Raw genomic sequence first — 144,179 nt, 5'->3', positions numbered from 1 at the left:
CAATCAAAGCACACATTCACAGTCAGCTGATATTAGAACCACATCGACACACGGAATCATCCGAGGGTTAACGAAGACGCCCGAAGCAAGTTTCCAGCTGTTAGAGACCGAGTCTCCGACCATTGAAAACCGTCCCAATGACGTAATACCAACGTTCACACACGCAACTTCTCAACCACCTGAAGTTAAAGCTACGCAAACCACTGAACAACCGGATTTGAACAAAATATTTAATTTTCTAGAACAGTTTAACACTAAACTTGATCAAACCAACACACAACTAAACCAAAAATTAGATCAGACCCGAATAGAGCTAAACCGTGAGATAAAATCATGTCAAAAAATTCTAACAGAACAAATAAATGACATTAGAACAACACAAAGTGAATTTCGCCAGGAATTAAATGTCCTAAAAGCTAACCAACAGTCCCAAAATCAAGAAAACAAAGAATTTCAATTTCAAATCACAAATCAAATTGACGAATCAAAAATAAATATCCAGACATTTGTAACTAATAACTTGGAACAACAAGAACAAAAGTTAGAACAAAATATGAAAGCATTAGTGCTACAAACAAAAACCGACAGTGAAAATATTGCTAAATATTATGCACAATCCATCCACAATGAAATTGTTCCTAAATTACACATACAAAATAATCTTATCCAAGAACAACAAAACGAAATTAAAACTATTACTGAAACTCTAAACAAATGTGAAAGTGAAGTACAGTCACTAAAACTGAAACATCATTCACCAATCCGGAACGACAATCCTATTCAAATCATATGTTCGGGATCTGACCCAATGGAAAGACAAATCCCTAAATTCAATGGAAGAACTATAAATCCAAATGAATATCTACAAAAACTTAAACGGTTCTACGCTAAAAGGATAGAAAGAAATCCTAATAACGACCCTGTTGAAATTCTGAAAGATCTGCTCGACGTCAGTTTTGAAGGACCAGCGTCCAGATGGCTTCAACTGGTTAAGGCAGACATTAACAGTTGGGAAAGATTCTCCGAAGAATTCACCATGAAATACTGGAGCCGTGAAGTACAAAGAGGAGTACGTAGCAAGATTGAAGCCGAACATTACAAACCTAATGGAACGCTCAACAGAACTGAATATTTTACTGAGAGAGTCCTATTGCTACAGTCTATTACACCACAAATGACTGAAGAGGAAATAGTGATCCTGTTAAGCGAACGATTTGATCAACTCATCCAAGATAGCATTCAAGTACAGAACGTGACAACAATTCGAGCATTCGAAAGACTTCTGCAAAAAGAAGATATCCGAGATGGACCCAAAAGAAGCAAACCTGCGAACTACCATAATATGGATCACCGACCAAATAGTCCTACACATCGTAACAAGACTCCACCATATAGCTCTGATATTAACCATCGAGCCTATCAACCAAAAACATCATCTTATGCTATACGGACACCACACCAAGAACATCAAGAACCTAGAGAACACCAATATCAGCCATACAACCGTTTCAGACATGATCCTCGCAAAAACTACAATCAAAACCACAGACAGCATCCTTATACCAATACGCTCACTGATCAAAACCGATACCACCAAAGGCCTAATCAATACTATTACAATAACAGCAAACCATATCCTACAAATGAGCAAAAACAAGTATGTGCCATGATAAGTCAAGACAGTCCACATGACACAGCAACACAACAAAGATCTCCAACAAATTTCAACCCCTCATACACCAGCCAGGGAAACGACCCGTCGCTGTAGATGTAAGCCGAGGACCATCAACTACCAACATCATAACAACTACAGCGATATCAACAGCAAATATCCTCGAAAATAATTCTTTAAATAACCATAACAATTTTTCGATAAATAATATAATGTGTGATCAAGATTTTTTATTAAATGAACCCACTGAAAATAATAAATTTGCTGTATCCAAACCAGTTAAATGCCCTGAAATAGATATTAGAATCAATAATCTCCCAACAAAAGCATTAATCGATACTGGTTCTACAATAACATGTATTTCCGAACAATGTTTCAAAGAGAATCAAAAAATAATTGAACCATTTGAAGAACTTCCTTTGTCTAATACAACAATAACTACAGCTACTGGTGAAAAATCAAAACGTGTTGCAAGAATCATTTATGCCCCTGTAACCATTGAACATCAGACCATCTGGCTTCAATTTCTTATCATACCTAATTTAATTAAACCTGTGATATTTGGTATGGACACATTAACAGAACTCCGACTAAAGATAGATTCTAATGAAAATAAATTAAGCTTAACAATTAATGATACTGATATTAATCTAAAATGTGATATGAGTATTAAAATGGGACAAGTATGTCAAATAGATATAGGCAATTGCCAAAGGCCATATGATAACTACTATAACAATGAAGAAAACTATTTTACAATGTACAAAGAATATCACTTACCCAAGAAAGAACCACAGACCCACAATTACATGAAGACCTTCAAACCGATTTCCCCAATACTTGGACCATCAACATACCACATAAGTGATCTCTACAAAATTATATGGACCCTATCATATATATCCTCCATGAAGAAATACATTGAACCAATCTACACACTATAACCGAAGATAGAAGATAAACTGTAATGTGCGCTTAACCCAGTAAACATTGTGGTAAAAAGGAAGAATTTTAAATCATACCCACACAAGCAGTGAGTTAACAAGCCAATTTCCCAGTTACCTCTGTCCCAATAGTTAAACTATAGTCATAATCACAAATTTAATGTATTTAGTTATAAGAGGTTATCATCAAGCAATCACCGACAACTATTCATTTAATGTATTCCATATTACCTATAAGAATCATACATCTCTTATATGTCTCATATTCATTTCATATTTCAACATTTGTTCATCACTCCATTCATTTATTATGTAAAAAATAAAAAAAATTGTTTTAACCACTTAAATTAATGTTATGTTTTTTAATGTTTGTAGAAGATAGGAGGGGATAGTAATCATTTTGCTATTTTAGAATTATTTTATTGTTATGTTCATTCCAACTGAAATTTGTTCTAGTTAAACCTTAATGTTAAGTTTGTTAGATTTTTGTTTCAACTCAATTTCATCTCAATATTTGTTATTTGCTGTATAATGTTAAATATATTTTTCGTCATTTAGCGAAAATATGTCATTAAAAATTTAATTACATATTTTCTGAGGGGATATTGTAATGACACAAAATTCAATGTTTATAATTATAGTCCTTATTTTATTTTCAAACTCAATCTTGTTATATTTTCAATATTTATCCATGTCCATTTTTAATATTATTAAAACCATATTGTCTCAACATATATATAATTTACTATCAAAATTTATTCATTGGCTTATCCAAAATTATTATTCAAAAACAAATCCTCCAATCAGAACACCATCCATCTGGGTTCAAGATTATTAATAAAATACAACCATGTTTTTATTTATGTGAACCCCATAACTTGATATGATTTACAACAATGAAAAGGAGAGTGCAGTTTAGCTATTCAAGAAGAGCACATAGAAACTACATATATTTAGTTGTGAAATAAATTATGAAAATATAAAGTAAAGTATTGGCAAAATATCCAAATTAAGTTAACCGAAGAAAGAAGAATTTAAGCCTTTAAACTAAGAAGAAAATTATTATTACAGAAGATTGGTGAGAACATTCCATTTATTAACTCAGACTAACTTATAGACTCCTCAAACATCCATTTGGACCCTATTTACCTCCATTAATTAAAATCAAAATCCTTCCTATTTAATTTATTGTTTTTGAAAGATTATTAAATTTATAATTTACCATACTCATTGAAAATTTAAATTGGAAATCTTTTGATTCGGCCAGCACGAATCCCCACCCCTGAACAATTTTTTGTAACCCCATATTAATCATTTAACTTATGTACCATTAAACCTCATGCTTTAAAACCTCTGTCCTCAAATTATTATTGTTTAAGATAAGATTAGAATACAAACCATATTAAGGGTTTATTTCAAACAGCTGGCCGATGCAATTGACAAAAGTTTGTTTGTTTACATTTTTGTTTACTTATTTTATTATTTACTTTTATGTTCTTTCTTAAAAGAGGTGCGGGAATGGACAGTGAAGCTATTTCTAGCTGTTTGATACAAGTGAGTGATTAAAGGTGTTCGAAACACGATGAATATGAGATTAACAAACCATGTATGGTGTTCATTCCAAGAAGTCGTGACACACTTCATTTAAAAGTATGTATGTAGTAAAGTATGTATACAATGCCTTAAATCAGTTTGTAAAAGAATTATTAACATTGATGGTCGACGTTACATTTAAATATTGAGCTTAGTTAATTATCTAATTAATAGTTTTCGGATTTTCCGATTTGCTCAGATACGAAAAAATGTCTATGCCTTTTTAAATAGTGAAATATAACATCTAACGATTAGTGGTTTCGCATATTCCACCCTACAAGTAATCAAAATCATAATTTAAATTTAAACGATTCGTCAACCAACAAATCTTTGGTAAAACATCTTTTAAACTCCACACTGAACCCCATACTTACACCGTTAAGTCAATATCAGTTATCATTTAATAAGTTAATCCTTACTCAGTATATTGTTTGTGAGGATTTAGTTTCCTAATCAATTTATACCATGATAAATAGCTTGCAGGAATAACATGTTTCTGTAATGAGTATCATTTGATCAATGAGAACACAAAGTAGCTAGATTGAGTTGACGAGACAGCTAAGAGGATCCAAACTGCCTAAAACCACGAATCACTTTGCTGGAAGTGAGTAACGGAAATGGCATTTGAGTTTTCATCATGAAGGTTTCAATATCTCTCAACTGAGGTAAACATTTAACATAAATGGTAAGCTGCTGGTTTAACAGTCAGTGAAGTAGCTACCTAAATTTGGATGCAATTAAATTTACCAACCTATTAATTAAATGTAACGACTAAACAGCGAATTTTCCATATAGATAGGGAATAAGCTATTTATTATATAGGCCTAGTCGTTGCTTTGATTTAAAAAGATCATACTTAAAAAGTAAAGCTAAACACCATAAACTACAAGGACAATCGAACGTAAGATACATTTTGAAATCAAGGGGCGTGTGGTCCATTAATATTAGTTACTGTACCCTCGTAGTTTGTATCACAATAAACGTATGTTTCTTAGTTAACCATTTTAATGTGTTGTGAACCAACAGTACCAATATTTAATGCAGTACAAACAAACAGTTAGGTTTTTTACGGAAACTTGGCTTGTGATTAGTCAACAAACATTTAAAATTTATTTTTAATTAGAACAATGTTCTAAATGATTTAATAGAGGAGGTAAGTCAGCCGAAAAAAACACGGTTATAAATAAATTTGTTTTCAAATATTTAAGTCTTTAAAATAAAAATGGAGTTTTTTAATTTTTCTTAATAGGATTTAAAAATTGCAAAACTGTATTTCCATAAAAGCTTTTACATTTTCTAATGTTTTGTATGTAATACTAACACTAAATACAACACGAATCGTTATTTTGTCAATGAGATTTGTAAACTATCAAAGTACTGATGCTAACATTGCCGTAAACATTTATTTTTATTTCATTTTATTTTATATATCAACGGACAACTCCAATTTTATAAACTAGACGTAACAAAATTTCTCTGAGTGACTGTAGAATTAAAATACATTTTTGTACAACATTTCAACCCAGAAAAAAATGTACATATGTAACAATAACAATAAATATATGTATAAATATATACAGTTTATGTATAACAACAATAAATATATAGTAGATAACAACAACAACAATATAAATATATAAATAAAGCAAATCTGAACATTTAATGGATGCCTGCAACAAATATAACAAGTTTTTACAGAGAAAAAAGGAAAACAGTCAATAAATATTCAATTAAATAACAAAAAGATTAACAAGTGATAGAATATATAACGGCAAATAACAATGATAAATTAAGTCATTCATGCCTGCAGCCCAGCAATCCTCCTCCTGAGAGTCGCCTCACTGTCGTGGAAGAAATCAACAGATTCAGCGATGCTGTTGCCAGACCTTTGAAGACGAGACATCGTGCTATTTGCTGCGTAATTTAGTAATTTTTAACCATTTTATAAGTTCATATAAGTTCATATTTACATTTTTTTAATTTTTAAGGTGTTTTAATGTTATGTCCCTATTTTCAATACATATGGCAAAACACAACAGACGGATTCAATCAATAAAATTAACAATAAAAAGTGTTTACTCCAAACCAATTTTAGAAACTAATCGTTACGGGACAAGCCTTCTCTGAATCGATATCTAAAGAACCGTCATAAAATACCTCCCACCATGTTTGATACGCTAAAACAATCAAAATTTAATCAAATTTTAAATTCATTATAATCTAATATTATTAATCTAAGACACTACAACCCATTTCAGTATAATGTATTTAACTTTTAATGACTAACACACATTTCTCACCACCTGTGCAACAAAACGAAAGAGTAATCCGAGCTGTAGATGCCTTATAGAAAACCAATTACATCGGGATGATCCCTTGTAAACATTGCAATGTTTGCTTCAGCTTTCTCGCTTCCAGAGGTTTTGATTGTTTACGTTAGGCGTTGGATTTTGAAGCGAAAAACCAAAGGGTAAATAAAGGAATAATCGTACTCGGCTGAAGCTGTGAAATTAAATGCTGAGCAAGAATAGTTATTCGAGCATTCGAGTTTTTATATAGCCTCGTATATGAAATTGTTTTTATTGTTATTAACTAGAGCGCAAAGTTAAATACGCTTGAATTAAATCTGTATATGAAGTACAGTATGTCAAAATCAGCTGCCCAGTGAGGATTCAGTAATAAAAAATACCCCGCAACCTGCAGACTAAGCGAATTTCCATTTACCAGCATTGGATTTTAAATTTTGAAATAACATCAGGTTTAATAAGTACCTAGGTTCGCTGCTACAGGGAGGGTAATAGAATATGTGTTTTTTTAGTAAAATATGAATAGCTTAGTATAAAGTGTTAAGTTTGATCAAAATATATCCAAAAACAAGCAAAACATCTTACTTATTCTCCATAAGAATAACATGGGAATTTTAAATTTACAACTAATTCAATTTTCTCCATAATCAATTCGCCGGAGTTCAATACATATTACAATGTGAACGAATAGTGTTTTTGGCCTCAAGGGACATAAAAATGAAAAAAGTATATCGGTCCGGGACCTGGGTCTTACCGTGCCACCTACGGTAATAGCTATAGGGAAATTCGCTAATAAGAAAATGGCTACAACAGCATTTGCCAAAACACTTTTAACATGCAAAAATATCATTGATCGTAGCTTAACTGTAGTGTAGTATTTAACTTTGCTATTAAATTGATCGTACAGAATCCGAAGTCTTTTCTATAAAATTTGTTCATAATTCATAATGAATAAATACTTAATCCTTTCATGGTATTATGAAGTCTTGATCAATTCAAATATAAGAACTTGAATGAGATGATTATAAAATTTCAGTTATTCAGGATTTTGAATTAGCATTCAATAGTATATGTGGTTTTATTTTAATCAAGAGTGCACCATAACAAAGAAATTATCTCTACACTACATTCAAGATAGTAAAAAACATTGTCTGTTTCTCGTGACAACGTTTGCACACATACTCTTACAGTGCCATACAGTTACAACAGTCCCGTGGAGTGCAGTTTGATGCAAACACGTTGTGTATACAAACGACATTCTGTCTCTGACCTCTCCAAGCAACACATTTGCCAGAATATTTTACTACGATACACTGTTTTCTGTACAAATAAACGACAAGTAATCCATCTTGCTGATACTTAATATTTTACCACACATGAAGTTTGTTAAATACAAGTATGCTGCAGCAAGAAAAATATTATGATATGAAAAACATATTGCACAATGAAATATGTAGCACGAAAAAGGTCCATTTTCAAAAAAACTTATCTTCTTAAAATGTAAAATAATGACGTGAGTCGGTAGCACATGTTCATATGTAAGTATCTATTACTAGCAGAGTACCCGTCCTTCGTACGGGGTGGCATATAAGTAAAAAAATGTTTATAGCAGTTATACTCAATTCAAGCTTTAAACTTGCAATGGGGGAGGCCACATTTTGATAAAATTTGCTTCTTTAAATTTACGGTATAATATAGTAAAAACACATCTACCATAGCCATAACATTCCACCACTTCATCTAAAGAATAGAGAAAAATAAATTATTAAAAGTTCACAAAATATCAAAAATAATTATTCGTGAAATTAAAAACATAAACACAACTGTAAACAATCCTACTATCACAGGTTTTTGTTGCTGTTTAGTTCAAATTAGCTGTTGTCATAAATGCAAAAAAATAATAGTGCTGTTGGTAAACGTTATACATTTTAAATGCTATTGCATATCATTGAATCAACTGAAATAGTTGAAACAGCTGGCTAAATTCTTTAATTCCTTTTAAATATGAATACTCATAAGGTTAACATGAGAAACTACAGAGCCACTGAGGCGGAGCCCGAAAGGATTTTTGAGATAAGAATATGCCTATATGTTAATTGGGAACGTGAGCTACCATCATGCTAAATTTCAGCCCAATCCGTCTAGTAGTTAATGCGTGATTGAACTTAAAACAAACAAACAAACAAACAAACACACAAACTTTCACATTTATAATATTAGTAAGATATAGGCAATTAAAAACGTAATATGTAGGCTGGCTGGTAGGCTATGCTCAGCCACCAACCAAGCAATTCTGAAGTGGCCTATTATTTTTAATGCTGGTCCTAGTTTTATCAATTTATATTCATTATAAAAAGTTATGGAAGTATGGCTGCAAGCCAAACTAAAACAAAGTAACAGCCGATTTATTTGCAATTAATATTACCACTGCATACTGTAATGTGCAGTAATATGGCTAATATTGATTTCAATTCAGTCCCACTGACCATAATGTTGATCATACAATAGTCTCATGTACCTTTCAGTTGGTGTTTTACACTGATATTTTAATTTAAGAATTGCATTATTAAAATATTGGGTAGTTAGCACTTAAAAATTGTTTCCGGTCCTTATTGTAACGTTATTTCTTAGTGAAAATGACTTAGGTCAGGGAACAATAATATACAGAGGACTATATTATAATCCTATAACTGTAAGACATTTGTAGAAATCGAGAAATTAATTTTAAATCCAACGTTGCTCTAAAACCACAAATAAAACATCATCAATGTCAAATCTGGATGTATTGATAAACATTACTAATCAGCGTGGAAACAAGTAAGGATGATTTTTAGTTTTTTTTTTTTTATATTACTAATGTACAGGAAAAACGTAGTCACAACGAATGTTTTTCTCTTCAACGGTAGAGATGGAATAACAAGGCTTAACGTAAACACTTTGGATAAAACACGGGTCGACGTCAATCAATTCTAATGTTTACAAGGCTGAACTTCGCATCCATTTACAGTTATTTTTGGAGTTTGCGTTGTAAACTACGTGACCATGTTACTGTCAGTATGTTATCAAGAATGGTTTTACTAGACTATGAATTAAAAAATCAGCCGTAGAGAATAAATAAGCCGCGACCCATTTTTGAGCTCCAAAACAAGAAATTTCAACGTTGATCTTTTAACTATTACGTAGAGCTTGAAAAAACAAAAAAATTCGCATCTGAAACTTTGTTAACGGTTAGGAGTAAATAAAAAAAAAATTTAAATTTAAAATGATCATGTTGTTCTTATGGAGAATACATTTTACAAACTATTGTAGTTTGCTTGTTTATGGATATACTTTAACAAATGTGAATTTAATACTATCAATAAAACACAACTTATAAGAAAATTAATCTTGAAATTTAAAGGGAAGACTTAAGTGATATCCAGCCAAGTAAAGGGAAATTAGCCTTCAGGTTTGCTGCGGAGGGGGTATTTTATATTTGTAATGAAATTGTCAACGACTGTGAAACCTTCCTGACATGTGTTATGATCAAAAGGGGTAACGCGATCTGCTGGGTATGTATAATGATCAGAACTTGTTTGTTGATGAGGATTCAATGTCTCAACAATATTAACAATCATAATAAAAACAAAAATACCCCCGCAGCAGCAAACCTGCTGACTTAGCGAATTTACATTTGCCTGATTGGATTTACACTAAAATGTCTCCTTAAAAATATCACATTTATTCCCTATTTAAATATAATTAGTTTAACGATTACTTGCTGCAACAGGGAGCGTAAAAAAGTGTCTTTTTGTAAAATTTTAAAACTGTAGTTTAGAAAGAAATGAATGTATTTTTAAATTCGATCAAAATATGTTCATAAACAAGAAAACTACAACAGTTGACTCCATAAGAATAATATGGTAATTTTAAATTTAAAATTTGTTTGAATTTTCTCCGTAGCCATTAGGCGCAAAATAATACTTCAATATACTAAGTTATTTGTTTTTTAAGCTCAACAAATTGCTAGGAAAGAAATTGCTAATTTTATGTTTTTAGGGTAAAAAATGGGAAAAAAACTATTTTTACCCAATAAACTCCCGTTCCCATAGTCCGATCATGCTGGTTCACGAACCCGTTTGAATAAATGTAGGTTTACACGTTCATACCAAATTGTATCAAAACCGGATCATTTTTGCTTGAGTTATCGGGCCAACAGACGTATATATATATATATATGAATTTGGACGGATTGTGTTTTGGTCTCTAGGGTTCTCAAAACGAAAAAGTAAATTAGTCCCGGGGCCAGGTCTCACAATGCCAATTACTACGGTAATAGCTTATTAACTTACTATATGGGAAATTCACTAAAACAGGTTTGTTAAAGATAAATTAACTTATCGACAATCACCTCGACAGCTTTTTGTGAGATTGGCTGATTATGTAGTAATATTATATCCTGGATATATGTATAGTTATCGGAACAGGTCTGTTGAAAGTAAATGAATTAACATATCAACAATAGACTAAAGTTTAATGTGATCTCTTCGAAAATCGCATCTTCAGTTTTATGTGAGATTGACGGATAGCGAGTTACATGATCTCTTGGAAATGTGCGTTTGATATGTAAAGGCCTCAGGTGCTCAGGTCACCCACGAATACTTGCTGTCACCCCTTTAAATCCATTCGCACAGTTAACTCTTGTCTATTAGGTTGATACTTTCTAAGTAAATGTTTGAGCTATCCTAATAGGAGGAAATCAGGGGTGATTGCCTTGTAAAAATAACCTTGTCAGTTCGATGACAAAAGATTCAGTCACTGAATTTTTTAGAAAATCAATTGATAATTTGTTGGCTCAGCTCAGAGAACCTAAGGTATATTATTGGATGAAACATTAGTTCGATATACATATATCGTGGTGGATATAGTTTTCACGCGATATAAAAATCGATATTTTGTTTTTTAAAAGACTGTTTTCACATTTTGATAACTAGATTAGCTTAGTTCAGTTTATTTTGATAATAACAAACAAGGAAACAGTTATAAAACCAAATCTAGTGTAATTTGTTAGAGAGAAAAAATGTAACAAGACGTCAATTTGGGTACTATACTTTTTTTCATGAGTTTTATAAACTTAACTGAACTGAATAATGTCGGCGGTATTCTACTTTAAAATAAAAGAACCATACTAGATAAACAATATTTACATTCAATATTTATATCGATTGACTATCGACAATCTATATAATATTTAATCCGATATTATATCTTAGTTTTCGACGGAACTGTACTAAAATTTGTTTCACTTTAGCTATTCACAGAGAAATATTACCTTTATTCGCAGAGCCATCATAGTGAAATGAATTGCTTGCTAAATGTACTTACAGTTGCAACATATCTTTAGGAACAAAGTCGAAGCTTAAACCCCGTTCAATTGTATTCATACAGGGTATAGACGTTGACAAAGTTTAAAGAGCTTAAGACTTGTAATGAAAGGTCTTTCAGTAAATACAGAGCAAGTTCTAAAGAGTTAATGACAATCTCTTGGAGACTGCTATACTTGCAAGTTTTATTTGACTAAAATAGAGAGTCTCTTTAACGCTTAATTAATTGACCTACAGTTTAAGGTCAAATTAAAGTAATTGTAATTGGTAGTTAGACAAGGATCAGTGAACTATTCCTTTTTAATTAATATACAGTAATATTATCACTCCTGTAAGCAAATTTAATTAATAAGGCAAACTACATAATCTCACTCACAACAAAACTCCACTTAAAACCTAGATTCGTAGATTTTACAACTTCATATTTCTTCACAGTATTTTCAATAACTTTTGAACTAAGAAGTCAAGAAGAGCTAACTAAATATAGAAGTTGAGTCTGTCCAAGTTGGATTTGTTGGATTTGATTGAACTATCCAACCAAGTTCAGTCGAAGGCTACCTCGTTCGTTTACAGTCCCAAAATTTAACAATTATTATGGTATGTTTAACTATTATGGATTTTACCTCCTTAACTTAAACAAAAACTTAAAAAACAAGTCTTTAGCCTAAGGGTTGGTCAAAGAGTTAGTGTTTCGTTTCGATTGAGTCCAAATACTGGTTATACTTAATTTATTGCTAATAAGTTAAGAAATAGGTTAATTGCAGCTATTATACTCATGTTAACCATTTTACCATTTAACCTAATTATTCCATTTCAACCACATTTTTAATTACATTGTTTATTATGTGTACACGAAAGTAGTTTTGAGGTATTTTCAAAATGTTTTCAAACAACAGTGGTATGCAATAACATAATAATCCAAAAGCAAGCTTGCCATTTAATTATACCATACATAATGTAATTCTAGAATTTACACAGACTTATTTGCGGTTAACCATAATGCACTGAATAGTTAAACGTGATTAACAACACGTACTTCACACTACACACACAGTCACGACTCCTCCTATCGTTTATAGACACTTATTGCGTGTTTCGAAACAACAAACCCACATCAGGTTTACAAAACTACGCTAAGGAAAAAATATTAACTCTTTTTTCCATTACAAAAAGTTTGATATTTTATCGTAGATATTGAAAGGCAAAATAATAAAATAACATGATGATGGGTGAGGATGTTAATTTTTGTGTCAGCATATCTCCAATAACGTGTAGTGACTAGTGAGTTTGGCATGTATTATATCCTAGGTAAAGTGACACTAAAAGCATAAGGAGGTAGGCGATTACGGGGTGGGTGTAGAGGAGAGATACTTACAAAAGAAATCCAAGTGACAGGATATTTTATAATTGGCACCAGAATTGACCATCAGAATATATCAGTGTATCTATTCATTCATGAATGCGTTTTCAAAAATTACCATATTAGATTAAACATGTTTGGTGTAAGATAATTTGATTCTAAAAAAATATATTTAAAAAATCACAATTAAGTTGTAACTGTAGTGTAAACATGTAAACTAAAATACATTCATCGAATCTTTTGTTTGAGAACAAAGTGTTAAAAGTTAATGGTAATTCTGGAAATAGGATGTATAATTAGAGAATTGAAAGTCTATGTAAAGACTGTAAAACGACAGTTATCTACAGTCTAAAGTATAAAATACAATATACCATACCCCCCCCCACCCCCCCCAACAAACTGAGTGGATAGGTCAGTTGTCTCCTATGAAGATCTTTTTCGCTCAATGAAGTATGACGGCTATATTGCAACTGACGTTGCCGAGCTGGAACAGTTTTGTTTTCATCCCTAGGATAAAATTAAAATCTGTTTGAGTTGAGGACATCAACTTACCCACATTGTAGGCTTCATCTGCTTATTTGTCTAATACAGTAGTTCCAAATTCTTATCTAAAATTGGATCGCAATCAAAATTAATTTGTGTTTATGATCACCTCGCATATTTACCTATGATAAAATACAGTAACCTTTATACAAAATATATCCTTACACTCTTAACCACCCCTCCCAACCCTTTATCACTATTATCACAATTTTATATGTTAAATATTTAAGTTTTGTTCAATTTTAATATGTTATAAAATTGACAGATTATGACTGAATGTGTTTAACACCAAACTTTCATATTTACTACTTTGTCTTCCAGCGTAAGTGATTGGAAACATTTTGTGTGAAATACATTTTAGTTTTGTGGTTTGTTTGGTAAAACATTTGCTGTTAACAGATAACCGAACTCAATAGCTTTCAACAACGGATTAGTTGTCACTTAATTATTGGTATCGTTGTCTTCGTAAAAAATCCAGAAATGCCGACCTTTGCTAGAAACGACGATGCGCATTGACCATTATATAAACTTTTTTTTAAATTTTGTGGAAATTTTGTGTTATCAGTTACCCATTTTTTTATTATTACTAAATTGTATTTAATTATGGTGTTGTATAAAAACTCCGAAGGCTATTTGCAAGCTCTTGATACCAAAATCAGGGAAACCATAATATAATATTACTCTATGTTTTGGATTATTATTTTACAAGCTGCTATACCCGTGCTTTGCAATGGGAAGAAAATGTGACCTAGAGAGCTATTAAATTAATTCTGATGTGTGTTTTAAAATACGGCAAGTCTATGATTTAGTTTGAAAATATAAACTGATTTAAAAGTTTAAACCTACTTACTTTCAAACTCCTACTTTTTATGTTAACTGACCCCAAAAGTATATGACAACATACCTTAGTGTAGCAACAGCATCAATTGCTTCAATTTGATGCTTCACGAATGACATGTTTTACCATAATTCTTCAACTTTAGTCTCTTTATTTAGAACCTCTTTACATGTAGCTTACTATATAAATTACAAAATAAAACTTTGAGCAATACTTTACAAAACGTATACAACCTTTCTTTTAACCAAACATAACCCTCCTAAATCTACATAAAGCGTCAGAAACATTTTTCGATTAAATAAACAAACACCAGTTCATTGTACTGACCAGCTGTTTCATTAACTAAATCCTATACTCTAATACGAGCAATGTTTGCTTGTATGTATGCTTGCTTGCTTGCTTGCAGAAAGATCTCGAAAACGGCTCCGACGATTTTCTTCAAATCTTGTAAATAGTTTATTTTTGGCCTAAAAACAAGTTTCATGCAGTTAGAACTGCTAACAAAAATCTAATTACGTAGAAAAACGAAACTGAAAGTCACATTTTTTAACATTAGTCTTATGGGTTGCTAAGTAACCATGTTGGTTGAATTAAATAACAAGGAAAAGGTAAACAAAAGACTTGAAGTTGTAGCACGTGTTCATAATAAACCAACTACCCACAGTATACTAGCAAATTACAAATACAGTACAAAAGGAAAAACATCACTTGTTAATATTGAGCAAAGATTATACCAAAGATTGATTATACTTAAGATTACTCGAGACATTGTAGTCAAGGGTAGCAGTGCGAAGTCTAGGATCTGTTTATGACGAATACATTAAGGTATCTGCAATCCTAAAATGCTATGGGAAGGGAAGGAAACAGGTCCGTGACGTAGGAAGTAGTGAAGGAAGTAGTAAAGGCAATCATAAAATGCTATGGGAATAGAGGGAAACAGGTCCGTGACGTAGGAAGTGATGAAGGAAGTAGTAAATGCGAGCAGTCCGGAGTGTGGGGACTGTTTATGACGATAAGATTAGGGTATCTGCAATCCTAAAATGCTATGGGAAGGGAGGGAAACAGGTCCGTGACGTAGGAAGTGGTGAAGGAAGTAGTCAAGGCGAGCTGTCCGGAGTGTGGGAACTGTTTATGACGATTAGATAAGGGTATGGGCTATCCTAAAATGCTATGGGAAGGGAGGGAAACAGGTCCGCGACGTAGGAAGTGGTGACGGAAGTAGTCAAGGCGAGTTGTCCGGAGTGTGGGAACTGTTTATGACGATTAGATTAAGGTATCTGCAATCTTTAAATGCAATGGGAAGGGAGGGAAACAGGTCCGCGACGTAGGATGTGGTGAAGGAAGTAGTCAAGGCGAGCTGTCCGGAGTGTGGGAACTGTTTATGACGATTAGATTAATGTATCTGCAATCTTTAAATGCAATGGGAAGGGCGGGAAACATGTTTGCGAAGTAGAAAGTGGTGAAGGAAGTAGTAAAGGCGATTAGTATGGAGTGTGGGAACTGTTTATGACGATTAGATTAACGTATATGCAATTCTGAAATGCTATGGGAAGTGAGAAAAACAGGTCCGCTACGTTGGAAGTGGTGAAGGAAGTAGTCAAGGCGAGCTGTCCGGAGTGTGGGAACTGTTAATAACGATTAGATTAAGGTATCTACAATCTTAAAGTGCTATGGGAATGGAGGGAAACAGGTCCATGACGTAGGAAATGGTGTAGGACGTTGTAAAGGCGAGCCGTGTGGAGTTTGGGAACAGATTTATGTATCTCCGATACTAAGACTGCTTTCAGAGTGAACTAATGATTTTCTCCGAGCAAAGCTCGGTCCCCAGGTACTTAAATCAAATCATGTAAACTTTGGCAGCATGCCAGGCGTAGCCCTTTGAAAATCAGCCTGTGGGGCAGAGCCCTTAGGAAATTCGTCCATATCAATACTTTTCGGCAAATGTACACACTCATTTTGATGTGACATATGCCTATATTTTTATTTGGTAAATGGCCTTAACCGTTTACATAACATTTGATTGTATCACTTTAATAATATAACAGATCCTTCATAATGGAAGTGGCTATTTTACATCACAGCTTATGTGAACGTAAATATATCAATATAAATATAATAATCAAAGCTCTTAATTTATTTTTTCTTGTTGGCAAATAGGTTTTCATTTGACTATCACGTGCGCTAGTTTGTTACTAAAATTTTCTTTTGTAATTAAATTCCGAATTTTTCTGTTAACAGTTTAAATGAACACGGTTTAAGTCATTTATTGATTTAATTCCTCCCAACGGCAAATTGCCAATTCACATAAGATAAAACATTAAGTAACATGCAACGTTAAATCACCTAAGTTATTCCCTAGTGTTAGCATAGTGATTTAAAGTGCCATTTACCACTTGTACCAAAGTGTATTCCGGCAATTACCTTATCTCCTCCTTCCTAAAACTTACTTACTGGTACGTGATCAGCTTCTCTTCGCATTTGCAATTTGTCGATCGGTTCCCGCTCATATACTTTGAGCGTGCCCCAGAAACAGCCACTTCCAAACAACCACATTGAAAAGACACTGTTCACCCGTGATGAACTATATTTTCCGTCATATTGCACCATTATTTGAATAAACTATGTTACAAAAGTAAAATAGTTTCGATTCAAAGAAAACCTCTCACAACTACTTTTAACGTGTTTTCAATTACTTTTTTTAATAGAAACAAGCACTTGATTTTTTAGAAAATTAGTGATTAATACAATCGATACATGGTGTTTATAATCAAAATTTATAACTAAGTTGACAACAGCTGATTTTTACTCCCTATGGGCTGAAACGCTTTTTATTCTAGCCTAGGGAGTGACAATGCTACTTTAGACCCACAACACATGCATTAAACGGATGTCTTTGTTGCAGTATGACTAAACAATAAATTAGGCACGTCATTAGTTAGGTCGTTGAAACATTGACTTAATGTTTGGATAAAGCGACATTAACGAGAAAACAACCACGGACCAACATGTTTACCGACCTCTGATTAGCCTAATTTGAACGCATCTTTACATTCGTTTATAACACATAATCGTTTCAAAGGTTTTTTTATTTAGGCCTATCTGGTATATTGTCAAGACTGAAAATTTACCACATACGTTATTAGCATTTATCAAGATTATTGAGTCTGGATTGTATGTGGTAAAAAAGTCATTTGGTGGTTTCAATCCTCTTCAGGATGAATAAAGAATGTATTTCAAAGTTTAATGGAACTTGAGGTATCTTTATGTATATATATATATATATATATATATATATATATATATATATATATATATATATATATATATATATATATATATATATATATATATACACACACACATAGGCATGTATGGTAGGCCTATAAATATATAATACATCATTTATTATTGGTGTCAAAGGCTTTCAACACTTGGCAAGTGGGTTGGCATACATACTGCATCAATCATTTTTAAGAATTAGCCTCCTTCTGGAACGTAATAGTTTGATGTTTTTTATCCCCTTCAGGGTCTTTAATAAAAGTATACGAATGGATTGAATTAAAACCAGACACATAAATTAATTACAGTTTATTTGTGAATAAATTTATTCATGCTTGTTCTATAGTTTGAGCTGTTTATCAAAACAATTTTTTATTTGATTAAAGTACAGTTTACAGTGATTCAAAATAATAAAAATTGTAAAAGAATAATCTTTAAATGAATGAAGCTTATTTAATAATACAGAAGATGATATTCAGATCTTAAATTAAATAGAAGCCAACAGCATCGTATGTCAAGGTTTATAACCATTCCTCTTGAGGATTCGCTTAAACAGCGTTCTCAGCTTTTATTGTAGTAACTTAATGTCTCTGTTGAACATTTACGTCATATTTACTTTTATTCGTAGAAGCGCAGTTGAATTGTATGTTTTAAATGTTAAATGATACGCTTAATAGAGTCGGTAAAGCTATAGTAAGATAGTTAATCCAAACGAATTATTTAATTAATTATTTTGTATAAAAACCCTGGGCTATCAAGAACACAGATAAAAAAAAGAGGTAACACTATAATTAGTTGTGATTATAGTAGACATATAATGGTTACAAACGTTCAAACTCAGATCTATTACACATATCTTTAAAAATTTTAAAATATTTAATAAAATCAATTTTAAAACGCACCTTGCGTGGTCTTAGCTTGATTTGTTATGATAATTTAGCGATGGGCTGGATGGATTCTGGGCATTATAGTTTGATTGGATATGAACACTTTTAAAATGTACCTATAAGTTTGGCTCGTATTTAAAGAAAGGTTTTTTCCGGTTTGGACCCTTACTTAGAAAGTAATTAATTACAGATTGTATAACCAGTTAACACCTGGTAAGATGTAAGTAGTTTGTAAACACTATTATTAGAGGAGTTGTCTTGGATTGCGGTTGTAGTTTAGTATGTGTTATTGACGCCATGGTTCAAATGTTAGAACACGAGGATACGTGTAAAGAGACATTTCGTGATCAGTAAATGGATGAGAGATAGGAGGGTAGAGGTTTGATGGTAAAGGTTTACATGTCTGAGAGTAATTGGATGTTAAAGCTTGAAGTGGATTTTGGTCTTTAGAAACTCTAATTTCACGGAACATTGAACTGATTGATTTGAAATAAACGGCTCTTAGTAATACAATGTTGTAAAATTCAACGCTTTTACTTCGGTCTTATATGCACTTTGTTTTATTATTTCCTATCCCATGAATCCTGTTGCCATTTGTGTTCCAAAACTCAGAATGTAAATAGGAGACGTTATGGAAAGTTAAGGTTTAATATACTGTTCCCTTTTCATGTTGCTTACATCAATACTATGTTTTGGTTGAAAATTGTGTTACGAATTTTAAATGAAAATATAGAAGTATATTTTCATTTAAAATAAAAATGTTTAAATGAAAGCCCATTCAACATGTAACTATCGTCTACTACTCTTTGTTCCTATAATAATTAAATATTTTGGAATAGAACTGTTAAACTTCTTCACCAGTGTCAATGCAAACATAAAATTCATCCCATTCAAGGGACAGATAGAGAAGTTCTTGTGCATATCCAAAAGGATCAAGAACACGACAATGAAGTTTTAGATTTCTTCTAATTCATGGATGATATACCATTCCCTCAACTAGAATATATACGATCAATCTGTATAGAAAACTATAATCTCGACATCTCCCACTACCTGACAATAGGTTCTTACTGTTTCGACGTCATGTTCAAAATCACTAAAGTCCAAATAGAACTTTTAATCGACATATAGTCATATAGTATTATCGCATTCTTAGACATACATTGCATATTTCTCTTATTTCAACAACGAATTTTTATCTCACCTCGTTTCATGTAGGTAGTATCTATTTTTGGTTTCCACGAACTATAAGTAACTAAAATAGTTCTTTGGTAGTCGACTTGTAACCTGAGAACATAATATATAGACGTATAAGGAAAACTATGAACCAAAAGTTGTATAATAATATTTTAATTTGAGAATAGTGTTAGAAATTATACAGGCTGACTTTTCGAAAGGAAAATAGTAAATCACTTTGAAATTTAACTTAGTCTTTTCAGTAATTTTATCATGCATAATCAATTAAGATCAGTTTGTTTAAGGTTAAGTGGTACAAAAGAATATATAGAGTTACTGAATGTACTGAATCAATAAAGAAAGACCGTTAAAATTGTGTTTTTTGTCCAACAAGCGTAATATTTTTCCGAAAAAAAAGTCCCACCTGTATGTGCTGATGGAAGAACAAGTATTTGACAACAATTTTTTGGTTCAGTGATCTGAGTAGGATATTAGGCAGGTCCACGAAACATCAACACGTAAGTTTATGGCCAAGCCTTGTCCACTCTTTTGTAATAAAAAAATTACATATTATACATGTTGAATACAGCGTAAGGGATATCGTCTCAGGAGTCTGCATACTAAGCAAATTGCTATGCACATTGCACATACGCCATAATTGATGTGCCTGGACGTAGAGTCCACCTCTTCCTATCAACTAAAAGATTTATTTATTAGTATTTATCCAATCAAAATCACTTACATCCAGTTAAATTAAGTTCAGTTAAATTAAAAATTGGCTCAAGTAGTATTCATGTACCTGATACCTGATATAAACTCTTATTTAAGACTAAAGACGGTGACACACTATCGATCTTTTCCCCGAACAAGACCCCGAACCGAGCAGGGAGAAGGGAGAAGGGAGGTCGAAGGGAGGATGTTCGATAGTGTGTCACGGGTCCGTACACCGATCAAGACGCCGAACAAGACATCAGGCCGAGCAGGGAGACGAGCGCTCTGGAGGCGGTTTTTTGGCGAAAGATCAAAGAAAAGATCGGTCCGATGTACGGTCCGATGTACGATAGTGTGTCACGGTACATTTTTGCCCCGTACATCGTCGCGAGCGCCGCACCGAGCGGCCGCCTGCGCTAGCATTGATAGTTCTGATTTAATATGGCAATTAAACTCTTTAATTGGTAAAATAAATAAATGTTGGGTAATATGTTTCCGTTATATATTATAATCATTTAAGATGTAATGTTTGTGGTTTGTTTGGTCAAGGTTGAAAGTGTAGAAACCGTTAAATCAATTATATCATTAATATTAAGGTTGAATTAAGTAATTGATGTTGACTTAAATTCTTTCAAAAATAATATAAACATTAATATTATTAAAGGCAATTAAAATGATCATTCTGTAACGTTATTTCAATGAATAAAACCAATAGAAATCAATAGATATAACCAAGCATCCTTTCTAGAATATTTTATTTTTGCGACAAGTTTTCAAAATGCGACTTTTAACAATAATTTTTATGTTATAGAAACCTCCGCGCTCTCACTCACACACACTCTCTATCTCTCTCCAAACTTCCTTTTGCCGCGCTCGGTAGAATTCGTCTGGTCTTTGTCATGTTCGGGGAAATGTTCGGAGTAAAATTTTGCTGATATTTATCTCCCTTCTCCCTTCTCCCTGCTCGGTTCGGGGTCTTGATCGGGGAAAAGATCGATAGTGTGTCACCGCCTTAAGAGTAACAACCAAATTATTTTTTTTTAGCGAATTTCCCTATAGGGAAGTAGCTATTACCGTAGGTCTCATGGTAAGACTTAGGCCCGGGACCGATTTACTTTTTCATTTTAATGTCCCCAGAGGCCAAAAACATCATTCGTTCAAATTTTTATATATGTATATATATAGATTTATATATATATATATATATATATATATGTGTCCGTGAACACGATAACTTGAGTAATTTTTATCCGATTTTGATGAAATTTGGTTTGAAGGTGTAGGGCGGGATAAACTTGAATGAGTTCGCGATCCAGCATGATCGGACCATGGGAACAGGGTTTTATGGGGTAAAAATTGGTTTTTCTCACTTTTTACCCTCAAAACACAAAATTTCCCAATTTTTCTCTAAACCTTCTTAAAGAGCTTAAAAAAACAAACAATTCAGTATATCAAAGTGTTTTTGTACGGTTATTGGTTACGGAGAAAACTAAAAAAATGGTAAATTTAAAATTCCCATGTTATTCTTATGGAGAATATTGTAAAATGTTGTAGTTTGCTTGTTTATGGATATATTTTGATCAAACTTGGCAAATTTATTTATTTTATAGTAAGCTATCAATATTTTACTAAAAACACACTACTTTATTAGTTTCCTTGTAGCAGCAAACCTAGGTACTCGTTAAACCTAATGTTATTTAAATAGATCAATTGAAAATCAATTCGGCCAAATGGAAATTCGCTTAGATGGCAGGTTTGCTGCGGCGGGGGTATTTTATTATATTATGTAAATCTTAGAAGATTAAAAACCGTATCGTTATTTTGCACATTTACTGAGATTTTAAATGCTATTACCTAATTTAAGAAAGAAAGAAAGTACAATAATTTGAATAAGACTGACTCTTAAGGAAATTCCCTTAATGAATCAGTCGGTGGGATGGTTAGGCATTTAAGAAAACGTTTGAGAACATTATTGCTATCTAGCGTTATGCAAACTAAGCCTATGTCGTAAGTCAAGACAACATCGCTACTTGGCAATGATCTTACCTTTTTCAAGCAGTTTTAAGCTTTACTATCACAACGATACTACGATATTTTGACTTATTGATTTAATAGGGTATTGTTGTCTCAACGAATTCCTTTTCATAAGATCTCAAAAAGACCATCAATTTTAGCGAATTTCCCTATTGGGAAGAAGCTATTACCGTAGGTGGCATGGTAAGACCTAGACCCGGGACCGATTTATTTTTTCACTTTCATGTCCCTAGAGGCCAACATACTATTAGTTCAAATTATATATATTTACTAGCTGACCCGGCGAACTTCGTATCGCCTAAGTTATAGGTTTCCCCTAAGACAGACCGATGGAAAGAAAGTACCGTTACGTTTAATCTTCAAGATGATCTCGTTCGCATCGCTCAATCACGTCCTGGTTGAAGTTCGTTCGCTACGCTCACTCACCTTTGGGTTGGAGCTCGTTCGCTACGCTCACTCACCTTTAGGTTGGAGCTCGTTCGCTACGCTAACTCGCCTCCAGGTTGAAGTTCGTTCGCTACGCTCACTCACCTTTTGGTTGCAAATTAGCTGTTGTCATAAATGTAAAATAGATAATAGTGCTGCACCCTGTTGGTAATCCTTGTAACTTTAATGCTATTGAACATCATAAAACAGAACCAACTTGTTTAATTGAAACAGCTGTTAAGATTCATTAATTCCATTTCTCATAAGGTTAACATGGGAAACTCCAGAGCCACTGGGGTGGAGCCCTTTTAAGAATTTCGAAACGGGAAATAGTTTACGTCCGATTCGCATACCTACAGAATTTACACACCAAATTTCATAACGATCGGTGAAGTCGTTCCGGAGGAGTTTGCAGACAAACACTGTGACACGAGAATTTTATATATTAGATAGATTTACAGGGTGGTCTTAGGACGACTTTATAACTTTAAAACCAATAGAGATTTCACAACCAAATGTGGCATATCATTATTGGTAATAGTAAGCTACTTTTTTGTGTACATGGCGATCGGATATCACCTATAGGGGACGGTCCATTGGGAGTAAGTTTTAAATCTTAAAACTAAGCATAAGTTGATATGAACATCAAATGGAAGATCTTAAACGTAAGGTTGTTATGCACATGAATTTGAAGGTTTTGTAAGTAGAATTCAATGGTTCAAATGTGAGCTCAAAAGAACAACTGAGTAAAAAATGGCAGCCATTGAAACATTTTAAAATGATTTTTTGGCCCGTATCAAAAATAAAAAATAAAAAATCAAATCGCTTATACGCGATAGCTTGAGTAATTTTTTTTCCGATTTTGATGAAACTTAGCTTGAAGATTTTAGTTGGGATAAACTGAAATGAGTTCATGAGTCAGCATGATCGGACAACGGGAACGGAGTTTTATTGGAAAAAGTGGCTTGTCTCATTTTTTACCCACAAAACATAGAAATTCCCTATTTCTCTTCAAGCCATTTTAAAGAGCGTAAAAAATAAGTATAATGAAGTGTTTTTTGTACGGTTATTTTTTGGTACAATAACTTACAGCTACTATAAAAATGAAGTGTAATATATTTATAGAACCAAGAGCAAGTTCGATATATTTTTTATGAACCCCCATGATACAAATCATATAAAAGCTGTATAACCAGTAATAATGCTAAAACTGTCTTCATTTCTCTTTTTACATTGATGCTACCATTTATATTGATTGAAAACTAGGCCTATTTCTATTGTTCGACCATTTTTTTTTTAAAGATGGGCAGACATTTTAGTAGTTTAAAACATTAAACTACTCTTTTGCCAGTATTGAAAATAAAGATTTTACTACTGAATCTTTACCCGTTTTGCAAATACGGTTGACCAAAATATAACCTTATACAGTATTCATTTGTAATAAATACCTTACAGCTAGGCCTAATTGAATTTAGGTTTTACAAAACTCATGTAAAAAATAAACTCTTGTTGCAGCTAACTCGGTTATCAATAGCTTAATGGTTCATAATTAACCATAGGTTTCTTGATCCCTACTATATTTTATTTTATTTTATTTACATGGTTCAATACAGTAGCACCATTTACATTGAAGCAGTTCATGCACTTACAATATTATTGCTTCAGTGGGTTTCTTCTTGTCTTTTCACTTAACTTTCACTTACTTTCATGGCATGCACTTAATACTAACATAAAAAACAAAATTATCAATAACTATAACAACAATGTATATTTAAAAAAGATTAACAATGATAAATTATACAAAAATACTGAGTAGTATAAATAAATACAACAACGAATTGATTAACATTTACTGATTGGTGATTAATATTAATTTTAATTTTAATTTGAAATTGTTGATGTTGTTAGAGAAAATATCAATAATATTGCATTTTTCTATTACGAAATTGTAGTCTTTCATTAGTCGATAGAGGGGGGAGGAGGCATGGGCAGTGGTGCGGCTGTAGGGCAACCCTACTATTGAAGCAGGGCGAGCAGGCTAGCAGCGTCTTAACACATTGCCATGGATTTTTATCCGTAGTTACATCTTGTGTTGTGTATTAATAGTAACTTATGTTTTTGGTTTGATTAGGCCTACCGTTCCAGTAATTAATTAATAGATAAATAAAAAATACAACTGAGTGGTCGATGGTAAAACAGTGGTATAGTATTAAACGTTAAAGTGGAAATGCAATTATGATACATTTTCCAGAGTTGTGTTTCCAAAAAAAGGAAGGTTTGTGTTGATTATTTTCATCGGTTAATACAGAAATATCACAGATTGTTTTACGACTCGAAAGCAAAAGCTCGCAAATTGAACCTTTGTCAATGAAAACATTCTGCTCTCTATTACAAGGAGCAATCTACTGAGACTCACTTTTAATTGCTTTTTCAAACGTAGTGAATGATATTACGTACCTTTCAGTCGTAGATATATATTATTTATTTGCAGCCCTAAGCAGTCCAGGGGTGTTTTATATCTTATAAACGTATCTCACTTCATTCCACACCCATCCTTCATTCACTTGGGTCAAAATACGCCCAGTTGCGTTCCCGACTCAATTGATAATACCAAATGTCCTTAATTCGTTCACTTGGAAAAAAAAATTATGATATTAATATTGTTGAATTAAACAAAAGTATTATTTCACACTATTTGCATAGGGGTCTCAAACCTTTTACATTCATGCTGAAATGGATTAATTATTTTAATGGTGTATTTACACTTGCATTACTCAATTTAAACGGTGAAAATGAATAAGCCCCTTTGCCAATATTTACAACAATTCAAAAATATTTTAAGAGCCGCGGACTCGTTAATTTAAGCCCATGTTTCATTAAATGAATGATTTGAACTGAATGAGTATTACCACAAGAAATTCTCGTATAATGTTAAAACTAGTCTTATATAAATCAGCAAAGATTTACGAGAAGTGCCTCTGGGTATTGAACATGATACGGCTCTTAAAGAACATAAATTACGAAATGTTTCCTCTTTCAACTTTCTCTGCACTAACACCTTCCACTTAGATGTAAATATTAAACTTATCCTTAAAATCCTAGATATTATTCTTCGATTTTAAAAACACGAAAAAAAAGAAAAATGCCAATTATTTTGGAAAGTTATGCTTCTAGAAACGTAGCCTATTCCTTTTGGATCAGACACGTTTTAACCTCGAGGAATAACGTGTGGTTAATTGTATTATTGGTGGATCTATAGGATCTAGAATTTCATATCATGTTTTGACATTTAAACCTAGATGACGTGTATTTATTTCAATTGACTCACAGCAATTTATAAGCTACGTAGGGATTTTAAAGAGTTCTTTCTACTCATCTGTGAGAAAGCTGATTATCTATTATAATTAATGGTGAAATACATTAAAAAAATAAGAACTGTCCTTGAAACTGTCGTGAGAGAAGAAAATTTGACTTTTTTGGATATAAATAAATCAAGGGTCAATATTGAATCACCGTCGAAAGGCACGGTATTTATTTGCTAACACCAGACGAGGCAACGAAGTAGTGGGATTCCTATCTTTACATTTATGGTCCATAAGATTCCAAATCTGGAAAACAAAAAAAAACAAAACGTGGGAATCAGGTTACCTTTTACAATTTCTCATATTGGATGTTGTCAATAGTGTTTATCAGAAAACTTTAAAAGTTAAATCTTGTATAAATAGCTTAAGACTTTAAAGGACAGGTCTACGCACAAGATACTTATCCCTTCTTCTTCCAACAGATATAAGTACAGCCTAAGGTAAGCGTAGAATCACTAGTTTTATTATTGCATTACAAATTCCTATTGGGCAAGGTATTTTATGATTAAAGCAATAAGGTATCAGTTTCAACGAAGTTTTATAGCAAAGTTTAAAATATAATTTCCAACAAAACACTGGAATGAAAAAAAAAACAATTACAACTTACACTAATTTATAAAGAACAAAACTCAATAAAGTTTACCATGTTATCAATCTTAGATCTCCTTTTAGGGAACCTAATATTAAATGAATGAGAATATTATGAATCTCCAGAACAATAATGAAACATCATTTGAAAGGAATGGATAAATCATCCAACGGATAATATTAATCTGACATGAATATAACGGCATTAAAGATCGTCTGTAAGACATTGTGAGGCCCGGATTCTTTGATGAACTTGCATTCTTGTGAACACTGTTCAGTAGCGTTCATTAATTCAGTGTTCAGTAAAGTTCATTAATTTCTTCCGGGTTTTATATTTACTTCTTCTATTGTTTACTAAAGTAAGTCGATTTGTACTTAATACGCAACATAATTTCTCATGATGACTCTTAAAAATCTCTTTGAGAAAAATATTTGACTATTAATGGAAGTTAAAAAATATGTATAAAAGGCACTCAGTAACAATGATGTTAAACGGGTAGGCCTACTGTAAAACTAGGCCAAGAAAGAAAATAAATGTACTAGGCCTAAGTAGTTCAATGTTGTTTTGATGAGTTGGTGGTTCAGTCGGTAAAGCCACGGAATACGCAGCGAGGTCGTGGGTTTGGATCTTGTAAACCTTCGATAGGTCGACACTCGATAGTTCGACACTCGATAGTTCGACACTCGATAGTTCGACACTCCTTGTAGTTCGACACTCCTTGTAGTTCGACACAGGTTGAGCTATTTTGTCAAGTGATATTTAATGATTACTATTGTGATGTGAGCTGACTTGAACATTAATTTGTCATTTATGTTGACTTGAGACCTTACTAATGAACAGGAAAATTGTTAAGCTTTTTAGTATTTAATAAATTTTAGTGATTTAAGACATAAGACATAAGTGACGTAAGACTTGTGTTCTTACTTTCCTGTATATTAAACTCCATTTACTCCCTATAGTTCGACATCCCTTTAGTCTACAAAGTGTCGAACTATCGAGGTTCTACTGCAATTGCCACTACACAACGCAAACAGTACAGTTTACTATTGTACTGTACCGGCTCATCCCTTGCAGCATTGCTGGATACATTCAACGCTCAGGCTTCTGTGGGTTATGTGGACGGGCAAGTGTAGGTAAAAGATGCCACCAACCTCTTAAACACATGCATTGGAATAGTGTCTCTAATTACCGCACACACAACTAAGGGAATTTTTTGTTTATAAATAACTTTTCCAAAAGCTTTGGATTTTCAGAAATTGTTTTTTTTTTTTGAAGTTTTAAAATATAAAGTACTAGCTGGCACGACAGACGTCGTCCTGTCCTAATGTGGTTTCATGTCAAATGCTCGTTCATTTTCAAGATGAGCTCGTTCGCAATGCTCAATCACGTCCTGGTTGAAGTTCGTTCGCTACGCTCACTCACCTATAGGTTGGAGCTCGTTCGCTGCACTCACTTACCTTCAGGTTAGCTCATTCGCTACGCTAACTCACCTCCAGGTTGAAGTTCGTTAGCTACGCTCACTCTTTTGGTTGCAAATTAGCTGTTGTCATAAATTTAAAAAATAATAATGCTGCACCCTGTTGGTAAACCTATTAAATTTTTAATGCTATTGAACATCACAGAATCAAATTCTTTAGTTAAACCAGCTGTTAAGATTCTTTAATTCTATTTAAATATGAGTACTCATAAGGTTAACATGGGAAACTCCAGAGCCACTGGGGCGGAGGCCTTTTGACGGATCTGCACCAAACTTCACACAAACTATCCTTGAATTATGCTTAATAATACCTGAAAGGTTCATTACAATCTGTCGAGCGGTTTCGGAGTCCATAAAGGACAAACAAACAAACAAACATACATTGGATTTTATATAGTATATAGATAAAAAAACAAGAGCGAAATTCAATAAAACAATTTGTATGGATTGTAGCCACTGTAAGATTTTGATTAGCTGATAAAATAAGAACAACAGATTAAAGCTAGTGTTTCCAAAGGCACTGAGGAGCAGATCAAAGTAATTACATTAAACTTTTCTTTCGTTTAATTAAAACCCATTTAATTGATCGTACGAAATTCGAAATTCAATTGTCCTCTTTTTTGAACTTTGAGTTTCAATTCTACAAAAATTGAACTAGTATTCATTAAACTATGTTTTGCTGTCCAACACTTGATGTCAAATACGTAAGACACTAGTACCGCTATCCATATTCCATTTTATCTAGTTGACGTACCTGTAATACGTATTACATTTCATTACAGTCATGTAAATGTAAATTTACGGTCAAAATTACGTAGTCAGTTCAGGTGTTAGTTTCAAACAATAAAGAAATTATGGCAATATACTGATATATATGTATTTTCAACGAAATATTTTTAATTTGACATGAAAAAACTGCCGACGTCTGAATTTCTTTTAAACACCTGTTCATACACATAATAATGAAACTAGTTTTAAAGGTTGTATTTTAAATACTCACTTACTTGCAACCAACTGACTGTTCTCAAATACTCTTATTTACTAACGTCAAATCGGTCAGCGTATTTATTAAGAGCAATGTAATAGTTTATACTGTGAGTTAAATGATGTATTTTGGGTAAGCGTTATCAGTGTGGATGCCAATTCATAGCTGTTACGTGTGATTTTAAACTGCAAGCTTGGACCCACTAATTAATTGTTCGCTACTTAATTATCTTATCAAATACATTTGAGCATTAAAATCAAATACATTAACTAAGTTGCATCAAATACATTCTCTTTATATTAATTAAGTTGCGTTATAGAAAACACAATATACTAGAAGAACACCCGTCCTTCGTACGGGGTTTGTATGGACAGTATAGGAGCTTGGGGCAAGAGTGCGTACCTAAAGTTTAACCCCCCAACAAATAGGCTAAATTATCAAAATGTACCCATAAACAAGCAAACTAAAAAAGTTTACTTATTATTCTCCTTAAGATTAACATTTGAATTTTAAATTTAGGTTTTTTTATTTTCTCCATAACTATTAGGTGCATGAAAAAACGTCAATATACTTAATTATTTCTTTTTTAATCTCTACAAAGTTTTTTGGAAAGACATCGCAAAATCTTATGGTCAAAAAGTGGGAACCCCCAACTTATTCCCTATAAAACCCCGTTCTTATACAGGGTTAAGTCTTGAGCTATTAACTTTTTAATGGGTTACACCAGGAAAACCAAACTCTGCACGCCTCTATTATAGTATAAAAGTGCACATTTTGTTGGAATCCCAATTTCGTCCAAAACCCCAAAATAGGTTATTTTGGAGGTAGCTTAAATATTTTAAATGGAAAGCCCCATTAGGCCATTAGTAAAAACATATCACCGAAAACTACTGATATGTATCTCAACCCATCACAGAATGGCGGCCATATTTCCTGTTTTATCCACCACGTAAAAATGTACATCAATATTCCTTCTTTACGTTTTTATGGGTAGTCCCAGGAATATTAAACACAGAATTACTGTAACAAGAAACTAAAAACGACTTTTTGGTTGGCATGATAATCTTTCCTAAGAGCCCAAAATGGGGTATTTTGGGAGCAGCTCAAAATTTGTAAATATACAACCTAATCAAGTAACACCTAATTTTAAAGGCCATTAGTTTAAAATAATAACTATGGAAACTAGAGGTCTCTATATCAACCCAATAAAAAATGGCGGCAGGTTTTTAATTTTTATCAACCTCAGAGATCCCACTTAAAAATATAAATGAATATCCCCTATTAACATTTTATCGAATTGTACTAGAAAGATTTATCACTCCAAAGAAAAACCGTGTACTTTTCAATTGGTATCACAATTCCTCCTGGGAACCCAAAATGAAGCATATTGCATTTTAAAAAGTAGCTCAAAATTGTTACTTGTAATGCCTGAAAACTAAAAACTGCCGTCATTTTGTACTGGGTTGAGATAGGGACCTCTGGTTTTCGCCTATATTCTTTTAAACTAATTGTCTTAAAAATTAGGTGTCACTTGATTGGGATTTATAATTTCAAAATTTTGAGCTGCCCCCAAAATACCCCATTTTGGGCTCCCAGGCAAAGTGGTCATACCCATCAAAAAGTATTTTTTAGTTTATTTTTACGGTAATACTGAGTTTAGTTTTTCCGGTACAACCCATAAAAACTTATTGAAGTTTTGATGTATATTTTTACGTGGGGTCCCTCAGGTTGATGAAAAATAAAAACGGCCGCCATTCTGTAATGGGTTGAGATACAGACCTCTAGTTTTCGCTGGTATTCTTTTAAACTAATGACCTTTGAAATGAGTTGTCCCTTAGCTTTACAATTAAAATTACTCAAGTTATCCCGTTCACGCCCACATATATGCCTAGACTATATATTATATATACATTTATGCATAATATATAGATTCATGTCAAAATATTATTTCTACTAGTCGTCATGGGATCACATCATTTGTCCGAGTTTTCAACTGTCCGAGTTTGTTAAAAATTACAAAATATTTGAAAAATCATTTGTCCGAGTTTTCAACTGTCCGAGTTTTCAACTGTCCGAGTTTTGATAAATAACTAATAATAATTAGATAAATCAACTGTCCGAGTTTTCATTTGTCCGAGTTTTTAAATTATTTAAAAAAATATCAAAATATCATTTGTCCGAGTTTTCAACTGTCCGAGTAGGGGCAACATCAAAATGTGACACTGCGCGCCGAGACTAGCGTGTCTAAAGCGCCTGTTCAGAAGTCGATGTGAACCCCTTCTGTGAAGGAGTCAGGCATCGTGCGAGCCACGAGAGCCCCTCACGTCGAATTAAGAAAAATTATTTTATTTTTATATAAGAATAATTTTACAATTATTAATTATATAATTAAACTCTCATCACCTAACACAACCAACCAAACTTGCTCATAATATAAAATACCCCCGCCATTATTATATTATCAGCAATTTTGGTTGGTTGTGTTTGGTGATGACAGTTTAGTTTTATAATTAATAATTGTAAAATTAGTCTTATAATAAAAATAATATAATTTTTCTTAAGTCGACGTGAGCATCGTGAGGGCCTCTCGCGGCTCGCACAATGCCTGACTCCTTCACAGAAGGGGTTTACATCGACTTCTGAACAGGCGCTTTAGACACGCTAGTCTCGGCGCGCATTGTCACATTTTGATGTTGCCCCTACTCGGACAGTTGAAAACTCGGACAAATGATATTTTGATATCTTTTTTAATAATTTAAAAACTCGGACAAATGAAAACTCGGACAGTTGATTTAAAAACTCGGACAAATGAAAACTCGGACAGTTGATTTAATGAAATATTATTATTATTTAAACCATACTCGGACAGTTGAAAACTCGGACAAATGATTTTTCAAATATTTTGTAATTTTTAACAAACTCGGACAGTTGAAAACTCGGACAAATGAACCTCACCCGTCGTCATATAAGTTTGGCTTGGAAAAAATTAGGCATTTTTGATGTAAAAAGGCTTTTTACACTATTGCACTATTGACTCAATCAAGGTAAATTCATGTGTATTATAAAACTATTAAGCCAAATGTGCCTTTTACCCGTTCCATACACTTTAAGGTATTTACATAATTGCATTGATTAAAGAAACAAAACATTTCCTGTCCTTAAATGTGTAAATAGGCCATTAAAATAAAAAAATATATTTTAAGGTCTAATCCATCCTAACACATATTGCATAGTAATTATGTAGTTGAATAAAGGATTAATGTTTTATGAAGTAAGAAAACATATTCAAAATAGTTATCACCATCCTCGTAACCATTGTAGCTTCCTTACTGTTTCCACTAAAATCCATAAATAAAATTATTTACATGAGTTTAATTTAGAAAACTTGGAAAAAGAACCTAGATTGATAAAGGCAAAAGGTGAAATTGTGAGTCTTTTCATTGATGCTATTACGACCAATTAATACTTTAAAAGTCTCACCTCACAACTTTTAAAGCTAATGGGACAGAACCTTTGGTCATTTGGTTCAGTTTTCTTTACATTGAGTAACATTACATTAGTGTGTGTGTATGTTACGTACATACACACACACACATTTTTATACACACTAACCATAACATGGGGGTAAGATTACGAACCTTTGAGAAACCCGTAAGCCGAACACTTGCTGTCTCTATCAATCACATACCTGAATGAAAGGTCTTGATGTGAAACTCCTCGAAAAATGTCAGTTTTTCGATAAAGCCTCTGTTAAGATATATTTTAATTAAAGGGTTGTTTTAATCTAATTTTAAATAGGGAATATAAGTAAGCTGTATTATTTGTTTTGATATATTACTGGTTGTTTACTCTTTTCCAGAGCTATTTTCGATTCTCAACTAGCGTATCGGGGTCCTGGTCAGAAACCCATGAGAACTTCTTTTGCGAAGGAGTGGAGGGCGTGACGTCACTTTCTTATCTTGAGGGAACGCCATTACCGCAACGATACGCAGTGCATCGTTGTTCGTGGAGTAGTGGATAGAGTACTCGGCTGATGCCCAGGAGCTATCCAGATCGAATCCCACCGCTGACATTAACTTTGTGTCAAAGATTTGGCTTAGAATGCGATTACTTCTTGACTGTACATCTTTAGTTAGAATTTGAGGCATTTATTTAACATTCATTTGATTTTTAGCGAATTTCCCTATAGGGAAGTAGCTATTACCGTAGGTCTCATGGTAAGACCTAAGCCCGGGACCGATTTACTTTTTCATTTTGATGTCCCCAGAGGCCAAAAACACCATTCGTTCAAATTTTTATATATCTATATATATAGATATATATATATATATATATATATACACGGCCGCACCCGGGAAGCCAGTCACATAAAATATACACTGGAAGTCAGTCAGTTGCACCCCCCAATATACTTCAAGACTATGATATATATATAATATATATTGGTAGATATCTTAAGCCTAGGCATATCTGAACGTATATATCTCTTTTTTTCTTAAAAATACTAAAATATAATTACGTAAAAAATGCTATGCTAATGCAGTCACCACCGCATTTGCATGGGAAAGCCAGTCACGTAAAATTTGTGCTGCTAAGCCAGTCACTATATATTTTACCGCATACCACTGGAATCCAGTCACTGAAAATCCACCGGGTATCCTGTCACTTCAGTCACTTTCACTCCTGCCCTTCTACTTTGTGATATTTATTTGTTCTACAAGCTTGAAAATTCCCACCTCAAACAAACGGATTATGCTTCAGGCATTGAGCACTCTCATAACCCATCTTTCGCACTTCATTTTAATTAGTTGTCTTCCAGATTACTTAACAATTACTATTCTAAAGATTAAATACCTAAATGTCAATGTAATCTTTGGTCGTCTTAATAGTCGTCCTGGCAACTGTGGATACAAATATGTACCGAACTAATTCGCAAGCGCAAGGTGGGAAGTTATTGCTTTATAGTCGCACAATTAGGCCTATTGTTGAGTCCTTGGAGGCAAGCGGCCATCTTGGATGATTTCAAATAGCTGCAAAATTGATCGTCCAAAAATACTTTTCAAACACCAAAGTGTTTATAATTTAAATAGCTAGTATACTGTGGGATTAGAAATGTTCTTTGTAGTTTTGAATTATTCTCCAAGGGAGTCCATAAAATAAGTTAACGGTCACGGTCATCTTGGAAAAAGGCCAACTAATACGAAAACAATATCCTGTGTTGCGCGGGCCGTAGCACACAAATAGTTTTCCCGCCTCAAACAATCAAAGGCGCGTGGAACAAGGCAAAATTCTTTTCTCTCTTGCGGCGAGAGGTCGGGACGGGCCTAACGGGTTCCATTGATGGGCTACCCGGCTACCGACCGACCTGGGGTAGCGACTAGCGAGCCAGTGGATGGTTAAAGGTTCTGCCGGTTATTTCCATCTTATTGCTGGTTCTCGAGCTTTTTGAGCTCGTTGTACAGTGAAATCTTACTTCCCTATTTTATATAGCCACAATCCAAGCGATTTTTACAAGAAAGAATGAAGATATAGACTCAGTGATGTGTGGTTACTTAATTAAATCATGTTCCTTGATTGTTTACCCTTTTGTAAGAGCCAATAATTAATCAACTTATATTTCTTTATTTTTCGATTTATTATCTATCTTTCAAGAAGTAGCACTGTACCTGGTTAACAAATATACCGATTACATTTAACGTGTTTTCTTTGAGTTACGCCCCATGGGATTCCAAAGTTTCACAATGTTTACATTTTTGAAGAATGTAGATAACAGAATGTTTAACGAAGTCAGCTGTAAATGCTGTCAATGCAGTGCTTTGATTTTGCGGTCCAAAAGGTAGAAACGATTCGATTTGTGAAACTTTTAACTTTTGCTACGGGCCTGATAATTGGAGATTGTGACTTTCTTAATTTAAGGAAGTAAACGTATTAACATGACGTGTTTGGAGTGGGATTTGAAATATGTGACGTGTATCAAACTTTTTCTCTTCAAAATCCTCTCCGATGTAAAACACAGGTACGGCAGCTAGGTTTATTAGAATTAAAAAAGTTTTTTAATTGTCCTCCAATGTTTAGAAATAATTTTTCGATCAAGTTGTTTATGAATAAATAATTGTTTTGCCAAATTATGTTTCGAAACCAGGAACTAAAAATAGATCAGGAAATAGATATTTTAGTTCAGAAAACAAAGCCAATCAAATAGACCGTACTTTTTAAATAAAAACACTGGTCGGATGGTTTTTAACTTTGCTGTTTATTTACTTCAATAAATTTCTAATAAAAATCACCACAGGTACTAATCTATATAAATAAAATTAGAGTTTTGTCTGTACATTGCTCAGAATCATCAATTTTTAGATTGTTTTTACGTTTTAAACGTTCAAGAATCCGAAAAAAGTTTAATCTCAATTCCGTTATTATCTCAATCATCAATTATTATCTCAATTCCGTTGTTGTCTATCTTCCGTCTGTCACGGTCCAAAGGCCATTTTACGCGGCCTTCTCCTGAAAAACGAGAGTACCTATCAAGATCCTCGAATCATTTTAATGTATTCACTGGATTGGCGAAAGTGTCTTTAGCTATTTATTAAAATAAGGCCTCACTACTTTGTAAAAAAACTTACGGACGTTTATAACCCAATTTTGTGCGGTTTTTGTCAAGTTTTCTCACAATGTTTATCACATAATCATCATATGATATAGCGAACAGCTGTTCGGATCAAGATTATTTTCTCTAGCTGTCACTGATATTTTTACATTGAATATTGTTTACAAATACCGCAATCATTTCAGATCAAGTTTCAAAAGCAAATCCTAACCAAGTTGGATTAAAACCGTTTTTCCTTACAAAACGGATTTAATTAATCGCAAGTGCAATAATGTTTATGGTAACCGTAAATGAAAATAGAGCTTCTTTGTGTATACAATTTCTATTGAGTTTTGGGTTGTAACCGGGGAAAAGACATTGACTCAGTGTTCTATATGCCTGGGAAACTTACATTTTTTACATAAGCGTTACCAATAGCTTACATATAAGGTTTCAACTCGTTGACGGCACTTCAATGGTGGTTGTGTAAAGTGTTTGGAGACAACTGCAGTGGGTGATTGTAACAGAGGTTTACGGATTATGCTCAAATCGCATTTCTAATGTGTCTTCTCAACACTATGTGCTGCTTGCTGGACCATACGTCCAACAGACCAATTATCCATCTCTTGGGTTCGTAGGCTTAAACAATTATTCATAAGTTGGTAGCGCATATTACTCAGTGTTCCGTACGGACAGGACAAGAGCACCTTTGATAGTGAAATTTCCAACCTGAATGTTTTTACGGCGAAGTTGAGGTATAGTATTTTGACTATATATCGTTTGGTTAGTTAGGTAAGGTTAACCTAACCTAACTAACCAAACGATATATCGAATTAAACAATCGAATAATCAATATTACTCATTTAGTTGTTTGTGCCAACAGATATGGAAGTGTACCCCTCATAGATCTATTACGCATTTTTTTTTTACTTGAAACTGTCAGATACTGTATTTGTTTGTATATAATAGTTTGGCCAGCATATCTGAAAATATGCAAACCAATAGTTTTTCTTTATTTAGGAAGGTTTCAACTGTCCACTAGAGGATCCCCGTGCGTAGAACGGGCACACAGCTAGTAATTAATATTTAATTAATACATCTTATCTTACTAATATTATAAATGTGAAAGTTTGTGTGTTTGTTTGTTTGAAGTTCAATCACGCATTAGCAACTGGCTCAGAAAATATACTGTTTTTGATTTATAAATAATTTGTCATATTGTGCGAATCTTTGGTGATTTGCTTGTTTCTGCTGTTTAGGTGCAGTGGTTGAACATTATTATGGATATGGTAGATGTTTTATACTATATTATACCGTAAATTAAAGGAAACCAAATGTTCTCAATACGTGTCCTCCAGCGTTAAATTTTTTTATGGTTTGAGGCCGTTTGCTGGTTACAATACTTAATTGTTTTGTCCAATGTCCGAAATGTAAAAACATGACATTGCTATCCCACACGTCAACTTTTCGTGTCCTTTTTTGGACAAATACTAGATAGAGGGTTAAGTATATAAAATTAAGTGTGATTTGAAATTTAAACAAAACTAGCGGACTCGTGCTGCTACGCAGCTTTAAAATAACATAGCATATCCTAGAAATAATCAAATTTATGATACAACAGGACTGACGATAACGTTTTGACGTAGAAACCTAGGTCTCCACTAAAAGATATGCCTTCGATTTATGTCAAATTTAAGATTTTATATCGAGTAATACAGTATCTTGGACTTAACTGTTTCAAAAGATTAATAGTTAAAATTAAAGCCAAAGATTAATAGCTCAAATTAATATTATTCACGGATTATTTTAAATCTAAAACATAAATAATAGTGGAACTATTGGTTTTTAACCATAGAAAAACCTTATGAAAAATAAGTTTTATTTTGGTTGTTCATCTTGTGTTTGCTTGAAACTCGTCCGATTTCAATAACTAATAGCTTAAATTAAAGCCGGTATTTCACTGAAGGTTCTTAGACCAAAACATATAGGATTAGATAAAATTTTAACTGGTGAAATGCATCTTAAATGGAAGTAGAAATTTAAAAAAAATCAAATATATATTTTTGGTGGAGTAATACATTACATAAATATTGCCGATACTTTGTGTGAAATCTGTGCGAGCATTTCTTCAATTTGAGGCTTTAATCATGAAAATCGGTCAGGTGGAAGAGCCAAACGAACTCGGAAAAAAACCAAAACTCCCATAGGCACATGGGAGTAAATTTAGTTTACGTATAAATTGAGTGATACAATTCGCCTACATCCTGTAGGCCAAACATATCTTGAAAAATCCTATTTTTTATTATCTACCAACCATAGCAGGCAAGATAAGTTTTAAAATGTGATACTTTTTTAATATTAATCACTACCCTACTAACAGTAAAATACCACCGCCGAAGCAAACCTGCAGAATTTGATGGTTCGTTATTTGATTTCCAAAGTAGTGAGGCCATATTTTAATAGCCAAACTCACTATAACCAATCCAGTGAATGCAGGAAAAAGATTTGAATCATAATCGGTAATATAGTTTTCTCGGAGTAGGCAGCGTAAATTTACATTTTGTCGGTACAGACAGAATGACAGAAAGACAGAAATTGAGATGAGACTCGTTTGAGCCTTCATAGCCTAGAAACGTAAAAATAACCAAAAACTGCATGGTTCTACGCAATGGACAGACAAAACTGTAATTTTATTTCTATAGAAGAAGACTACATTTGCCCAGTTTCAAGCACTCGACAGAGTTGCTCGACAAGCTGGTCTGAATCTGACACCATTGTATCGCTGCAAGGGATGCGCGCAGAGGTAGAGGAACATTCAGATGACTTCTGAGAATTTCAACTTTCTCGTCTTGCAATGTGCCGTTATAGCCTTACTTGGAAGAGGGGGATTTTTGGACCACGAATGAGTTTGTTATGTTTAGTTTTAAATAAATCCGACCTGAATAGAAAATAGCAAATGCAAGTCCGCAGTAACAAAAACGTTTATTTTTACGGAATAACTAAGTTCTGGGTCAAAAATAAGTTCTAGACCAGTGGTATAGCCAGGAAAATTCTATTTTCATCACTCCTTGACGAAAGTAACTATTTTCGATAACAGCTGATATCAATGAAAGTAGTCGTTTCCCAAGCTCTAATTTAGGGCGAGGGAAAATCGATCAGCTGATTTTCCCTCGCTCTCAATTTACTTTCCCTCGCTCTCAATTAGTTCTCCATTTATTCACTACGCGCGCCAGTGTTTTGTTACGGTTTAATTTAATGATTTTAATCAGCTGTATGTATTTTTAAAAGTTGTGTTATTCTTTTATTTTGATGTTTAAACAAAATTTATTGAGAAATATACGTAGGTTTCTTTTTAGAAGATTTTATTTTATTTTGATGTTCAATCAAATTAATTGAGAAATCAAATTGTTTTAATATACTGAGGTCTGCTATTCTGTGTTTGTGTATTTTTGCGTCGTGATGAAAAGTATCGTTCATAACTCGTGCCGAAAGTTATTATCCGGCACTTGCTCCATTATTCCCGTCCTCGGCTTCGCCTCGTACGTGAAAATAGCTCTCACATACTCGGCTTCGCCTCGCACGTGAAATTGGGGTTCCCTGTGTTCGGCTTCGCCTCACACAAAAACTTGGGCGCGCGACGGAAAATGCCACTTTCGGTCCTAGTAATGAAATATACTATTTCGCCATAATATGAGTACAAACTTTTGAAAATTTAACATGGGCCTTATGAGAAAACATTCCGCCATTATTGTCATTTGTTTACATTTTAAGACATAACTCGGCTTTCTGTACCCACGGGCACCTCAGCTTGCGCATGCGCAGAAAGCTCTTGAAACACTTCCCGAGGTAACTGTTGTACTTCTGATGTGTATTAGCTTCTGACATACAATTTTGTCAACTAGAGACAGAGAGAAAGAGGACGACTCGACTTTGCTCCACTTCGTTAAATAGTTTGATGTATAAGAATTTGTATTACATTATAAAACTTTACAGAGTAATGAGTTTCTAATCCATTAAAAGACTATTCTTACATTATTCTCAGCTGTATTACTGTTTATTTAATACTTTTGCCAATATAAACGAGCGATACATTTAATTTTTTATTTTTAACGCTTTTTATAATAATTATTATCACAGAATCACTCTTTTCGTCAGTTATCGAGTCGTGTCGTTGTCAATAATGTCGTCTGATTCTGACTGGTGTCAGATGTTACACTGAATCGGTCACAGGGATAATTATTTATTTGTAACCTACCACTAGCTTACCTAACTAAGTTTGAGTGTTGCTATTTGCAGTGTGGGATGATTGCACTGGACAGTTTAGCTATCTATTTCAGAAAATAAAGTTTAAAATAAATCAAATTCTAGAATGGGCGTTTTGAGATGGATGCTTTCAGAGCTCAGTTTAGCCTAGCCTGAACAACTGGATTAGTAGCTTGACTTAGTAGTTCATCCATGTTTAGTTTATAAACACTAATCAATGCCTAATCTAGATTATACGTGCCTTATTTTACTCCGTTTTAAAACTAATATACATCGGCATAAGCTTTAATTTTTGTATTAAATACTGGGTGCATCATTAAGGTAACTCCGTTAGGTTGCTTTTTATAAATAAATAATTTTATAAATCACTGATACCCTATATCATCAAAGTGTGCTCAGTACATAATGACACTCTCTCAAAAAAGTACTAATCCTAACCCAAAAAAATATAGACAGGTAGCTTTAGGCCTACAGAGGATGAGTGTTTATATTTATATCACTTATATTTATATCTCTGTGGTTAGGTTTTGGTTATGTTTGCCTTAAGATGGCAAATAGATAGCTTAGGACTAGATATCAAATAAACTCCCAATTAACCTATAGTGTATTAACCTATATAGTCATTAACCTATACTCCCTAATACCTATAGTATTAACCTAGCCCTAATTTGTCAGTGTCAATGAAATAGTGCAATATCAAGGACAACCAAACTTGGATATACAACCATGTTTATACCTAAGGTTCCTTTTTGGTACTCACCAACAAGGATTAACCGTAATTGTTTTCAGTCAGAAAGTGTCCTGAGTTTCCAGAAAATTGTAACTTATTACATTTTAAAAATTAAGGGTAAATTAAACGTTTCGGTTCTGGTTTTGGAGCGAGTCCAAGTTCATGCAGTGACTAATACTTCAAAGGAAGGAAGGTGGGAAGATTTTCATACTGCTAATAGCATTCTTTGAATTCAGCGTGAAAAATACTGGGTTATTTCTATAGTTTGGGCCATTTAGGGGAACCAAAAATTTTTTTAAAAACTCTTCTATCTCATCATTTCAGTAAACTATGATATTATTATTTGAATAGAAGTTAAATGTCAAGAAAAAAAATTACCGCAAATTATTATTTTTGGGATAGAATTACATTGACCAAGGAATACTCTCAAAGTGTAGTGTAGTGATAAAGTTTCCCGAACAAAGCTCGGTTCCCAGCTACTTGTTGTCAAACAACGCAATAATATACGTTATTTCATAAAATTTGTACCTGAGAAATTTACAAATGGAAAATGCATTTCTCGTAAGTGTAAGCAAATCTTAAAATGATAGGATTTGTAATGAGACGATCTTAAAACTAGCAATTCAGTATTCTTATTCAAAACACCAAACACCCGCCACTGGATCAAAATATGCCCGCACGGCGCAACCCGGCAGGGTAGGAAGCCCCTCTCGTACAATTTAAATTACGTACATAAGCCAAAAATTAAAAAATATGATTTAGAACATTTTACTTTTTGTTTACATAATCCACTGTTTTTAAACTTATCTGACCAAAAAATAAAATAAAGTAGTAGCCGACAAAAAAAAGTTTCGTGGAAATTTGCAATGTCACGTTTCATAAAACATTTTAAATAATCGACTTTATTTGAATATTTAAAATGAAAAATGCTGGGGGACCGAGCCTGGCTCAGTATGTTTATTTCGATTGTAAAAGATATATAAAGGAAACTCGTGTTTTCTTTATAACTAATTTCGGCTTTTATTGTTTAAGTTTCAGTGGAATTTTAATATACTATGATGTAACTTTAAATGGACAATGCAACACATTAATTTATTTTAATCTTACACATTTCTGTTATTGTAAATAAATCATAGAAATTTAAAAAAATAAAAGTAGTATTTTTTTAAAATACTTTCCTAATGAAGGAATTAATATGCGTTCACAGGTTAATACAGTAGCAATCAACTACACAGCATTAAAAAAGCACATTTTATGTAAGGGGTGTGATTTATTTCTTGGTACTAAATTAAGTCATTCTTCAAGTAAAACTAAGTAAAACTTCAGCATGGGCATACTTTCTAACGTACTATCATATGATGGATTAGCTTAAGGCAGATAAGTCCGATTCAAGCTTATATTGCCTACTATAAAGATTGTTGTAATACAATTAACTTTAACTAGTGGTCGTCCAGTGGTCGAAAACTCGACCAAAAATATGTAATGTACAGGTTTTAAATGATTTAGGCCTAAAACTTTTTTTTTCCTGTGTGAGTAACTAAGGACTTCTGGATAATTTAAATAGCAATGGTAATTATATGTTTCTTACTCAGGAACAATGCCGTTCCGGGACACTATATAAATGGACGTTAACGTGATTATAAATTTGCATTTTACATAGTCAAAATACAATAGGTAATGCGCAACCGTGATATGTTAAGTCATTAACCTTGGTTCACTAATAAAAACTACACCGTATGCTTACTCAAACAAAACAAAACTTGCTTACTGTACAGCAATAAATCACGTAAAGAACAAAACAAAAGAAAATGTAGACTAGAAGACTACTGATACCGTAGTCATCCTAGGCTACTACTACATGATGTTTCAGAACAGAAGTATGGGGATAAAAATATTAAACAACTCATAAAACACCATAAAATCATAGTACTGTACTTAATTTCTGGTAATAATAACAATGATAAAAATAAGATAAAGATAACAATGATGTAAAACACCTCTTATTATTTCTCTTTGTTCTATTCTTTCTTTGGTTTCTCTCCATCCACAAGTTGTCATGGTTACTAATCATCCAACGACCCAACCACAAAATATTGTAGTGTTGTGACAGCAGACAGGAGCAGACGATTGTCAGTATGTCAGTGTCAGTGCAAGATTGTCAGTCTGTAGGTGCGAGCGTATAGCTTGACCTTGACGCTACTGATCGATATTTCTCCGTTTTGCTTCCATCTCTTATTTTTGTCAAATGAACTGTAATATTTCAATAATTGGGAACCTACTGCACATAAAAATTACCGTAAATAGTTAAATATATCGTTTATATCGAAATATTAGACTGAAAAACACAGTTCATAAAACATTTTCTTGGGATTTGTGAGGTTATATAATATATAGGCATCATGATGATGCGACTCCAGTTAAGTGAGGTTCTACTGTATCTGGAAGTTAAAGTTACAAATAGAAAACCCATTATGGTTTGTATTCAATGACCGATGTATTATACAAAATAAATTATAACTTATTTTGATATTAATCAGAAGCATTTATTACAGCTTGCAGCACCTGTTGGTATATATAAATATTCCAGTTACTATTACTGTACTTAAAAATAATAAAACACGAAATTGTATGGCCATTCAATTTTTATAAACACAGTGTTAAACATTTGACTCTGCAGAATACCGGATGGTAAAGAATGTTTGGTTTCAAGAAAATAAAATAAAAAATAGTTTAACCAGCTTTACTATTTATTTTGAAAAATAATAGATAGGAAACCATAAGGATAGGTATGGGATTGAACTGAAATAATTGCAGGAAAACTTAAATCGTAAAGTCCACAATCTGTACATCGTTAGAGAGCGAGAGAGAGAGAGAGAGAGAGAGAGAGAGAGAGAGAGAGAGAGAGAGAGAGAGAGAGAGAGAGAGGGAGAGGGAGAGAGAGAGAGAGAGAGAGAGAGAGAGAGACATTTGACATTTGACATTTCTTTATTTCACCTGCTGTGATTTAGACCTCGATGGTCCAATCTTCCATCACAACAGGCACAAAAAACACATTACAATACATTGTTGTGGTTACATTTAATAACATATTTTATACAATGCCGAATTTTATATCAATTTACAAGTTGTTTAATGAAATATTGTAGCTATACTACAACAACAAAATTTTATACAATTGGACAGTGAAAGAAAAAGGAAACCAACAATGTTTAGTATACTATATACAAAAAAAAGAAAACAAATTGTCACAATTCTTATAATAAACATATTTATATTGAACATCTTAAAAATTATATCTTTCTAAGAGTTTAGCTTTGAGTCTTTTTGCGAAAATCTTGTCACTAATACTATCTTTAACTTCATCATTGAGGGAATTTAACAAACGTATTGATTGAACATGGAAAGAATTAGTATATATGACTGTCTTGTGTCTTGGAAATTGTAAAGTATTATCACCAAAACGTGTCTGTCTAAGATGAACATTCCTCATAAATCTATAATTCTCAAATAAATACATTGGTTCGTGTCTTTTAATTGTTTTATGAGCCAAAACGAGAGTATTATATTCTAATCGCTCTTTAACCTTCAGGACATTTAATCTTTTATAATATTCCGTCACGTGTTCATGTAATTGTAATCTAAAAATAAATCTAATACAACCGTTTTGTGCTCTCTGAAGTTTAGTTAACAGAGCATTACTGATATCACAAAAAGCCACACTAGCATAATCAAAAATAGGAAAAACCAATGTTAAAATTAAAATTTTTCTTAACTTTTCAGAGGGATTAAAGCACATACGCGTTAATTGGTATAAACACTGATATACCTTTCTGTGTATGTGACCAGCTTGTTCGGACCATGATAAGTTGTTCATCATTCTTAAACCTAAATTTTTAAAAGTTGTTTGATACTCTAAAGCATTGTTATCTATCATTACTTTAGGGACCACTTCCAAATCTATTGTGTTCAATAGCCTACTAGTACCTAAAATCATTGGTTTACATTTGTTTATATTTAGTTTTAGGCCATGATCATTGCACCACTCTAATAAAGTGTCCAAATCAGTGTTTAACATATCAATAGCATTATTAATATTTTTAACGGGAGCATGTAAATACAATTGCAGGTCATCTGCATAGAGCATAGATTTAGTAAATACCAACGAATCACAAATTGTATTAATGTATAGAGAAAATAACATTGCAGACAAGGTAGAGCCCTGGGGTACACCAATGGGATTACACTTCCATTCTGACAATGAACCTTTACTAGTTCTAACTCTTTGTTGTCTATCTGATAAATATGATTCGAACCAACTAACAACACTATCGCTAAAAGAAAAAGATCTCATAATTGCCAGTAACATTTTATGATGGACACTATCAAAAGCACGAGAAAAATCTAACAAAACCATAATAGTAACTTCACGATTGTCCATTGCTCTTCTTACATCATCAGTTATTGAAACCAATGCAGTCTGAGTGCTATAGTTATATCTATAGCCTGATTGGTATTTATACAACTTATTACTATCAGAAATATAACTAGAGATTTGCTGAAACACAAGTTTATCAAATATTTTACCTAATACACATAAGATATTAATTGGTCTGTAATGTTTAACATTATTTGGTCTTGACTCTTTAGGTAATGGTAGGATTAAAGACTTTTTCCATTGACTTGGATACACACAATTAATTAGAGAAAAATTAAATACGTGACATAGTACTTGTTTGATTTCATCAAACACAAGTCTAATCAATTTAATGTGAATACCGTCACTACCCACGGAATTAGATTTAATATCATTAATAACCTTTGAAATAGAATCGACAGTAATCTCGTTAAAGCCAAATAAATTATCATTATCTCTAAGTAAGTTATAATGTTGAATAAGTTCAAGGTTAACATTGTTTTCTATACCACAAAAATACGTGTTCAATTCTTCTAAGTCTACCACAGGATCGGACATCTCTTTATGCTTTTTACCCGCACCCTGACTTTCCAAAATCTTCCACAAATTTTTGCTAGTTGATTCAGAGTCAAATTTATTCATGAAATATCTATTTCTAGCATCCCTTATTTGACGTTTGATTCTATTTCTTAACACCCTGTATTCTTCCCAAATTATGCGATCCTTAGTTCTAATATAGCGTTTATATAAACTGTCTCTTTCCTTCATCACACTTCTAAGCTCTACAGTGATCCAGGGACAAGGATTCTTATTTGTATATATTCGTCTTTCAGGAATAAAGTTATTATACAACAATATTAGATTATCACGTAACAATTGCACCTTAGTATCAATATTATCAGTTTCATAAATCTCACCCCAGTTCATTAACATACATTCAGTTTTGATTTTATTTACATCTATATTTTTAAAATCCCTAACATTAACAAAGTTTTTCCCATCACGTAACTTCAGCTTTAAATTAATCTCAATGTAGATTAGATCATGATAAGATAAACCGGAAACAGATATTTGACCATAGCTTTTAACTCTAGACACATCTTTACAAATAATTAAATCTAGTAAAGTATCTGATGTAGGTAGATGAAACGTGGCTTGAGTATTTATGATTTGTAAATTCAGGTTACTAATCAAATCTAACAAATGTGACTTTTCATAAAAAATTCGATTACCAAGAAGATCTACATTGAAGTCTCCCATTATTACTACTTGGTCATACAGCGGAATTAAATCTCCGACAATATGGAAAAACTCATCAATGTAACCAGCTTTAGGTGGACGATACACAATGCAAAGAACTAGTTTCCAACCTGAACATATTTCTAAAATTATAAACTCGGGTTTCTTACAGTACATTGATGGTGATGTAGCTAATATCCTATATGAAAAATTACTTTTTAAATAAACTGCCACACCGCCTCCTTCCTTACCCTCCCTATCATGTCTGAATAGGGTATAGTTGGCGATATTAAAAGGAATAGATGATAAAGCTGGCTTTAGGAAAGTTTCACTTATACCTATAATATCAAACGAATTTTGATGAAAAAAACTCAAGAAATTATCTCTATGGGCTATGATATTTTCCACATTCACATGTGCTATTTTCAAAAGCTTGCTGTTTCTATCTATGTTTGGTATATTCTGGATACCAGTCATTTAATTAATAAGATTAAAAAGTACATTAAATCAACCCTCAACGCTATAAACTGGAATAGCCATTTGCTAAACATATATTTGAAACAATATACAAAAATGACATAATATCGCCTGGACGAAACACAAACACTCAAAACACACATTGAAGCTATAGTAGAGCAAGAAAACGTAGACACATTGTTGGATACTAACTTTCATTGAAGATTGTCGATATCAGATTGGCTGTTTATAACAATAACGTTGTCACCCTCGTCCTTACGCATCAGGATCCGACCGTTGGCCACCCACAGGTACGTGTAGTGCTTCTCTCGCTTTGCAGTCCGTGCAGCGCCGAGCAGCTTCCGACGTTCTTGAGTGAGACTAGCGTTGACATAGATGACCGAAGCGTTGCCGTTCATAAAACCGATGTCTCTCGAGTTAAGATTGCGTTTGATTTTCCTCTTTTTGGCAAATCTTTCCAAATCGATCTTCCGAACAAATTTAACAACGATGCCTCCTGGCCAAACGGGACGTTGAGCTGATTTGATACGATAACAATTATCAATCATTTGGTCTTGGAAATCAAAATCTATAGCACGAGATATTCTAGACAAAATATCTATCACGCTCTCGTCATGCTCATACGGCACACCGTGAATTTCTACAATATTCTCCCTTGACTCTTGTTCAAAGTTACCTAATTTCATCTTTAGGTCGGCGACTTGTGATTTAAGATTTACATTTTCTTGTTTAATTGAGCTTAATTCATTGGTAAAATCAGTGACCTGTTTGGCAACTCCATCTAGCTTTTGACTTAACTCTTCTACCCAATCGGAATGTTTTGCCATATTATCACACAAGTCTTTATTTGTTTTGGCTACCTCGGCTCTGAATGACCTCATTTCAATGAGAACAGAAGCGATTGTGACGTCACCAGGAGGATCAGCCTTATCATCGTGTGTTATCGTTTGGGTAGCGGAAAGCTTATCTCTTTGGGCCTCTTCCGTACGCTTCTGTTGACCCTGGTCAGGATTCTTGAAACAGTCTTTACATGACCAGTCATGATTTTTACCATACTTGAAATTATATTGTTCCTTTGTTGTTCCAATACATTTGAAATGAAAAATCGCCTTACATATGTTACAAGTAGCTCGATGAGCGTTGAACGAGAAACCCTTATTGCATATTTTACAGTTCTTAGGCGATTCTAGACTAGGAAATTCAATATTTTAGAGAGAGAGAGAGAGGGAGAGGGAGAGAGAGAGAGAGAGAGAGAGAAAGAGATTTGATAAGGAATCTGAAAAGTAAACAAATAATCGTTTCTGGCGTTTGTTATATTGTACCCCCCTCCCCCCCCCCCCGCGTTTGCACTCGTGACCACTTTTTGTTGCTTCCTTATCATTCATCCGTCCCAAAATAGAATTCCTGTAATATTTTGTTTGTAAAATTAAAATTATTATAAAAATCTTTTATCTTTCGAGTGTAGTTTCATAGTTATTCTTATCAGATAGAATAATATCGTTGTCATATGTAATAGTTACTCCTTCGCGTTACGCAATTGCGTCAAAAAACAGTTCCCGTATCTTGGACAAGATTCACGTATATTTCTCGAGATAAAGAAAATCCGTATAGTTCCCGGTCTGTGGAAACACTGTAAATATTGTACTAGGATATAAAATATTGTATAAAGGAGAAGTTGACTAAAATTTCAACTGAAGGTAAAAAAGAAAAAATTAAAATAACTTTAAATATGAGATGATGAACGGGTAGGATCAAGATTCAACCAATTGTAATTAATTAATATTCGACGATCCTTATTAGAGGTGCATCATATTTATTTGGAGTATGAACATGTTTAAACATTAACACGTAGTTAATCACTATCCCAACACAAATAGTAACAAGGAGTAAACGAAGGTTACAGACCGCTGGGTGTTACCGCTACAAAGTAGGGTAGGGTGCCGTACTTGGCTACACTACTTCACGATAGAACACACGATGAGACAGTCTCCGCATTGTTATTGCAGTTACGCTTATCGACACAGGCAGCAGCACCGGTTTGCTGTTTTCATACGTATAAAGTGCTCGGGAAGCCATACCTGACTGGCTTATGGGAGAGCTGACTGGCTTTCGGGCGGGTGACTGCCACACCGAGTAAATTACCAGCGCACTGACTGCCAAACCGGGTGGGCACAAAAGTATATATATATATATATATATATATATATATATATATATATGTGTGTCCATCCGCACGATAACTTGAGTAATTTTTGTCCGATTTTGATAAAATTTGGTTTGAAGGTGTAAGGCAGGATAAACTTGAACGAGTTCGCGAACCAGCATGATCGGACTATGGGAACGGGGGTTTATGGGGGGTTTTATGGGGTAAAAATAGGTTTTTCCCATTTTTGACCCTAAAAACACAAAATTTCACAATTTCTTTTTAAACCATTTTGTAGAGCTTAAAAAAACAAATAATTTAGTATATTGAAGCGTTATTATGCGCCTAATTGTTACGGAGAAAATTCAAAAAAATTGTAATTTTAAAATTCCCATGTTATTCTTATGGAGAATAAGTCAGCTGTTGTAGTTTGCTTGTTTATGAACATATTTTGATTGATTTTGGAAAATACTTTTATTTCTTACTAAACTATTTATAAAAAAAATCTTTTTTACCCTCCCTGTTGCAGCAAACCTAAGTACTCGTTAAACTAATTCTATTTAAATAGGAAATAAATGTGCTATTTTTATGAAGGCATTTTAGTGTAAATCCAATCAGGTTAATGGAAATTCGCTTAGTCTGCAGGTTTGCTGCGGCGGGGGTATTTATTTTATATCTTTTTTATACTATCAGCAAGTTTGGTTAGTTATGATTATGAGGTTGTGATATAAGGTTAGTTTAAGTTTAGTTTTATAATAAAAAAAATTTAACATTAATTTTAACATTTTTCTTAAATCACGTGAGGAGCTCTCCCACAATCCCCCACTCCTTCGCAGAAGAGATTCTTATCGGTTTTTTACCATACCTCTGAGACGCTAGTTTGGTTCTCATAATAGATGTTTAAATTGCGATACAGTTATTGGTTTTGGTTCTGCCTCTGCTACAAGGTTTAATGCTATTTAGATATAGTCTATGGTAAGTGTATGTAGCTGGTTTACAGTAGATTTAGAGACCCACAGTGCTTATTTTCTTAAGTATTCTTGTCCCGTTGCGAAGCACGCAGACCGACTAGTATCTTGTTCTATCAACAGTTGAACGTGCCACACACACAAATAGTATGACAGACACCATCAATGTTTATATAATTATTTCATTAACTGTTTAATGGATTTAATAAAAATAACTGGGTACTAGTTTAAGCAATAAAATTTTTTAGTAAGTAACACTAGTTTAAGTGGAAAAGAGTTTAAGTAGAAATCATTTAAAACTATAAATTCAGTCCAAACTATGGCACTAATGTTCTTTTGCGATAAAACTAACTGTAACTTGAGTAAAAAGCACTCTGTCTCGCAACCATTCCAACTGATAACATGTTTAACTCGGAGCTACTTCCTACCTTGATAATCTAGGACAGAGTTATTAGCCTTGAGTTTACTTAATATAATATTTATACTCGTAGCTCAGTCCTTTTAAAGTAGTAACTAAGAGAACGACACTCTTGCCTAATAACCAGAACTTATCGTTCAAGAAGGCTATAGATCTTAAGAATGATTATTTGTGGACAGTATACAACCAGGGGTGGTTAATAAATATTGCAGCTGCCATTATTGGATGGTTGTTAACATTAGTATTTTGAATGACAATCTTTGCTTTACATTTCTCAATATTATTCATATATCTTATCATATAGCCATATCAGACGTAAACAAAGTGATTAACGATACCCTTCCGTTATCGTTGAGCCGATTTTGGAAATGGCGACGTTAAAGCGTATGTACACCGATGAGCAACCTGCACAGTGCACAGTTTGCAGTATAGAGGTAGAAGAGGCCAGGTACTCAAGTTACTTGATCTAGTTCTCAATAGCACCTGTATTTCCCAAGGGATTCAGAAAACTTTGCTGAACATACTAACTCGCGCAGCCTCCTCTCTGTATTTGGTGTACAATACAATTAAAATATTAAATGCTACAGAAAGTTCTCTCAGAAACATCTTTATTTATATCATGCTATAGGTACTACACTTTATAAATGTATTAACTAATTATAAACTCATGAAAATGTTGTTCAAGACACAATAAAATGTGTAACCTTCAGGAAAGTGAGGTTCTTCACTATTTAATTTATGAATATAAAACTGCATTGGGGGGGGGGGGGGCAATTAGTTTAAATTGCTCGCCTTCAGAGTAATGTTGTTCCGAATTTAAAGATAATCGGTTTTGAGCTCAGTTTCCCTTTGCTATAGGCCTAACATTTGTGCTGCAAAATTATGGTAGTTTTAGAAATGGAAAAAATAAAAAGTATAGCTAGTTTCAATGTAATACGTCATAGCGTAACATCTATGTGCGGTATAATTGGCATGTTTATGCAACTTTCACTACATTGGCTCATTGAACTTAGGCTGGAACTAGCAATTAAATCTCAATATCTGAAATAAAAATATCTTAGACGCATTTAACGTTATAATTAGTTCACGGCATTTTAGATACTACTCTGTTTAAAGATGCTATGGATAAATGTGAGCCAATCCTGCTTAGATTAATTAAAACATTTTTAGAGCCAAATTTGTCAAAACAATTGGATCATCTCCAGTAAAATGGCGTTTAACTTCTCGCTTTGGCAAGATAATTAATTATAAAGTGGAGTTAGTCAGATTGAATTGTCTGAAATTATTTTAGTCACTTGAACCCAAATTCTCATTAATTCCTATATTTAAATCCATTAACAAAACTTAGGTGGTTTAAGGGGAAGAAATTTACCACCTTCACTTCTACCTTTAAATAATAGCGCAATAGCTGAAGTTTGCCAAAACTTCAATCAGATCCAACATAAAATTATATCAAACTAAAAAAAGTAATGAAGGCATCTTCCCTTAAACCACCTATGTTTTGTGGACGGACTCTAGTAAAAAATCACTTTGGTGTAAAATAAAATAATGTACTATAGTAGGCTTTCATACATCTCTATCTCAACAATCCAGTCCTCAAAAATCTGGACTTACTCTTAAGTATAAATACTTTTTTGTTAAAATCAGTCGTTTTCCATACACTCGTTGCGGTATTTAAGTAGGTAGCTATTTTGTATTCTTTTCACTAAAATGTTCAGTGAAGTCTAATATATCAGTTATGTTACACATTTACTCAGCTTCCTACTTGAAAATCGCATTTTAAAGCGCACCAAGCCTTAAATTAATGTCCAGGTCCTTTAAATACATTCCTGTTGACGATCATGGATATATTATTACCCCCACATCAGCAAACCTGCAGACTATGCAAACTTCCACTTGCCTGATTGGATTTTCACTAAAATATATACTTAATTATGTCAGGTTTTGAGGTTTATTACCTATTCAAATAACATAATGCTTCAAGTGAAAAGAAAAGAAACATATGAAGTATGTTTTTGTGAAGTGTTGCTATAGCTCATCTGTCATATTTCATCAAAGTATATCCATAAATAAGCAAATTATATATATTTACTTATTCTCCATAAGAATAACATAAGAATTATAAAGGTACAGTTTTATTTTTTTTATTTTATACGTAACCTTTATTGTACAACAATGCTTCAACATACAAAGATGTTTGCTGTTTTAAGCTCTACGTGATAGCTGTAATGGATATCGAGCATTTCCATGGTTTAAAAACTAAAAAAAAAAAAATTTAGAACAGCTTTAAAATTCTATAACACCCCTCTCGGACAGCCCAATCTTGCTTGTTCGCAGACTCATGCAAGTTTATTAAGTTCTACACATTCATGCCAAATTTCATGGCTACTAAAATGGAGTAGTGAAATAAAAAAAATTAAATGCAGTTTAAGAAGAAAAATACAATCTGAAAATCATATCTTTGAATCGATATAATTTCGGTCGTTGTTTCAAGTATTGTTCCACTAACAACCCATGTTAATTTTTTTGCAAAGGGGGACACATAATCTTTGTTAAACTTTATTATGATCCAATTTGACTAGTTCTTAAATTTGTAGTCCATTCATATACTTTTACTATAAATTTATGTACCTTAACTTACTTAATTAGTAACTTAATTTTAAAAGTAAACCACTTGTTTTAAAAGTACAGCCGGGATACATGATCAGTACTATTTTCTTTACTTGTGTTTGTATTTTTAATGTCTTTTGCATACAATAATGGAATTTAAATTAGCTACTAAAAGCTTATTTACGTTTTGATAGTTGATGTGCTGAAATGAAAGGTTCAACACATAAGTTCATCTTTGGGCTAGAGTAGTTTTGACTTTACAAAAATGAAGGTACTCATAGTTGATGTGAGGTCAAGCATCAACTCACGTAATAATTTCCAGGTCGTAAAGTATATAGAGGTCAACAGAATCGTATGTCACGTTTATAGCCATTACTCTTGAGGATTTCTCTTTGAAAAATGTGTTCCGTATAACTACCTTAAAGGCTTGTTCTTAGTCCTTCTACTGAATCTTTCTATGAATATGCTTCTCCATAACGCAACAATATAAAATACACCCCAGGGGATTTTACAGTTGTTTTACAGCCATTCAAATAGGTCTTAACATAGGGAATTTTATTCTTTGACACACTTTTGATGAAAATACAATATGGGCAGTTAGGTTTGCTCCCTAACGGAATATAGGCTACATACGCATTTACATGGTTAAGTTAAAAATCCCAGCCATAAAACAAGAAACTTTCCACATAAAACGAGGACATACCCATAAATGAGGAGACTACATTATTTCTGTTATGCACAAGGAAAGTATTTGGGACATTTTACATGCCTCGACAATACAGTATACATACCTACACACTCGTATTTTGGCTCGCTTGGGGCTCGGCCTTCAGACCCTCTTTTTTGGTTGGCTGATTGTTGGAAATATCCTCGGAGAAAATCTGTTACTAATAAATTATTTTACTAAGTAAAATAATAAGAAGATGGTAAATTACTAATACTGTAGTCTAATGCAACTGAAGTGTTTTTAATATAGAAATATTTGGGGGGGGGGATGTTTAAGGGGGTGTAAATTTTATACACTTTTCAAAATTATTCCTTGGTTTTATAACGAAGACTAGTAAGTGTGTAAGATGTCAAGTCCTTACCACGATGAAAGAGCTGTTATGGGAGGGGGGGTTCAATTTTTTTTGATGGGGGTAAAAATGCTTAATTCCGTTAATATATTGGGTTTTAGTACCTCAGTCTAGCCTTCCTGCCAGATGTCAAGTATCTAGCACGTCTGTGAATTGACAGGTGACCTTTGAACATGTAACGCCCAGAACAATGATTTAGAATTTGAAAATCCTTCGTTTCAAATTTGTTGGAGGGTTGTGAAAGTTTTGGTTTTTTTTAGTTTTTAATCGACGTTGAGAGCATTATAAGTACAAATATATGTCCGAAAAGTAATTAAAAAAATAAAAACACGTTGAAATTCCAGGAATTTTATAACAATTAGAGGTGTGGCATTTGTTTGGTTAAAGGGGTGTGATTTTCAGAAAGATTTTGGGAAGGGTGTGACGCCTAAGGTTTTGTAGTAAATTTAATTCCCGACCAAAAATATATTTTGAAATCTTTGCTAGCTCTTACAGTTTTTGAGTGATAGAAATGTATTTTGTACACTTTTAAGATATTGTAATTTTGGTTTAAACTCTTCCCACTTAAAAGTATACCTACGATAGTCTGCTGGGACTGGTCCACGATATTATTGAAATATATCAATCCATTGTTAAAGTTATTAAGAAGCTATTAAAATCACTTCTGTTTGAGAGTTTTTGGCCAATAGACATTCGTAGTAATAATAAATTAATCAAACACTATTTCATGAATAGATACTTAAAAAGGTCAGTAAATATTTGAAATAGGTATCAAGAAACATACATTGATTAAACCAAGAGAAACTAAGTAATATTAGAGGGTTACTGTACTGCCATTTCATCTATTGAGAGCAACTGGAGCATTACAAGAGACTTCACGATCAAGTGAGTTGATCCATTACCGCCACAGTGATAGATGCAAATCGCCTTCTCAACTTAGTTGAGCCTTCTCAACTGTACATTGATCATAAGTAGATCGAGTTCAACGGAACAGAGACACCGTTTAACTTGAGGCGGTTCGACCGTAATATATTAAATTTATCAGACTAATATGAATAGATAAAGTAAAACAATTTTTACATTAAAACTAAAATGTAATAAGAAAGTAAAAAAACCTATCAGTGATAGGCGAAATATATTCCTACGATCTTAAAAGCGTGTAATAAATCAACATTATATATTTGACTAACGGAAAATGGCAGTCTAAAGGATTGTTTCGTATAATACCTACTTAAATAATTTTTATATGTTTTATACTTTGATCTAACATAGTCAGTCCTAAAAACCATCTTTATGAGTCGTAATGGTGTGCTAAAACCTTTATTTCAAACAAACTAACCTTACTTACCAAAGTAAACTTATTAACAAATGAGTGTTTTTATTATACTTTCTACAATCTTTTGCCTGTAGGGTCAATTATTGGATCTTTATTTTATGGATTCAGTCCCGTTTTGGTTCTAAGACGGATAATCGATTGCAAAGTCGAGTTATTATGTTATCGAGCTTCTATGTTAAGTAATAATTAACTCCTTACGAGATCGAAACAGGTTTAATTGGCTGCCATGTGAAACAAAATGTGGTTGATATATTACCACTCTCAAAGTATTTAGATAAATATATATATTTTTCCTTAACTTTTCATAAATTATAAATAATGTTGAAATTTATAAACATTGTTAGAAAACAAGAATACACTAAGAGAGTTAAGGTGTAGAACAGATACTCAAGTCAATTTAGATACATTTTTATATTACAAGAAATTCAAAACAGTTAGGTTAAAATGTTTAATTTAAAAGGTACGTTATTACAAACTATATATACTCTGTAAACCAGTTATATTAATTCATTGATGTTATCACTCCACACGTTTCGTCCACTGACTGTCTCGTCAGTCGACTGTCCACCGGTGTAGGTGGAGGTGTACTGTCTAGTCGTAGCGAGGATGTCTCGACTGTCAGGTGTCAAAGCTACTCAGAGGAACCCCTTCCACAGGCTCCACTCTGGGCTGCCACCTGAAATAAACAGATACATTCAAACAATCATTAGGTGAGTTGGTGGCTCAATGAGTCAGTGAGCGGGACTGAGAATTCACGTTAGTGATGCGCTGGGGAGCGAACACCACTAAATCTTATCAAATAGGTTTACTATTTTATTCTACCGGCTCACCCAAGTTCTTTGCTCAATACGTTCAACGTGAGGCCTATTAGGCCTATGTAGGAAGGCAAATTTGATGTTAAAATAGGCCACCAATCTCTTAAAAGATAATAACTCAATTCTACTTTCACTGAGTATCTATCCGAGTAAAACTAGGATGACTAAAATAGTAATAATCTACGGAATAGTCTGTCAGAGCAATAAAGCTTTTAACTACGTGTGGTGTCATGAATATGTAATACTTTCTACTCCAGTTTTGGCTCATCCCTTACTTTTCCTGATACTTCCTGGCTTGAAAATGTTTGTTCGGTGCGATTAAAATCAGTAGTGTTTATCAAAACTCTTGGTTTGGTTTAACTTTTGGTCTTTATGACCAATCATTGAACTCCCCATGTAGATAGTAAATGAAGAATGTTTAAGTTTTAGATTTAAATATCAGTTTTGAATCCTCCTGAACCCGACAAACTTGTTTTAGAAGTAATGACTAAGTGTGTGTGTGAGTGTGGTCACTAATCCATAATGTCTCCAGGAGTTTATTTATTTATTTTATTATTATTGGGTTTTTTTCATGAAAACCCATAAAATAACATATTTTTATACTAAAGACTTGAATGGTTTTAGAAAACATTTATTATGTCATGGCTATTGTTACCTATAACAAAATGGTTCAACCCCAAATACTGTAACAATCCCAGTTAGAAAGTGATTGTACGTTTTGTGATTTCAACCAAAATAATATAATCGTTACTCCCCCTGCTTACCCATTATTAGAGTTGATGAGAAGCTAATGGAAGAAAGTATGTATCATTTTGCTGGTACCATTTATTTTGTACGTGTCAAAATATTAACTGCTAACTAATTGCTGAAATTCATTATTTTTAGAAAAGGGGTTCAACTGGCTTATTGGTAACGGCATTTGAATAGTTAGAAACGTAAACAAAATTAATTGTATCAGGCCTACACCTTTCAAGTAGGCACCAATTTCTTCAGTTGGTGCACTAATCGTTACACTTAAAACCTGTTTAAAATGTACAAAATTATCTAATTTAAACAAAATATGAACTTAAGATAAACTAAAGCTAAAGGATCAGTATGTTAATAAACATTTCACTAGAGTTAAAGCTGCATTTGATGTTTAGGGTATTTAAATTGATCTCCATATCAATAAAGTGTTGTTGTGCAGGAGTGAATATTAGAATACGAGTAAAAACGCAAACTACTTCTGTGGCCTATCGAAATAAGCTCTTATACTTCCTAAACTTTTAATCACAACTATGAAGACTTAAGTTACGTGGTTTACTCTGAAGTTTGAAGTGGAGCTAGCAAATAACCAACTCCTTGAAAAGCAACTTCCGTCAGACGTAATCCTGCCAATGCCGTCTCACAGGCACAAGTTGTTAACACGGTGCTTCCTTTAAACTAAATTACGTTCCATAAAAGTAAAATAGCAAATATGTGAAGTCCCGAAATTCAACTAATTCAAAATAAATTAGTAGCTAATCCAAACTTCTAAAAACCAAACATCTTAATTTGATATTTATGTTAATAACTATTGAGAATAATCATAAATAATAACGGTGTTTTATCTAGAGAATAAGATAATATACGAACTTCAGATATTGCTTCTCCTTCAACCATTTAAAGCTTTAACCGTGACTTGCTCTGATACCTTAATCACTTTGCTTTACATAGCTTACTTTGTAAGCTTTTAGCTTAAAAATAATCGTATGCTTGAATTATAATTTCAAAACTATAAACTACCTAAAGTGTTTCGTTATCTCACCTTATCGATGTTCTCTTTGATATCGTGTAACAACTTCCAGGCTGACTACGTTCAGATCCTGAAATATTGTGAAAACATAAAATGTAATTTCTCCACACAATATTCCTTCTAGGCTAGGCCTATCCTATGTTTAACAACAGAACGATATTCAATTACAAAATTAACGAACAGTTCATTTACAAACAGTTAATGACATTTAAAAGGCTACAATAAAAGGACTGACAATGAAATGTGGGCCTTTATTAAAGATTAATTTGAAATTTAGGCCTATTAGGTTCAAATTTACAATAGTCTAATTTAAATGGGCTCTATCTCAGGGTAGGGTGTAGTGCTGTCTTGAATGCAAAGATTGAATGAATTAAATAATGTCCAAATAATTAAAGTGTTTGACTTACAACATTCCAACAATGAAAATAAAATTTAGATGTTGTACAACAATTTGGAAAGTAACTTAAAACTTGAATCAATAAAATGTAAATTGGATTTTTTTGATGAAATTAAGTTAATTTTAATTGAACGAAATCTGGACTTTGTTTAAACAATTTAAAATATGGCTTCCTTCTCTCTTCAGAGTCACTACGTGAATGTTCACAGGAGTCTATTGTTGAACAAATGGAATGATTACTGCTCATTTGAATTTTTATTCCTTAAGGACTAATTTTGAATTATATTATATGAAATTTTGGTATATTGCAATTCTCTTACAACTTATGTAGGCCTATGTAATACATATAGAAGTTGTGGGCTTTGTTAAAAAAGGCTATGGAATGGATATTATTAATGATTAATTGAACTTAGATTAATGGAATTGTATAAATAAGTTAAACGAATATTAGGGCAGCCCTATCATTATAGATCTGGATGACTTTCTGACGAGTGATTAATGATAAAGAAATTATGAAGTGGTGTATGAACAAAATTAACATATTTTAAGGAACTTCATACTAAATGATGAATGTATGAAATTAAATACTACAAAAATATGTTAAACTGTTAGATAAATAAACAGATTGACACATTAAATAAGTTTTGATTTTTTTTATCTAGTGCCGATGTACCGAGCCCTGGCTCGGAATGTTTATTTAGATTATAAAAGCAATAAAGGAAACTCATGTTTTCTTTATAACTTATTTCGGCGTTTAGCGAATTTCCCCATAGATGTTTGTTATTTTAAATTTAAATAGGTCAAGACGTTAGTCTATTAGGGTTTAACTCGTCATCTCTGATCCTTAACTTGAAACCCTCAAATGGTGGGTCTATATTTTAATTTATATGTTAAACATCATTAAAAGAGATTTTCAAACGAAACGTAAATCATCATTAGGCCTATGTCCCAACAGTTTATCATGTGTATACCAGTCCCAGCGACCACATTATTCTATTAATAATCGACATTAATTTTGCAAGAAGATTAAATATTTTAATATTTGCTTATGTTAATTCATTATTTTCAAAGCAACCATCACTTATAATTTGTTTGGAGACAATAATTTAATATCAATTTATTCATTATTGATTTGAATTTTTTTCTAAAAGACGTCTCCAATTAAAATTCTAAGAATATGCTAGTTTGTTTGTTTTGATTTAACCTCAAATTTTGACACGTAATCGCATTACAGCCAAATAGGTTCATATTCAAAGATATTCCACCACACCTAAACCGCTTCTAGCTAAAAAATCCAACTGTAAATGAAGCAATTAACTACTTGGCGTCACTTGGCTTACTATAATCAGTGCAAGGATGGCCACTTTGTTAGGTAATTGTAGGAAAATAATTATTGTCTATGCATATAGTTTTTTCCAGTGGTAATTCTTTAATTTTTTTGGTGCCCCATTCCTGAAAATTTGAATCAGGTAAATTTCAAAACCTTAACATTAATTGTTGTGCACCCTTGGACGCCTACATGTTGTGTGAACAATATGAAAATGTTTACAGGAACAGAATAATTTTAGGAAAAAATGAAAACCCAATTAATTTACAGGTCTGTTGAAAAAAAAACATTGATAATAAAAGATCTTGGTGATAAAAATCTCAGAAAAATATTAGATCTTCCTTGGACCCTCTTGTAAGGGCTTGAAACCTAATCAAATTGTTGTTTTGCATCAAATTATAAATATTGTATATGCGTCAGCTACTTGAATTTGCTTTTCATTCAAAGTTGTTTGTTTACGTTTTCCTGAGTTAACATTTTAATTCTGACTCACAGTTAATTGCAAAATTCACGAACCAAAGAGATATTAACTAAACATAAGCAATAATATACAATTGAGATTTGCCTCCATATTCACTATTGTGAGTGAGTAACTGTTTTTTCAGTAGGTTTTAAAAGTGCGTAGGTTTTAATGCCCACATAGCCTCTGTATCTTATCCCGTTGCAAAGGACGGACAGGACAACTTGTTACATAAAGATATCAGGGTGATGTAAAGTAACACAAATTCTACTAACCATATACCCTGGTTGGTAACGTCGATGTGAAGGTGTTCCTGGAGAATTTGAAGGATTGTCTAAAGGAGAGCAGATTGTGACGTGCTGGAGTGACGAAGGGAGCTGTAGACAACGTATACAACACAGGGTTGACTGCGGCGTTGAGGGGCAACACGAACACTGCGACCCACGCGAAAACCTGGAAACCAGAACAGAGGGGTATTACTACGAGCGGATTGTGACGTGCTGGAGTGACGAAGGGAGCTGTGGACAACTTGCACAACACAGGGTTGACTGCGGCGTTGAGTGGCAACACGAACACTGCGACCCACGCGAAAACCTGGACTCCAGAACAGAGGGGTATTACTACGAGCAGATTGTGACGTGCTGGAGTGACGAAGGGAGCTGTGGACAACGTGTACAACACAGGGTTGACTGCGGCGTTGATAGTCCAGGAGCTGAGGGGGGTTGAGCATGCATGAAAGTAGTACGCAATGTTATTGCTGATTATTGTAATATGGACTGTGGTGATCAAAATTACGTATGTCGCCTATTTCAAAAGTGGTCGATAAGGTGGGGGGGAGGGGGCAAACATGGCGGTTTGCGCTATGCGTTAAAACGCTGATAGTTCGAAAACGGTAAAAGATAGAACATCTGTTAGAACGTCGTTGTAATCCTAACAATATGGACAACAATAATGGTCATTGGGTCCGAGGTCGTATCTCTATAAATAAACAAGTTATTGTATAAAATATGTAAAAATGGACTTTTCGTGTAGATTTTTTACCGAAAGTAGAATTAATTTGTGAATGTCGCAAAGAAGTAATATCAAATATCTTTGCTGATAGTTGTAATATGGACTGTGGTGATACAAAATACGCATGTCGCCTACTTTTCAGGTGGTCGAGAACTTGGGGGGAGGGGGGCAAAGATGGCGGAACGCGCTATACATCGAAATGACTGTAGCTCGAGAACGGTACGAGATAGGACATCGGTTAAAACGTAGTTTTAATCCAAAAAATATTACCAATAGAAAAGGTCATTGGGTAAAAAGTCGTATCTTAACTAATAAAAAAGTTATAACAATAATAAGTTTAACAAAATCTACATCGTACAGCTATTTTTTTCGAAAATCGTATGGATTGTTGATAAATAATAGTGTAATTACTTAATTACTCGGCTATGTATTAACTAGATGCATTTTCTTATAAGAAAAAAATATATTATTACGAATACATTTTGTTTAAAATGTAAAACACGGCCTCCAAACTACTGTACATATAATACTTGGGGTTTCGCCGCAATCAAATGCATAATACAGACTACCACTACAAATCCAATTTTAATTATTATAATGTTGTAGGTTATTACAATATAATTATGTAACAGATTCTTATTTAATACAGTTATATGAAATAAAAAACATAACTACAAAAGTAAATACCTTATAATAAAAAATACGGCAAATCTCTTCATTCTATCCATAACAATTACACTGGTTGTTCATATTATTTGTTGAATTTAAATAGGTACCTTTTTAATTTCTCTTAGCACCTGTAATACAAATAAAAAATTGTAAATATTTTCTTTTATACAAATGTATATACATCTATATATAATTAATGCATGAGAGCGGTCAAGAAATTTAAAGTTTATGGTGTTTATATTTACAATAGAATTAAACTACTATATATTATATTTCATATTTAATTATTATCTTATTTGTTTGATTATTTATTTATCATTATTTCATTTATATACTCAGTGTATAATGAAATACAAAATACAAGCAATCATTATTTTAAAAACAGCAGCAATTATAACGCAACCTAACGGACGAACCCCAAGGCGTTTGGAGGCCGTGTTTTACATTTTAAACCATATGTATTCGTAATAATATATTTTTTTCTCATAAGAAAATGCATCTAGTTAATACATAGCCGAGTAATTAAGTAATTACACGATATTACGAGATAGGACACACTGAGTATATAAATGAAATAATGATAAATAAATAATCAAACAAATAAGATAATAATTAAATATGAAATATAATATATAGTAGTTTAATTCCATTGTAAATATAAACACCATAAACTTTAAATTTCTTGACCGCTCTCATGCATTAGTTATATATAGATGTATATACATTTGTATAAAAGAAAATATTTACAATTTTTTATTTGTATTACAGGTGCTAAGAGAAATTAAAAAGGTACCTATTTAAATTCAACAAATAATATGAACAACCAGTGTAATTGTTATGGATAGAATGAAGAGATTTGCCGTATTTTTTATTATAAGGTATTTACTTTTGTAGTAATGTTTTTTATTTCATATAACTGTATTAAATAAGAATCTGTTACATAATTATATTGTAATAACCTACAACATTATAATAATTAAAATTGGATTTGTAGTGGTAGTCTGTATTATGCATTTGATTGCGGCGAAACCCCAAGTATTATATGTACAGTAGTTTGGAGGCCGTGTTTTACATTTTAAACCAAATGTATTCGTAATAATATATTTTTTTTCTTATAAGAAAATGCATCTAGTTAATACATAGCCGAGTAATTAAGTAATTACACTATTATTTATCAACAATCCATACGATTTTCGAAAAAAATAGCTGTACGATGTAGATTTTGTTAAACTTATTATTGTTATAACTTTTTTATTAGTTAAGATACGACTTTTTACCCAATGACCTTTTCTATTGGTAATATTTTTTGGATTAAAACTACGTTTTAACCGATGTCCTATCTCGTACCGTTCTCGAGCTACAGTCATTTCGATGTATAGCGCGTTCCGCCATCTTTGCCCCCCTCCCCCCAAGTTCTCGACCACCTGAAAAGTAGGCGACATGCGTATTTTGTGTCACCACAGTCCATATTACAACTATCAGCAAAGATATTTGATATTACTTCTTTGCGACATTCACAAATTAATTCTACTTTCGGTAAAAAAATCTACACGAAAAGTCCATTTTTACATATTTTATACAATAACTTGTTTATTTATAGAGATACGACCTCGGACCCAATGACCATTATTGTTGTCCATATTTTTAGGATTACAACGACGTTTTAACAGATGTTCTATCTTTTACCGTTTTCGAACTATCAGCGTTTTAACGCATAGCGCAAACCGCCATGTTTGCCCCCTCCCCCCCACCTTATCGACCACTTTTGAAATAGGCGACATACGTAATTTTGATCACCACAGTCCATATTACAATAATCAGCAATAACATTGCGTACTACTTTCATGCATGCTCAACCCCCCTCAGCTCCTGGACTATGAGGGGCAACACGAACACTGCGACCCACGCGAAAACCTGGACACCAGAACAGAGGGGTATTACTACGAGCGGATTGTGACGTGCTGGAGTGACAAAGGGAGCTGTGGACAACGTGTACAACACAGGGTTGACTGCAGCGTTAAGGGGCAACACGAACACTGCGACCCACGCGAAAACCTGGACACCAGAACAGAGGGGTATTACTACGAGCGGATTGTGACGTGCTGGAGTGACGAAGGGAGCTGTGGACAACGTGTACAACACAGGGTTGACTGCAGCGTTGAGGGGCAATACGAACACTGCGACCCACGCGAAAACCTGGACTCCAGAACAGAGGGGTATTATTACTATGAGCAGATTGTGACGTGCTGGAGTGACAAAGGGAGCTGTGGACAACGTGTACAACACAGGTTTGACTGCAGCGTTAAGGGGCACCACGAACACTGCGACCCACGCGAAAACCTGGACACCAGAACAGAGGGCTATTACTACGAGCGGATTGTGACGTGCTGGAGTGACGAAGGGAGGGAGCTGTGGACAACGTGTACAACACAGGGTTGACTGCGGCGTTGAGGGGCAACACGAACACTGCGACCCACGCGAAAACCTGGACTCCAGAACAGAGGGGTATTATTACTATGAGCAGATTGTGACGTGCTGGAGTGACGAAGGGAGCTGTGGACAACGTGTACAACACAGGGTTGACTGCAGCGTTGAGGGGCAACACGAACACTGCGACCCACGCGAAAACCTGGACACCAGAACAGAGGGGTATTACTACGAGCGGATTGTGACGTGCTGGAGTGACAAAGGGAGGGAGCTGTGGACAACGTGTACAACACAGGGTTGACTGCGGCGTTGAGGGGCAACACGAACACTGCGACCCACGCGAAAACCTGGACTCCAGAACAGAGGGGTATTATTACTATGAGCAGATTGTGACGTGCTGGAGTGACGAAGGGAGCTGTGGACAACGTGTACAACACAGGGTTGACTGCAGCGTTGAGGGGCAACACGAACACTGCGACCCACGCGAAAACCTGGACACCAGAACAGAGGGGTATTACTACGAGCGGATTGTGACGTGCTGGAGGGACGAAGGGAGGGAGCTGTGGACAACGTGTACAACACAGGGTTGACTGCTGCGTTGAGGGGCAACACGAACACTGCGACCCACGCGAAAACCTGGACACCAGAACAGAGGGGTATTACTACTAGCGGATTGTGACGTGCTGGAGTGACGAAGGGAGGGAGCTGTGGAAAACGTGTACAACACAGGGTTGACTGCGGCGTTGAGGGGCAACACGAACACTGCGACCTATCGCTTTAACAAGACAAGGAGGATGATACGATCTAAAAGAGATCTCAAACCGAAGCGGACTGGCTTTCTTCATTGAATTAGGTCCTGAAGTCAAAATTACTTTTTAGTCTTGAAACTTTATTCAATGAAAATGAAGTAATCCAATCTGTGATGCAATGAATCCTGTTATTTATGCAATAAAATAGCTATGATTTAATGTACCTTGCTTAATAATAATATTAGTTTTTCTTTGTAACTATTATTCACATACAGTTTTCAATTTTATGTTTTGTTATTTTATATATCTGGATATGAAAATATATTTGTCCAATTCCAGATGGTTCAATATAGTGAAATTAAAATATTTGTTTTTGACTTTATAATTAGTTTTACTCTTAGCTATCAAGCTTTGTGTGGTTGTGTAATCTGCTTCTGTTTCCTATCCCCTTACTAAACAATAGCCTTTGTCGTTTGAAATTCTTTGAACGCTTTTTGTTTTATGGAGAATGTTCCCAATTTATTCTACAAAGGATACCTCTTTTCAAAGAAACAGTTTCAATTTTCATTGGATGTTGAACATCCAACATTGGGAAACATTTAGGTTCAAAGTAGCATTTGAGATAATAGCTGTCAAGAAGTAAACATTATTGTTCAACATTCTCAATCTTTTTACAATTCAACATTTATACATTCCTAATTTACATACATAGTTAACAAGCACACAGCACTGAACCTCATTATGATTGAATTTACGAAAGGACGCAAGACAATAGGAAAATTAATAGTGCGATGATTTAGGATAGTGTTAAAAACTGTTATTTGTAAACAACAAATTTGGGAAGAATTTTTCGACCTAATTCATATAGCCGGAAAACGCTCTTCTAACGGTTTCCTGTATAGAACTTACAATCTGTAATGTGATCAATCGACATTTTCCCAGTCTATTTAAAGTTGTTAAGCTTCTGGAAACCGTGACAAACGCGTATTGCGCACCACCCGAGGTTTGTGACGTCGTATTTTGTATAATTGAATTTCTCTGAACCAGATGAAGCCAATCTCTACAACTGAATTATCCCAAGCCTCCATAAAGCGCGCCCGCCACCACCAAGCTCTCTAGGGGTTACTTAGGTATTCATAACCGAGTAATCTTGTATACTAACTCTAAATAATTAAAAATAATTATTTAAACCAATCTATGGAAAATGTTACTGGCAATTCAAATAAACTCATTAAATTGTTAATACTCATGTATGAACACGAAGTTTGGTTGACTTTTCAACTTATAATATTTGTGATGTTATTCTAGACGTAGAACTAAAATAAACGGTATCAGCAATCTGACACATACTTTCTCCCATTAGCTAAATGTTTATAAAAATCATCCAGGCCACTTTTAAGAAAATCCGAATTATTTTTTATTCCAATTTTTTTATAGGTTTTTGTAGAAAACTCACCATTAAAAATAAAAATTAAAAAAATTAAAAAAAAACTGGTATGCTTATAATGCTATTATCTTTACCTCCGTGGCCGTTGAAAACTTAAGTTTGTTTTGGCCTCGCCAACTAACAACTCATCTCCATTTTCTTCTGTCACCAGCCTCTTGTAATATAGACCCCAGGTTGGAGACTTCTTTCATTACCTTGTCTTTCTACTTCATGCTTGGTCCTCCAAGTGATCGTCTACATTGTGGTACTCCTTGGATTACTTTTAAAAGTTTATGTGTCTTCTCTCCACCACGCCTACCCAATCGAGCCTTTTACTTTAGGAAGATGATATAACATAGAAAGAAAATTTAAAATTAACAAATGTTGATACAGAGAATAGAAATGTCATAGCTATAAGCTTAAAGACTGAAACAGCTTCAGAGTTGTATCTTTTATGAACATTAGAGGGAGAATTTACTTTCAAACCTCTTATAGAAACTATTTTCGGTACTTTCCCGTTAAAGGGAACATTCATTATGATCGATGATTTTTTTCAATATATCAATATTTTGATTTCCTTTACGATACATTACAAATTGACAGCTGATCTAGGCTAAAACACAGTCTATTATTAAGTCTATGGATTAAGAAATGAAACTGTTCTAAGAACTATCATAACCAACATCATGCCTAACATAACCAATTAAACTTGCTGTACCATTTAAAAATTCCGTTTGATAACAGAAAAGGCAATTGGAAAATATCAAACGGAGTTTTTAAATGTTACAGCAAGTTTGGTTAGTTTTGTTAGGTTAGTTTAGGACAGTTCCATTTCAATATTTTTTTATTATTGTTTGTTGATTCTTAAATAGTTATTTGTGTAACTAGCGGTGAAAGTGGCACTTTGCTGCACACGAGAGCAATGTTTAGCAATGGAATGATCTCGAGTGCAGCAAAGGCCTTTTTCACTCGTGTTACACATTATATTTTTCCTACAGTTACTATAAAGCATATAAATAATTAGTCTTTCAAACACTATACAACACGTTTTTAGGTTCAGTTAGCAACACAAATGGTGCCCTAGAGAAAGTAGTACCCGCGGTCCGTATCACTCCGCTATTTTTCCTCGGCAAGAAATGTGCTCCGCGTTTTGAGAATATAGTTCCGTATGTTTTTGTAATTTGAAGTGGTTTCCGCGCAAAAAAAAAATGCTTTAATGGTATTTTATTGTTTATTAAGATCGTAGGAATGTTTTAAAAACGTTTAAAAGAAAAGTCCAGAAAGTTCAGAAATACCGAAACTATAAACACGAAATGACAGGTTAAATCGTAGTTATAATAGTCAATCAGCTGCTCATAGTATTATTATCTTTAAGTGTTGCCAACCTATTTCCAAGCGTACACGGATTACGTGCATAATAGAACCACGCTGTTTTGTGTTGTTTCGTTGGAATCCTGATGTGCGGCAAAGTATAAACCGTGCGGCAAAGTATAAACCGTACGGCAAAGTATAAATATGCAGCAATTAGCAGCTTTCTGTACTATAAACAGTAAAAGGAAGCCAACTTTGTCGGGTGACTGTAGGAAAAATATTTATTTATCGTAGTTTGTCAGCTGATATGTTTCAATTTGTTAATATTGATATATCGAGAAAAAATCATCGATAATAATTAATGTTCCCTTTAACAGGAAAGTACCCTATTTTCTTCTTAACACAGAGATTGTGAGGTCAGCCTTTAAGAGAAATTTAATAAAGTAACACCAGTCACTATAGTCAAAGGCAATGCAAAAGATTATGACAACGAGGACGTTGTAACAACTTTCTTCTGTAAAAGTAAACTCTTAAAAATGCGAATACCTGGGGTGGAACGGTGAACCCGGCAAGTGATAAGAGTCCCAACCCGATAATGGGAACCCAACATGCCGCGTCAGTCACCACCAGCAACGACATCCTGAAGGCCATGGCAGAGTCTGTACTGCGCCTCTCTCTAGAGACAGCCAGCTGCGTGGTGCGAGCAGCCACAAACATCCACAGGTAGCTGGCTGCGATCACACTGAACGAAAGCAGGTTGAGAACTGTAAAAAGAACAGGTGCTGAAGCTGATGTAGCGACAATCTACATGTTATACAGTACTGAGAGCAGCGTGGTGCGAGCAGCCACAAACATCCACAAGTAGCTGGCTGCGATCACACTGAACGAAAGCAGGTTGAGAACTGTAACAAGAACAGGTGCTGAAGCTGATATAGCAGCAATCTACATGTTATACAGTACTGACAGCAGCGTGGTGCGATGCGAGCAGCCACAAACATCCACAAGCAGCTGGCTGCGATCACACTGACACCAGGTTGAGAAACGTAACAAGAACAGGTGCTCAAGCAGAAGTAGCAGCAATCTACATGTTATACAGTACTGACAGCACCATGGTGTGAGCAGCCATGAACATTCACAGGTAGCTGTAACAAGAACAAGTGCTCAAACTGAAGTAGCGACATTTTATACAGTACTAGAGTTTGAAGGTAAATGTGTTATGACATGTCCATAGCACGTAAATCTTGACAGTATGTGTACGAGTATTTGCAGACTTTACAATAAACAATTTAAAAAGTTACCTACTCTAAATGTATTTGAATTGCAGTGTAGTAAGGTGTAATTAGCATTTATTGACTGAAAAGTAGGATATGTACTTAATAAAATACTTTAGCGGGACTCTAATAATGAAATTAATGAAGACTTAACATTTAGCTAAGTATTTGCTTTTTACGGGTTAAGTTCTAATATTGATCCTTTTCAAAAGTTTTGGATCCCAGCCAACGTTGAGCACCCAGGTCTTAAAGTATTCTAAGTTCGTTTATTAACGATAAGAGAGATTAGGGAGTTCAAACAATTTCAATTAGGGTAATTTTTCAAACTCAATTTGGTACTAGCTGTCCATAGAGGAGCTGGGGAATTAAAATTTGTATTAGGTTATAAAAAGTAGGCCTACTTACACAAGAAGACAAATACAGAGTATTCCCAGCCACTGGGCTTGTCCGGTGTGATATGGAGGGCCAGACACACACCCGACCTGCCGTAGAAATTGCTGAAAATACATAAAAGATGAAATAACAAATGCGAATATAACGTGGTGATGTTATAATGCGATAGATTTCAACCAGAGACTCAACTCTTGTATACTTAAAACTTTTTGTAAATGTGTACAGTATAACGTTGATGCACCGGAAAGGTATTAGAAGAGTTTGTTAACGATATTCGTATAATTTATTGTTATATGAGAGCGAAATTGACTTGTAAGACTGAAAATCATTGTAAGCACAGAGAGAATTATACTGTACCACTCAAACCTTAGAATCGCGTAGATACAAAGCTCATACAATGTCAGTTTAAGCAATTTGTGGCAGACTTGGATAGAACGGAAATGTATTAACCCTAGTTACGTGGTTGGAATTTGTAATGTAGAACAGATTATCTTAAACAATATATTGTATTAGGGATAGTAAATGTAAGTTTAAGGTTTAAAATACTCTGTAAACTACTACAAATATACATGTTGCAACATAGGCCTAAACATACTCTCCCTGATTTTGCTATAATTGGAACCCTTATTATTAAACATAACTCTGTCTTACATTTAGATACATGCGGTTGCTTACAATCGAGGTTTACAACTGTGTTTACAACAGCTGGCCTTTACTCTCTATGTACTAAAGTAGCTCATTTACTCCCTAGGGACAAAATGAGCTGTTTTAGACCCGCTATTGACCTGTTAAAAGGTCTATTAAAATATCTGGAAGAATAAAATTTTAAACAATAAACAATAGTACTTACTTGACGAACATTATAGTTGGTTAAAGTTTGTTATTATTTATGCTGTACTATCAGTTGTCTACTTTATCAAAACCTAAATCACATTATACATGTATGTACGGACTTGTATGTACGGTTGAAAGATTGAAGAGTGAATTAAAAGCCTATTTTAGTTTTCCTCTAGCATGGACAATTGAATCACTTATTTCAGAAACCACCTAAGTGACATTTTTTTTCAAATTTGAGTTTTCCACGTGATCGGACTAATCAGAAGTAAATACATCGTTTATTGCTGATAAAACCTATGTCCCATATAACCAATGCTGTTTTGCAGCTGCAGATACTACGCGTTTAGCTCAGAAAGAACCTAAGCGCCGTCGTTTAGGTTCTTTCTGCGGTAAACCAATTTGTCACTCATGACGGTTGGTGGACCTGGTGGGCCACCTGTTTTAGGTTATTTTGTTGTCTTCAACCAGTAGTCTTGGTTCTGTTATTGAGTGAGGTGTGAGATTATGTACTGTACTCTTGCTGTATCAGTAAACACTTTGTTGCTTGTGCGTTTAGCATTAAAATATTAGTGTCAGTGATTATAATAAGTAATGTTTCTGTAGTTTTAAACTATTATGTCTGACAGTGGTGAGGATGAACCGCCTACTCCTAAGCGGAAACGTGGAGTTACCAATGAGGTAAACTACAAGCGGAACGTTGTGCGTAATGCTAGGGTTAAAGGACTTAGTTACGTGTCCCACAAAGGAAAAGAGATCCCTCAGAAGTCCCTCCACTAAATTATTAACTGTAAGTGTCACCTTAAATGTAATTTAAAAGTTAATCAAGGCACTATACAGGAGCTTTGGGATTATTTTCATTCTCTGGAAAGTAACAACTCTCAAGACACATTTTTGCAAACTTTGGTTGAAAATGTACCAATAAAACGTAGGCGTAAAAAGCCTAACGTACAACCTTATCCTGATGACATCCTTGATAACCCTGATTTGTCTGCGGATAACCCTGATGTGCCTGCGCCTAATCCTGATGACATCCTTGATACCCCTGATGTGCCTGTTGATGAACAAATACCAAATACGCCTAGGAAAACAAACTCTTTTAAATATTACTTAAAAGTTAATGGTATTCTTACACAAGTCTGTAGAAATACTTTCTTGCAAGTTTTTTGGTATTTCTGACAACAGGATTAAGAGAATCAATAAATGTACTTCTCTTCATAAGAGCCCAGTAGACATGAGGGGAAAGTCTAGAAGTGGTAACGCTATTCCAGGTGATGTTTGTGTACGTATTCATCAAAATATTGAGAGGTTTGAAGTACATGAAACGCATTATGGGGGAAAACCAAAAAAATACCTTAATGCACGACTTGACGTAGCTAAAATGCACAACATGTTTATTTTAGACAACCCTGATTTAAAAGGCAAAGTTAAGTACAGTTTTTACTACACTACTAATTATTTTAAAAGCTATTGACAATTAAATAATATATTGAATAATATCGACTCACTGAAAGTAGTTGATGTTCAAGAGAGGCAATGCGGAGAGGAGAGCTGCGACAAGCCACCCTAGCGTCATCAACCACTTTGTACGGGCCATCTCTAGTCGCCGGACCTTGAACGGGAATATGATGACTAGGAAACGATCCAGGGTTATAACTGCAACATATGGGTACAACTATGTGTTACTAAATACTTGTATTTTTAACGTTAATAGATATGGATCAACATGATTCGTATTAATGACTTAGGCTAAATGACAAATCTTTTCTTTATTTAGAACGAATAGTAGCTACCCTTAGCTTAAGTCGATCGTTCCCCATACTATTATATTATTACTGTACCAAACCATTTGACACAAGTTCCGTTAACAATCTAATCTAGCCTGTTTTAAAAGGAAACTGAAAATTTTGAATACTTGGTACGAAGTATACTTTTTACTGTATTTATTTATTTGATTGTAATACTAGATTTGAAAACGGGTTTTCATTATTTTTATCTATTTATATATAAAGTTAGTAAGGGACACAAACTTTCGAGAAACCCACAAGGCGCACACCTATTAACCGTATAGTTGACTGAAAAGTGAATGGAATAAAAATGCTTCTTTATTGAAGCGAACTTATGACCTCATGGTCCTTTCTTACAGTCAACCTCTAGAAGAATAATAAAGAAGAATAATAATAGAAGAATAATAAAGACTAGAAGAGTAATTAAGACAATAATAAAGACCCTCCCAGAAGCTCAAGAACTGGGCTTACACATAAAGGCACAGACATTTATTACCCTAAATATTGTATCTAAAAGATAAAAAAAAATTATCCGTCAGATGCTACATTTATTTATATTTATAATTAATTGTTTGTTCGATTTCTTTTTTAGTTAATACTTTTTATTGTTTCAGACTGTCTGTGTTTACATTAAGATGGTTATTGATTTTGATTTTGCAACTCAGGTTATTATAAATACGTAAGGGATCTTTATTAAAATAAGCATAAGTACGACTGAGCTTTGCCTCTATAATCAATATTAGGGGTTTAACTTTTTTACAGTAGATTTTAGAGAACCACTTTATTATCTTCTTTATTCCCATCCCGTTGCGATGCACTGACAAAGAAACTAGTTTAGAAAATAATAACAATGTTTTATTGTAATCAGAAATGTAATAAAATAAGTAATAGTAAATAAAAATGCAAACTCATAAACAGTACTTTAAATTATACTTTAAGACATTTACGACATAGTCAAACTAGTGTTCCGTAACATTTGAATAAAGCTATTCGGACTTAAAAATTATTTACGTTTTAACAACTGTAAAATCTTTCAGCATCGCTGAAACTGCACTTTTCACACTTCCAGATTAATCCTGGCATAGATTTTCTTTGTCATATTAAGATAAATAACCAATCAAACCAATAAACAGAGCTACCAATAGTTAGCCTAAAACACCCAAATAGTCAGTGTAGTTATATTAGTATGGTCACCATTTCAAAGTAAAGTCATTACAGGAAATTATGAATATTACATAAAGTAAATTATTTAGTAAAATCTTGTTTATAATACAAAATGTTGCTATATACGATCTATTTGGGACTAATGTTAACACTAGCTTAGTAGTGTATTAGTTTATTAGTAGGCAGAGATGTGTTAGATCGTCTGCATTGCTTGTGAAATTATGAAAGGAGTTTACAAAATTTGGGCACTATTTATGGTTTTTTTAAATCGGGAGGAAATCATAGGCTTTTCTTATACTGCCCTGATGATTGTTGGATTTTTTTACCAGTCAGAGTAAAGACGGACAGCTCGCTGGAGAAGGTGGACAGAAAGCCCGCCATGGCGCATAGTCTGCTGGAGCGCCACTCGGAGTCGTGAATGAAGTAGACGCCACGGTAGTAGCGGTCGACCACGGCGATCATCAGTAGGTAGGAGCCCATCAGGAAATCGCCCAGGGCAAGGTTAGTGATTAGGAATGAATGTACCTATAGAATAAGTTAACACACAACCTGGTTAAAATACTTACATGAAATAAAACGTCAGAGAAAACACCTAACAAAAGGGAAACAGGATCTGTTCATTCGATATTGCAGCAAGTTTAAGGAGTTTGTCGGCTTTTCCTTAGATACGTTTGTTGATCCTCCATACAAGTTGCCAATGATAAAAACAAAAACCATGTAATATATTGACGGAACATTCTAAAAAAAATTTCTCAGATACTTTATGACCAAATAACGTATACTACACTTTTATACATAAAAAAATAGTTAAAGACCATGAATTGTTTGATGACTAAGATGATTTCAACAATGGTTTTGTAAAGCTAAAAACACATAAAACTCGTATTAAAGCTAAACAATCTATGCCGGACACAATGTCATGAAAAAAATGTTGTTAACCACTAATGAGCTACTATTGCTAGGTCCTGTTGTAGATTACTGACCTGATTGCAGTAGCTGTATTTGCTTCGCCATATGATGACCATGAGGTTCCCTACGATGGCCACGCCAGCCAGCAGCCACACACACAGTCTGAGGACCAGGTTGGACATGAGGTCCTCGCAGGAACTGAACTCGTCAGGTGGTGGCAGACATACGCTGGCATGACGTGCAAGACAGCACAGACGGAACTCATCCGTTACCCTTACAAAACAATCACACATAGTCTGAGTACCATGTTTAACATGTGGTCCTCGCAGGAACTGAACTCGTCAGGTGATGGCAGACATACGCTGGCATGACGTGCAAGACAACACAGGTGGAACTTGTCTGTTACCCTTACAAAACAATCACACATAATCTGAGTACCATGTTTAACATGTGGTCCCCACAGGTACTGAACTCGTCAGGTGATGGCAGACACACGCTGGCATGACGTGCAAGACAGCACAGGTGGAACTCATCCGTTACCCTTACAAAGCAATCACACATAGTCTGAGTACCATGTTTAACATGTGGTCCCCACAGGTACTGAACTCGTCAGGCGGCGGCAGACACACGCTGACATGGCGTGCAAGACAGCACAGGCGGAACTCATCCGTTACCCTTACAAAACAATCACACATAGTCTGAGTACCATGTTTAACGTGTGGTCCCCACAGGTACTGAACTCGTCAGGCGGCGGTAGACACATGCTGGCATGACGTGCAAGACAGCACAGGTGGAACTCATCCGTTACCCTTACAAAACAATTACACATAGTCTGAGTACCATGTTTAACATGTGGTCCCCACAGGTACTAAACTCGTCAGGCGGCGGCAGACACACGCTGGCATGACGTGCAAGACAGCACAGGCGGAACTCATCCGTTACCCTTACAAAACAACCACACATAGTCTGAGTACCATGTTTAACATGTGGTCCTCGCAGGAACTGAACTCGTCAGGTGATGGCAGAGGCTGGCACACGCTGGCATGACGTGCAAGACAGCACAGGTGGAACTCATCCGTTACCCTTACAAAACAATCACACATAGTCTGAGTACCATGTTTAACATGTGGTCCCCACAGGTACTGAACTCGTCAGGTGGTGGCAGACACACGCTGGCATGACGTGCATGACAGCACAGGCGGAACTCATCCGTTACCCTTACAAAACAATCACACATAGTCTGAGTACCATGTTTAACATGAGGTCCTCGCAGGAACTGAACTCATCAGGCGGCGGCAGACACACGCTGGCATGACGTGCAAGACAGCACAGGCAGAACTCATCCGTTACCCTTACAAAACAATCACACATAGTCTGAGTACCATGTTTAACATGTGGTCCCCACAGGTACTGAACTCGTCAGGTGGTGGCAGACATACGCTGGCATGACGTGCAAGACAGCACAGACGGAACTCGTCTGTTACCCTTACAAAACAATCACACATAGTCTGAGTACCATGTTTGACATGTGGTCCTCGCAGGAACTGAACTCGTCAGGTGATGGCAGAGGCTGGCACACGCTGGCATGACGTGCAAGACAGCACAGGCGGAACTTGTCTGTTACCCTAACAAAACAATCACACATAGTCTGAGTACAGTACCATGTTTGACATGTGGTCCTCGCAGGAACTGAACTCGTCAGGTGGTGGCAGACATACGCTGGCATGACGTGCAAAACAGCACAGGTGGATTTTGTCCGTTACCCTTACAAAACAATCACACATAGTCTGAGTACAGTACCATGTTTAACATGTGGTCCCCACAGGTACTGAACTCGTCAGGTGGTGGCAGACATACGCTGGCATGACGTGCAAGACAGCACAGGTGGAACTCGTCTGTTACCCTTACAAAACAATCACACATAATCTGAGTACCATGTTGGACATGTGGTCCTCGCAGGAACTGAACTCGTCAGGTGATGGCAGAGGCTGGCACACGCTGGCATGACGTGCAAGACAGCACAGGTGGAACTTGTCTGTTACCCTTACAAAACAATCACACATAGTCTGAGTACAGTACCATGTTTGACATGTGGTCCTCGCAGGAACTGAACTCGTCAGGTGATGGCTGTGACGCAAGCGCCACAGCTTCATGGCGTAAGGCGCTAGCATGCCGTTCAACCGCTCTTTTTCTTGGACCAATTTTTTCTAAGCTCAGCCGGCTCGTCTCTTCTCTCGCCCCTGTCTGCCCGCTGCCGTGATTTGACGAACTTCGAGTCTTCAAACTTCGTACAGAATGAACAATAATCAAGCTAAGTTAACTTATTAGTTTTAAGTAAAATATTAAAATATGTTAGGCTAGAGGTAAATCTCAGGGGGGGAAGCCACTGGCTTCGCAGGTACGCTGGAAAATGTAGTAAATAACTATCAAGTTTGATTCCGCCTAACGGAATCAAACAATCCTTTTCATGTTTCGAAGCCACATGTTCCAAGAGATTAAATTGCCGGTTAGAGGGGTTGCTTAGTTCATCTACCAGTTACAATTCAACCAATTCTTGCTTCAATCAGGTTTTTCTTATATATATTCATATATTAGTTTGGAAGGTGTCAACCAAAATTAGGGTATTTAAGTGTGTTAGTTAAATAAGTGTAATCAAAGCTGGGTTGGGCTGTCTTCCTGGTCTGGGTAAAAGGTCCAATTCTCTGGGCCCCCATCACACTTTTCCAGTAATCCAAGGTAATACTGACAACCAGAATAGTTTAAAACCATATCACAAGACTACCACCACCACAAATGGTAGCAGAGCGTGGTTACGATCCACGGACCTCTGGGTTATACCAGTACGCCCCTCCCAAACTTCTTTTGATGAGGCAGCATATCGACGAATTGTTACAGAAGGGGGTAATCAGACCGTCAACATCCCCGTACGCCTCGGCGGCGTTTTTGGTACCCAAGAAGGGGGGCAAAACCCGCATGGTCGTTGACTATAGGAATCTTAATGCTATTTTAGAATTGGATGCAACACCCATGCCGACGATCGAAAGTGCTTTCCAGCACCTAGGGCAAGCGCGCTGGTTTACTTTCCTCGATTTGAACTCGGCTTACAATCAGATACCCCTGGCCGAGGAGTCTAAGCCCTACACGTCCTTTGTTGTACCTTGGGCACAGTATGAGTTCAACTATCTACCTTTTGAACTCGCTTCGGGAAGCATGGTGCTCACCTCATTAATTGACAGAATTTTTGGAGACATCAAATTTAATTACATATATAATTTTTTCGATGATCTATGTGTGTACAGTGACTCTACCTTTGAGGATCACCTGCAAAAGGTTGGGTTAGTTATTCAAAGACTTCGTGACGCCGGACTCACTGTCAATCCCCAAAAAATTACAGTTGCAGCCAATAAAATTCAGTTTCTCGGACACGTATTCAGTAACCACACCATTTCCATACACCCTGATAGAACAAAGCCAATTGACGAGTACCCCACCCCCAAAAATGTCAAGCAATTATCCCGTTTTTTGGGCATGACGGCGTTCTACGCACGTTTCATTAAAAATTACGCGACCATCACCATGCCTCTAAATCATTTGAAGAAGAAGGGAGTTCCCTTTGTTTTCGGCCCCGATCAGGTTCAAGCTTTCGAGACCCTCAAGAGAGCTTTAGTCTCTTCATCGATACTGCGTATGCCGGATTTCACAAGGGATTTTGTTGTTCACACCGACGCTAGCGGCTCAGCCATTGGGGCCGTACTGATGCAAACCCACGGAGACCAGTTGTTTCCAGTCTCGTACGCATCTAGGGCTTTAAACAAGCATGAATTAAATTATTCCACCTTGCAACTCGAATGCCTTGCAATAGTTTTTGCATTGCAAAAATATCAACAGTACCTGGAACACAGAGAGTTTGAGCTTCACTCAGACTGCTCAGCCCTCACCTGGCTTCTCAACCACCCGCGACAGATGGGTAAGATTGCCCGTTGGGTCTCTTTCATAAATTCATTCAAGTTCAAGATCTACCATATCCGTGGAAGGGACAATGTCATCGCCGATGCCCTTTCTCGCCTATATGAAAACTCCGAACCAACTGAAATTTCACCCCCCACTCCTCAACCATCCACATTATCCCTTTTCGCTCTCCCCGAGGTTTTCAAAGACATAGCCGACCATCAACTCGATGATCCTGACCTCAGGAAGATCATCAGGTCCACCAACAAACCCCAAAATTATTCAGTCGAGAACAATATCCTTCTTCACCGTCAACCAAATCAAACCAAACCAAGGGTAGTGGTTCCATCCAAGCTTCTTGACCTCATTTTCAAATACTACCATGAATCTCCCACATCAGCTCATTTGGGCATAAACAAAACCTTGTCTCGCATCGAGCCCTTTTTCTGGTCTCCTGACCTCAAGGCTTACGTCACTAACAGGGTAAGAGCTTGCGTTAGCTGTCAGAGGTGCAAACAAGCCCCCAACACCAAGGTCGGAAGACTCGCTTCTGAAATCGTTACCAAACCTTGGGAAAAAATTTTCATTGACCACATTGGACCCCTTCCATTGTCCGCCAACCGCAATAGATACATTCTCACCATTGTAGACTCTTTTTCAAAATTTTGCTTCATGATCCCAGTTAGGAACACCAGGGCGGAAACAACTGTCACGGTGCTCAACAGACAAGTTTTTGCAATATTTGGCCCACCCAAATTTTTGGTTTCTGATAATGTTTCACATTTCAAGTCTGTTACCGTCAAGAACCTCTGTATGGGTCTGGGAATCCAACACATATACACCAGCCCATACTATCCCAACCCCTCGCACGCCGAGAGGGTAAACAAACAGATCAAAATTGCCATCCGAATCTTCCACCATCAACATCAAAGGCTATGGGACCAGGAACTCCACTGGTTCCAAATAGCTTTCAATTCAGCCATTCATGAATCCACCAAGACTTCCCCTGCCCGTTTATTCCTAGGTAGACACCTACATCATCCCTTAGAACTTCATTGGAACCTAGACAAATTAGTCGACGAGCAATGCACCCCACAATCCTCCCACGACGAGTGGAGTAGGGCCGTCGAAAACCTATCAAAAGCTAGACAGCAGAGACAACAGAAATACGACTTAAACAGACTGCCCAACCCTTATAAATCTGGGGATTGGGTAATGTTTAAGGAACACCACATCAGTAGGGCCGCCAATGCAATCAATAGTAAGCTTTTACCAGTCTGGTCCAAACCTTGTGTAATAGAGTCCTTTTCATCACCAGTGACAGCACGATTACTAAATCCCACAACAGGTAAATTTATCAGAAACGCACATGTCTCACAACTAAAAAGGTTTTTCCAGCCAAGTTTTTAGAAGTTTTCCAATTACCCAGACCAGGAATGCAGCACCATTGTGATATTAGGCTAAGTCTTCTACCCTCTGTCTCTTAAACCGCCAGCGCATGGGGGACTAGTGAGTCTCAGGGTATCCTTCCCTCGGATGGGCTGCCCTACACGTCCCTTCCCCGTGCGTTGTCGGCCAATTCCCCCCTCCCCTTTTTCGTCTCCTTCACCCCTGCTGAGTTGTTTTAACCTTTTTTTATGTAAGAATCACTTCCCTGCGGGTGTGTACATTTTATGTTTTGTTTTTTTATTTTTACCCCGCATGAAAGGGCTCAGTAGTGGCACCTTCTGTGGCGACCTTGATATCAGTCGAGTGAAGGAAGACAATCTCTTGCTCTTTTTCTTTCATACCCTCCTCCACCTTTTCTTTTCCCTTTAGCTTAATTAGTCACTAGTGGTAGCAGTAGTTAGGTCTTAGGGAAACTAGTATAGTTAAGCAGCAAAAGAAATTAAATTTGGTTTTCTTCAATACAAAAATCAAGAAATCGTTATCTACCAAACGGAAGTCGCAGCACGGTTCTCAATAGATTCCGCGGTTTTCCATCGTGGCAAGCGACGGCAATCTTTTTTTCTCGTTCTAAAATTGCATGCGTTGATAAGAAGAAAAAAAAAATGTTTTGTATCCTTCTCACCTTCCAAACCTAAACACACTTACAAAACCACAAAAGCTCTCGCGACCCTCACCAGTCTGACCTTGGTTCACCACGCCACTGTGAGTCTTAAACTCTCGGTTTCCCAAACAGATTCAGACCAACCCTGTCAGTGATCGGACCACCGCCTTGCCCACTGACCCTTCACACCTTCACTTGAACGACAGTCTCCCTTTCAACCTTTTCTCTTTACACCAATCAAAGCACAATACTACGGTAATACGCCCCAATTCAGTAAAAGCTGAGTCTTAACATCTGCACAATCAAAGAAAAAAAAAAAAAAAAGAAAAAAAACATAAGAATAAGACAACAAATAATAAGAAGAAAGCTTATAATGAAAATAAAAACTTATATGCATCATCAAAGCACTTCAGCACGAACTTCATCATCATGATAGTGGGCTACAACACTACCCGAGAAACAAACGAGTCGTCTGTGGCTACTCAACTCCCTAGCGGTCGGAACCTGAATTAACACCATGGTCTACAATTGGTCTCTGACAGCACAACTCACTATTGGTCAGCTCCTGTGCGGACCCCTGAGATCAGCGAGTTGGAAAAACGTCTTGGTCTCTGCAATTGTGGCTCTGCCAAATCTCAACACACTTCATCAGTACCTAAGCCAAGTGTCATCTCGCCATACTTCATCAGACGATCTGCACATCATCCTCGGCTCATCGCCAAGACTGCTAGGGCCACTTCTCACTCTTCCCGCCAGACACACCGAACTCGCCCGTGTTGCTCCACTAACCTTGATCCACAAAGCATTATAAAAAAAAAAAAAAAAAAAAAAACTCTTTGTGCGTGCAGATGTCCCCTTTTTTTCCAACAAAAGAAGAAACCGTCAAGTTTACAGGATAGTATGACTGTCTTTCACCCAATGCCTACCTTTTTCGCAGGGGGGGTGGACTCCCATCCCTGTCGGGTTGGTCAACCAAAATTAGCTTCACACCCCAATGTTTTGCGATGGATGAACCAAGCCGAGCCAGTCTGGTTGGGCGGTTTTAAGCTTCCCTCATTGTTTCTCGGCTTCCTTGGAATCCAAACCGTGTCAAGATATCTAAGGACCCAGAAACGAAGATGAAGGGAGGCGTTTCGACCAAAAAACTCACCTTTCACACAACTTGTCACACCTCCCACTCCATTCACCTACCTCAAAAAAAAAAAAAAAAAAAATCTTTTGCGCGAGGGGGGGTGGTTGTGACGCAAGCGCCACAGCTTCATGGCGTAAGGCGCTAGCATGCCGTTCAACCGCTCTTTTTCTTGGACCAATTTTTTCTAAGCTTAGCCGGCTCGTCTCTTCTCTCGCCCCTGTCTGCCCGCTGCCGTGATTTGACGAACTTCGAGTCTTCAAACTTCGTACAGAATGAACAATAATCAAGCTAAGTTAACTTATTAGTTTTAAGTAAAATATTAAAATATGTTAGGCTAGAGGTAAATCTCAGGGGGGGGGAAGCCACTGGCTTCGCAGGTACGCTGGAAAATGTAGTAAATAACTATCAAGTTTGATTCCGCCTAACGGAATCAAACAATCCTTTTCATGTTTCGAAGCCACATGTTCCAAGAGATTAAATTGCCGGTTAGAGGGGTTGCTTAGTTCATCTACCAGTTACAATTCAACCAATTCTTGCTTCAATCAGGTTTTTCTTATATATATTTATATATTAGTTTGGAAGGTGTCAACCAAAATTAGGGTATTTAAGTGTGTTAGTTAAATAAGTGTAATCAAAGCTGGGTGGGGCTGTCTTCCTGGTCTGGGTAAAAGGTCCAATTCTCTGGGCCCCCATCGCACTTTTCCAGTAATCCAAGGTAATACTGACAACCAGAATAGTTTAAAACCATATCACAAGACTACCACCACCACATGGCAGAGGCTGGCACACACTGGCATGACGTGCAAAACAGCACAGGTGGAACTTGTCCGTTACCCTTACAAAACAATCACACATAGTCTGAGTACAGTACCATGTTGGACATGTGGTCCTCGCAGGAACTGAACTCGTCAGGTGATGGCAGAGGCTGGCACACGCTGGCATGACGTGCAAGACAGCACAGGCGGAACTTGTCTGTTACCCTAACAAAACAATCACACATAGTCTGAGTACAGTACCATGTTTGACATGTGGTCCTCGCAGGAACTGAACTCGTCAGGTGATGGCAGAGGCTGGCACACGCTGGCATGACGTGCAAGACAGCACAGGCGGAACTTGTCTGTTACCCTAACAAAACAATCACACATAGTCTGAGTACAGTACCATGTTTGACATGTGGTCCTCGCAGGAACTGAACTCGTCAGGTGGTGGCAGACATACGCTGGCATGACGTGCAAAACAGCACAGGTGGATTTTGTCCGTTACCCTTACAAAACAATCACACATAGTCTGAGTACAGTACCATGTTTAACATGTGGTCCCCACAGGTACTGAACTTGTCAGGTGGTGGCAGACATACGCTGGCATGACGTGCAAGACAGCACAGGTGGAACTCGTCTGTTACCCTTACAAAACAATCACACATAATCTGAGTACCATGTTTGACATGTGGTCCTCGCAGGAACTGAACTCGTCAGGTGATGGCAGAGGCTGGCACACGCTGGCATGACGTGCAAGACAGCACAGGTGGAACTTGTCTGTTACCCTTACAAAACAATCACACATAGTCTGAGTACAGTACCATGTTTGACATGTGGTCCTCGCAGGAACTGAACTCGTCAGGTGATGGCAGAGGCTGGCACACGCTGGCATGACGTGCAAGACAGCACAGGTGGAACTTGTCTGTTACCCTTACAAAACAATCACACATAGTCTGAGTACAGTACCATGTTTGACATGTGGTCCTCGCAGGAACTGAACTCGTCAGGTGATGGCAGAGGCTGGCACACGCTGGCATGACGTGCAAGACAGCACAGGTGGAACTTGTCTGTTACCCTTACAAAACAATCAATCAAAATCTGAGTACAATACAGGCGGGATTCGTTTGTCACATAGAAAAACAATTGCGTTCGTAGACGTTAAGCTTAATAACTAGTAGCCTAAGGTTTTAAAATTGGAATATTTAATACAATTTAACAATAGTTAAGTAGTTTTCCTTTAATTGTCATTGTTGCTTGTTTGGTTCAAACCAAGATTGATTCTGGGTTCAGATTAAATGTTTGTCTTTGGTGTATCAATTGATGTGCTGTATGATAAGAAGGTTGACGTTAGATAGTGACAAGACGAGGATTTGGACAGTTCCGCCACAAAACATTCCAACGGCGTAAACAAACACCGAATACAATCAAAACATCGATTGTAAAAATATAAATTAGCTGTCCTGTCCACTCACAGTCAGCTTGTATGTTTTGTAAAGTAAAATTTAAGAATTAACCACCAAAAGAGAGGAGGGGTCAAAAACATATTATTCTCTCGGAATGGATAGAGTTACAACATGTATAACAAAGAGCAGGCGATACTGTGTCACTACATGTTTCGTTAGTAATAATTTTAATGTGTCATAAACTTGAATTTCCAATGTTTCCAGTAACTTTATAATTATCTTAATAAGAAACTATTTAACAATAGTATTGATTATAATAATGCCAACACTATAGTACGATTAGCTAGCCCATTTAATTCGCTTTAATACGACATTTTACTATTTTTATTCCATCCTTTAATGGTAATTGATTCGAAAAAGTTAGTTTTAATTACATAAGTAAATTGATCGAAAGATAAATTTAACTAGTTTAACACCTTACACAACGTCTCAACAGTCTGTGATAATTATAAGTTTTGTCTGAGCTTGGTTTTTATATCATCTTCTAAACTTCATTAAACGTTGTTTTTAATCTCCACGTAAATATTTATTCAATTTAATTACTTTAATACCATTTATTTAATATTATAAAACATTGTGATTTCATGAGCAATTATAACATATTGTATTAAGTATGTCATATATTTATAAATAAGTATATAAAGAAAAGAAAACCACTAAAATATGTACTCGTTTAAATACTAACTATCAATCTATCATATACTTTATACAAAAACAGTTTTCTTTCTCATGGCTCTTTTCCAGCCGTACTACTTTTACTATTTTTTACTATTGAAGTGTAGTTTTAAAGCATTTGACCTAGTAGAGAGACGAATGGTAACTATAAAGGTTGCGTTTGATTTATTTTTATGGCTCACTTTCAAAGAATCAGTAATGCTGACCCACTTTCTTTATACAGGTTTAAATGTGTATTGCAATTTTACAGCTGATGGTGCAGTTGAATGTCAAAACGCTGTAGTAATAATAGAGATCGGTGGTCAAAACCAGCGATAAAACAGTCTAAGAAAATGGATTTTAAATAGACTACGTTGTGACCTGTTTAAGGCAGGACAGATTAAACAATTTAATTTTATTATGAATTTATAGTTTCGAAAAACTTTGAATCAATCCTGGTATCAGCAAGAAGAAGTTTGCATAAGGATAAAGGCGAGAGAAATATTTCCGACGGCGGAGCGATGTGGATATCTATGTCCTCGTAGCCATTTGATGGTCGCTGCTTCCATCAGGACTGCGCAGCTCTTATAGCTCGAAAATTCGTCCCTTCCAATTCAATTCATACAGGTGATTTTTAATGGGATTTAAACAATTTATCAAGTGACGAAGCTAGTTGTTTTGATCCAACCGAGAATAAATTACCAAAACGTAAAAATGTTCAATTCACTCACCAGTATCCTTTTGAAATAAGGTAGGCAACTTAGTTTATATTATATTGTTATAACTTACAGTTCATATATTTATTTATAAATAAGAGCCTTTAAAGGCTAATAGTTAGCTTTAATTTACTTCTAACGTAACCGTGAAAATGTACGTATTAAAATAGAAAACACAATGGCATTTTTCATTTGACGACCGTTCGCCTCTTGGACGTCTTCCTTGACAAGTAGGATAACATTACTGAAACAGTATAATAATAACTTTTAAAACTATACATATGACACATTCAACAATCAAATTTGTTATATGGTTGAGAAATACGAGTTTCAGAACGTCCGTGCTTTCATTGATACATTTATATCACTCATTCAAAACGTGTAATGAAATAAATCTGTATGTAAGGGATATACTTTTAGTAACAGTCATTTTGTATTTGCTATATATTTTATGAAAGTTCTAAACATACCAAATCCTACACTAATCTTGATGAAAAGTATTCATAATTGCAGGAATAATTGCATGGTTTGTTGTTTGATGTTGTAGGACAATACATTTGCCAAGCTAAGGCTAGTCCATAAGGACATCAGTTCAATACCACCTGGTTGATTAGTTTGCCCAGTGAACGTTTGCCAAAATAAGCTGCCATTGTTTAGGTGTCCGGAATGGTTTTGATTGGTTCAAAGGTTGATATCATCTGGGCAGGGTGAAAACGAGGGAATCTATTCCTATGTGTTTTGGACAAAACAGAAGACACAATCATACATAGTTAAATTTAATCCTTACGATAATTAATACATTAATAATGTAATATCGCTGAAGTATAACTAGTAGTACTTACAGTTTGTCAAGCGCTGGTACATTCCGAAACACTGTAGGTTCGATGTTCTGTATTTTATTTCCGTTTAATCCACTGGAACAGAAATGTATCATATTTGATCAACACAGATTTTTACTTATAATAAAACAACACCAAGAAATAGAAGAAAAAATTATCTATATAATTATAAATTTATTATCATTAAATTTACTATGAGTTTAAATTATTACGTTATTCAATTGTTATTAATTGGCTACATGCGTGTTCTTGATGTCCATTGAAGTTTACAGCTATATTAGGAGAAAGAGTCCTTTTAAAAATCTGTTTTCATCCCTTATCTCTTTAGGAGTATCATTAAAGTAGTTAATGAATAGTAAACATTGTTACAATTCGTATTTTACGGATTAAACTAGCCATGCTACCTTAAAGCCGCTATTTTATATGATGATTTCCTTGAACACAGACAGAATATTGCGACACACCTTCCTTTTAGTGAATTTCCCATAGTCATACCGTGTGTCTCAAAAGTTCCACCCACTGTTATTTTTTTATTAATAGAGATAATATTTAGTATTAGCAGATAAAAAACTTTGCAGTGTCTAACGGACTGTGTACAAATAGCTTTTGGTTGCTGCAGCGTGAACTTGTATGGCTGTTCGGACGTGTTTAGTCTAAAGCTATGGTTACACAGGATGCGGAATCTCTGCCGTGCGGTGCGATTTTTTCCGCTGCGGAATTACAACGACACTGGTTTAATGTTTTTCCCATGTGTGCGGTTCCACTGACGTGCGTTTCCGCATCCCGAATTTTCGGCTCTGCATGGCAGACAAATCATACTGGTCTGACCAGTGGCAGTGCGGATTCCGCCAGCGGAGAAGAGCCATCAATTATTATGACCGATCAATTTAGTTTCCTAACATTATTTCAATAACCTTATTCTTTATGGGGCTTGTATTTTTTATTCATGTATCAATAAAACTACAATTTAAGTTTAAATTGTTATTTTATTAATGTTTACTATCAGGGGATTTTTTTAAACTAGGTCTAACATCGGTTTACAATAAAAGCAACCACAATTTAAAGTAATTATGTCTGAATATTACCTAATATTATTTTATTGGATTATTTTTGTGGTATGTATTTATTAATACTGGCAGAGCACCCATCCTTCGTAAGGGGTTGGCATATATAAGTATAAAATGCTTATTGCAGTTATACTCAAGCTTTGCGTTTGCATTGGGGGAGGACACAGTTTGATAAAATTTGGTTCTTTAAATTTACCGTAAGCTATAGAATACCACATCTACCATATTCATAATGTTATACCACTGCACCTTAACAATAGAAAAAAATAAATTTTTAAACATTCGCAAAATATCACATACTATTCATCAAATTAAAAACATAAACATAACTGTAAACAATCTTACTTTGACAGTTCTCAGAGCCCGAAAGGATTTTTGAGATAAGAATATGTCTATACAGTATCGGGAATGTGAGCTATCATCATGCCAAATCAAAGCCAAGAGGCCTTTCCTCTTCCTATCAATACTCGTCTCTAGTTTGGGCAGAACTGAATTTCCGCAACGTTATTTCCGCAGTCAGTGGAACCACCCCTCCAGATTTAAGCTGCGTAATTTTCCGCAGCGAAAAATTACGCACCGCAAGGTGGAAGTTCCGCAGTTTTGTGGAACCATAGCTTAAGGAAATCTTCGCTGAGTGTGTCTCTGAAGGTGCCCCGTTACGTTAGAGGGAAAGCAGAATATGCAGATGATTGCGAGAATAACCATGTCAATTATGTTGTCATCTGGTGTCCCGCAGCTTCGAGCGTTATTCAGTATCGTTATGCACGAGGTGGATGTCTATTGCAGCTTCCTGAAAGAAGTGGTCATCTGCCGTCCAAAGGCTCTCAATATTTGTGAGGCCCTATATACAGGTAGTAATCGCAGTTAATATAGTTCAAAATCGGTGAAATTGACGGTGAATGTTCGTCCAATGCATTCGGTGATATTCTTGCGGTTGATCCAGTGGCTGTTGGATTACACTAAGTGTCCAAGAGTATTTTGGAAGTTATGGCATACCAGCAACGAAAAACAATAAAAAATATATATATATGATGATTGAGTATTTATGTTTCAGACAAGACAGGATTTAAAATTGACTTATTTTAAACTTTTAAGGGAGAAATGACCATTAATTTGAGAGAAAACTTTAAATCGGGAACTACTACTGCGCTGTTTCTTTACACAACTATTGATATGAAGATCCCAAATTAAGAGTTTCTCCAAATCCCTATATCTTTAAATTGATATGACTGACTTATGGGGACAGAGTTAAGTGTGTCACCCTGTGTATGAAAACACGCCAATGACCTCATCATTTTTAGGTAACATTTGCAATTACTCAGTAAGGATTTAATGATCTGTCAGTTTTAAAATCATTTTCAAGATATCCATCCTGTATAAAATTATTGACACATAATTCAGCTAAACTTGTGTTTTCTATTCATACTTGGTGATATATTCATACACTCTTGTTTCCAATATCGAGATTGTAGCATCAGAGGGAATTGTCTCACTCTTCACGCCTGCAATGAGTTCTTCACGTTGGTGAATATCAATGTCATTCGTATGAAGCACCGATCAGGGATTCAAATATGTTTTTCTTATCCTACCTACTCTTTAAACACTGATCCTGAAAATATAAACCAAGAAAAAATCTGTTGATAAGTATTATTTACATAAAAAGGAAAAATCTTAAGGTTATGAATCCCGAAACTTCAAAAAGTATCAGTCAGTGGAAACTATCGTACAGTTTACAAGATTTGCGAGATAGTATAACAGAATAAGTACAGCATTATATTATAGTTACAGTGAAACCTCGATAACAAGTCAGCCTGATAACGAGTGTCATTTTCAAATTCACTAGAATTTATTTTACCCCTAATATTGTAAACCTATTGCTATTGTAAACCTCTATAAGAATTCAACCTTTATAACATGTTTTATTTAATACTTCCCACGAGAGTCTTTTTATTGAGGCCCTACTATTTGTGCATAATGTTGTTATGACTCTCATACACTGGCGACAAAGTTTATTTGATTTTTTATAGTGTCTTTAACAGTATGGATTGGTTTCCTTTTATAATCTATCGATAATATAAAAGACAAAATAATGAATTGATCCTAACAAATTCTAAAACCACTATATCATATTTTAAATGACATTATAAAGGCAGTACGTACATACTCACATGAAGATAATATTAGGAACTCCTCGAAACGATCCTTGCTCAAGGTAATCTATAGCATTGTGGGACAGATCCCTGGAAACAAAATTGAAAGTTGAATTTTTCGTCTAATTGTATCCAAAAACTAGATTGTAGTTATACATTTTTGTTCACTGATTATAAATGTAATGAGAGGCTAGATACTCAATGTGCAAGAACTGTATCAGAAAACTGACTCATTTTTTCTCCCATTAGCTTTTCAACGAACCTATTATGGATAAGCGGTAGGAATCACTACGGTAGATTGGTTTTACCGACCACACATAATAATTATAACCTAACCTAACCTAACCTAAGGGTGGACTATGTTTTAGGTGAAGTTAGGTTAGGTTAGGAAGATTTTATTATTTAAAGTAATTAAAATCTTATTTGGAATTCGTTAAATTGGTGTGGTTGGTATTATACCAAAGTAGTGTAACTACATTTTATGGGTAAAATAATTGAAACGGATTTTTTACAGCGTTGGGGGCAAAACCATTTTGTTTAAAATTAGAATACGTACTAAAATTTAATAAAAATTGTTAGAGCACATTTTGTACATATGCATTTTTTCCATTATTTTATGTTTTTTTAATAGTACCGGGAGGCCAAGCCATGGCTCGGTATAGTTCATTTCGACTGTAAAATTAATATAAAGGAAACTCACCTTTTTTACCACTAATTTTGGTTTTTATTATTTATGTTCCAGTAGAATTTCAATTTATTATTATTATACTGCTTTCCAAATTATGTAGACTATACAAAAGAGTGCATACAAATTGTGAAATCTACATTTACATTAGGGTGAAACCTAGTTGATGCCAGTGCACATAAACGGCACCAATACGAAACACTCATCAACATTGACTTGATCTGTTTTCATCTATATCTAGTAATATTCAGTGTAATGTTTGCTGAATAGTTACAACTGATGTTTATTACTTTGTACTTTATTTACAGTATGCTAGTATGCTGTGGATAGCTTGTTATAAACACATGTTACATGTTTTTTGTTTTACTTTTTACTTGTTATTTTGTTGAACCAATATAGTTACTTGGCAACCCATAAGGCCAATGTTAATTTTTTAAACTTTCAAATGAGTTGTGTAGCGAAATGCGACTTTTCCTGAGGTAATAGCTGCCGTCAATAACGTTTTTATGCCTATAAATCCGTTATTCCAAAACTTAGTAAAACTGGATTCCGAGATATATATCACAGACAGATATATAGACAGACAGGCAGGTAGACTTTGCTCGTATTAGAGTATAGGATACAATTAACAAAGAAACTATTTAAACACTTTTAAATACAACTGGAGATACTATAGATTAGTACCCACATACCAAATGTAAAATTGGACAACAGGTGAAGTCTGTAGCCGGTAGCCTCCCTCACGCACACACACACACGCACACCAAAACACCAACACACACACACTCACACACACACACAACTAATATTTTAATAGATCAATAAGAAAACTCAATAAAAAAGAAAATTAAACTAAAAGACCATGTACCAACCCAAAATTGAAACATAACAATTCGTATGTAATTGATTTTAAATTAATGGTTATCGTTAGTATACCATCAAAGTTTATAGTGTCTTACACTTCGCTTCAATTTATATAATGATTTGAGGTGGAAGGATAGATTGTTAAACAGTCACGTTCTTTTGAAATGTATTAGGTTTTTATTCTAAATCAAACTTTGTCGGCATCGTCAAGACAGCTGTCTACCTGCCAACAAATATAATCAGGAACAGCCAAGAAACATAAAACAGTTCTTTGTTTGAGTTTGATAACAAGTTGTTTAAACATTAATTTGTTGGATTTCCTTATATAACTTGGGTGAATTTAGGCTGAAAGACAGTGAGAAGATAAAGTTAAAATTTAAAGTTAAAATATACTTTTCCACAACCATTACTCGGAACCACTAATCTTACAATATTTCTACCGAAGATTAAAAAAGTAAGGTATCGTGATCACATGAATTTAGTTATGTAGAACGTATAATTTATACGAAAAAAAAATTGTTGACATAAATTAAATGATTAAGACTTAACAAGTACAATGGGTAATATTAATATGATCAATATTAATTGGTCAATTGGTTAATTGGTTAATGCATTAAGTAAACAGTACACTAACAGTAAACTAATTACTCTGTACAATACATCCATATTGAGGTAACTCCTAATTACACTAAATGCAGGATTATAATATATAAAATGTTATGTACATTGGGTGGTAATGCTACTTTTTATTAGTGTTTTATGTGTATGTACTATTTCTTGATTAACACAAATATACACGTTCATATTATAAACACACGTAAATTTATACAGCACATTTCGATGCTTGGTAACTAATTTACTGTATTTTTTACAACGTAAGGCTATGAATCCCAGCCTCACCACTGGTACGGACCACAGATTTGTGATAATACGGAATTCAACAGAAAGTTGTTGATTTTGGAGAACATCCCTCGTAAAAAATAATCACATTAGAAAAACAAACAATTGTTTCTTGTCTGACCAGCATTCTTCTCATCTTCATCGCTAGACAATATAAGATAGTTGTAGATAAATAACCTTTTAACTAATGTCTCGTATATACATAAATATACTGTAATTGTTGTCAACTCACAGTCCAATGAGACTTCTGAGGCCCACAAAAGCACCTGGCTGTATGAGGGCAATACGCTGGTGGCTCAGGTCCCTGTTGGAAATCAAACTGTTAAAATAAATTAAATGTTACAATAAATCTTATATTCAGGGGTTTTACATCTTTGGTATTCATAATTTAAACATGATTACATAGTGTTGGTTAGTCTATGATTACACCCACTCAGACGCTCATGTATTCATTGTGATCTAATAAACTGCATTGTTTATCTTGCCGTTTAACTTAATTGGAAATGGTTTAGTTGATAAAACGATGTACAGTATATGATTGAGTAAGTCAACAGCACGGCAATTATTCGAAAGAGAAGAATTTAATAGAAGTTTAGAAAAAAAATGCAAAAGGATGATACTTACAATGTTTTTAAAGATGTCAGTCCGTAAAATGCAAGTGAATGCAAAACCTTTAATTGATTCCCTTGAAGGTGTCTGTAACAATACAAACCATTGATATGCAACATAATTTTATTCCGCTATATTGTTGAGCGGTGGAAACGAAGCTCTCCTATATAATATTTAGAATATTCTGCATTTCACCATACTTACAAATTCTTCATAGACGGCTTAAGCAATCGTTTTCAAAATTTTCTTGGTGAGTTCCAACAGCGTTAAGAATTCTTGTAGGAATCCGTTCCCCGGGCCTTAAGGTTTCAATCCTTGCCGCTGCTTGGTGGTGCTGGTGCCAGCAACTGATCACCAGCGGTTGACGAGCAGCCTAGTATGGCCCGTGCTTTAAGGAAGCAGTATTTGACACACAAGCAAAGGCATAAGATCAGCTGTTTACTTTTAAATGCGGAATACCAGGAAATAGCCAATATGGTGGACCACCTGACTTGACCTTCAAAAATTCAAATAACTCCATCGTTTTTCGACTGATTTTGATAATTCTTTTATAGTTGAAAAGAAGAAGAAATTAGCTTTAAGAGTCTCCATCACACTTATAGTGATATCCCGTTTAAAAAAAGTGATAAATTAGATATTAATAAAGATTTTACTTTTAAAACGGATTAAACATACGTTGACGTGATTATATTTGAGTTTTTACTGACGAAATATGTCCGAAATCAACCTTGTATCTGCCTGTGATTATATTTGAGTTTTTACTGACGAAATATGTCCGAAATCAACCTTGTATCTGCCTGGGTTACAAACACGTAATTATCCTTTATCATTTACCAAATCAATTGTCAATAACCAAAATCTTATAATTTGTAATTTAATAATCCATATATTATTAATTTTATTAATTTACAACGAAACATAATTGGAGAAGGCATGTTCGACCCTGCTGAGTACGAAATTGCGTGTTGCCAAAGCGAAATTTGAACCGGAAGTGCGGTATCCAAGATGGCGGCCAGACCCTGTTTGCCTCATTACTCTTTTGTTATTTGGCTTAAAATATTGGTTTAAACATCTATATAGGGGATAAATAAATCTATATAGGGGGCAGGAATTAATTAATTGTGATGAATATTGGGAGAACCGATAATTTTTGGTTGTTTGAACAATCATCCAACTCCATTTTTCTTCATCAATTAATTTAATTATGAGATAGACTTTTTCATAGGGAAAAGTTGTCAAACAGATATAGAAGTTTAGTTGTTTAACTAGTTGTGTTGTAAAACTAGTGAACGCTCGTTTCACCACAAGTAATTAGCGAACTTTGGTGTGTTAATAATCAGTTGCGGAAAATGCTCAATCCTGCAGAAATCTCATGCACATTTTGCAACATAAAACTACGCCACTAACAATGACACATAAATAAAATAAACTGTTGAATATATGACTAAAATACATAATTTTGATGTGAAAACAACAATTAGACCCGGTTTCCCCAAAATGGTGTAACCTTAGTTTATATAAACTAGTTTATTTTTATAAACTCCGTTTAAATTGTGTTTTTGGTTTCTCCAACACTTTACTGACTTCGTTTAAGAAAAAACGAATGGAGCGGTCGGCAAAGCTGAATATTCAATTTTGTTTGTAAAATGGAGCAGACAGCTAAGTGCAAACGCTTAGACTGACACCACTGTTTTAAGTTATCTGATAAAGTTGATTTTTATTTTAAATACATAACAAGAAGAATTTGTATTTGTAATTACTATTTGTACGAATATTTGTAATTATTCAGAAGGCAAAGCGGTAATCTTGCATAATAAGGTGACCATGAGAACCTATAGTAATTTAAATATCACCAGAAATTGGATTTTTCTTGAAAACAATGGTGTACATATTTTTTTGCGGACACAGAAAAAATTACTCAAACAACAATCTTTTCATTTTTTTTTATTTTCTATTTAGGATCATTGACCCTTCAATATTTACACACTAAAATCTATGTCAATAACCTAATTCACATTTATTGATTATATGTAATTAATTTTAAAGTAAATATTGCACTCAAAACCGATACTTAGAAAGGTAACGTTAATTGTAGTATCTATATATATAATACGCTAAGCCGATTTTTGTAAACAGAACTCCTCCCTCATTTTTGGACCGATTTTGATGATGAAAGTATCAAAAGAATTGCCCTGATCCGTAGTTTTGCAAAGTGTTTTTTTTTAGCTTTTTTGATATCTTTATTAGTTTGGGCATGATCTTTCTCCCATAAGAGTAACATGGGGGAATCTAAATATTTAATTTATCTTGGTCTATAACTCATAATAACTCGTACAATTATTTCTTATTGAACTATCTTATATCTATTTTACGGTTGGTGTCTGCCTTTCTCACACCTTTTGCCTATATTTTATCATATTATTCTAGACAGATCATCATAGGTTCATGAGATTATTGTCATACATGCTTTCATTCATTGGAAAAATCTTCGATTGTGTAATGCAATACAAAATAATACAAGTGCAGAAGGGCACGGTGCCCACTTGAGCCGTGTCCACATTTTGTTAAATTAATAGTGGTTTACAGCAACAGGATAAAACATTTTACTATATTTATGTAGAAATATGTGCATGATTTAGAAAGTCATTAATTTGGAAAACTGCAATATACTGCAGACTTTTCAAAAAGGTTACTTCGATGTCCATTGTTGTATTCATTCAGCTAAGTGAAAACATAATATACATATGTATACAAATGAGAACTTGAAATCTCTGAGAGCCCGTTGAATGTTATTAGACTAACGACAAGGGTTGTGCATGTTTACTAGCGCTACTCAGCAACAAAAACCATTTAATTTATCTCTAAAATATATGTTCTTAAAGTGCACTGAGAAGCAGCCTAAAAATCCAGGTAACTTACCCATATAATATAGTTACAAAACGCTCAAACTCGCATTGTAACATTTATAATTTGGCTTATATATATCCAACAGAAAATTCATCTGCAGAAGAATTTACTGTGCTCTTACCGTGTCTAATAACATCCAAACACAGACACATTGTCTAAAATGGTACCTATCTTGACAAACTATTTCCAGTGGCCTATATTACGGACCGTGGCGCACTGGGTTGGTAACATTATTGAAAATAACACGACATTTTGGCTGTAAAAATAGCGCAATGAGTAAATACTATTTAAGCAGCTACTGTCATGACAGGAAGGTCGTATTCCTTTAAAACTAGATTACATCATCCTTTATAAGATACGTTGATTAAAAATGCATGTAAACGTCAATATTTACGTAACAAACAATTTACAGTATTTTTTGCTTTTTTGGAAATGCCACATTGCTATGTTATTTACATTATTTGCTGCCAATGAAGCCGCACGACCATGTAAACGAGGAGGCCCCAGTTTAAGAATAAAAGCCAACTTCAAGTATATTCCACTACACACTACACCTAACATTCCGTAGAGTGATTATATTGACAACTTTACTGACATGCCCCATGTCAATGAATTATAGCTTTAACAGTAACCTCACAACCAATTTCTCAAAACTATGATAGAGGGTTGTTCATTGGCACAGAAGTAGGATATGAACTGACCCGACGTGACGAAGGGAAAATCACACTGTAACGGATATACCTCCCTTTGAAGTTAGATCGTGTCCTCCCATCAAACAGACTTTTTCAAATAAAATCATAGATTAATCTCATTACACTGATGAAATCACGGATGTGTTTAACTAAAAAGATCCACCAATACGATTTTAATACTATTTAAAGGTTCTTCCAAAGGAAGAGATACCAGATAACATACTAATAATAACTCCGATGACGTACGGTACGGGAAATATTTTATTCGTCAACCATTTTTTGGTTAATATCATTATTGTTATTACACTTATTACTCTTTAAACCAAAAACAATGCTTAATGCTCAAAATATGTATAATGTCATGTCACTCAATTTATCGCAGTTAGATGAATTAGCCTTGAAAGTAATCGTCGATTTCGACGGGTTTCGCCTAATATGTTATATTTGATAAAAATTAAGATTAATTCAATCGTCTCTTGGTCGGAAGTATTTTATCTGGACTGGATTATAAAACAAAATGTAGGAATACATTTAGTTTGGTTCTTCACTTCACATCACCGAGTCTCTTAACTTTTTTTACCATGTAACCCTTATGTCTCATCATGACAATTGTGTAACTTATTGGCATAGACTAGCCAAAATATTTAATGACAAAACTTCTTTGATAAAATGGATACATTACAAATTAGCACTGTTCTAACCTAACCTAACCCAATCAAACTTCTCGAATAGATAAAAATTCGTTTTTAAATTTTCTGAAAAGTCATGTGAGAAAGGTAGGCCGGTTTTTATGCGAATGCGTGACAGTATTAAGTCCTTTGAAGCTAGTTTAGATTAGGTAAGTTATAGTTTAGGTTATAATGAACCTAAACTTTACTTTCCTAGTCTAACCTAACTTCAAAATACTTAATACATTTACGAATCCGCATAAAACGCAAACTACCTCCCTCACATGCCCAAAAAGGTAGTCAATGCTCAGTGGCACTTATACAGTATATGCCCTTACTGCTTTGATTTTATTTTCCTAAGTTTCTTCTTTTCATCCATCAATCCTAGTTTGTACTTTGTTTGCAAATTGCAGTAAAGGCGACAGAGACAAGTAGACAAGAATTACAACTAAATAATAAAATTCTAACGATCGTAGTTTATTTAGTTTCTGTTTCCGCAGAAGGATTTTCGCATCATTGTTTTTCTTTGTAAAGACCCTTTCCCGTTGTGGTTATTCAGCTTGAGGACCTCCGGGCGATTGCATTTTTACATGTGTACAGTCTATGGCACCAACACAGTTATAGGAAATCGTGCCTTAGTGTAAAGCCCTATTTTCACGCTTTTGATTTATTCATCGGTTGTGCCATTTTAATGATATTGAGACCAACACCAACATTCTGAATCCCTCAAAATATTTTCATTCATTTCACTTGTTAAAATGGTCAACTCTATATCCTTTATGACGTCTTGTTCTAGGCACTGCAATGTTACCCTTCATCTTCTACTTCTTTAAACATGTATATCAATTCTTGTATTTAAGTTATCAAGCACTGCAATTAATAGTTGCCTAACTTAGGTACTGGGTACTTTAAAAATGTAAATGCACAGATAAAAATGGTTCTATAACTTAATGAGACATATTATACAATATAAGCCATCCCTAAACCTATTTGGTCAAAATGAATTTATAGTAAGGATATTAGGTAAGGTTACATTCAGCTTCCTCTACAAATTATTTTCAAACCTACTCTAGTTTTGGAGTATTTTGAGAATATGATTCTATTGTAACCCTAGAAGTTAAACTAATTCGACACGTGATTTAGTTTACATCTAGATTAATACCAGGTTTAAAGGTCATATTTGATTCATGCCCATCAGTATTATTTTAGTTTGTTTAAATTCTCTTGTTACTGTATATTTAAATATTATATTGTCATTTTTATTTATATTTTATATTTATATTTTTAATGAAACTGTTATATGACTCCCACTATAGAAGACGGACATTTTCCCTTGTTGTATTTATATCTATATTGTAATACTCATGTTGACATTCTTTTTACATGATTCATGCTACAGAGTAATTGACATCTGCTGTTTTGTAGCACTGGAAAATAAATAAATAAAATAAAATGGAATAAATTCGGGAGAACAAAAACGTAAATAAATGTACCCTAAGTTTAATTCACCGTTCAACTTAACCAAGTTTAAATGGGGTGGGGAAACCAGCCCAGGTTAAGATTATCATTAACTAAAGAGGGAAAGTTGTTAAAACACAGATGACTGAATTCCTGAATTATTTTGTATTTGTATACGATATACCTTTTATTTGTAGATTTAATATTCTTTTGTAACAAAATTCCACACAGTTATTGGTTATTACCTTCCGTTTGTCGCAAACCTCTTGCAGCTCAGGTTTACTGCCCCAACGTTCATAAAAGCGAAGTGTGGTTCATAAAACGAAGTTTTAAAATGCCACTTTTATTTGTATACCTAGATATATTATGGATAATTGGGATTGGACAATATTATTCTAAAGACAGTTTTTGAAGCTTAAATTTCAAAAAAAGGCATTTATAAATGGTATGTGATTTTAGATTGTAACAAATTATAAAATAGTTAGATAATACCATTTCCATCTCATGTAGATAATATACTCTATAAAGGTAAACCAACAACCTCACAAAACTTAAAACTAGCGAACCTGGTACACGTAATCGTGTGCAATCTAGACATAGGAGAAGGAGAAATTGTATTGACCTTTTTTATTTGGCGTTGTATGGTTTCTTGGTTTTGTTATTAAAGGTGGAGATGGTAAAAGGCCCAATCGAGTTCGCAGTTTACGGATTATGCAGTAATTTTTATGAGAAAGTCAGAATTTTTTAAAATAATTAATGATAACCTAAATGATAAACCAAAGCCCCTAGTTCCCACCACCACCTCTTGCTTAAAGTCTGGGACTTATTTGCTAGGCCAACTCCCCATGAAAAATCGTCTCTCTTCTTAAGCATCGGCCACTTCGATCCTCGTTCAGTCATACTGTGTCCAAAACCCTAACAGCATAGCTCCCTTCCCCCTTGAGCAATAGGGATCATTGGGACTCGCTCTAACCTTTCCTCTCCCCTTCATGGGGAAGTTTTCATTCCTTTTCTTTCTTTGTTTTTGTTTCTTTCTTTTTCCAATTCAAAAGTCTGTATGTATCCTTGGTTCTTCCTATTTTCATAGCTACTTTACTAAATGTCTCAATTGTTTCTCTGTCTCTCATAAAGTTTTTTTTTTTCATATCTAGACCATTCCTATTAAAGACTTCTTTCTGTTCTCTCCTATTTCCCTCCTGAAGTGGACAATTCAACACTACGTATCTCGTGGTCTATATTGTTTTGCGTAGCTGTATACCGTACTTCCTCTTCCACCAAGTTAAATCTCCATATATTCATCTTGAAATTTGTCATGTCCTGTGACAAACTGTGTTCAACAATGGCCATCTCCCAAACTTCTTCCAGTCTCTTTCTGATGTTTGGCATATATCCGAACGTTTCCGCCCTTTCTTTCTCATTTGCTCCCAGCGCATTTGCCACTCATCTAATGCTTCCTTTCTTCTAGCACTCTTGCTTTTCAAAGTAGTCCCACCCGCGGCCTTGTCTTCAAAAATCCTAATCCTTTGTTCAATGAGCAGGTTGAGTGGCATAGCTCCGGTCAAAACTCTAATCGTATCATGCGATACTGTGTTGTATGATTTTCCCTAATTTCAACAAAACTCTTCTTTGCATTCTCAAAAATTTCCTTTTCAATCTTATCTTCCTAGCATCTAATCTTACCCCATAACTCGCATCCGTAAAGCATTGCTGGTTCAACATCCTTTGTACAGCGTCATTAAATGTTTCCCAGTCATGCCTCTATTGGCTATGGCCTGTCCTGTAAATTTCAAGAAGAATCATTTCATTTTTTGCAAATTTCCTCCACATGGTTTTCGAAAGGCATTCCTTTATCTACAGTCACTCTTTAATCAAGCCTGACAACATATAAAGATTCCTGATTAACACAACAATGTTGTTTTCCCCAATTTTTGGGACCCGCCTATCCTACCTTCCAATATGATCAAATATTCATTTTGGAGATGAAAAACATGTTTAAAACTAATCCTAATAACTTCTGAACATTATTTTTGTGCACATATCATAAATAATCATACAGAAGAATGCAGGGGCCATCCCTTACAATTGATAAAAATTGATAAAAAAATTATTGTTCCTTCGATATTGATATTCTACACTCATTAAATTATATCCTGTTATTTAGTTTCAGTAAAACAAAGATCTTAAAAATTATAACAATTGGTGTAACTGCTGTACTGCCAGTTGACTTTTAAATCCATAGAACCTTTATAAACGTGTTTTGCAGTTTAGTATTTATTTTTAAAACACAAACAGATTGTACTCTTTACAACAAATCTAATAAATACTTATAGCTCATGTTTCCATTAATTTCAATTTAGTATAAACAGCGGTTTCAAATCTATATATCTAATTCCGTAAGCCCAAAATTTTACAATGAAATTGTAAGTGAACGGGAGGCCATAGAAAGCTGGAAGAGGTGTCATTTTAAAGGTCTGGGCATGAAATTTTGGAGAAAATTATTTATTTTTCTTAATTATGCACCAAATGGTTGTTACAGAACTAAATAATTCACATTTAAATAGTATGGGAATCGAATTTTATGACTTTTAGTGTAAAAACAGATGTGATTATATAAATTGAAAGAATTATAACCACACCTTAAAGTGCATTATTTTGTTATTGTAAAAATTTTAGTAAAGTGAAAATTAGATAAGCTCTTTTGAACAAAAAATTTGACACTTTTAAACTTCCTACTTTACAATGGATTGTTCTTTTACTCAGTTGCAATGTATGATGTCGAAGACCACCAAGCAGAGGTAGGCCGCCACGCAGAGGTATTGTTCCTCGAAATGAGAACAACGCACGTGATTTGGCGCGATATTAATGGAAGAAGAATACATTAGCATCCGGATGAACATGAAGTTATTCCTGTGTATAGAATACCACTTTTAAATGAGATTGCATTCCACAGCGTAGGACCAATGAACAATTAGTTGCATTGCACTTCATGGATGAACCGACAAGTGGTCACTACGACTCTTGCTGCCACAATGGCCTAATACACCCTACACAGCCTCAAAATAACAATGAGCTGCAATAACTATTTAATAATGCCCATTTTATGAAACATATAAGACAGTACAATAGCGCTATGGCATTTGCATCCCTTTCGGCTACAAAAAAAGAAGTACCGGGTAACGGTATGTTTATTAAACATATTATAATAACAAAAATGTTAAACGATAATTCAAGATAGGGTAACCCATGAGACTAATAATTTGTACAAAATAATTACTAGTCTCTATATATAAAAGGCAAAGCCCTCACTGACTGACTGACTCACTCACTCACTCATCACTAATTCTCCCACTTCCCATTTACCTAGGAGGCTGAAATTCGGTAAACCGATTATTTGGGCATTAAATAGGAAAACTAAGTAGTTTTTATTCTGATCGGGCTTTCGGGCTCCGCCCCAGTGGCTCTGGAGTTTCCCATGTTAACCTTATGATTTTTCATATTTAAAGGAATTTCTTAACAGCTGTTTAAATTAAACAAGTTGGTTCTGTTCTATGATGTTCAATAGCATTAAAGTTACAAGAATTACCAACAGGGTGCAGCACAATTAGTTTTTTAAATTTATGACTACAGGCAATTTGCAACCAAAAGGTGAGTGAGCGTAGCGAACGAACTTCAACCTGGAAGCGAGTTAGCGTAGCGAACGAGCCAACCTGAAGGCAAGTGAGCGGAGCGAACGAGCTCCAACCTAAAGGTGAGTGAGCGTAGCGAACGAACTTCAACCAGGACGTGATTGAGCCATGCGAACGAGCTCACTTGCGAAGTTAAACGGGGCAAAGCCCGCGGGTACAGCTATATATATATATATATATATAGGGGCTATTGCCAAAAGATCCCATGTTAACCTTTTGAGTACTCATATTTAAATGGAATTAATGAATCTTAACAGCTGTTTCAATTAAACAAGTTGGTTCTGTTCTATGATGTGCAATAGCATTAAAGTTACAAGGATTACCAACAGGGTGCAGCACTATTATTTTTTTATTTTATGACAACAGCTAATTTGCAACCAAAAGGTGAGTGAGCGTAGCGAACGAACTTCAACCTGGAGGCGAGTTAGCGTAGCGAACGAACTTCAACCAGGACGTGATTGAGCCATGCGAACGAGCTCACTTATGAAGTAAAACGGGGCAAAGCCCGCGGGTACAGCTATATATATATATATAGGGGCTATTGCCCATACAAGCCACTAGTATTAATGTAAATTTAAAATTATTCATCTGTTCAATGTAAACAAACATCTTCTCCTTAAGAATAAAATGGGAAGTTTGAAGGGCACTGGGGTTGAGCCCTGATGCAATTTGAAACATTTTTTGTCTGATGGCAAATTTACATGCCGCAACCTATCCATTGACACGTTAAACATGGTCTTTGGATGCATGGCAGCTTCAACACAATTATCACGAAATTCATGTTGGCCAATTAAATATACAATAGATGTGATTGGATTTGCAGGTTATAAAAATAAATACTAATAGGCTAGACCAAAAGACCAGAATTGTGGTACTGTATTAGGATTAAGGTTATTTGAGTGTATTGAAAATCTATAATATATTTTAAAATACAGTCTTACAGGCCTTTAAGAGAAGCAAGTCCGGTAAATGATCCATTGACAAGGTGCGTCAGAAGGTTGTCATGAAGATCGAGAACTGAGAGTTGCCACAGAGTAGAGAATACTCCAGGAGGCAGCTCTGACAGGCCATTAGCACTGAGGTCTCTGTAAACACACAATAAAGTATAAGAACAGTACAGACAGTCACCATTAATATCTTGAACAGAAAGTTTCCACTCAGGAATAAGAACATTGTAAGAAGCAGCTCCAGGAAGTTGTCGTAAATATCTTTCTAACCAATCCAAGATAGTCAAAAGGGAGAAATTACATAGATTCATAATCATAGTCTAAGACAGATTGAAGATAAATGATAGCAAAGAGAGAGAGACAGCTGCGTTATTAGTTGTAAAATATCTCTTTAGCTATGAATATACTTTCTAGGGAAATGTTTTTCCCATTGCTGGTGTCCTAATATCATGAAATTAAACTTATTATTTTTATTCACAAAATCGGTGTTTACATTGCCTTGAATATGAGTAAAAAGGGAAATGTTATTTACTTTAACTAAAAAATTCAAATTGTACAAGAAACTGATTTATAGAGGATAAAAATGTCCTTTAGTTGACTCTCAAGAGAGTATCACATAAAAGATAAAGAAAATCACTTTGCTGGTCTTTATCTTTGAAACCATTCATTTGAACCTCTTTGGCGTCATCGTTTCCTGACAGACAGCAAGCAATGAGGTTCATTTCAGTTTAAACCTTAATAAAGCCCAAGAACTTCAAGAAGCATACAATCCCTTTAACATGTCCAGGCATTCTGATAATTTATAGAATATTAATTTACGAATATCAAAATCATAGAAGGTATGTCTCTAAGTAAGCCACTTGTATTATGTAAACACTTAAATTTACTTTACAAAATTTGGTAGCACATGCACAAGTGTCTAGTACAATAAAATCAATGACGTTAACTACAGACGTTAACTTATATTTAGACCTATAAAAGAAACAATCGGCGGTCCTTGGTCCTCCCAGCCTTAAAATATTGCTTTACTGCATATGGAAACAGCATCTCTAAGGAGGATATGGCAAGGGTTCAAAGAATACAAAATTCTGCCTTAAGGTTAATTTTTGGACTTATCGTTTTGAAAACGTGTCCTCCTTCCGAGATGCTGCAAAGCTCGTCCCAATGGATGACATGTGTAGAAAGCTGACCTGCTGCCTGGTCTACAAAGTGCTAAAGCTGGGAGAGCATCACTACCTCAGATAGAGGCAAGTACAGGGAGGAGACCTGTCTGCTTAGTGCTCATTCCAACCTACCGCTGGCTTCACTTTCCTAAAGTGAGGCTTGAAGTTGGAAGAAAGTCATTTTCTTATTTTGGCCCGCAGTTGTATAATGACCTCCCTCAAGACATAAAGACCTCAAAATCCTATGGTTCATTCAGGCCCACAGTAAAAAAAATTTAACTGTAAATGATTTTCACATTATTTTTTTAGTGAACTTCCCATATAGGGAATAAGCTATTACCGTAGGTCTCATGGCAAGACCTAGACCCGGGACCGATTTACTTTTACGTGTTGAGGTCCCCAGAGGCCAAAAACACCATCCGTTCAAATTCGTATATATATGTAAGTGTGTATCCGTTAGCGCAATACTCGTGCATAAATGACCAAATTTTGATGAAATTTTGTACAAACGTGTAAACATACGTTTATTCGAACGAGTTCGCGAACCAGCATAATCGGACGGGGGTTTATCAGGGGTTTTATGGGGGTAAAAACTTATTAATTTTACAACTAACACATTTCATAATTTCTCTTCAAACCATTTTGTAGAGCTTAAAACAAGAAATAACCTGGTATATTGAAGCGTTGTTGTTTGACCAACGGTTACGGAGATAATTAAAAAAATTCTAAATTTAAAATTCCAATGTTATTCTTATGGAGAATAAATCAACTGTTGTAGTGTGCTTGTTTATGGATATATTTTAATCAAATTTGGCAATTCTGTTAATTTCATAATAAGCTATCAACATTTCAATAAAAAAACACACCTCAATATTTTCCCCGCAGCAGCGCCTTAGTACTCACTAAAATTAATTTTATTTAAATAGAAGATAAATCTGACAATTTTTAGGGAATATTTTAGTACGAATCAATCCGGGTAAATGGAAATTCGCTTAGTCTGGAGGTTTACTGCGGCAGGGGTATTTTAATTATATATGTAAGGATAGTTTGGATTTAGTTTTGACTTGAGTAAGTTTAAAAATCGCAAATACATGAAACTTGCGTATGAATAAAGGTATTTTTATTTATTTAGAATATTTTACTTTTTTCGAAAGTATTACTCACTACAAGGAAATAATAAACAAGTCTTTTCCACTTGTTTCAGGAGAGCCATGCATTCAGATGAAAAGTGGGAGCAGTTTTATTACAGAGCTGCTGTGAAAAATGACGTTGAGTCAAGTTAGCATATTTCCTTTCTTATTTGCATGAATCTCCATTATAAGAAGTGGAATTCCTTTTAGATTATGCACGTTTAGGCCTAAAAGCACGCATCTTGAAAATACACATCATAAGGCACGAGTTAAAATAGCAGTTATAATATTGTGAATATGCTGAGGGTGTAACTAAAACAATAGAAATATACATATCAATATTTTATATACATCAATATTCACTAATATACTGACCACCCAAATGACGAAAATTAATTATTTTTTTAGTTTATAGTTTTTTAATGTATCCGATTTTAATAAACTATACTCTTCCTAAAAGAATATTTTATCTAAATCTAAATCTATCTAAATATAAAAAACATCGAAAATGGCTAAAAGTTTATAATAATGAGATTTTAGTACGCAGTGTCAAGAAATAAAAACAATCTAAAATTTGCTGTTTTCGTAAGAAGTGAGAAATAATGATATATCCGAATTGCGTATTTTAATCGCAATTTGCCTTCATAATTTTACCTTAAAATGTTTGACATTGACTACCAAACACCCTGTATAGGCCTAACATTTTTAAACAGGATTGTTGCGACGCGTTACTGGGATCGCGGAGAGTCGGAACGATTGGATCGTGGAACCCGCACCGACGGCACGGCGCATCGTCGAGAACCACATAATGTTTTTCGCTACTGTATAATAATAGTTTGCGGTAAAAGCCTCTAAGATTTCTGTTGCTAAATACTCTTGAGTTTATTGTACGATCGATCAATGAGACATATTTATCCAAATGTCCTTTCTTTCCTTTGTGTCGACGCCAGTAGCATTTTTACACAACAGACAATGTATAATGTTGAAATAACGAATTTAGGGAAATCTGCTGTTGACGATATGCCGGGAATTGAACCCGTCCCTCCATCACCGAAGTCTGAGTCGCTAACCACTAGGACAGCAACACACGTTAGCAGGATTTTCTTGTGTACTGTAATTTGTTTTTTGCTAGTATACTGTAGATGTTTTGTTATGAGCTTATGTTATGATTCTTTTGTGTACATTTTCATAAAACCATAATAGCTACTTGGCAGCTCATAATGGCAATGTAAAAAAATTTAAATTTCATAAAAAATTTGTCAGGAAAAGCTAATTTCCCCGCAAATGCAATGTATAACATTACAGCATAACGATTTTGTTCCGATTTTATATAAAATTTTCAACCATCTATCTATATATTAATAGGCAAGCATGTTTCTTTAAAACCTTTTTTCTCAGCTCGTGTGCATCGTAGGGAAAATCTACGCATACCGTTAGAAAGCTATTTTCCTGTAGGTGTGCACAATCCCTTTATAAATTAAAATAGGCTCAAAGATAAGCACAAAAAATTAGTTTAAAAATTTGAAAAAATTAACATGGATTTTATGGGTTGCCATGCTGGTTACGAAATAACAACGAAATATAAACAGAAAATCAAAACAAATGGAAGAAACTCAAATCACATGTTTTATTTACAGTGTGGGGAGAAAATAGAGAAGTCTGTACATTACATATTTTTGGTCGAGTTTCGACCACTGGACGACCTCTCGTAATTAATTAATATCCAATCATAATTAAATCCAAGTTAACAATAAATTAATAATATAAATATTTGCAGGTACTTACAAGTAGATAAGCCGGTCCAGGTGTATGAATGTTTGATTGTTGATGCTTTTACTAAGGTCGTTGCTTCCCAAATAACTAAAACAAAAACATGAACTACAGCATAATGTCTTATTTATACTAACCAATTTATTTATATTTTATAAGACTTTATGTATAGATACAGTTGATCCTTATCACTTAAAATACGTATTCTCACTCATTTTAGAGTAAAATTTAAGTGCATTTTTTAATAGATTGTCACTCACACAAAGTGTTCATTTAATACGAACTCGGTTGGAGCGCAATGTATTATCAGTAATCAACTAATTACTATTGCAGTTTAACTAATAGGTAACTAATATTACTAATATGCATTTAAACAAAAATGTATTTGTTTTACCCGTAGGTTGATCAAAGGTTTAATTTGTTGGATGCTTCTGTAATTGAAACACCACCTTTTTGCCATTCAATCAAGATAAAAACAACAGAGAACTGACCAAACAATACTACAAATAATTCACACCCAAATAAATAAAGCCAGTACAATCCAAATGTAGCTTGAATGTGTGATTCGTTAAGATTCGCATATTCAATGTAGTGTGCTGCAGGCGCTATATAACTTAAGTTTCCAAGCTCCTAACAATGTATTTTTCCTACAGTTACCTAACAATGTACATGTTCTCAGTTCTCTCACTGATTTGAGAAAGCAAAGTGGCCAATTCGCTCATCAGTGAGACAATGTTAACATTGTCTGACTCTAATTACTTTGTCTCACTCCAGATTTGCAACGTGAAGGCACGAAATAGTGAGCGCCTAACATGCAGGCAACGTCGTATGCGCGCGAAATACGTTGGCAGCACTGGCTGTAAATCAGCTGGTCAGCTGTTGTACTGTTGTATTTGTCACTTCACATTAAATTGTATATTAAAAGTTCACTTCTGTGTAAAAATAGGTTATGTTTCTTCACCAATTTATTTGTTTTATGGTAACTGTAGGAAAAGTATAATGTGCAACTCGAGTTCAAAGTACAATTGCCTCACTCGAGAAACCATTCCTAACTCGCCTACGGCTCGTGAGTAAGGATTTCTCTCGAGTGAGTCAATTGCTCACTTTTCTCACTAGTTCCACAAATAACTATTAAATACAGTCTCGTATCGTAATAGTAGTTTACGCAACGACACGCAAGACTATTTACGCGAGTTGCTTACACTACTTTACCTACGGCAGTGTTTTAATTACTTATTGTCACTACTCATTACTTCTGAGAGAGGTTATGTTTTCATTTACAACCTCTCATTGCTACTGACAGTGATGCAACAAATTATTGTACCGAACATTAATTGCACCACTCATTAACAATTAAATTGGTCTGAACAGCTGATTAATTTAAAGTTCAAAGCATTACAATGTAACTTCTTTTCTCTCAATCCTTGAATCTCATTGGTCCGTTGCCCATGTTGTTAAATAAAAAAAGTAATTAAACAATGCTTTTGAGTAGATCTTTTCAACTCTAAGAACTCAACTGAAACGGCTCGTTTAAAAAACTATCGTAGGTAAAGTTAAGTTCGTTTTAGAACTAAAGGAGTTGCTTTTATTTTGTGATCGTTGTTAAGGAAATATAAGGTGTTAAAGGTTTTAAGCTTATTATTTTGTTTTATAATCCATCATATAACAACTTTCCAAGTTACGACTATTGGTAAAATAAAAATAACTGCCATTTATTGATGAAAACAAACACAAATTTGCAGAAGGTTATTGTAATTTGTTATGTTTGACGATATAGCCAGTGTTCTAATGTGTTTGGTGGTCTTTTGTAACTATTGAGCCTCGGATATGTGCTAGAAACGTGTCAAGGGGTAAGCCGATACAGCACTTGGATGAACTCTACTAATAAATATTTGTGTTGGCATCAGGACGCGAACTCACGACATCGCTGAGTCCGCTATAAGCTTGGTTAGGGGGGGACTTATCAAACATGATATAAAAAACAATCTCTATTTACAGAGTTGGTGTACTCACAACCAGGTGATCTCCTTCTCAGCATCCACGGGCACGATGGTGAGACTGCGCGCTGTACAGTTGATGTGGACATCTCTACAGTCGCACTGCGGAGCCAGCGACGAGCAAGCGAACGCTACCAACCAAACACATTGTATCTAGGAGGTTCGCTCAACAACCTACTTACTTGGGGGAAATGAAAGGAGCAAATGTTGAGTGAAAACTGTCCTCTAGGTTGAGGTGGTAAATTTATAGGGGAGTGGTCTTCGTAAAATGTGGTTAGATGTCTATGCTCGTTCGACAATTTATGATAAACCGATAAATAAATATTTATTCATCTATACCTTTATTAGTGAAATTAAGCTATCAGCCTTTGTATTTGCACTCAATTGTCTTTAATATATATTGTTTGATGTTCCTTTTAATGACAATTAATAAAGAATGATGATGATACAAAAAATCAGAGGCGTCTTTTCAACTAGTGTCAGCGAATCTGGCTTGTAAGGAAAAGTTGAGAATGGTAGAGTGTTTAATTTAGTTATTGAAGATTTATACTACAACTAGCAGAGTACCCGTTCTTCGTACGGGGTTGGCGTATAAGTATAAAATGTGTATTGCAGTTGTACTCTAGCTTTGCATTTGCAATGGGGGAGGAGAGAATTTGGTTCTTTATATTTATGGTATACTATATTATTATTAAAGGTTAAGGTTTAAAGGTATTATGTATTACTGATATAGTATAGTATAAACAGTATATTATTACACATCTACCATAGCCATTCTGTTCTACCACTCACCTAAACAATATAAAATACCACCGCCGCAGCAAACCTGCAGACTAAGCAAATTTCAACTTGTCTGATTACAATTTTACAAAAATATTTTCACAAATAAGACATATTTATTCCCAATTTAAATAACATTAGATTTTACGAGTAATTAGGTTTGCTGCTATGGGGAAGGTAAAAAGTGTTTTGAAAGAAATAAATTTGCCAAATTTTATCAATATATATCCATAAACAAGTAAATTCAATTGTTTTAATTTTATCCATAAGAATAATATGGGAATTTTAAATTCACTATTTTTAGATTTTATCCGTTACCGTTAGGCATACAACAGCACTTCAATATCCTAAATTATTTCTTTTTTTAAGCTCTACAATACGGTTTAAAAAGAAATTGCAAATTGCTCGAGTTATCGCGCTAAAGGACACACGCATATATATTAATTTGAACGGATGGTATTTTTGGCCTCCAGGGACCTCAAAACGAAACATAAATCGGTCCTTGGTCCAGGTCTTACCATGAGTACTACGGTAATAGCTTATTCCCCTATATGGGAAATTCGCTAAAAGTAAATTATCAAACATATACACATTATCACAAGTTATGATTTAAAAAAAACTTAAACATTACTGTAAACAATCCTACTTTGATAGTTCTCATTGTGTATCACAGCTTTTTGACGCTGCTTACTTCAAATTAGCTGTTATCATAATTGCAAAAAATATAATATAGTCTATTTGCCAAAAGGCATTTTTCACCCAAACCTGAAAGTAAGGTCCACCCAATGTTTTTTAGTGTTTTCTGTTTCTTTAAGACCTACATATATAAAATCTACAGGGTGCCACTTTGTCACCCTTGAGCAATTTAAATATTCAAAATGGCGGCCAAGATGGCTTAAAACTGTATATTTGCTGTATCTTTCCCTATAGAAGAGACAGGATAATAATTTTGGTGTCTAATTTTATGTGTTAAGGGTCAGAGAATACCAATAATTGATTATCTTAGTAATGATATAGGTATATATTTTCGCTTTAAAAGTTAATAGGATGTCGTTGGTGAATTGGTAAAAAAAAAAAAAAAAAAAAAAAAAAAAAAAAAAAAAAAAAAAATTGAAAAATGCCTTGTTATTTAAATTACATTAAATTACATACAAGTTTTGGAAATGATATAACACATGCATTTTTATGAACATTTAAGAACAAAATTGACTTGGTATGTACCAATGCTGATATTTATTCGGTGGTTAGTGCTTCATTTCGACATGTAACGCGTTTTTGTCCGCCATCTTGAATCGCCATATTGCATATAAATAAAATATTTTAAATATAATAATAGTGTTGTGACACATAATTTTAAACTATATTTTCATGTTTATTTTAATTATGAAATCCGTTAATTTAATATCCTTTTTTCATTTTGGAGATATATTCAAACGAAATTCTACCCCATACATTTCTAATGAATGTTTCGTACTTTGAACAGTAAAAAAAAATAATTTTTCTACATCTTCAGTTATTATTAACGCTTGCAGTTCGTTCTAGCCTTAAAATATTCATTGATGTAAGGGCTTTCATTTGAGCTATTGGCCATTATAGACCAGCTACGAAGCACAATACAATATTAAATTGACCTTTTTAGAAATAAGTTGTTATTAAAAGATTTATATCTCGGTTTGTTAAGAAGTCACCAAGTTGTTTCTGGTCTCAAACTACTCAGTAAATGTATATGGCTTTAATTTCAATATTCACTAAGTAAAATCTGACGGGGAGCGAGCTGGCGTAGTGGTTAGAGCGCGGGACTTCAGTCCCTGAGGTCCCGGGTTCGATCCCCGCCAAGTCACCAATGGATTTTATCTAAGTGATAATGCCGCAACCCCTAGGTCTAGCCTGAAGTAATGTGAAAAACAATCCCAGGCTCGTGCCTAGCGTCCTTAGGAAAAAAAAAGTAAAATCTGACAAATTTAAAATTAGACTTGGCCTTTTAATTCAAATTAAATAATTTTTATTTTGAAAATTGTTTTGAGTTAAAGAGGATAATCCACAATTCTAAATAAGTAATCCATAGCTAAAATAAGTCAATACTTTGGCGAATCATTTAAGACTATAAAGGATTTTTGAAGTTATTTAAGATTGGGGGTATATGTAGGCCCATTTAACTACAGACAGTTTTCAAAATAAAAGTAATTTAATTTTCAATAAAATTCCATGATTCAATTTAAATTTGTAAAATTTTGTTTAGTGGAGGATAAATTATGTATTTTTATTCAAAGTTATTTTTAATTTTTCAGAGTAATTTTATTTTATTCATATTGGGGATATATGTATTTAACTAAAGACAGTTTTCAAAATACAAATAATTTAATTTTAAATAAAGGTCCATGACTAATTTTGAATTTGTCAAATTTTATTCAGTGATTAATAAAAATTAAAGTGATTAATAACATTAAAATTTGTCCAATGTTGGGAAAAGCCACATTTTTAATAGCCATTTTAGGGGGTTTCTCGTAGACCAATTTTTAACAACTTTTAGTATGTCACACTGCACACCCAACAATAAAAGTAAAACCATAAAACGTTTCATTTAAATTTTATTTAGAGGTCATATCCTATATTTTTCTGACTACTAGTGTAATTGTCTATTATGAAAAATTGAATTTTGGTATGTTTCAAAACCCCTACTTTTTCAGTGTTCCCATGCTCGGATTTTGTCAGATTTTGTATACATTGCCCTGTATGTATGAATGTATGATTCCAATATATGTCTTAAATGTTCTCAAAGCAATTCTTCCCACCTCAAAGTGTATTTTAATCGGACTGGATGTAGGTAGTGTTGCAGCACGGCTAGCGATCCAAGTTGAAGACTAATAACAAATATATCCCATAATATATCTTCAAAGCAATATACAAACTGATATGAGGTTGATAATTGTTCAAAATTTAATGCAGATTCTTTTAAGAGCCACAAAATATGAATGTTCTAATCACCTGAGTTTGTATTTGCAAACATTTAAAGGTAAAAAAAATCTTAGAAATTTGGTATTGTTTCTATTTAAAGCTGTCTCTTTTAAATAAATCAATACTTAAATGGTATAAAGTTATTATTATCTTAAAGTAAACTTAATGATGAAGCTATTAAAACAAACCGCATATTTTTAAGACGATTAGTTGTGAAATTATTGATGTTTTACTAAAAGCTTACATAAATCCAATATGGCGGAAGTTTTCCCCAAAATGGCGGCTTTCCGCCACTTGGATTTTTCTTGATTTTTAGTATAATATTCTTGACACCTTTGTTGACAAAATCCCATATATTTTCGAATATATGGGGAATAATATGGGGAAGAAATATATTTTATTTCTTTTACCTTAATTTTGATGTTGGACCGTATTTTGACTAGCCTAAAGAACAGTGATTTTTCTGAATTCATGAAAACTATAATTTAAAAAGCAGTTCATAAGTCATTCACAGTTCCTGAAGAAGGATAATGCACTGTCCACAGTACAGCACAAGCATCAATTAGGAGAACCGATTGTAAGTTAACTGATTTGATGACTGTGTTCTGTTTTGAATGTTGCACTTATCCTCAGAAACCATGGATTTATAATGTTTTTAGTCAAGTAAATACTTGAAAACATTGTTGATAAGGTAACTTGGCAACAAATTAATGTGGAAATTATTAAAAACTTTTATTGATTTATTATTTTGGATAATTTTCTAATTAAAACATCAAACTAGGCACAAAATGATTATCCTGTCTCTTCTATAGGGAAAGATACAGCAGATATATAGTTTTTAAGCCATCTTGAATATCTCAATTTGCTCAAGGGTGACAAAGTGGCACAATGCCTATTTTAATTATGTAGGTCTTGAAGAAACAGAAACCACTAAAAAACATTGGGTGGACCTTACTTCCAGGTTTTTTGACCTGCAACCAGACTAATAGTGCTGCACCCTGTTAGTAAACCTTTTTAATGCTATTGAATATCATCATAGACAAAAAACTATTTTTCTTTTTCTATGTTATCATAGATGTCGAATCAGCTGACAAAATTATTTAATTCCTTTTAAATGTGAATACCCATAAGGTTAACATGGCAAACTAATGGCAGAGCCACTGGGCGGAGCCTAGGAGTTTTGAGATAACAATATGCCTATATATTAATCGGGAATGTGAGCTATCATCGCCCAAAATTTCAGCCCAATCCGACCAGTATTTTTTGCGTTTACTTGTCACAAACATACATAGGCCTACATCCAAACTTTCTCATTTATAATATTAGTAGGATGAATGCAAGTGGTATGTAAACATTGCAGATACCTTTGAGATGTACACAATAACGCCACTACTGAACTATTTACCGTAATTTCTTGAATTCTTAAAATTGACTGATATTTATTAAAGATACTATTGAATAATACATTTTAAACCAGAAACTTCTTTCAAGAATGCAATGTAGTTGGATATTTACACAAAATATTTAGTATCCATACTTTTCGGCGATTTCACAAAATAGCCTTTCCAGACAAAAAATAACGAGTTTTTTGAAAAAATTATTATTTTTTTTATTCTTATTTATACTTTATATGATTTTGTTTTGTATATTGAGTAAAACTTTTCTAAGGGATATTTTAATCCGTATAAAAACAAAATAAATAAATAAAAATGCCTTTATTTAGCAAGTGTTCTTCATTACACACTGCTTTACAGGATAACTCTTGTCAATTTAATTACTAATACTAAATAAAACTAATAACAGAAAGTACATACTAACGATGTATGATTAACTTCATCTGCAGGCATATAATATAATGTGACTTTCTCTAACTAAAATATTTTATATGTTTTAACATTTAAATTTTTAAATTCATAAATAAATGTTTAATTAGCCTATATGCATTGCATTGTATTTGCCAAAATAGTTTAAGTAAATATTTACACTGAATTATACAACGAAAAGGAACTTTCAGTTAAGACCGAGCTTTGATGAAAAACAACAAACAATACGTGCCCAGAAAGTGGACTGGAACTAACGAATACTAAATATATTCGATTGGATGTGTTCGTCAACGTTGTTCTACCAAATGGAGAATTATGTAAAAGAAATTCTAAATGTTCATTAAGGGTTTAGAAAGTCAAATGTGAATTAGATTTGGTTTATTATAAATATCATTTGTAATATGTGATTCAATGATATGTTATATTAATTGAAGAGGAATATTGATGGGGCTTTAACTTATAACTGAAACATACTTCCTCTTTATTGGTAATTTACCAATCTTAAAATAATTCATACCGATGATTTATACAATCAATAATGTTACTCTTGTATTGTAAACTGCTATACCAGCTGATCATTATTTTAATATGATTGTTTATGTTTTGATTTTACAGTTTTGTTTTTCCGTTTACATCTTAATAAAATGAGTTCATTAAGTTATTCAAATCTATTCTTTATTTAAAACACAACAAATGGCGACGAGTGATGAAAGAAATGATATCAGAAGACTGAAACATAAAAGAGGAGCACTAAAAGGCCAGATTACAAGAACTCTACACCTATTAAAAAGCAAGGGTTCATCAGTCAATGATGCTCCTGGCAGATTAAATGTAGCAGAGGAAGCTTGGCATAAATTCATCTCACTACACGAAGATATTTTACAAATAGAAGATGAAGATGATTTTGAACAAGAAGAAGATTACAGGGCTGATGTAGAAGAGGTATATTTAGAGATAAGAGCATTGTTACAGCCATTCTTTATACCGAACAAATCTACAGATGAACACACAACTTCTATATCAGTTGCACACGATAGCCATGTACCTAACATTAACTTTAAAACATAAACAATCATATTAAAATAATGATCAGCTGGTATAGCATAAACAATAAAGGAAACATCGTTGACTCTATTGTAAAATAAACATTCAGCAGATATCAACGCAAACTAAGCACTACCAACATGAAACAGACTTACAACAGGTTTCGGCAACTCACATTTGGATAAGGACTATTGAAAGTGTAACTTACAGCAGTTATCCTCGTCCTCCCAGTAGCCAGGACAGTCCACCCTAGCATCACACAGCAGAGAGTGGTTCAGGCATGGTCCACTCTTGCACTTGAACTGGTCATCCGCGCACTGCCACGCCTCTGTCACAGGACATTGAAACTATGTAGACTTGCAATACGTATACTGTTTGTATGTCACCGTAAATCACTCCAAGTTTCAACTATAGACAATGTCAAATAAAATTTGTTTTGTCAAACATAAGTAAAAATATAAATGAGAATTGGAAATAAAGTCTAGGAATTATAAGGAACAGCTGCATGTAACAAAATACAGAATCATGCCGAGTGCTGAACTGAATCAAGCACCAAGAGCTGGCGAACTTAAGAAACCCTGAAACTTTTACATATTTCAAAGTTTCTGGTGTTAATTATATTGGGGTTAAATGTTTACTTAAGTGGTTGGTAACACTTAAATCAGTTAGGTAGACACGGTGTTTCTATTACAACAATTAGGATGAGCTGGACATTTGCAATGCACATAAAAAAGCACAATTTATTAAATTAACAAATGAAATGCACAATGAACTACGATGATTTTGATACAAAATATTTGTGACAACAATTACAAGGGGGTAGAATTTCTACTTGTATCAATAGTCAAAGATTCTACACATTGGTTGGATCGATTGTTAGTTTTGGACAAATTTCGGAAGGACATCCAGTTTTATATCCAGACTCTAAAGTGTTCCGTCAGACTGGTTGAGTCGAGAGCTCGGCACACAAGGGCCTCTCACAGCCTGCCACGCTTGATCATGCTTATTCATGGATGAAATTAACAGTGTTGATTATCTTTGGTTAGTTATTGCGGTCAATGATCACAAATAACCTATAAAACTTAAATTATGACCAGTCAGAATTAATTTATTTAAGTAAAAGTGTATTATTAAAGAAAGAAGAAACGCTTCACCAACTTTTAAAACATCCTTATATACTAACTAGCTGTACCCGCGGGCTTCGCCCCGTTTAACTTCATAAGTATTCGGATGGCTCATTCATGTCCTGGTGGAAGTTCGTTCGCTACGCTCACTCACCTTTAGGTTGGAGCTCGTTCGCTGCGCTCACTTGCCTTCAGGTTAGCTCGTTCGCTACGCTAACTCGCCTCCAGGTTGAAGTTCGTTCGCTACGCTCACTCACCTTTTGGTTGGAAATTAGCTGTTGTCGTAAATTAAAAAAAATAATAGTGCTGCACCCTGTTGGTAATCCTTGTAACTTTTATGCTATTGAACTTCATAGAACAGAACCAACTTGTTTAATTGAAACAGCTGTTAAGATTCATTAATTCCTTTTAAATATGGAAAACTAGCAGAGTACCCGTCCTTCGTACGGGGTTGGAATATAAGTATAAAATGCTTATTGCAGTTATACTCAAGCTTTGCGATTGCAATGGGTGGAGGACACAGTTTGATAAAATTAGCTTTTTTAAATTTACAGTATTCTATAGTATTACACATCTACCATAGCCATAATGTTCTACCATTTTACCTAAACAATAGAGAAAAATAAATTATCAATTCGCAAAATATCACAAATTATTCATGAAATGAAAAACATATACATAACTGTAAACATTCCTACTTTGACAGTTCTCATTGCGAATCACAGTTTTTTGTTGCTGCTTAGTTCAAATTTAGCTGTTTTCATAAATGCAAAAAAAAATAGTGCTGCACCCTGTTGGTAAATCTTATAACTTTTTAATGCTTTTCCATATCATAGAACCAACTTTTTTAGTTGAAACAGCTTACTAAATTCTTTAATTCCCTTTAAATATGAATACTCATAAGGTTAACATGGGGAATTACAGAGCCACTGGGGCGGAGCCCGAAAGGATTTTTGAGATAAGAATATGCCTATATGTTAATTGGGAATGTAAGCTATCATCATGCCAAATTTCAGCCCAATCCGTCCAGTGGTTTATGCGTGATTGAACTTCAAACAAACAAACAAACAAACACACAAACTTTCACATTTATAATATTAGTAAGATCATAAGATTAACATGGGGAACCACAGAGCCACTGGGGTGGAGTCCGAAAGGGTTTTTGAGATAAGAATATGCTTTAATGTTAATCGGGAATGTGAGCTATCATCATGCCAAATTTCAGCCCAATCCGTCCAGTAGTTTATGCGTGATTGAGCAACACACACACACACACACACACAAACTCACAAACTTTTAGATTTATAATATTAGTAAGATACGTGAAGGCGATTTCTACGAAACACTACTCCACCGTTAATAATGGGCGAATTTTTACAAACGAGGTGTCAAAATTAAGTATTTGTTGTGTAGACACCCCCTTTCACCAAATCCTGTAATAAAAGTTCTAGGGCTTTGCCCCATAGGCCATCAAAATCCCAATGTATTTCTTATGAAGAAACGATTTTGTATACTTAAACAGACGAATAATTTGTTTAAATTACAGCTGTTTATAGTAAACACATGATACACACAAGAGCGTTCGTTTTCAGAGTGAGTTCGTTTTCAGTTTCAATAAGTGGAGTGGAGTGAGCGTTCGTTTTCAGAGTGAGTTCGTTTCCAGTTTCGGTAACTGGAGTGAAGTGATTGATTACATTATCTTTCAGTTGACTCTTTTAAGTCATCGGAAATAATTGTGACTGTTAATCTTTTTGAAAAAAAATACCGCCTGTAATACTTTGCAATTACTCGAATTCGGGCAACAGGTGCACTAGTATTATTTATAGAAATACTTACATTTTGAGAGGTTTCTGTTTGTGAATTAAAGGGTCAACGAATAGGGGTTGAAGGAGGGCTAGCCAACTGTCAATATTTAATTTTTACTTTTAAGTAAAATCCTGAAATCCTGTTATCTGTTGGTTAATTGAAATATTTGGTATTTTTATTAGCCTGGAATCAGGTTGGTTAACCTTTTTTATTAAATCTAACTGCGTAACTTTCACTCTAACCTCGAAAATTCACTTCTGTAGAAAAGTTTTGATATTGGTGTGATGGCAGAATTAAAATCTTATCATTAAATAACTTGTTTTCAACAGTGCAGATTAATATATTTACTTTACAGTTTCGTTGTAAAAATATATTTGAAAAACCTTGGTTAATCGGCGACGGCATACGAACAAGTTGTCAAAACCCATTACGTGCCCACAACTCCAAAACTTGTTCAATATGAACATAAAAGTTTACAAAACCTAGGTTTTAAATGACAGAGTACTTTGCGACGGCATTGAATTGTCGGTCTTATGTAATCTGTCTGGGAGAGAACGAGAAATTTTAGTTCAGTTATTGAAAAACAAACTTTGAGCAGTTCGAAAAGTTTGGTTGGGTTAGGTTAGGTTAAATCAGTGTCATCTAAACTAACCGAACCTAATCAGCCAAATTTCTCGAACAGCTTAAAATTTACAGTAGTTATTCTACTATTTTTGTGTGTTTTCTCCAAATTTAGCGTGTGATCAAAAAACTTTTCTAAATATTGTGTTTTCATGATTCACTACCTATAAAGGGTTGCAATAAGCTATATAAGTTATGGAAAAATAGAGTTGTGGGCACGTAACAGATTTTGACCGAAAAAGTTATGGAAAATATAAACCAACAATCATCCATACCCAACCTATTGCACCCCAGTGAAGCTTGGCTCCAGTGCTTATAACGTAAATGTCAAAGAATCGATCCATATATAGATTTTTCTCTGACAAAAATGTATCAGACCAAGATATTTAAGTTATATTTTTAAAGACTTATTTAACTTATTTAACAGATTTTGCCACTATATTTTATTTTCAACATATAAACGAAATTGTGTCTTAACCAAGGTGTTGTAAACTTACAAACAAAGAAATACCGCGTCTCATCTCATTGACCCGCTAGGGCATCATTTGCCAGAGTGTTTGTTTTCAGAGCATTTAGAGAAGTGTGTGGCTCTCTTAACCTAACAGCACTTTCCGTTCTTCAGCTAAGTATCTTCTAACTTTACGTCACCATATTAATGTCACGTTATCACAAAAATATATTTATTTTTGAAAGAATTTAATTTTGAACTTAATTAAAACTTAATCCTTGTGAATAAGGATTTTTTTACTAAAAATAATGCGTACCGTAATAGCTATCTACGGTAGAACTATCAGTTGGTTGGTACAAAATACTGGTTCTTAGAGACAAGTTATATTTCGCCTTCTTAAAAAAATATGTTGTTGATCGATGGGTAATTACCTGATTTGAGTATATAAAAAAACTAAAAAATACAATTCTATCCTCAAATTGTCTTTGGATTATCTTATTACACATAATGTAAACACAATCTATGACTACATACATATAGAACTACACATTCCATTCCCCCTGCTTAGTTTGTAGCCAGTTTTACAGCAAAAATGAGCTTAGTTAGATTGAGTACGTAAATGTAAATTACTAATTCCTCTCGAATAAGCCAACTTTTCAACAAAGCCAAAATAAAATAAAATCTTTCCGTTACATCAACTAGGTACCGTAGTAAGAAAAAATAATAGAGATAGTATAATAGGATAAAACACCTTGGTTCTTACTTCTTTAGGTCTGCAACACACTCTGTGAGTTACTCATTCACCACCGTTCATATTGCAAGTAATTAGGCTACAGCTAACCCATATAGATGGAATGTCTACTCCAGTATCCAAAAGTAAAACAAAAGCTGTCACAATTTGAGATTTTGATGCATAGTACATAATTTGATTGACTTAAAATAAATTAACATAACACACATTACAATTACATAATCCTACTACTTAATTGTATATTTACCGCAATGTCGCAGGTTTGACATGTCAGCACAGCCCGACCTAGCAGTACCAGACTCTACACACCTCAGCTGAACAGAGACACATTGGCCTGAGTCACATCTGTATTGGTCTCTGTGACACTCCACTGGCTCTGGTGACACAAACATGTATGTGGTTACTTTTACATTGTAGTTCATGTAGTGTCACAGCCTGACCTAGCAGTGCCAGACTCTACACACCTCAGCTGAACAGAGACACATTGGCCTGAGTCACATCTGTATTGGTCTCTGTGACACTCTACTGGCTCTGGTGACACAAACATGTATGTGGTTATTTTTACATTGTAGTTCATGTAGTGTCACAGCCTGACCTAGCAGTGCCAGACTCTACACACCTCAGCTGAACAGAGACACAATGGCCTGAGTCATATCTGTATTGGTCTCTGTGACACTCCACTGGCTCTGGTGACACAAAAATGTGTGTGGTTATTTTTACATTGTAGTTAATGTAGTGTCACAGCCTGACCTAGCATTGCCAGACTCTACACACCTCAGCTGAACAGAGACACACTGGCCTGAGTCAAATCTGTATTGATCTCTGTGACACTCCACTGTCTCTGGTGACACAAACATGTATGTGGCTACTTTTAAATTGTAGTTAATGTAGTGTCACAGCCTGACCTAGCATTGCCAGACTCTACACACCTCAGCTGAACAACAGAGACACACTGGCCTGAGTCACATCTGTATTGGTCTCTGTGACACTCCACTGTCTCTGGTGACACACACATGATATTAGGTGTATATGTGGTTACTTGCACATTATAATTACTATAGTGTCACAACCAATTATGTTTAAGACCAATAATGATTGATTTTGATTATATTGATTGAATTTTACTTAATTAAAAAGGTAAATTCAATATATACTTTGATTAAATATTTTTTTTAGAAAGAACTGATAAATGTAAACAAAGAAAAGTAAACAGAGTATTAACAATCAATACAACATATGATTTTATACACAGATGGCAGGAAGTATGTATAGGATATTAGGCCTACTTGTAACAAAGATATTATGAGTGAAACCATAAATCATTACAATCATGTAACTTTGTCACATCATTTCAAAGTGTAAATAACATATTCATCTAGATACCATATATGCAACAGGATGTTTTATGACTGTCAGTCACCTTGAAAATGTCATCATGTCACCTCTCAACCTTCTATTTGCGACATGAATATTTAGCAGTTAAACGTTCCATACATTCTAAATGAAACCAAAGGCAAAACATTTGTTTTTTTATAGGTTACTGAAGCAAATCATTTGGCTTGAAATGTTTAAAACAAAACATTTAATTGAAATTTATAACTAACTTATACATTTCGAGCCACGGAAAGTATATTAAAATCGAAGTGATATAAAAAAAAAACTATTCCGAAAAGGTAAATAAATACATTTTAAACTGAAATTATCAATTGAGAACTGATTGCTACGTGTATGCAAACCTTTTCTAATTTCATTTAGTATTCATGTAACTTGAAATTAAATAAATTACCACAAGTTCAACCTCTGACTTCATAATCTTGATTTATATTTTTCGTTTGTATAGTAAGAACAATAATTACTGCAGATATTCATATTCTCATAGATTGAAAACATTCAATTCTTACGTGTCCCTAATCACGGATGTAAAACACAGTCAAATGCCTTTCAAAATCATTAATTGTGAACAAAATTATACTAAGGCTCTGGACCTCAGTGGCTATCACTCACCACAGTGGCGCTCGTCGGAGCCGTCCGGACAGTCTGTGTAGTGATCACACCAGAGATGTGACGACAAACATTGACCCCCTGAGTGACACTTGGTCATGCCAACACTGCATTTGAACTCATCTACAAGACAAACCAAGTGTCAGTGATTCGCCAACGTAAATAGAAAGTAAAACACTTAACTTTAAAGAAATTATCCATTTTAAATACAATTTGTTGTCCAACCAATCAACCTAAACAGCAGGGTATGTTATTATTTATGTGATAATAATAGGTAGGTTAGGTTATACTGTATAGGGTAGGCAGATAACTGTAGACTAGTGTAGACATTTAGGTAATTTGAAAACGGGAGGAGTTTCTTGTTTCCCGAAACGTTGTGGAATCAAAACAGTTAGCGTAGAAAAAGTACGTATTAAACTTAAGGTAGCTACGGTTCACAATTAACTTGAAAATATAGTATGTTAGATATGTTTAGTAAGCATGATTTCCTCACGGTTATATTGTGCAGTTTTACACGCCTCAACTAAGAGTTTTTTTATTCAATTAATAACTCATATCCGAAATGTACGAACATAATTAGAACACATTCCATAAACGTAACCTAAAATGTAACTGCGGTGTTTGAAATAAAATCGAAGATGTGAATCCTAACATCTGAAGTATCACAGCAGTAGAACATTATAAGTACCATAAACCTAAATACATCGATGTCATAAACAATTTGAATAGTTACATTTTCTACTTTCATTTTAATAGCTGTAAATTTCAACGGTAAAATTAATAAATTCGTGTTTACATGAAGTGTTTCAACCTACTTACACTTGTCTGTAGAAATAAGGAAGTGTATGCTTTTTGCCAGAATTCCATGTTTTAGTAACGACGCGTTTTAATATAATCCATTCTAAGTCATACCTTACAATTTTTGGTTATAAGAAACCGCTATCTTTAAACGCTTCTTAGGCTAAAGTAAATACAAATGCAATCCCAGTACCGGTAAGACACCAGCGGCATCGTATTTTCAAATATTTCAAGGGTAAATCACATGGTGTTAGGTTACATTTTTTGTTTTATGAACTTTTTCGTAGAGCTGTTTTATTATCAATATGATTAGTTCACAGGTACATAAAAGTTGTTTAATTACATGTTCTCTTTGAGATTTGACATCTTTGAAAGGCCTAGTCGGAAGGATATTAAAATCCCTTCAACCTGAAGAGATTGTAAAGAGCGAAAGGAACCAATCAATCACAAAAGACTTTCACAGCGAAATGAAATATATAAAATCAGGTTTATCAACGTTATTTTCGGCTGGGTACATTCAAACCTTTTGAGTCAAATGACAGGTTTTCTCTCCCTATTCATAATTACGTTCGATTCTTCTTTTTAGGAACAAACAATAATATCTCATATTATAATTGATCATAGGTTTACGTCAAAATCATTTCGCGTCAAAATTCCCAAATAAAAACAGATTGATTTTTTAGATTTTGTTTTTGCCTGAAGTGAGAAAAGCAGGTGCAATTAAGACGATTAATGGTTTTAGCTATTGTATTTCTAAGGCGTCAGGAGAAATACAATATCCTGTTCTTCAACTTGTTCTGTTATTCTTTTTCTCGAAGGTTATACAATGTAATATTATAATTTTAGTATCTACTAAAAAAGTCGTAATGTGTTCTTTCTGTACTATCTAAATTGTGTAATAATCTAGGTAGGGTTCTTCTGTTTGATCATTGAGTTTTAATGATATTAGTTCAAATAAAGACAGATACTAAAATATACTAATGATTAGCATTATTGTAATGTACTTACCACAGTTTATTTCATCAGACTTGTCAAGACAATCGATGTGGATGTCACAGCGAGAGAGGCGACTAATACATTGGCCACTGGTACATTGGAACTCCTCTTTGCCACACACAGGCTCTGTGGTAACATAGCATTACAATGAATATGTTAAATATCACAGATAATAATCTCAACAGTTGTGTGTGGTAGTTGACTGTTTAACATTTACAGCGCTAGGAGACTAAATACATTGGCTGCTGGTACATTTAAACTCCTCATTGCCACACACAGGCTCTGTGGCAACATAGCATTACAATGAATATGTTAAATATCACAGATAATAATCTCAACAGTTTTGTGTGGTAGTTGACTGTTTAACATTTACAGCGCTAGGAGACTAAATACATTGGCTGCTGGTACATTTAAACTCCTCCTTGCCACACACAGGCTCTGTGGCAACATAGCATTACAATGAATATGTTAAATATCACAGATAATAATCTCAACAGTTTTGTGTGGTAGTTGACTGTTTAACATTTACAGCGCTAGGTGACTAAATACATTGGCTGCTGGTACATTTAAACTCCTCCTTGCCACACACAGGCTCTGTGGCAACATAGCATTACAATGAATATGTTAAATATCGCACATAAAAATCTCAACAGTTTTGTGTGGTAGTTGACTGTTTAACATTTACAGCGCTAGGTGACTAAATACATTGGCTGCTGGTACATTTAAACTCCTCCTTGCCACACACAGGCTCTGTGGCAACATAGCATTACAATGTATATGATAAATATCACAGATAATAATCTCAACAGTTTTTGTGGTAGTTAACTGTTTAACATTTATAGCGAGAGAGGTGACTAAATACATTGGCTTCTGGTACATTGACAATCTTTACCACACACAGGCTCTGTGGTAACATACGACGCAGATAATAATGCAACTCCATAATGCATCTTATTTGCGCAAAGACAGGTTCAGAAATTATTTTTTTTACAAATATTAATAATAATAATAGAATCAGTAAACCTTTGCAACTAAAAAGTCGATTAAAAGTTTTAACATAGTTCTGCAAAAAGACACGGGTCAATAGTTCATTTGTCTACAGAATTCCATTGTAAATAATATGGTTAGTACCAAGAAGTATATTAAACCGGTAAGCATTATCATTATAAGCTATTTTTCAACTATTTATATGCAATATTGATAAATTAATCATAAAATATAGCAGTATGATTTATCTATGATTTCACTCACTGTGGCAGTTGTCCTCGTCATCTCCATGGAGACAGTCGAACTTGAAGTCACATCTTAAATAAGCAGGAAGAGTTCTGTTGTCCTTGCAAGTAAACATCTTCTCATCTGGGCCTTTTCCTTTGATATCTTCAAACATACGAACGCTATTATTAACAGTCTGCAATAGAATCATGCATTTTCTCTTAAATAATGGAGCTTGTGACTCTATAGACATTCGAAGATTATTTTTATTATGACAGTAATCAGTTTAACTCCTTTTTAACATACAAATGGAACAAGTCATTATTATTTAATGACTTGTTCCTTCACTGATTTTATTAAACTGAAACTGATTTTATTAATCAGTAACATTAATTTATAATTTAAAACACGATTGTTGCTCTTTAGACAATGCTTTGTCACAAAATGGAATTCAGTGCAATATAAAACTTGCTTTAGAAGATCGATACAATTTATTACCCCCCATTGAGCACCAAAGAAGTCCAATATCTATCTCTAAGAGAAAATCTTTTTGGTGGAGCAACACTGGTTTTCTAGATTAATCAAGCTCTTCCACAAACATCACTGGTTACCTCTTTTCTACTCATATCTGGACATTCATTTGTGCGCCATTATATGTATCAAAGTAAGATAAAGTTTTAAATTAAGAATTTATCAAATATATTATTAACTGTTTTTTAGTATTGTGTACAATTTTACTTAAATGATTAATTAAAAGTAACAAAAGTAGATCATACTGCATTAGTGAGCATCGAACGTTAAATTTACACAGAATATTTGTGCTAATTAAGTTTGTTGGGAAATTTCTACCTCTTCGTATCTTTATTTCTATATATCTTTTTGAAAACCTAAACATTTTTAAATAGTTATTTGTGCAACTAGTGAGAAAAGTGAGCAGTTGACTCACTCGAGAGAAATCCTTACTTACGAGCCGTAGGCGAGTGAGGAATGGTTTCTCGAGTGAGGCAATTGTACTTTGAACTCGAGTTACCATAAGTTACTCCTTCAGTTACCATAAAACAAATAAATTGGTGAAGAAACATAACCTATTTTTACACAGAAGTAAACTTTTAATATAAAATTTAATGTGAAGTGACAAATACAACAGTACAACAGTTGACCAGCTGATTTACAGCCAGTGCTGCCAACGTATTTCGCGCGCATATGTTATTTCATGCGCACGTGTTGCCTGCATGTTACGCGCTCACTATTTCGCTCACTATGAAATTTCTCAAATCAGTGAGAGAACATGTACATTGTTAGGTAACTGTATGAAAAATATAATTTCAAAATCCCACTTCAAATTTAGAGCAAGTAGTGGATATTGAGTCATTTATAAAGGAGCCTCAAATTAGGCTGAGAGCACATTACGCCATTCTATGGGATGTGGGCTTTCCATGGGACAATTTTACGACACTCAAACTATAAACTACATAACTTTGACAAAATCTAGGCTTAATCGTAACAACGAGCGAGTATACCTGAAGGGTTATACTACGTTTATTATCTATAACAGCATCAATCACTGTGAAGGACTGTAGAGTACAAAGATGTCATGTTATCAGTGACAGGTAGCCAGCACTCGTCATGTAAGTGTAGTCGCCTCGAGTCCATCCTTCATGTCAAACGGAGCTAATATGTCTTGTGATTTGGCTGACATTTACCGTAACCCTTCACCATTTCTATTTCAAATTGTTGCCTGTCAGTATGCAATCCTTAACTATAATACGCATTAATCGTGTATCACTATTATCGAAGATGAAATTTACAATTTTATTCAAAAGAAGGGCATTATCTTGTCCTATTGATAACAATATATGTACAAATTTCACAAATGAGCAAACTTAACAACAACAATAAAAATATGTCAGAATCAAAAATATGTGAAAATGTGTTAAATATGTGATCAAATATGTGTATAGAATTCCAACAAATTGATTGAGTTAATATTATAAAAGTTAAATCTAAACTGATTATTACTATAACGGTGTTAGAGGCAAGGAGTGAATTTATATGTAAGGCGGGTGAATTATAGCCTCTGCAGCCTCTCGTCATAATAGTCATCAGCCACTCACAGACCTGACATTTAATTCCTCAATTGAATACTCTGGAAGACCACTACTTAGACGTACTGAGTAACCTAGGATTCATCCCGTGCATAGATAAAGTAAAACGGCCGATAAGTAACACGTTTATCGATCGATCTATACTTGGTCAAACTTCCGCCTAACTTTACAGCCAACTCAACCGTTCTTCAGACCTCAATCACGGAGCACTTAAGTTCTGTCTTGAAGTTCAAAGTACAGCAACAACCAATCCGGGAATAAATAACAATGCCCAAATAATAATTAACTAGAAACAAATTTGACAATATTTCCTTGTATAGAACTAGGATCAAATCTATACATCAATCAATACCACCGCAAAAACCTTTAAAGACATACTTATTTTCACAGTACGTATATTCATAAAATTTCGCTTTCATTAAAACGTTTAAGGTAAAACCGTGGATAACAAACGGCCACATAAAATCAATACGTAATCGGGAGAAATTGAGTAGACTAACTAATTGACATCCATTCAATACTAGATTGCGCACACTTTATGTTGGATACATAATATATTAAAATCCGCTGTTGAACTAAGGCTGACCTACGCGACGACGCACTACAGGCTGGCAGTCCCTTGAGGGTCGACGATGATACTCCGCCAACACAGAGACCTCACTGTCATTCTTGAAGATATCTCGGAGTATTGACCATCATCAAACACTGTCTGTTATCGAATACCTTGCAAATCAATATAAATGATTGAGATTCATTTATGTTTCATTTACAATTCCCACTAAAACATAATATATAAAGGAAGCTATATAATTGGAAAAAGTGAACACGTTCAACCCGCCAGCAACCCAATGGATATGGAGGTGAACTATACGTACATTTATAATGTTTGTAGAATGCTAATTCTTTGTTTAGCAATTACATGAATATTTAAGTCTCGGGTATGAGTTAATTAACAGTAACGTCGGAAGATTTAATTAAGTGAGGTAGTAGAAATACGTACTCAATTTTAAATTCCACCCTCCTTCTCCAGTAACCACTACAAATAAGAAAAAGACACTCCTTAAATTTAGAATATACTTAGACATTGTTTATTCGGGTTTATTAAATTGTAATCCAGTTTCACTGTATTGTATATTGTTGACAGCTCTCGTATCATAAACATGTTAATTGCAGACTTACCACAGCCAAACTCGTCGGAGAGGTAGTACCCGGTCTGACAATCGTTGTGCCCATCACATAGGAACTGCTGGGCGATGCAGCGCTCCTTGCCCGGCTCTCTGGGCTGCTCCGGGGGCACCGGGCACGCCAGGGACTCTCCCAGCATGCATGTTGCTAGTCCTTCTACAATTTAAACAAACACTCATATGTACACACGAATACACAAATGCTTTTAATTTAAGTAGGATTTTAAAGTCAACAAGAAATCCTGTGAAAACTAGAATTGACTAAGGTAAGTCAAAATATGATAAAGTTATGTGTGGATTTAAGCCAAGTATTTTACGAAGCTTTTTAACTTATAGATCGGATTTTGTTACCTATTAGGCCTAACTAACCTAAGAGTGGAGATAAATTCGTTTGGAAAGATCTATTTTTGACAAACTCCATTCAAACAGCAAAATTATATATACTATAGGGCCTACGCACACATAACAAGGCACAAAAATACGAAAATAAAAAAAATCTATTTATTTCATTGCCAGAAAAATAACAAAACAAAACAGAACACCAAACCACAAATGTATCTTTTTCAGCGTATGAGGTAAATCAGGAAACCCACTTATCCGAAGCTCTCCGCTCCGATCAGTTTCGATCCGACACCTGTCCTTCCGACGACATTGCTCACCGGGTCAGACGTCGGATCCGATTTTTATCCAGTCTGCGTGCACAAGGTAGGCCTTGTGAACTTTTGAATGAAGCAGTTGGGACCATCCCTGTCATAGGCTATAAAAAGAGCTTGAACATGTTCCGATGCTTTCTGAATTCAGTGATGGAAGTTCTATGGATTTCAGTGGTGATTGGTTCTTAAATAAAGAACCAATTACTATAGCAAAAGAGTATGCAAACAAAGAACCATCGGATGGACAAATAACGACCCCTTTTACTACTCCAGCAGCCAAAATTTACAAAAACCCTAAAACATCTGAAATAAATCTCGTCTGTTACTGAGGGAGCCCGTCAGACCAATGTGTTATTGCCTTAAAAGTGTGGAAGACGTCGGATCCAGTTGGAGACTGAATGGAACAGATTGAATCGGAGAGCGTCTGACTAGTGGGTTTCCTGCTGCCGGGAGAGGAAATATCATACTTATTGCATGGATTTTAATAACCTAAATATATCCTACCTCCTTGCGGACTACGTCTATAAGAATCGATATAGCCTATGTACTAGAGGGGGAACAATACAATATGTGAGGAATTAAACATTTAATTAAGGGGCCCATTTAGGGAGGGAAGTTTAAGGGGGGGGAATTGGAGCAAGAGGAATCCGGGTCCTTAGAGCAGTAAACAATTCTCCTTTATCACAACCATCTGTTGATATTTTCCTGGCCTTGATTGTACCAGTGGTTGTTACTGCACCGATACAAATGCGTACTAGTGCAGTTAACTTACTAATAGTAAGTGAGCTCACCATGGTGTAGAGTGTAATACAAGTCACAATCAAGCTCATCCACACAGGTGACGTCATCAGTAGTGTTTGGAGCACAGTCACACTGAGAGTCGCACAGATTGGCGAGTCTGATGCAGCGACCGTTGGGACACTGGAACTCGTAGCTAGCGTTGCACTCATGGCCTGTAAGTGGGATTGAAAACATGAGTAAATATTTGATAACTAATCAAATAACCAGTGAAAAACAAAAACACTAAATACGAATCAAAATGTTACCTTACCTTGATAGTGTATAATCTTAAAACAACTTTGTTTTCTCAAATAGCATAGCAAGACTCTTTAATGATATTAACATTATTGACAAAATGCGCAGGTGAAGTGTTATGACTTCAAGAAATCCAGTTCCATGACTATGTATGTAGCCTAAGCAATTGAGAGTACCAAGTCTGGCATACTAAGCTAATTTTCTCACAAGGTTTAAGTGTGAGGTACGATGGTGTCTAGGGAGAGAAAGAGGAGGGGCCTTTATTGAGCCTTTACTCTTTAATTTGTCTTCATCTGTATTTCCCTCTTTTATAACCAAACATCACACCATGCCAACACATTATTACATGCGGATGATTATGTAACGACAACATGCATTTCATTTGTATTTTTAAATGATATATTTGTTTTACTTTTGACAAGTTTTAGCGAATTTCCCTATAGGGAAGTAGCTATTACCGTAGGTGGCACGGTAAGACCTAGACCCGGGACCGATTTACTTTTTCATTTTGATGTCCCCAGAGGCCAAAAACACCATTCGTTCAAATTTTTATATATGTATATATATATATATAGACTTATATATATATATATATATATATATATATATATATATATATATATATATATATATATATATATATATATATATATATATATATACGTCCGTGAACGCGATAACTTGAGTAATTTTTGTCCGATTTTGATGAAATTTAGTTTAAAGGTGTAAAGCGGGATAAACTTGAATGAGTTCGCGAACCAGCACGATCGGACCATGGGAACGGGGCTTTACAAGGGGTTTTATGGGGTAAAAATTGGTTTTTCTCACTTTTGACCCTCAAAACACAAAATTTCCCGATTTCTCTTTAGACCTTTTTAAAGAGCTTAAAAAAACAAATAATTTAGTATGTAAAAGTATTTTTGTTCGATTGTTAGTAACGGAGAAAATTAAAAAAATTGGAAATTTAAAATTCCCATGTTATTCTTATGGAGAATATTGTCAAATGTTGTAGTTTGCTTGTTTATGGATATATTTTGATCAAACTTGGCAAATTTATTTATTTTGTACTAAGCTATCAATATTTTACTCAAAAACACACTTTATTAGTTTCCTTGTAGCAGCAAACCTAGGTACTCGTTAAACCTAATGTTATTAAAATATATTTAACTGAAAATCAATTCAGACAAATGGAAATTCGCTTAGTCGGCAGGTTTGCTGCGGCGGGGGTATTTTAAACCATTTGAGGAGGGGAAACGCTTGTGAAATGAAATGTTTTATTTATTTACAAATCTTAAACACCAGCAGAATTTAACAAGCTATATATTTTCTTTGAAATGTCTTTGATTCATTCTCAGGCTCCTTAACAGTATTATATTCGAATTAGGTATTGTATAACCTATAATCATTTATTCGTATTTTTATCATACTAAATATACCAGTATCGCAAAGAGTTGTAATTAAAGCCAGCTTTATTAAAAAAATAACCACCCACACTCGACTAGAAATAAGGCACAAAAGATGAAGAAAAGCTTTGTTCTCTCAATCAGACCTCATTTCTCTTGGACAATCCACATTCTATTGTGTCACTTGCCTCAAAGAATGAAATTATTAAAAATTCATCTCAATTCAATAGTATGATTTATTGTTAACTATGAACATATTAGCCCTTAACACCACCAAAAAATACAATAAAACGAATATAGGAAATCATATTACATATGTTGAACAGTGTGCATGGTTTTGATGTTTTCAATTTTTTTTGCAGTATTTTTGTTTGCAATTTGTTTGCACTATTATTGTTTTTGTGTTTGATATGTTCAATTTAACTGAACGTTTTATTAAATATAATAGTATAGATGTAAATGTTTATTTTTAACTTAGAGTAAACTACTACACTTACTTCATTGCTTTACTATTATTGTAAGTGGTGCCAGCTTCTTCTCATATGGTCAAAACAGTTTAACTTCTCCTTTTTACTTCCATCCTCATTGTAAATGTGTGTACATGTGTGTTTGAATATACAGGGTGACAAAAAAGTCTGGAAACGGCTTAATATTTTTTTAACTAAATCCATTAGAAAAATCAAACCTTACACATCAACTTGCATGTATAAAAACTATTTTTTCCAAGTATTTTCTTGTTTTTACTTCTACCAGGGGACGACCCATGAGGAGTAGGTACATAATCTTTAATGTAAGCATAGGTTGATATGTACATCATTTTAAAGGTCTGGTCAAGTGGAGTTCATTGCCAGAAACCGCGTCTCAAAAGGTTCATCCGTTACAAAATGGCGGCTGTTCAAAGTTCTTGTGAAATATACCTTTACAGGCCTTAGTATTGGTAAATACTCGTATTAAACATTATCTTGAGAGCTGAAATCACATTTTAAAGTCAACTAGCTCATAGACTAAGTTTATTCAATCTTTAAAATAAATTTAACCGGGTTTCAGATTTTCCGGCTAATTCTAACTATGAGTATAAGGCCTGTGCACTGTGCAGGTATATTCTGCAAGAACTTTGAAATGCCGCCATTTTGTAACGGATGAACCTTTTTTGACGCGGTTTCCGGCAATGAACTTCACTTGACCAGACCTTTAAATGATGTGCATATCAACCTATGCTTACACTAAAGATTATGTACCTACTCCTCATGGGCCGTCCCCTGGTGAAGGAAAAAAATGGTAATGCTTGCAAAAAGTAGTTTTCATACATATAAGTTGATGTGAAAGGTTTGACTTTTCTAACGAATTTAGTCAAAAAGATATCAAGCCGTTTCCAGACTTTTTTGTCACCCTGTATATATTTAAATGTGAATAGGGGTTAGAATATTAGAAATTTAATTTTCTTACAGTTATTAGACAAATCAGGCCTTGCACTGATTGTAGCACGCAAAGTAGCTATTTGCTACATTTACTTACTTTTGCCGCACTCATTTTACTTTGTCACACTCATTAAATGATTTTATAAGGCGCGTATACGTGTACGGCACTTAAAGATGCAACGACTACGATCAGTTGGTGCAGCGTTTCACAGCCTTACAGTATTGATACTACGACTAACCTGTTGTTTCGTGTTAAGATTCTATTTCCGTTCAATGCTTGGATTTAACCTAATCTATAACGTGTTTTTCAGTGTTTGTAAGACTAATTATTTTATGCTTTATAGTAACTGTAGGAAAACATTATGTGTATCGCGAGCGCTAAGTGCCTTAGTGCACTAGTTACACAAATGTGCCACCTATTTTTTATAATAACCCGTGTATAATGTGTTACCACAATTTGTTCTATATTATTGAAGGGGAATATAAATCGGGCCTTAAAAGTTTGGCTGATAATAAATGCACTTACTTTAAACCGATTACTTTAAACCTGAAACGGGTTAGAATACACTAAAATTCAATTAGACATTAAATACGTAAGTTTTTTCCAAATTCCAATATGATTTATCCAACTAGAACCAACCAAACATTCTTTACAGGATCTTCTCTTGGCTTATTAAGTTATTACTAGAAAGATAGAAAGAAAAGAAAAAAAGTGCTTTATTATTCGCCAAATACATTCACAATACTAAGTGGAAATAGAGGTTATTTGGGAACGTTTTTGGGGTTGTTATTTAGTAAAAACATAATAAATAATGGTTATGAAACCGTCTGTTGTGGTTGGCACAATACAATATTATTATAGTAAAAATAACTTCAGTTATTACCAATGATGGTATAATTAATTTTACGTATTTTCGTTTCAGGATGAAGAATATATTAATAATCCCCATTGATATATTAATCAATATCAAGCTGGACAGTATTTCTTACATAACTGGATCCTTTACTTACTATTTTCTGTTTTCTAGATATTTTTCTAAAGTTTAAGTGTTTTTAATATTCTCATACTATATGGAGTCCCCAGCACGTCAACTCTGTTGTCATGGCAACAGTAACCCAGTCCCTGTCCCGTACAAGCCTCGTGAAATGTGATAGCTTTTATTTCAAAGCTGGTGTGGTTTTAATTAAAATGAACCTTTATGTCTAGATATTGAAAGGTTGCCAGAGAGTTCAGTAGTTGTATTTATAAGAATGTTCAATTACCTTTAATCGCTTGTCAACAGTTTGGTTAATTTTAGCAAATTTCTTTATAGGGAAGTAATCTTTATTTTACCATGGTTTTCCAAAGCCATTCTTACTTATATTACTTGGCACATTTGGCATCCTTTCGTAGGATGACTTTTAAAAATTTAATCATATTTGTGAAACTCGTTCACGCAGTTAATTTTAAATCAAGTTAAAATTCCTAATTTTATAAACTATGATTGAATAATAAACCTAGAGACAAACTAGAAATTAAACTAAACGCTCTTACAGTTGATCTCGTCCAAATGTGTATGAGTACAGTCAGGCCAGTGGTCACACCAGTAGTAGCGATGCACTCTGTTGCCATCACCACAGTCTACGAAATTATCTGCAACATACACACACAAGTACAGTCAGGCCAGTGGTCACACCAGTAGTAGCGATGCACTCTGTTGCCATCACCACAGTCTACGAAATTATCTGCAACATACACACAAGTACAGTCAGGCCAGTGGTCACACCAGTAGTAGCGATGCACTCTGTTGCCATCACCACAGTCTACGAAATTATCTGCAACATACACACACAAGTACAGTCAGGCCAGTGGTCACACCAGTAGTAGCAATGCACTCTGTTGCCATCACCACAGTCTACGAAATTATCTGCAACATACACACACAAGTACAGTCAGGCCAGTGGTCACACCAGTAGTAGCGATGCACTCTGTTGCCATCACCACAGTCTACGAAATTATCTGCAACATACACACACAAGTACAGTCAGGCCAGTGGTCACACCAGTAGTAGCGATGCACTCTGTTGCCATCACCACAGTCTACGAAATTATCTGTAACATACACACACAAGTACAGTCAGGCCAGTGGTCACACCAGTAGTAGCGATGCACTCTGTTGCCATCACCACAGTCTACGAAATTATCTGCAACATACACACACAAGTACAGTCAGGCCAGTGGTCACACCAGTAGTAGCGATGCACTCTGTTGCCATCACCACAGTCTACGAAATTATCTGCAACATACACACACAAGTACAGTCAGGCCAGTGGTCACACCAGTAGTAGCAATGCACTCTGTTGCCATCACCACAGTCTACGAAATCGTCTGTAACATACACACACAAGAACAGTCAGGCCAGTGGTCACACCGGTAGTGGCGATGCACTCTGTTGCCATCACCACAGTCTACGAAATCGTCTGTAACATACACACACAAGTACAAACACACACACACAGACATCACTTCGAAAACAACTTTTTTGGGTCCAGGGGATACAAAACGAATATATCCACTCAAAACTCAAACTCGAAAATTTTGACGAAAACAATACTTTCTCCATATACTATGGTATAAGGGGAGAGAGTAAAAACAATGTCTCTAAATAAAAATGTGACAAAAAATTACAATTCATCTCTTTAATATAGGTAATTAATAGTTGTATCTTTACCTTCTCACACGGTTTTTATAATATCTAGTTGTTATGCCCGTTCTTCTCAACGGGGCAAGAATACTTAAGAGAATAACTCACTCTAAATCTAAACCTACTGTAAAAACCCAGTTACATACCCTCACTATGCAAATTATACAGGTAAATCTCAACCACACTTAATACTAATTTTGATGAAAATCCTTTGTGTATTTGTATTGAACTGTGTAGAAGAGTCCATTAGTATATGAAGATAATAAGGCCAAGAACTTTTGAGAAAGCCTTAGGCCACACATATCAACTACATACTTGAATGAAAGTTCTTGATGTGAAACTTCCCCAAAAATATTTTTTTTTCGATTGAGCCTCTCCTAATGGATCGAACCTCTATTAAAGGTCTGTACCTAATCACAATTAAAATATTGAAGATTCATCATCAACTGCTGGATTTGTTTTTATCCATAGTTTGTTTACGTTTTTTATGAGTTTCTTTTACAATTTATTAGCCAATCAGCATTAAATTGCTATACAGGTTACGTATAATATAAGAAACAAAATAGCATTATTAATTACATTAACATAGGTGGAGGTCAGCTATGACTAGCCCCTCAGGCACTTATTGTCACTGTTTTAGCGGGTCGGACTGTAAAGGCGCTGTCCACCAATGAAACACAAATTAAAAAAAGGATTATAATAAAACATCTTGAGGCAATCTGGGTTTTAGCCGGAGTATCTGGATTTCATAAGGTTGAACTGAGTTATAAAATCTAATGCTGCTGATTTTTTCGTTGCTAATGGTGATCTGAACCAGAGTTTTTGATTCCCATTTTAGATGTTTACATTAGAGTTTAGACCATGCATTTCTAAAATATCTGTCACGCACTAAATGGTAGTAATGATGCACAGGGGGAAATTTGTAGCTTTTATAAGGCCTTTGCACGATAAAAATGTTATACATACTGTTATACGTATAAAATGTAACACTACACACAAAGTTAGCTGGTAGACGAACCAGGGTTGCAGTTCCGCTCGTCGGAGAGATCTCTACAGTCTGGGTGGCCGTCACAAAGCTCGCCGGGCCTTACACACTGACCGTTGTCACAGCGGAACTCCTTCACCCAACACGGCCGGTGAGCTGCAGCACAGACAAAATACTTGAAAACTACATTAGGGAGAGGAAACAGCTACTTATGTGTTATGTAAGCACTGTTGTAGTTTGAACGAATAAATTCCATTACTATTTCGGTTTTATATGAGTTTGCAAGGCTAATTATGTTAGGTAAGTTGTCACTTTTTCGCACAGACTCCTCAAACGCAACCACTTAACAAAATATTACAAAAATCTTAACTTAGGCTTAATAAATAAATGTATTGCTGAAACCAACGTTTTTAAACTCATAAAGTAACCCATTGTACGTAGTACAAAATAATTGTTTGTTACGACACAGTAACTAAAACAAAGAAATGTGACATTGACGGTGGATCTACAATTTCCCAAACTGGCGTACAATCGGAGGCTGTTTGCAGAGCAGGGTCGTAATTCAGTGTGAGAACGTCGTTAGTGGCAAGATTGGTGATCGTTAGTTGTAAATGGTTCGTCCAAATGTGGCGCAGTCAGTGACTTCATCCCTCTCGTTGGAGTAAACGGTTATTTATTGCTAATGTAGTAATAACTAGAATTTTCCAGCTGGCAATAACATAAAATTTCTGCTTAAAAACGCCTGGGCTTAAATACTTTTTTTGGATCCGAAGGTCGATTTAAGCTAAAATATTGCTAAACGTAACACAAGGAAAATACAAATATAAGGCAATAAATCTAATTATGTAACGTGAAATTGAATCGGTGTGGTCGCAAGTAAATGTGACATTTGAGAAAGGATTAAATAAGCCGCTAAACAAGACGTGACATTTGATTGTTTTCATGAATAAAATATGAGTTTGTATTGTGAAATTGATCACCCTTTTTATGTTTAACATTCAAACGCTAATAGTAATTTTTTGCAAATTATGTCAGTCCTAAACAAATATAAAGACTTTATTTGTTATGTATATTAAGACTGGGACAGAAGGTAAACCAGTGTACAATAATTAAAAGTAAAAAAGAACCCGTGTCAACGTGAAACATATTACATCTTGTATTCTATGATGGAAAGGTCTACGACCTTAGTCAGTTATATGTCTAAAAGTTTTGTTTTAAACATAATCGGAGGAATTTAAACCTGGAGAATCTAAAAAGAACCCAGCAGATGTGCCACTAGAAGAAACTAAAATGTTACTTTAGTCATTTATTCATAATTGTTCAACGGACCATCATTTCTGACGTGATCAAAACTATCAACTGAATCTTCGGAATCATTAATAATATTTCTAAACAAACCAATCTTAGAGACGTACCAATATTTTACAGCTTTGCTTGTTACTTACAAAAATTCTTAGTTGAGCCATTTATTTCAAACGTTGTTTGTGTGAAACTTTAAATAATACCAAAAGCTAGACACCTGTATAAGATCTTCTGTATTCTATTGATAATGTGGAGTTGATTTACTGACAACATAGTCCATGTATATGAGCAGTGTGACTTACAGCAGGTAGCCTCGTCAGAGTTGTCCCCACAGTCGTCCACAAAGTCACAGACAGCCGCGAGAGGCACACAGAAGTGGTTGTTGCACTTGAAGTGAGTCATCGGACAAAGGTAAGTGTCTGGAACGTCATCCAAGAGATTATATCGAACTATGTGTTGTTGAATATCTGAACTATTGTGGTTTAGATTTTAAATCATTAGTTTAATTTATTCGTACAATCAGGGTATAGTTAAATAACCCATGTAAATTTGTACCAACCATTGAATTCATGTCAAAAACATGAATTCAATATAAATTAAGATTGTTTATCGCATTATTAAGAAGATGATTAACCATCAATTATCTGGTGACGTATCAGCCATGAGTGTATTTGAACCCAAATATGAGTTAAGTATAAATATCTTTGACAGCCATATAATTTGCCATTAACATTATAAGAAACCACCTTTATAATAATAATCATCATAATTAGGTTTGGAAAAACTTGTAGAATTGTTATGTTATTATTATTTTTTGTTCTACAGCAGTCTACAATGTGTAGTAAGATGTAAATTTAAAAAATAAATTTGAATTTACATGTAGAATGGTGTGAGACGATATTTGTAGCTTTGTTATTGACTAAGATCAACTGTTTCATCATTCAGGATAATTTTTATTTAAAGCTGAATGATCAGTAACAGCTGGGATTTTCTCAGGATCGAACCGGCAACCTTTTGTTTGTTAGGTGAACACTTCAACTACTTCTCTACCCAATGCCTAGTTGTATCATAGTCCACTGGTTTCTTGTAATCTAAGAATCTAATCTTCTAGAATTTTCGAATCTAATCTAATCTTCTTGTAATGATTGACTACAAGGATAGTGGTCTCATAGCGAATGACGAGCAATATGTAGTGATATGCTAAATAGACTATAGAGATCTCTTATCATTTTGACAAGACAACTTTCAAGGATCTTTGGTGTAAAATATCAAACACATTCTAGAGGCAGGCCAATCAGACTATACCTTAATTATCTAAGGACAAGATAGATTTCGTAACCCTGTCGAAAATAGGTTGGTTTCTATTATACCTACAAGCTAATTACGACTGCCATGTAACGTATATCAAGCTCAGTCAGTTGAGATCAACTTACAACTCAGTATTTGTACTCACTGCAGTCGTCCTCGTCCTCCCCGTTGAGACAGTCCTGCTGACGATCACATCTCTTGACCAGCGCCACACAGCTGTTGCCACAACTGAACTCATTCGCCAAACACCCTGCAAAACAGTCAAAATAATAATTAATTTTATTGAGGTTTGGCGAAAAAGGAATACATTTTAACGGAAATGGCTGTTATATATCTCCTTAAACAATCCTCGAGATTTAAAAGTAACTTACTAATTTTGCTTCGACAGCGATTTAAAACTTCGTCATCGTCAGGCTCAGGGAATTCAACATAAAATTATTACTTCTGTAGGTTTGATCCCCATTTTATTAAGATTAATAATGACTAAACTTTTTTTAGTTTACCCAATAGTTTTATACTTTTATGTACGAAAGACACAGAGAGTATTGTCGTCGAACATCGAACAATATATTTTCGTTAATATAGAAGTATATAGGGGTAATAACCCCTACGAATCTCGTCAGAATAAAACATCGTTGCAGTTTTCAGTTTGGAATTCCATTTCTATATGAAGTATAACTTTAGAGCACAGAGAGAGAGTTTTGCATACACTCACCACACTGTTGTACCGCCTCGTCCTGGCCCTGTGGACAGTCCGGTATCCCGTTGCATACAGACGAGACCGCCACACACAGCTGGTCCCCTACACACTCGAACACTGCCAGAGACTCGTTACATCCCGGCCTCAGGTCCCCTTCTGTACCTGCCAAACATGTATCTCCTTCAGTAGAAAACATAAACCTCTGCCCCCTTGTATGATACAATCAGAGTGGGCTAAATGTGCAGAGGTTAACATTAATAATTATTAATTTGTTTCATTACAGATAATTGTGTTATGAAGTAAAAGTAACACATTTAGTTTTTTAATAAACTAGATTATCATTGAATATGAAAAATAACATCTCTTATTAATTTTAATCTTACCTGGAATTTGAGTGTGACCAGAACATATGACTAAACTCAAGAAATACGCAACTGCAGGCCACCAAATGAGGTCCATATCTGAAAAAAGGAAACAAAATAGAATCAAGTTCAAGAAATTATTTGAGCTAAACCAGTCTTTTAATGACAAATTTACTTAATTTTCTTAACTGACCGGAGCAAAAGAAGCAGTTATACTACCCTCCTGATTTTGTTTTTCACATACTCCTCCTGAACATAATAATAGTTTTAATATGGAAAGGTAAACATCTGAAATGGGACAAACTGGACCACAGTGATTTCCCTTCGTAAATTTAAGCTCATAGAAATTTTACATGGGTCTGATTGGTCGTCATGATAGTTTTGCAAGATAACAGTTAAATAAATAGGTAAACATAAGAGTAGTAACAAATGTCTATCACAAGCAATGTATACAAGCACATTACAACATTTTATGTAATACATTACAAAAGGGAAGTTCGAACATATTAATAACATTGAGAGTAATATACTAGTTACAAAATGAAAAAGTTAATTACCATTCAACAATAATTTTTCAAACACCAAAGTGGTTATAATTTAATCATCTAGGACACTGTGGGATTAGAAATTTTCTTTGTAGCTTTGAATTGTTTTCCAAGGGAGTCCATGGAAGCCAACGGCCATCTTGGATTTACCCGCTATAAGAGTAATGTTAATTTCGTCAATTTCAAACAGCCGCCGAAGAGTTATTTATCACCTTAAAATATCTTTTCATACCAAAGTGATTGTAATTCAAATATCTAGTAATTTGTGAGATTACAATTTTCTTTCTAGTGTATTGATTGTTTTATTAGTTAGAACCAGCTAGAACCTAGGCTCTAAGGGCTATTAACTCATAACTTATGTATGTTGGTATATTTCAAAGGCAAGGAAGTTGAATAAAAAACAAATTTTAAAATTATTATGCTTTTATGCTGAACCAGTTACTGGTTCATTGTATGTATGCACATATTATGTACAGTATTTGCAGTCAATGGATGATACAATTTTACACCATTAGTGTTACTGTACATTAAGTAGGGTTGGAAAGGGAGTTCCAATAATTAAAATGCAATATTCTCATTCAAGTAGTTAATAAGCGTGATTGGCACTTTAGTCAGCAATTGACACGAGGGTGAAGTACTTGTATTCTTGGCACAAGATTGGCTACAATCTATGATTAGTGTTGAGTCTGGTCCTGACATTGATATTTTAATAGTTCACATTGAACCTCGTTGAACAACACATTACTTTTATACAACTACAAGTTTCTGGTTTTAGTGAGAAAATGTGTTATTGATCGTCAAGTTTTAATTTTATGATACAAAAGTAAATAAACGATCAATTAACCTCTTTACAATGCCAAAGCAGTGTGATTATAATAATATTACATCAATAACTCATTTGTCTTGGGTTTGCAGTTAGTCCAATTGTACATCAACTGTAAACCTGATCAAGCAATCAGCTATCAGGGTTAGTATTAACATTGAATGATACCTATGGAATCAAAAGTTATTGTTTGTTGTACATTCTAAACTAGTGGTCGTCCAGAGGTTGGAAACTCGCCCAAAAATATGTAATAAGACGTATATATTTCCAACCCACGTTGTAAAAGCATGTGATTGGAATTTCTTCCATTTGTTTTGATTTTTCTGTTTCTATTTTGTTGCTATTTCGTCACCAGCATGGCAGCCCATAAGGCCCATGTTAATTTTTCCAATTATAATTCATTTTTTGTGCTTATTTTTGTACCAATTTTAATTTATAAAGCGATTCTGTACATCTTCTGGAAAATATCTAACAGTATGGGTAGATTTTCCCTGGTATGCAAACGAGCTGAGAAAAAATGTTTTAAAGAAACATGCTTGCCTATTGTATAGATAGATAAATTAGCTCAAATGGTAGGAAATTATTCTTACTCTATCGAGGGTTATATTGTAGGTTTATGAATTAATTATTCATTTATCGATTATTGATGTATTCCAATCCGTTATCAGCTTACATAGGTTTAAACAATCCGTAACAAAGTACTGTGCAGTCCTGGTATACTCTAATGATCTAAATAATATAAAGAACGCTCGTATAGGAAAGATTAAAATTTTAAATTATATCTGAGGTATTTTGTTTGAGAATTAAAAGCTTATAATGATTATATAAAGCATTATAATCCATCATCGCCTTTCGGATTAAATTATTTAAGGACGTGAAACCATCAATGATGTAGCTTGCAGCCTTTACGATAAAACGACCTTATTTAAAACATTTCATTTAGTAATAGTATGTAATTAGTAAAACAGTTTACTTGATGTGCATTGAATTGTGGTATCTAAAAAGATGCTCCTTAAAACGCGTTGGAAATTGTAAAAAATAAAATATTATAACAAAATATTGTAAAATTGTAAAAAACACTTGAAAATTTTACTCTGCTGAGAATTTTACTTTTTTTTTATGGGAATGTTCAACATTCGAATTGCTTAAACAAATTTTTTTACACCATTTGAGTTTTGTAATTTTAATATTTATCCTAAACTGTAGTATCTTCTGAAATACTATGTCAATAAATACCCCTTGTCCTACTTTCATTGCTAGCTTAAATAAAAAAATTCTTGCATTTAAACAATTTTTTTAACCTGACCTTTTGCTAATATTAAACATAGATCTTCGTAAAATATTCTTCTATTCGGTTGACACAAAGCAATTTCATAGTTTTGAAACGCAGTTTATCTCCCACGATTACTTTAATTAACCATTGTAATTCAAAATAGCACAGCAAAGACAAATAAGGCTCTAGTAGTAAAAAATTCCCATAATAGCTTTACAGCTGCAGAAAGCTAAATGCTTTACAGGTTATTAATCTTTTATAGTCCATGTGTTGTTTTGTCCACATCCTGTTTGTGCATACACTCAAACTAAGTTTGAATAATAGTACATACTGCTAGGAAAATGTTTTACCAATTTAATTTCAATGTTATCAATCTTTCACATTAAATCATTCCTTACAGAAACAAATTTTTATTTTCTATTTGACAATGTCTAGCTGAGGATTTCTGCACTGTTTTGAGAAAGCTTTTTCGTAATGAAAACAATTTTCAAGATTTAATATACAAATCTTTAGCAAATGAATTTTTAACAAACTATATAAAAATCCGTAAGGAAAATTGCCAAATAGTTACAAAGCATATATTTTTTACAAACACTTAATCTATATATTAATTTGAAACTGTTTTTCTTTGTGACAGCTAATTTGAGAGAACGGCTGGGCGTAGAAACTCGGTAAAGGTGTCTAAAGAAAGGGCTTGGTCTGTAGATGAGCCATCAAAAGAGAAAAGTGGTATGTTCCCTTGGGGCTCTGCCCCAGTGGCCTTTAAATTCCCATCCCATGTTATTCTTATGGAGGAAAAACGGGGTTTTTGTCACAGCTAATTTGAGAGAACGGCTGAGTGTAGAAACTTGGTAGGGGTGTCTAAAGAAAGGTATTGGTCTGTAGGTGAGCCCTTAAAAGAGAAACGAGGTAAATTTCCTTGGGGCTCTGCCCCAGAGGCCTTTAAAGTTCACTCAGCAATTTTGTTTACACTACGACCATATGGATAATTTTACACTACTTTTAATGAACCAGCTGTTAATTTTAAAATTGTATTCAAAGATCTACTGAAACTGTCAAAATTAAATGTTTACACATTATTATTTAGCCTATGATTTAAAATTGATTCTCCACTGCATGGCAAGTTTGTTTATAGTTTCAACAAAATAATGAATAATATAATATAAATACCTCGTCACAGCTCTGTAGTTACTGTAGATTACAGCTGTTTCGGCATTAAAATGCCATCCTCAGATATACATACATCCACCTGAATTGGC

General features: G+C 34.4%; 1 protein-coding gene across 1 annotated transcript; it reads right to left on the bottom strand.

Moving 5' to 3' along the window:
- Positions 1–56,324: 56,324 nt before the first annotated feature.
- On the bottom strand, positions 56,325–129,974 carry LOC128987296 (G-protein coupled receptor GRL101-like). The gene is made up of 22 exons (XM_054408066.1): positions 129,875–129,974; positions 128,426–128,587; positions 125,181–125,306; positions 123,942–124,055; positions 122,139–122,258; positions 120,382–120,510; positions 115,593–115,712; positions 108,799–108,913; positions 106,801–106,875; positions 102,717–102,860; positions 92,380–92,451; positions 91,988–92,059; positions 89,325–89,396; positions 86,093–86,164; positions 74,604–74,802; positions 73,947–74,145; positions 72,178–72,325; positions 69,848–69,939; positions 68,718–68,935; positions 60,854–61,031; positions 58,407–58,464; positions 56,325–56,481 (listed from the first exon to the last, which is right to left on the bottom strand). Exons 2-22 carry the CDS (start codon positions 128,568–128,570, stop codon positions 56,424–56,426), a joined length of 2,526 nt encoding a protein of 841 aa, XP_054264041.1. The 5' UTR covers positions 128,571–128,587; positions 129,875–129,974; the 3' UTR covers positions 56,325–56,423.
- Positions 129,975–144,179: the final 14,205 nt, after the last annotated feature.

The sequence above is a fragment of the Macrosteles quadrilineatus genome, unplaced genomic scaffold, assembly GCF_028750875.1.
Source record: "Macrosteles quadrilineatus isolate MER2022 unplaced genomic scaffold, UCM_ALF_1.0 Scaffold_2__2_contigs__length_208266976, whole genome shotgun sequence".
NCBI classification, from domain to species: Eukaryota; Metazoa; Arthropoda; class Insecta; order Hemiptera; family Cicadellidae; genus Macrosteles; species Macrosteles quadrilineatus.
This window is presented reverse-complemented; position numbering and strand designations above follow the sequence as displayed.

What these genes read in the sequence shown, in the direction of transcription:
- LOC128987296 (XM_054408066.1), bottom strand. Translation starts at nt 128,570, where the DNA reads ATGCTGGGAGAGTCCCTGGCGTGCCCGGTGCCCCCGGAGCAGCCCAGA. An exon ending in TGACGAGGACAACTGCCACA is followed by an intron (nt 124,056 to 125,180) that starts GTGAGTGAAATC and finishes ATGTTACCACAG; the next exon opens with AGCCTGTGTGTGGCAAAGAG. An exon ending in GGTTCACCGTTCCACCCCAG is followed by an intron (nt 61,032 to 68,717) that starts GTATTCGCATTT and finishes TCTGGTTTCCAG; the next exon opens with GTTTTCGCGTGGGTCGCAGT.